Source organism: Sander vitreus, chromosome 1 (assembly GCF_031162955.1).
Source record: "Sander vitreus isolate 19-12246 chromosome 1, sanVit1, whole genome shotgun sequence".
NCBI lineage: Eukaryota > Metazoa > Chordata > Actinopteri > Perciformes > Percidae > Sander > Sander vitreus.
Window position 1 is genome coordinate 33,251,607 of NC_135855.1, and position 135,747 is coordinate 33,387,353.

General features: G+C 39.3%; 1 protein-coding gene across 1 annotated transcript; it reads left to right on the forward strand.

The window, feature by feature from the left end:
• Positions 1–40,574: 40,574 nt before the first annotated feature.
• Positions 40,575–82,721, forward strand: tox3 (TOX high mobility group box family member 3). Its single transcript, XM_078252959.1, has 7 exons — positions 40,575–41,376; positions 64,520–64,585; positions 72,642–72,893; positions 79,168–79,431; positions 79,548–79,778; positions 79,969–80,049; positions 80,265–82,721. Exons 1-7 carry the CDS (start codon positions 41,275–41,277, stop codon positions 81,135–81,137), a joined length of 1,869 nt encoding a protein of 622 aa, XP_078109085.1. The 5' UTR covers positions 40,575–41,274; the 3' UTR covers positions 81,138–82,721.
• Positions 82,722–135,747: the final 53,026 nt, after the last annotated feature.

The window sequence follows — 135,747 nt, forward strand, 5'->3', positions numbered from 1 at the left end:
AAAACAACTAATAATGCAGTGTGATGTTAAATCAAAGTAAGTCCCACACATACATATGTTCATGTTTTTCCCCTTTAGTCTTTGCTATTAACATTCATCAACCACAAAATTAGAAAATTGCGTTTTTAAATAATGATGCATGGAAAATAAGATTTAAAAAATGCTTCTCTTTGTAAGTAGTTTATTTTTTGTTTTTAACAACAGAACAAGTCAAAACAAATGCAAATAAGTCAAACATAAGCATAAAACACAATTTTTTCATTATTTGTATATTTATTGTACAAATTCTCACGTAGGCTACAACGTGCAGCAAGCTTTCACAGACGCCGTGCGGTAATTACTACGTCACTTCCGGAGTCTTCAGCTGATTTGATTTGTTGTCACAATACATGAGACAAATACATGAAACTGTATTTTATTATTATTAATATCTTCATTGTTTACATCCTCAAATACAATGCTAGACAAAAACATCAATATTATGAATAGTATGTATTTTTTATCTTCTTATCCACCGAGCGGCACGTTCCACATCACTTCCGGAGGAATTCCGCGGATGTTTTTACTTACTGGAACAAAGCTGAGCAACGTGTTGTTGCTGGTGACTAAACCACTGATTATATATATATTATTATTATATTGAAGCGATACTGGCGTTAAAGACCCGCTGATCATTGTCTGATTCTCTGAAATGAATGCCCGCATTGCATTGTGGGAAATCTGCTTTGAATGCGTCTAGCTCGGATCATATCATGTTCTGTCTTACAGCATACTGTAATATTTCACCGGTAATAAGACCAAAATAATATTATTAAAATAAAGAAATGTATACTATGATAACATCTAAATACATGTTGATAGATGTAGCGTTATAGTTTTTGAAAATATCAATAAACAACAAAACAATCCAGCTTTGCCTGACCGAAATAGACCGAAATAATAACATTAAAAGAAATACAAATAAACCATGATAATATCTGGTGAATAAATGGTGATTAAAACAGCGGTTATTGGGCTAAAAATACCAATAATAGCAAAGCTATACAGCTTCTCTGTGGCAGCCCGACTGGCAGAAAGAAACGTGCTGTGATCAGGGAATCTGTGCGTAGACCACGGATGATGCCTGTCATTGACTTACATAGGCATCGCATCCGTGGGCCCCTCACGGAATTTTCGGCGATTCTGTGAAACTGCCACAGATTTTGAGTTAAGGGGCCGTGTTCATTTCACGGAATTCTGTGAGATTAGGTTGGATTCTGAACTCAATTTCCTTGCAGTTTCATGGAAGATTAATGAGCTGGTGCTTTGTGTGGCCTTCTGATATCCCCTCTGCAATGGAACCTAACAACCAATCACAAGCATAAAAGGTGACTCAGACCCAGTCGTCAGGCGGAATTGATACATTCTTTGGCCGGACTTTCCATTTCCCACTGACAGAGATTAGACTAATTGTGAATCAAACCAAATGATTAACTTGAACACATTTTGAAAGGTTCTAAGGCTTTTCAATTAGCACGCAGGATACCACTGAATGGAGAGAGTTTAATGAGATCCAATTGTACTATTTGCCGAAGAAATACCATTAGTTGATTTATGCGTGTTTGTGATGAATGTTTTATTCTTGTTAAATGTGTCCTGCTTATTATTAATCAAACACAAACGCAATACTGATACAGCACTGTGGTTAATGAATCTGCTTATTAAATGAAGCCCATGTCGTTAACATTCCCAGCATTCAATTTAATTATCTTTTCTCACCCTCGCTCTAATCATCATTGATATTTTTCATCTTCACAAGGTCTGATGACTATCTCATCTTAGAGGCACATAGCCAAGACTTTCATTATGCCTTTTGAGATCAAAAAAGAGACTTGTCTGAGAATAGTGTTGTTCTGTCATATGAGACAGAAAGATCAAAAGCAGAGCTGAAGAATACTCTCATCATGATGTTCTATTTGACTTCAATCAATCTCTGCGCTGTGGAATCACACACTGTGACTCAGGTGGGGGGGGTGGGCACAAGCCTAATAATACCGGGCAGATCACATTATGTATATATGCATGCTTGAATTCATCCCCACATATGCATAAACACGCACAACACACACACAAGCATTCAAAAACACACACTGGCCTGAGTTCTGAGGACATCTTTTAATGCATTTCATGGTTCTTTTCCATCTGGATGGCCAGTGATCTCTCTCTTTAAAAGCCAAAACTAAGCACAGGCCCCATTTAACTTGCAGTGGAAAAATAATCTGCTACACTCTGTGAATGGCAAATGAAATAACTTTCATCATTAAACCAAAATGTTTTACAGTCTTCACTATAGGAAAGTCCTCAGTATATATAAGCTGGATTTAATCAAACATTGCTGCCAAAGGCCACACACTGAAGCACAGACTGAGGAACAAATGACATTTAATACAATAAACTGAGCAGTGCTGTGTTTTTGGTTGATTGCTGTACACACTTATATACTGTAAACCTATGAGAAGCACCAGAATGGCTTTAATGACAGCATAATGACATCTGTGATTGGGACAGTAATTAGGTTGTGAAAAGAGAACAGAGATGAATGGAAAGACAACTCTGCAATAAGGACGCACATTCAGGAGATCAAAGAGAAGTAGACGTGCTCGGAGTGATTTAGATACAGTTGTCACAGACAGCTGCTGGCATAATCACGCTGCCACATTCATCAGTCGATGGGCTCTGATGAGCATCGCGAGCTTAGCCAAATCATTATTAGATCCCCATTGTGATAAATGTTATTTATTGCTGTCAAGCTGCATTAATGTTTAATTCAGAGGTGGAAAATGAGCAGGGTAGAGCCGCATGGTTCGGCCCATTCACGGTCAGTTTGTGACAAAAGGGAATGACTGAACACCGGCCAGACGAACTTCATCAAGCAGGAAAAAAAAGAGAGTGTGTGTTAGAGGAGGAAGAGGGAGAAAGGGGAGGGGGGGGGCTTAATGGCTCTAATTTGCATGTGTTTTAAAAGGGTAATGAAGTAATATGATGTTTATCTTTTCTGAAGAGTTTAATTTCTGCTGGCAGAGACCCTGAGCACACCGTGACACAATATAATGAACAGCAACATGAATATGGGCCAGGGTATGTAATGGTAGCAGATGTGCAAGGGTCCAAAGGGGGGCGGGGGGTGTAGCTTCTGTTGTTGTGATGGGCAATGGATTGATGTATGCCTGTGCGTTGGGAGTGGGGGTGGGGCTCAATGATTTATTCATTAAGTTCACTAACCAGAAGCCTGTGTTTGTTTGTTGACCCTCACTTGTAAGCTAGAGAGACACTTAAACCTGAACATCCCATAATCGCTTCATTCATTCCCTTTCATTATAGCACCATAATGTGTGTGCGAGAGCAGTGGTGTTACATGACATCTCATGATGAATCGCATTTGATGATGACTGCAACAACAATCAGTTTTTCTTTCCTTTCATACAGACTTGAGTATTGTGAAAGTGGAGGCTGAAGGAGAAATGCTGCACAGAAATTGCCATGCCCAAGAGGTTCTGGTTCCTGAAATAAGATGATGATGTAAAAGGGGTCAGCTGCTAATCTTTATTCCCAGAGTAAAGCGCTCATTCATTATGTAACAGTTTGCATTTGTATTCAGGCCACAGACCCAGGGTGCAGAAAGAGAGCTACTCATAAAAAAACATCCATTTATTTTTACTTCCCTTCTTTTCGTTGGCTCTAATCTAATGACAAGCTAATGCTAATAATAATAATAAAAAAAAGGCAAAGAGTGAGGAAGTCTTTGTTATATGTTGCTTAACAAAGAAATGCTGTAGACATGAATTATATCAATAAGAAAATCCCTTTGTTCAGAGGTACCATCAAATATTTGCTTTGATAATGAGTCGGATTCATTTTTTCTCTCATCTAGTGCGCAGAGGCTCTTCTTTAGTGGCAAAATTAATTTAAAATTGAAATCAATATGGGCTTTTGCTCTTGCTGTTGTACTGTTTTCTTTCAGAGGCACAAACCCTAACATTCAGCAGTGTACTTCGAAACAGATGGATCATATTTTGCACTAGAAAAAAAAGAAACCCAAATGAAACTCTGACTATAAACACAGCCTCATATTTATTTGCTCATGTAAACATATAACTAAACATTTGTTATTTACTTATCATATTTCTAAATAGTAGCTTTTTCTCACTATCAAATCTACAGACATTACCCATGTAAACAAAGCTTTAACAAATACATAAAACCCCCGTGCATCATAATTCATTTATGTAGAGATAATAAAAAATAAAGAAAAAGGGAAAATATCTTCACTGGGATGACAATCTCTCAGGGGGGGGGGGTTGTTCCACAATTACGGATTGGTCCTTTAATTGACTGAGCTGGGGAGAATCTCCCAGATAGCTGGTGTCAGTGTCCCTGTAGAGAGATGCAATGAATGAGTATGAATGATAATCACTTAGACCAGATTGGAATGGCACAGAGCCAACCTGGATGTGCAGTTAAGCATCTCTTTACAGGAGGATAACATCAGCGCTGGAAAAAGTCCACAGACAGCCCCCTTTCTATTTCCATCCCGACTTGATAAAGGTGCCTGACATCATCTAAACAGTGAAGCCCATTTGTAACCAGGTTACCAGCTATCTTTCATCTGTAATTGAGAGCATGCAGCTCAAGTCAGAAGTGTATCAACAATATAAAATGTTGTTAGCCTTCCATCAAGCAGCCTCTGAAGGGAATTAATAGCTATCATCTGAGAGGAAAAAAAGGGCCTTAGACTGACTGGAATGGGGGTTGTAGTGATAGTGAAAGATGTTATTGTTATTACGGCAAAAGAGAGAGAAAGAGAGCCAGAGAGGAAATATGTGTGGGCACGTGTACGTGCACATGCAATAGCTTCCTTGCTTGTGCATGGCTGCAATTCATGTGCATACATTAGAACTCAAAATACAATCTTTCCTATAACCAACTCCTGATTGATCCAAAAACATTCAGCAGCCATACAATACAAAAGAACGTTGCTCCACACGTAACCCTGGATACCGTTTGTTGCCCCACCCCCTTTGTTTTTCCATGTCATCTTCTCATGTTCCCAGTGCAGCTTGACACAACAGCTCCAAGTTGACCTCAGAGAGCGATTTCTTGACATGTACTTGTGACGTGAGGGGAGACTCCAAGTAAAGTAGATCAATGATAGACACACATGCACACCCCCCTACAAACACACACACAGTAAAGTGAAGCCCTTGAATTCAGCGAGTATAAACAGGTTGGATTTGATTTAGTATTAAAATAATGATAACCCTGTTTATGCCTGCTTCATGTGCATTTTGCAGTTCATATTGACGTAGGTGTTATGATCGAAGACGAGCCTTTTTTCAGCGTGCATAAACACAACATGTAGTCCCTGTTGGCGCAAGAGTGTAATATTATGAAATATTTTTCCAATTTCATTCGACGTTTTTTTTTTAGAGAGGGTGAAATGAGAACCTGCCACATCAGTACAATGACACTGTAAAGCTAAACAAATGGATTAGAATGTATGAAAAGTTTACACCAAAGGCAGGCGAGTCTATATGCCGCAGGCAGTCAGCAGTTTGGTATAACAGGAATTTCAGTCTTGTCTTGTTTGCCTTGGAGCTGAACAACTCCGGTGCTCTGCTTGTGTGTGCTCTAATTACAGACAAGATTAGAGCGGGCAAATTAAACTGCTACCAGCCCCTGTTTGTAATTGCCACAAGCAAATGTTTGTAATTATGAACAGATTGCTTTACTATCGATAATTAAAACAACAACACAACTTATTTAATGACTATCGGGAGATGGCACTCTGAAATTGACAAAGCAGAGTAGAGAAAATTATTTTCACCCTGACACTTTTTTCTTTTCTTTCCTCTGCCACTGCTCTTTTGTTTCCTCACGCCTATTTCCCAATGCTCCCGCACTGTAGATTAAATGTGATTGACTGGATTTGCTCCAGATAAAACAAAGACAGTAAAGTCTAGGTTAATAGCATTGCTTTTACAGTGCTTGCTTTCTCCCTTTAGCAGTTAATGCCCATTGTTTATGTGGTAACTGATATACTAAGCAGTTGGTATTATTAGTTGTGCAACCATGATTATAATCCCCCACCTGTTGTCAGCTATTTGATACTGACACACAATATCAAGCTATAGCAACTGACCCTGTTCCTGCTCCGCTGGCTAATGAGCTGCTTTATGAGGCCAATGCCAGCAAGCTACATACTAACACTCTCAACCCTGCTGCTGCTGCACTACTACTACTAAAACTACTACTGTGTTTTACTGTTACTTTTACTGCTACCACCCCTATTATAAGTTGACATTCTGCTAATACCACTACTACTGTTTCAAGTGGACTTGTAGGGCTCCAACTTATTATTTTCATTATTAATTAATGAGATTATAGGTTTTTTAATTAACTGCTTTTTTCTTGCATTTTCATAAAACTATTTCATGACAATGCTACATGAAAGGTTCTGAGAGCCCAATGTGAAGCCTTCAAAGTGCTCATTATACAATTTACAATGATATAAAATACAAAGAAGTAGCAAATTCTTACAATGGACCATTAAGCCCCATCAGCGTTGGTTTCTGTTCTCTCACAGCACATACGCAGTTACTGTAACTGTGAAATAATTAGTTGTTTCTGAAACAATTGGTTCCCTCATGTCACACAGAGGTAGACAAAAGCCGGCTTCTCATTTTAATATGCTCTTGGCTACATATGGCTACATACATGATATAATGCTAAAAGACTGAGGCTAATGCTGTTGGTTGCTAACACATTACTTGAACAATAATTAGATTATAGTTTATTATCTTTTTGTCACTTGACTATTCAATTGTTTCAGCTCAAAACTATGCACCTACAACAACTACAACTACTGCTCCTGCTAACGCTGCTACCATATTTATAGTTAACAGTTAACATAGAACACTCATACAAGCCCATAAACCAAAGACCAAATTATAATTTTTGTGTCATTTTCAAGCATAATTTGAATACATACGTAAATCCATAATTATTTAAACTGATGAAAATGAAAATAAAATCTGAATATATTCCAGTTTTCAAACTGTTTTTTGAACTGGGTCAAATATATCAAATACCTGTAATCCTGTAAATCCACAAATGCAACAATACACAGCTGACCTTCTGTAATTCTTTTCTGAGGGGGCCAGTTGTGGCTCGGCTGAACTGTTTCTGTGCTGTGCGTCTGGGACAATGTAAACATGTGATGCCGCTGTTTGTCTGTAATGTATAGTGTATACTTACTGCACTTAGGGAATAAAGTGACTCTGATTCAGAAGGACCCGTCTCCCACCTTAAAGGCCAATCCTCCCATCACATCCCATTACCTCCGATATTCATTATCCTCATTCCTATTCCTTGGGTGTGTTTGATTTTTATGTTTTAATAAGCCAGTCTTGATACAATAACAGATGGTGTTTCAGTTTGTCATGGACCTGTACCAAAAGTGCCAGGAGTTGTGATGTGTTTGATTTTATTAGAGATGTGATTTAGCACATACATGCTACATTACTGCAACAGAACTCCCATTTCTCATCTGCAGGAGAAAATGAAACTGTGATGAAATGTAATATAGTCCCCCTCAGGCAGAACTGGAGGGACTGGGAATTGCACCACAATAAATCTAATGGATATTACTGCACTCAGTTCAACCTCTCTCTCTTTTTTACTCACTATTTCTCTTTGTCGCCTCCCTTTACCGTGTCTCCCTTTTTTCTCTCTAGCTGTGCAAACATGTACAGATTGCACACACATGCACACACACACACACACACACACACACACACACACACACACACACACACACACACACACACACACACATACACACCGTCTGTACACATTTACTGTACATTTGCTTAAAGAACCTGCCTCCACAAAAATTCTCTTTATATTTACCATCAGATCCATTTTAGATCACCCTAATGGATTTCAATTACCAGGTCTAAACTTGAAAGCTATTGAAGTAGAGGCCTCTCTCTGCTTCGTGCTGCATCCTAAAAAGCACGACAATTCGGAGAACAGAGGGTTATATATAAAGTTCATTATCAAAGCATTACATAAAGAAACTGCTGGCAATGTGGACACATATTATAAAATGCCCTGTGCCATTAAACTGGCAACAGAATGGCTGATAATTGTGTTCATTACTATAACAACAAAACATCAAAAGTTGAAAAAAAGATAGCACAATATATATTTTTATAGTACTGCTTTGATTATAATTGTTGTCTCATTCCAACACTAAACTACACAAAAACACTGTTGCTCCACGACAGACTCTTTCTTTTTATATGTATTTTTTTATTGAACACATAATTTACTGCCTGAACATTCAGTACAAGGACCAGCATGATACGAGCATGTTTTATTGATAAAGTCCTCTTACCAAAAGAAGAAAGGGTGTTTTTCAAAGATACCAAAATGACTTATATGAGTTTCTGATCTGCCACCTCTACGGTTAAGGTCTGGTTAAATTTAGGCAGTTAAAAGTACATGAGAAAGAAAGGAAACTCATTGGGTTTACCTTATTGCATTGTAATTGTTCCCTTATGGATGCCAATACAGTTATACTACACAGTATATGAGCACATTACATTGACCAAGTGATGTTCTCATTGTAAATGCCTTAAAGCTGCACTAACCAATATCTGTATAATAAGAATGAGTCAAATTACTACTTTGATAAAAGGGGTCCGTCCAAAGCAATAAACCAACCCGTTTATACCTAACTTGTAAAATACGGACGCTTGGGCAGTGGCTCTCAGCCACTATATTTTTCTAAACTTAACTGTCCCGTTCTTGTCCCGTTCTTGTACCGTGTGTCACTGAAATGTACATTTTGTAACCCCACCCACGATCTTTTCCTAAATCTAACTGTCAGTTAGTACGTCCCGATCCAGAGCGTCAAAAGCGACGTCAAGAGTCCCGATGCTAAAGGAGACTTTTAGCGTGAATAACAAACGCCAAAGGCATATGACCAAATGTCCGTATTTTACGCAATGGGAGAGTAAGAATGTATTGGATGAACCTCTGAGAATTGCCACCTGACTCTGCGGTTCCCCTTAGCTCTAGGGAGCATTCATGAATCTTTCAGCTATCTCTTTTGGTCTTACTTTTATTATTGGTAATATATAATATAGTGTTCAGTCTCGGGTCTCATCAACAACATTTCCAACCACATTAGGCTGATGTTTTCAGAGAAAAAAGCTGTTTTAAACCTATTGAACACTACCTGCCCAAAACCAAAGACAGTTTGCGACTAGCTAGTGAACACTGTAGAGCCATGGACTGTATACAGATTAACAATTCTTCTCCACTTCCTCCCACTATAAAGCCAAAATATCCCAGATACAGACGTTGCCATCTTGTAATTTTGGAGCCAGAGTCTGCATTGTTGGAGCCGAGGTATCAAAGTCCTGCCCATACACCCGATAAGATATATAAGAGTTGGTAACCAAAACAGAGCTAAAGAGACATTGAATATTGGACATAAAGCTTTAGTGCGTAACTTTTTTATATTAAGGAACGTCCGTTACATTTAAGCCATTGCCAAATGAGTTGATACAAAGCTAATTAAGACTATCAGCTCCACAAAACTCTCTCTGTATTTCTCAGTATGGCTATATTCAGAAGATTGTGTCTTCTGAAGAGTCTACTAACTACTTTATCAGGTGATAAAAGGGTGTATCAGTGTTGTTTTTTTCTATCTTGTTACACTGCCCACAAGTGACAAAAAATCAATTATTGCTGGTTTAAAATAAAAATCTGTAAATAAAAACTACAGTATGTACAAGTGAAATGAGAATAATTCGCTGGATATGACCAAGATCTAAAGGGGAAACGGCCTAGACCACTTTAATTAGGCACCTGTAGATTACTTTGTACATTTGGTCTGCCAGATATTTTTTTCCATCTGATCTTCCCAGGTTCAAGATGTTACTTTAAACCACAGTGTTCAAACATACTTCAAGTGCTTTGGACATTTCTCTGTAAGGCAGTTTTAGACTAATAACAGCTTGCAAAGGCCAACAATCTTTGTATTACATTAAAGGACCAGTAATTAGCAAGCACTTGTATCTTACGTAATGAGACTCTTAATTATTGCTTCATTGAATGCAGGGGCACTGGAAAGGTCAACCAATTCAATTCGGTGCTAAGTTTGATGCAAATATACAGTATGGTTTATAGCTGACTGATCAAGACCTACAATCCTTTTCACTTAAATTAAATTGCATTGATTGAGACCTACAGTAGCCAAATATACAAATATATAAGTTAGGGTTTTGATGTCAATCATACTGTATGTCTTGCATTGACCCTGCACTGCATTTGAGGTCCTGTTGTCCTTTTACCACGTGTCAATATCTACTGTGTTAACCAAATTGTCAATATCTCTCCTCAGCAATGTTACCTATAGGCCCAGTGTTGTATACAGCAGTGCACACACCATTAAAGGGATTCTGATTTGGATTGCAATAGTGAGTACTTGCCAAGCTCAAGTGGCTCTGTTGTCAAACATTGTAGGATCCACAGACTACATGGAAGTCACAGCTTGCTGTTATTACTTTTGTGTTATTCTGCTTCTATAAGTTTGGTTATAGAAATGTTTTTAAACCTAATGCAAGCTTGGATTGAACTTTTCAATCCTAGCCTGGCATGTCATATTTTTTAGGTAATATTTTATGCATGTTTTTTGTGAACTAAGCTTCTTGACATAAAATGTATTTCCATTTGTCTGTGTTCTTGGAATCAAAGGTCAAAGTTTATGTCTTGGTTTATCAAACAACTACAAGAACAAAGCAAGGGTATGTGCTGAATATGCTCTGTGAATATAACGAAGGTAGGATCTCTGTTGTCTTAACAGATGGTGTAACACCTACAATGCAGCAGGCAATTGCTCTTTTGTTCTCTGGAGTATTTATAGCTAGCTCACCCATCCTTGCCAGCTTTTCACTGCCATGTGCAGAGAAAACTCTGTTCAGTAATTTTTTTGTTGTGAGCCAGTACAACAACTAATTCTTGATGATTGCAACCAAGTTAATGAGGAGCAGACTCTTTTGTTTTGTGATTTGTAGTTTAAAAGCTTCATTTGTAGTTTGTAATGCAATTAAAGGATATCGTTACTGTTTTTAGGAAACAACATTATGGACTCGGGCTCACTGTTTTAATCCATCTTGATCCAACTTCATTGTCAGCCCACTGTTCATTTGCATGGCTAATGTTAATATGCTGTACTAAATGCAGCTAATGAGCTAGAATCAGTCTTGTGTATGTTGTTTAATAATGCATTAGGCAAGATGTTCATGTCAAACTAAAGGCTGCATTACAACCGCATGATCACAACCAATGCAAAGTGAAATGTGAGGTGCATAAGGAAATAAGAGTGTGAAATGAAAATGTGGTAACTGTTCATTATCTTTACCTGTCACTTTATTCATCCCAAATCTTTTAAACAGCTGTGTCAATCACAATGTCACATAATGACAGTCGCTTACCAAACCATCCCCTCCAATTAGGAAAATAATATTGTTTTATACAGCATAAATACAGCACTACAATTATCCTGTCAAAGGCACATGATGTCTTTGAATATGACTTCAGGTTTGTGGAGATAAGGTCTATCATGGTTTTCATAAGAAATTGTGCATTTTATTTTGACACGATAGACATGCTAATGGTATAGTGACTTGGTCAAATAAAATGTGTGCATGCATAGTATCTCTATGATGTCACACTCCTACTGATTTACACTACAAAAACTGTAAAACCAATAGAATATTGATTTAACCAAATAGTGTTTCCTGGGGTTAACTGTGCATGATTCAAATCAATCTGGTATGATTGATTTGAAAATATGCTCAGCACTTGCATTAAAATATAGGCTACAGATGGAACACGTACAGGTCATGGTGCCTTTAAATGGCAGTTGTCGATGACACATGCTGGTAAGGACCATTTATTACTCTTTAGCTTTGTACAGCCTGTGCCTTACTGGCATGATTGCCACAATCACATTAAAATGTTATATTTAGCCACTGACTGTATACTATTAATGGACAGAGCATGTGTGACGTCACCCATTGGTTTGTGGAGATCTGCTATGAGTCGTCGAGTTTGCCGTTACGGGCGCAGCCATCCTGGTTGTGGATGTGACGATTTTAGACGAGTAGGAGGAGTGAGGGAGGAGCCACGTTACATTACACACTTTCACTGGCAATCACATCATAGCCACGCCCTAAAACACCCCCTGCTTTATCACTGATTTTAAAATCAACGAGACCATAATTAAAAAAATGAACATCATTCTGTGTTGCAGAAGACTTAAAAATAGCGATTGAGACCATAAACTCAGTATGAAAATGTTTACTGAGGTAATAAATCAAGTGAGAAGTGGGTCACTTTCTCATAGACTTCTACAGAAACCGACTCCTTTTGCAACCGCACGTGTCGCCCCCTGCTGGAATACAGATAAAATGCAGGTTTAAGGCACCTCCGCATTTACTTCTAATACACTGTCTGGATACAACAGGCAATGGTGAGCAAACCTCACGTGACCGCATTGCCACAGCAACAGCATTTGACAGGCTCTTGTCAAAAACAAGTGTTCAATATCTCCCTCAGAGTTGAAGGGTCTCTTGCTTTGATCACTGAACACACACAATGTCAATGGTTAAAATTCGATTGAAACCCAGAGAAAATGTTTGGCTTTCAAAAAGTTGGACGAAGTCTGCAATGCCGCCTGCTTCTTAGCTCCATCCCGTGCCTGCATCTTCATCCTGTGTCTTCCTCTTAGCCATTTGTTTTTTCATTTCAAAAGATCTGCTGTGCAATAACTAAGATGCCACTGAGTGTGCTCATTTGCATTTAACAAGAGATTAAGAGTAAGTGACACCTCTTGAAATTCATCAAATGTGCTCTATAAAACTATTGCAACCGTGTAATACATCCCATATTTCCATTGTAATATAAAGAGCTGTCTAAGATTGCTACATGAGATAATTCTTTACATTGTATTTTGTATCAGTGAAATCATTTGATTATTGATCACACAGATGAATGTGCATCAGAGGAGGAATACATTAAGTAGCTGCCAAATAAATTACCTTTTCCAGCAGTTAACTTTAAAAGCATTTTCAATCAAAGTCAAATGTCGTTTGTGGCATGATGAGGCAGTGTCTGGAGGGCAATTCAGTTTACTTTCGTCTTTTACTGTAATTGATTTATTTGCTAATAAAATTATTGTCTTTTTTATTACATATTGGATATTGGCCATGCATGTCATCTTCTCCAGATATTATTAAGGTTCCTATGTGACCACAGCTTCAGATAAATGCCAAGTGAAATGTGTTGATTGTTGCACATTTTATTTATTCATTCTATTTTCAGTTTTGTAAATCATTTCATTTAAGGTAGTAATCTATCACAGAGCTGAGCTCCCCCTACCACTGAATTGATGCAGATGATCATTTGCCTGTCACCCCCCCAATAAACTATTCACACACACACACACACACACACACACACACACACACGCATGCACGCACGCATACACACACACACACACACACACACACACACACACACACACACACACACACACAGTTTGCTGTATCAACTAAAAATGACAATTTTGTGTTAGTAGCGTGTTTCCGCTGACTCTAAGTAGCCAACAAAATCTGTTTTACAGGTTTACGTCCGCTCAACATGTGACAAGGTATCAGCATGTTAATCACAGTATCACCAGGTGTGCCTTATGACATATGACATATTGCCCAAAGTGCATAAAAAATACAGCAGAGCAAATGATAACTGGTAAACAACAATGTATTACATATAGAGCTTTGCTTGAAGTGGCAGACCTTATGTGTCTACTGATATTTCTACCCACTTTGGTCATACACCGTTGACTAAGTTAATATTTATATTTTATGTGAATTTTCGCATTGGAATGCACTTATATGAGCTAATTACACTCGTGCTATACAGTATCCTTTTTTCTAATTACTAAAAAATAAATAAGAGGAGCAAAAAATGATGCTTTATATTTGAGAAATGTCACATATCTGTGGGGGCAGGTCAAACTCAGACCCTTCATTGTATCAGGGGATAGTCAGTTTCCTCTGGGGTACACACATTATGGGCTGGACAGTCACATCCAGATGGCCGGGTCTAACAACCATCTGTGGCTGCATGAAGCAAATGTAAAAAAAAAACAACAACATAAAACCAGTTTATTATCGTTGACCCTGTGTCTAACACACAGTACTGTTGGAGGAATACTATTTTTGGACAGTTGGTAATAAAATGAACCCACTGGTTTAATGTGCTTTCTCACACTGGGACAAAAAAAATAACACACTGCTATAGTTGACCTAGTTTACCCTTTACCATTTTTAGCTATAATGTAGAGGCAGTTCTGAAAGTTCTTCTCAAATAAAACATATTCAATAACTTTCTTGTTTATTTCTCAATGTGCCAAGAACAATGAAAATAAACTGAGGTCTGAAAAAAAGCTCAAGAGGCAATCCAAACAGTGGTGCAATAAGAGGAATATCAAACAGTCTACTGATGATTTTGATGCGGAAACTAAAAAAACAATCAACCTTTTTTCATCCTTCCAGTGTTTATTGAGAGAACTACTCAATATGCACTGGAGTTAAGAGCAAGGCCAACCAGCAGCTGATTTCTGCCTGTGTTAAATGCAAATCTTTTCTGTGCAATGATAATAATAATAACAACAATTATAATAACTCACTCGTCTTGCAAATGCTCATGGATTATTATGGATCAAAACAAATAACACCCATTGTGATTGTTCAAAATGCTTAAAATAAACATGCACACACATTAGGCATCATTGCATAGTTTCCAGAATTCACGTGATGTGTGTGTGTGTGTGTGTGTGTTTGCGTGCGGTCATGTGTGCGTGCGTGTGTGTGCGCGCGCACGCGCGTGTGTGTGCGCGCGCACGCGCGTGTGTGTGTGTGTGTGTGTGTGGGTGCACACGTGCGTGGGAGTGGGGTAGTAGAGGAGGGTTAATCAACCTTGTGAAAAAAGGAAAACCTACAAACAAAAGCGTCCAAAGGCCCTTTCAAATGTTTTCCATTGAAATTTGGTGAATATTCTGTCACCGTGCTTTTGAAGTGATTGCTGAGCATACAGTTCAGAGAAAAGCTCATTTGGGCCACTGCCTCCCCAGTCTTTGTTGTCATCTTCATTGTGCTTTGCTGACCCTGTGCTTTTCTAAAGAGCAACATCCCACACCTCCGATTAATGCCTCATTAGGCCTGATACTGGCTGTGAGCAGGGGCGGCGAGTACGTCTCACGTTTATTTAGGCACACCTCCCACACCCAAACGTTCAGCATGGAGGAGAAATTATTAAGAAGCTCCAAATCTGGGTACTGTTTAACTCCACTTTTCTCACACCCTCCACTTTGTAGCAGGGCCAGAGTTCACCTTTCGGGTCTTTTTATTAGTTTAGGCTTATCCCCAATCTCTTCATGTGATTGTTTTACAATTCTATTCTGCTTTCAATCACACCAGACTCCATTAAAACTTGACTCTGCAGTGACCAGTAAATGTGAGGTTTAACTTTGTGTTTTACTGCATGGCCAATACCACGTATAAACTAGTTTAAATTCTACTCCATTGTGCCAAATACTGTACATGTTTTTTAATGCAAGATACTCATGGGGGGGGCATCACTTTTATTTTATTTTTTTTGATTAAAACAAATCTGTGAATTTCGTTGGTGTTTACTTTGTACTTTGTAGCATATATAACAAATAAACAGGATTTTGTTTGTATGTTATATGTAACAATTAAATGTTCCTTTTTGGGTTCAGATAACAGGTTTATTTTTCTTTGGTGATGAGAAGTTGACATTTTGGAGATACATGGTTTATAAAAGACAGCAAAAACGGGTGTGGGGGGAGGGGGATCTGATTTAAAAAATCAATGATACAAAAATCTCGGTGAAAATTGTGTTTTAAACATACTTCTCCTTTTTAAATTCATAGTCAGCAGTTCATTTGCATTTCCCCCGATATTCTCTTCACTTTCTGTAACAACGTGATTTTCTGTTCATCACAAGAGAAAAAGTTGTAAAAACACATTACCTTTCAATGCATGAGGCGTCACACATACCAGCGTATTGTTCTGAACAACATATTCTCTCTAGGTGTCCCTTCTTAATTATAAAAGGGATTTTTTAATGAATTCTCCCCTCTTGTGCATTTTATTGTTTGGTAATTTATCATTACCCCTCCATTTCCAATGACACTGTCTTGTGTATTATTATGCTGTTTGATTGTGTGTACCAGTTTTGTTTTTTAATATACCAGAATAGAGTTCTCATTTATTCATTTCCCATGCTCATGTGCTGACATTTGCTTGTTGTATGAATAGCTTTGAGACTTTTCTTACTCTTCAGAGGATTCAGTCTCATTTAAAGGTGCCGTAGGCAGAGATGGGAAGTAACAAAGTACAAATACTTCGTTATTGTGCTCAAGTAGATTTATTCAGATGTTTTTACTTCACTATTTATTTTTGCGCCGACTTTTTACTTTTACTCCTTACATTTTTAACACAAATATCGGTACTTTCTAGTCCTTACATTTTACAAAATTGGCTCGTTGCTTTAGTTTCAAATAATTTCATTGGAGTTACCGTTATTATTCTTTGCGTCATCAATCCCAAATTCAATCTAATTGGATGGGAATATATGTTGTTATAATGTGCTGCAAATTGTGCCAACCGAAACACCACGAACTGCTGGCTTTCAAGAATTAAAAAACATAGAGGTAAATGCATCTTTTGTTGTTATCAAAAGCTACTTGTTGTTTGTTTCAGTAACTTTATTAAGTTTACGTTAATGGTCAGTTATATTTGTTCTCCTGCTAGCAATGACGACGCCTTGGTTCACTAGCATTTAGTTAAGTAACCCAAGTAACGTTAAGGTTAGAGAGCGTTCAGTTTATTTGAAAATAATCTAATACTAGCTGATACAATATCTGCATCTATAGCTTTATATTAAAAATGAATTCAGTAACTTGATTTAGTGTAACAGTGCTGTAGTAACGTTAACGTTACTCAAGGCCGTTCTTGTTTTCGAGACCACTTAAGTTAACGTTACTTAAGCTTGTCTCAAATCGACTTTATTTTGGGCTAATGTTAACGTGAATGTCTCAAACCTCTCAGACGTAAGTTAGAGGACTCATGTGTGAATTCTTACAGAATCACAATTGAATTCATATCTTGCTACGCAGTCACAATTTTATTAACCTCCAGGGAATCCCAGTCTCTGTCACAATAATCATATATGTGATGTTTTAGGCCTAATTGGCAGACATCCATTTAAAATGTAGACAATGGCATATAAAGAGCCTTTTTCCATGTCCACTGAAGTTTCTCAGCTTGCACTCTAGTAACATTTGTGTGGTCCAAGGTAGCTTTGCATAAAAAATGGTTGTCATTCGCAAGGCTACTTTTACTTTCATACTTTAAGTACATTTCCAAGCCTGTACTTTGTTACTTTTACTTGAGTAAAGAAGTTAAATCAGTACTTCTACTTTTACCAGAGTATTTTTTATATCTGTACTTCTACTTGAGTACGGGAAGTGAGTAGTTTTGCCATCTCTGGCCGTAGGTAGGACTGCGAAGATCCAGGACTTAGCCAAAAAATTTGAACATTGACAACTTCTCAGTCCCTCCCCCCTTTCCGCTAAAGCTCAAACTGTCTCCTAAGCCCCTACCTCCTAGACTGGGTAAACCCTAACCGATCTACCGGCGATTTGATTTCGCCCTGCAGCTCAGGCTGGAAACCTGTACATTTATCTATCCTGCTTCCGTTACAATTTTGCAGGGACCAATCACAAACTGGCTTATCCACCTGGCGGGCTATTGGCGGATATAACATAATGACGATAGAAAAGCGACCAAGCAGCTTTTTGTTTACATTCAACAAGCCGGCCACCGAAGCGCAGCAACCTGTTGATGCCACTGTCGCTGCTACGTCACCCGGATCGTTGGTCTGATTGGTTGAAGGACTATCCAATTGCGTACAGAGTCATTTGAACTATGCCCGATGATCACGCCTCTTGTACAAAGAAAATACAGAGCAGACTCCCCAGACTAATGTTCAATCATAAAAGATTGAGCTTGGTCTGGTGATAGCCAGACTACCTCTCCCCACAAGGGAGAATGAATGAATGTGTGTGCATGAGCAGTGATTGACACGTAGTTAGACACCCCCCCCTCCCCCCCTGGCCCTGATTGGTGCATCTGAACAGGGAGCGGTAGATTTTTGCAAATCGCACTACAGGCTGTAGGTGGTGCCAGAGGAGCCAGATCTGTTTTTTTAATTATCTGGTTCATGTAGTTCTACTGGAACATAGGGTCAGTTTCAGCAAATGACAGAACATTTTATAAGGCTTACCTACTGCACCTTTAATGCAATTACAAGTTAGTAGTTAGTAAAGCATGATGGTTGCACTGGTTTCTGTTGAAGGTGTGCAAGTATGTGGAATAATGACTTAATGAGAGTGCAGGTGGAAAAAAAAATCTCAGTTTGTATTATTACTGTGGATGTAACTGCAAGCTACACTACAGTGTCATGTTCAGAAAAATTGCAATGGAAGTTTGCGGTCCCCTTCATGTTAACACAGCATAAGAGTAGACCAAATAAAAACTGCAATGAACTGACAACAACACAGATTTATACACTGTTCGATACCATATATTATCTCCACTGATGTATATTGATTGGGCCGAGGCAGGTGATTGGTTGGAGCAGCCATGTTGTTGTGTTGAGAGATGGCTCTTTGACCAAATGCCTCAGCTTACAGCCGTCCTCAGGAGGACCATCTGCAGCACACAAAGACACTATCTGCTCTCCACATGTGCAGAGCTTCCACCACACATTTATGGTTTAATCATGACTAAAACGCTGTGTTGCTTACAAGCATGGTTGGAAATATGTTGTTATTAACTTGAAAAGGCATAGTCAAGACATGTTTCAAATGGGTATGAATTAAGAAATTAAGCTGTATCAACAACAACAAGGTACATTTCATAGTTTCATAACTGCTGTTGTCATGGAAACAAGTACAACAGAGTGGTTGGACCTCACAGCAGACGTTGACACATTTGTAAGTCGTGTTAACAAGCTAGAGGTTGGGTTGATTATTGACGAAAGGAAGAAGTGTGCATGTGTATTGTATGGAGCTCAATGTTCATCAAAACAGAACATGAGCAAAACAAATGTGCTCATTACTCAACCGTTCTGTCTCTACTTCACTCAGTGTCCCGAGCGACAATTATGCCGAAAAGATAAGAATAATGAGCTGTAACAAGTGTTTTTAAGCAATGTACAACAACCTCTGCACAAACATCCAGACCAATGCTATTCACAGGGGAAATACTTGAGCAGTGCCAATCCACAGCAACTCTGGAGCATGTTCGAAAAGATAACAAAAGTAAAATGGCCTTTTCTCCTATTGTGACTGTTAAACTGATCTTGACAGCCAGTCATAGACGTTGAGGCTCTGCGCTGCCTTCACCGCCCACCAAATCTATAAGCCAAGGAAGAAAATCTTTGAGGTGTTGGTCTGAGAGTAGGGGCGCTGAATTTCTCCCTAATCCCATACCCCCCTCCTATTCATAGGAATCATAAAAGCCATGCCTCAGTACTGCACTGCATTATCCCCTTCTTTTTTTTTAGCCGTGGTGGTCATTTGTCGTGTGATTAGCGATGAAAAAACGAGCCCAATGTGAATTAAAGAGAAATAACAGCATGATGAATGACCTGGATGTCGGTCAGAGGGAGGAAGAGGGGGCCGGGTCTGTTCCAAGCAACCATGCTCACCAGGACCCAGACAATGGACCCCATCGGCCCTGATGCGGCTTGACAAGTGAATGACATGCTGAATGGTTACCATGGGAACAAATGTGTTGAATTTTATGCATGCATATTCTGTTTTGATTTTTTTTCCCTCCCCCCTCCTTCTTTTTTCATGGCTGAGGAGATTTGACTAATGGTGTGCTGACTCTAAACAGTGCGCTGGATGGGGCTGCACAGGGAGTCCCTTTTTCCACAGCTCCACCGGACATTGTAGCCCAGCTTAATGTTAACGCCTCGGAGAGTATTAGCTTAGCGCAGCTAGAGCTCGGGAGGAGATGGGTCTGTGTGAATGGACAACAGTGCATTAGCTCCAAGAGGAAGGGGGTTCCCAGTGCTAATGATCTAATGACAAATTCTCCAGCCCACTTTGTTGGACTCATATCCTGTGGATCTTTGCCACAAACTGTGATACTGCATGCACCATAAACAGCACTGTTGGGCCTCTTCTATACATTCCATCTAAATGATCACATCAGTGCAGAGGTTCACTTTTCAGCCAACACGTGTTAATATTAGAGTCCATTGGCTAAAACCAAAGGCCATTCTTAAAATGAATAAACCAACAATTTTAAATTCCCTTGAGTGCAAAAACAAACCAACACAATTTTGGTAAATAAATCAAATCAAAGACGTCTGTTTAAACTAAACTAAACTGGTCCTACTAAACTACTGATTTGTTTTGCATTAAGTTAAAATTAACACACATATATGTATTGAAAATGATAGGTCCTCTGTGATTTTGTTCTGCACACGAGTGTTGAAACACCAGAGTGTGAATGTTGGTTAATATGTAATGTATTGTGTAGCCTGTTATCAGGGGCCAGATAACCTTATCTTAATGCTGTGATATATTTAGCCTCTGTTTGGTTTGTTTCCAGTTTGCATTTCAACGCAAGGACAGCAGCTAAGTTTTGTGAATAAGAAGGTGTATAGTGTTCACAGGAAACCACAAAGGTTAGGTTAACTCATCCTGAGAACAGATTATATGCTGTGTCGGCCCTCACAAAACCCTGTTGATGAGAGGGGAGAATCATCATCAATGCTTCGATCACCTAACACAATGAAACTGAGCATGTGTGTAAAATAGCCCTGCGATGAAACTGACATCTGAAACACCCCCATTTTCACTCCTGGATAATAGAAAGCAATCTTCCAACCCATGATTATACGCCTCAAGAAATCATATTTCATGTAAGGTAAGACATGCTCTGTGGACAGGATGAATATCTAAGTGCCAATCATGGAGTGTACACACGTGAACGGCAGTAATGCAAAAGCATACATGACAGTGCATCCTCTATCTTCACCTGGAAGGGAATACATATTCTGTATCAGCAGCAGGAGTACACATATCACATCAACATAGCAGTGACCTGGGGAAAACACATTTCAGTGCACACACCTCACTACATTATGTTCAGCCCACTTCACAGATAAGGCTAGAGCATGGTCATTATAGCATTCTGTTGCTAAAACTACATTAATTTACATTATTCATAATGCATGCAAGAGTTCTAATCAAAGTCCATCATTTGTAAAATATAGCAATATTAAGCTCTAAGTTGCTACTGAAAGCTATTTTTTTCTGACAAAAGTGTGGCATTAGGGTCTGTAACCATTAGTGTCTTTTTAGATATTGATCATTAAACATCAGGCAGCAATTGTATTATTTACTAGGACTGAATAATGATTGTCACATGAAATCGCAACTTGAAAGATCATAATTTATATTAAGTGTCTTAACATGGTGTAGCAAGTACAGTAACTATTCAAGCCGGCTACCATGTATTGAGCGATAGCGAATTAACGTTATCTACAACTATGCTACAAAATATGCTACAACAGCAATACAAAAATAAAAAATACCCGTGTCAGTACTATTTACACATGAAAGAAGAAACACCGCTCTGATGAACACGTCAGTTCGAGATAGGTAACTATAGGCAGCTTGGCAGTTGTTGAGTGTACATGACAGACAGCAGGTGGACAGAGTCGTCAGGAAGTTAAACTTTAAAGTTGATCACCTTACATGCTAATGAATCAGCATTGTGCTGTCTGGGAAGCTAATGTTAACGTTAGCTTAAGCAGCTTCAGCGCAGAGCTGTTAGCAGTATCATTAGAGGCTGTGATTCAGATTCTATTGTTAGACATTGCGTACCAACAGTCACTTTATATTTCAATATAATTGATTTATGTGATAAATAATGGGAAGTCATGTAAAGTATGCTATCTAATATCATACTAAATGTGAGCTTATTTGGTATTTTTTAAATATAAAACTAAGAAAGTTGACTTTTCAATATCTGGCTAGTTTGTAGTTGTAGTACAAACTAGCCTAAGTGCCTGTAGTTGTAGTAGTAGTTTGTAAGAAAGACCAACAAGCATCTGCAATTGTTCATCTGATTGTATGATTGTGTATGCTCGATACAATCATATATTGTATAAGATGTAGACCAGAAATACAGGCCTGTAGTTACATTTATAGAAAATACATACAATTTAAGTCGCAATCACAAAGAAATTTCACAATTAAATATTTTACTCAAATTGTTCAGCCCTATCTTCTACCTAAAATGTAAATGTATTTGGTATTCAAATCCTTCTGTGTCTCGTCTGCTTGAAATAGTTCTCATAATTAGCCTACTCATGGTTTATTTGAAACAACTTAGTTTGACAAAATAATAATGATCTCCTACTTCATGGTTAGTAATGATGTAGTAATGCTATCGCAGGCACAATTAGTTAAAAATGATATTCCAAGCCATTTTGTCTTTCACCAAGCCCCTTAAGACTTGTTCAAATTAAGTTGCTGCATATTTTTTGTATATTTCAGCTATCAATGACTATTTATAACCTTATTCATTACAGATGTCTGTTGTGTTTATACAGACAGAGAGGAAGATAGAGGGAAGGAGAGAGATAGAGAGAAATATGGGGGAGGGGGAGTTGGAGGAGGAAGAGGGGGAGAGAACACGCCACTGAATGTCCCAAGCCATTAGAACAAGGGATATTTCTGGTTGACTGAGCAATTCATTCTCGACATGTCACATTGAATTTCTTCCATTATAAAACACTGCTGCCTTCTCCACTCCAAAGGCAGATTGCCTGCACCTATTTCACCCAGTGAAATATTGCTTCTCCCCTCAAACAATCTTTTTCATCCCAAAGTTGTGAAAAGAAATGTTTGAAACAGTGATTAGTCTATGTTCACAGTGCACAGGATATTCTTTCGGTTTACCTAACTTTTGCTGAGCTCACACTTTATTCAACATGCTCTTTTCAAATCTGATTTCTTAACACGCTTATGTGTGTAAAGTGTGTACATCATCATCAATTCTGATGTGCCCTCATATTCACTGTCGCACGGTCCCTGCTTTTGCCATTCCATTTGAGGTGTTATTGATGTGATATTAGACATCGCAGAGACAACAAGAATCAATTTGTTACTGTCAGCCTTTATAGAGCTTTGGTGCTGAAGTCAGAGTTTTACACTAAATCTATCTGGTGACACATGATGTAAAGAGGGGTACAGAGTCTTTTGGCTGAGCCAGATGTATGATCTCTCATCCTCAGCTGCATCTTGTGCTTAGCTCCAGCACTTTACAAAGCCCTGATACAGGAAGCCTGACTTTGCTCTGTGTCTCCGACAGTTCTGACAGATCGGCAACAGAGATTGATGTTGCCCAGATAGAAAATAGAGGAAGAATGGCAATTATGTCAGCCTAGGAGAAACATGTGTCTGTGCACTGCAATACAAAAGGCCCTCGCTGCATTGTTATCGTTCTCAATAACCCAAGGTGTGTTTGGGAGTAAATGGATTGTCTGTAGAGAGCATTTCATCCTTTATACCTCTCTTCTCTTCTCTTCTCCAATTCTGCTCTGTTTTTGCTCATATTGTCTTCTCAGTCTTTTTTCTTGCAGGCGATGTTGCTTTTTCTATTGCTTTTTTAATGCCTTTTATATCACATGTTGAGAATTACATTTTCTGATTCAATGCTATGCATCCAAGAAGGCAAGACACTGATATAAACTATATAAAGTTACATAAGATATGTCATTTATATATACATGTATTTCCAGCTCATACGCATACCCTTGCTATTGGAATTGAAGTTACTGAATATCATGAATATCATGAGGAATAGTCAGACTTGAGACATGCACTTAGCTGCTCCCTCACAGTCAGTCTCCGGCAACAGTCCTTATGGCCAAAATGTCCCATATAGAAAATGATCCCAAAGCTATCATTATTGCAAATCTAAATTCCACCACTCAAGAACACATATTGGACAAGCTCCAGGTCGTAGCTCATAATAACCACTCTCCTTATGTCCTATTTCACATTCCAATGAAAGGTTCAGCATTATAAGAAACTTCTCCATTATATACTGTATACTGATTTCATTTACCAGCAGTGTGGAGCTATTCACGCTTCAGAAAACACAACCATTTATGAAGAATTTAACGACACAGTCCAGTGCTTGTCCAATCGAATAGAGTTGGAAGGGATGAGAGAGTTTGTCAGGGCCCTGGTGAGTCTACACTAATGGAAATGACAGTTTTGGAGAGAGACAGTAGAAGGGTCATGGCTCGCATCCAGCCACCCCTCTGTTTCTCTCCTGTCCAAACTGGCTGCCCTCCTGAGCCTCATCTCGCACAACTTAATACGGTGCTCAACTGAAAACACTGCATTTGTCCCGACATAATTACACTGTTAAAATCAATTTCACTGGAAAAAACATCAGTGATGGAAATCATTAAATTGGTTGTGGCCAGGCACCATCAGCAATTAGTTTTGACTCGTAAACTGACTGACTCCACACGTTTATTTAAATGATGGTCTGAAGTTGTATGGTGTCGGCTTTAACTTACATTAGCAAATGGCTTATTTTGAAAGGTTGCAAGACATATCATTTATTTCATGGCAGTATATTCCTTTTTCCCTCTGCATGGCACTCTAAGATGCAAGATGCTGTGAGAATTGAGCATGGAGGATTTGGATTCAAAATGAACTGCTTGCTACAAATCAAAGATGTGTCATTCAACCACGCGCAGCCCGTAGTTAATTTATGAGCACAGAGATGAGCCTCTTTCACTTCCAGACTCATCTATATCGGCAAATGGCACATTTATATTCAGCGGAAAATGAGGTTACATTTTGTTTTACACCTGTGTTGACATTTAAATTTAAAAGACAACGGCCAAGAGGGCAAGGCTATTCTCTGACCCATTTTAATGCATTTCAACATTCAACCATCATAAAAATGTGCCCCGATTTTATTGTGATAATGGAAAAGTAGACAGGAAAAGTGGATTTGGAATTGGTTTGCACATAAGATCTTGTGCTATAAAATGAGATTTGCAGCCAAAGGGGAAAACAAATCAAGATCCTTTCTTCAGTTATTGGACCATGGAAGAGAAAATGCAGTTATTTTAATGTAGCTGGAAAATGAGGCTGTGTTCATAGTGCCCATGCACTGTGTCCATCTTGGTGCTCATAGTGATGTGATTGCCAGGCAACAAACACGCATCTGTAGAAAAGACAGTTTTGGAGGACTTGAGAAAATAATAGACTACTACATTCAGTCAAATTTCACTGAACTTTTGAAATAAACACATTTGTAAATTAAAATAAAATGTGAAATCAGAAGAAATAGAAAGAAAAACCCGAACAAAAAGTTGTTTTTAGGTTTACCCAGCAGCAGAAACAATGTGCAATGTGAGTGCATACCCAAATGAACTAGTATCTTCAAATTTCAACAGACTAGTAGATTGAAGTAGCCTGCAGGTTCAAGCCCTGTAGCAACGGGCAATATGTAGATTTTGATTTGTATCTCAAGGCAAACAACCCTCAAGCAGCAAGCACAGTATTTCTTTTCATGCTGAGCATTCAGTTGCAGTGGGGCATAAATATTCATGAGGATTCCTCCAAACCCATGATATAAACACAAGAATATGGCCAGTGACAGGAATTAGAGACACATTTGATCAAATAGAATAACCTGTTTTTGATGTTGCAGAGGTATCAGCATTATTACTGTGATTAGAGGACATATAAGGGACAGAATAGGACTTGTTTAAACACCTCTCCCTTACTTCTGAATCAGTTTTTGCCAAAAGCAAAGTAAAGTTCAAATTGGCTGGGGTCTGTGGTAACCCAACCAAACCAATAATGATCTGAGGACAATACCAATTGACTGGGGTTGTCGAGCTTATGCATTTGGTATTTCTGAAAATGAATGCCACAATTCCCACAACACCCGTTGATCTATTCAAGTGGCCACAAGCATTGCCACAATCTAAAGCTAATAGGGAAGTGGCTGCAACTACCGATAAACTACCACTAAATGACTCGCAAGTCTCTACAGCTACACTAGGCTGTATCTAGGCACTTTGAGCTAAACACTCAAGAAAACGGGAGTTTGTGTCCTGTCACAGACCTGCAATCAACTTTTGTCTTCTGAAAGCACAATCTTCACCTAAATTTGACTGTACCTTAGTTGCATTGTGCTGACATTGTGGAGAGTGAGAATTGTACAAACTGGCATTGGTCGTAAAAAAAGGTTGTCATTGAACATGTGCCTGGATATTTTTATCCAATGCGGACGTTCTGGTGACACAAGGTTGGTCCGTGTTCATGTGATGTATAGTGTTTACAATATGGTGGTCTGGCTCTCAAAACATGTGGCTACATTTTTACAAAATCCCTCCTCTCTCTCCTCACATGCTTTCTACTGTCCTTTATCAAAGCCAAAAGATAACTGGGCACAATAATAATAATAATAATAATAATAATAATAATAATAATGCCAAAAAATCAGCTAATGGTACTTTAGCATGTCAAGCTCAAGTATAATATTGCTGTTTGAATTATACTTAAAATAAATGAAATAATCAGAAGATAAAAAAGAACTGTAATCAATGAGAAGACTCAACATTGGAACCAGGACTGATAACATGTAAATGATACGCAAACCTAAAATAATGTGCCTCGATTGATTTTGATGAAGAAAAACATGAATACCTGTGATTTATTCACTCCATGTTGTTTTGACACTCACACTGTGCTGAGAATAGGTTGTGATCGATGTGACAGGTGACAGTTTCCCTTTTCTTTATATGTTATAAGGTGACAATTACCCTGTGAACACTGTAATTTACATGTGAAGCAAAACAGAGACCTGCTTTTTCTCTGTTAAGATGAGACAAACAAAGGGAGGCATGCACTGACATGTTACAGAATAACTGATTGCATTCTACAAATAATAGCCCAGAACTATTAATCACCATGCATTAGACGTTTATTACAAAAAACTCATTACACTGGACCATTTCGAATATGTGCACATTTATAATATTTTTCATGAGCAAACCTTTCTGGAGTAACAGATTTTCTGTCAAAGCACACAGTAATTAATATGTTTGTGGCATACTCTCTGCATGCAAGTAAATATTTTAAAAAAGACAGCAACAACACATGAAAGTTGGAATGCATGTGTGATTCATTTAAGCTATAAATGATGGTATGATTCTTTTACCATTTAAAACTACTAAAACCCCACAAAAGATCAAACAATATACAATGTGAGTGAATAAATCTGCATATTTAAAGGGTCAGTTCACCTAAATCACATAATATATACAGTATATTTTATTTACCAAAGTCTTGAGATCTCTGCCTCTGAGATGTCACCTGCGAACCCAATACAATAGACGTTTAAGGAATTTCGTTGTGACGCTTACAGCATTTAGAAATTATATTTGGAAAACTCCGCAGCAACACATCTACCCCATCTTCTACATTCAGTAGAAAATAGTTTCTAACGAAATCTGCTGACAGTGAGGTCAAATTCAGGAAGCTACGGCTGCTCAGCACGAAGAGCCATTTAGGCCTTTTTGCAGCTTTAAATCAGCAAGTCAGTAAATTGGGTGAAGCACAGACTTTATCCTGTGCAAATAATACATAAAAAATATAGACATGGATGCCACATTTCTTGATCACAAGTTGCCTAAGTCACGTGGTGAATAGTAGAACAGTTAGATTTTTCCTATCTATGTAAATTTGGTAACTGTATAGTTTTGATGGCTGTCTTCTAATTAAGCAATATTTTACACAGTAAATAGTGTAATACACCAGTGCATGATAGTGATTTAGATGCATTTACTTACTTACTATTGTGATGTATACACATGTATTGTATGTTTAAAAGCTTTACTCATTCATTAAGTCAGTGTGCCAGGATGTATTTTTGTTTGGACCCTTCTTTCTCTTACACAGTGTTGGTGTGGATTAATTTAACACAAATTAAACATAAAACTAAAAAAACCTGAGGAAATCTGAAATGATTAAAAGAAAACTGAAGCATATAATGTAATTAGCTCCCGGATTTAAGTGAACGTCAATCAAGGGCATATCTTGGAATTGCTTAATGGGATATTGAAATATCCTCTTCCAGCATGTGGCACGAAAGGCAAGTGCTAATTAGTATGAATGACGAGTGCTAAGATGACTAATGCTGCTGAGGACAGGTTTTAATTGAGAATAATATAATGAAGTGTCCTGCAGATTTGTCAGTATGCAGTCCTTGTTCCTTATTGGTCCACACAGGCCTAAGACTTGTAATAAAACAGCCAGCAGCAACAAAAATTTTGTTTTTTTCTTTACTTAGTACACATGTCCATTATTACATAAGCAAATCTGTATCTGCAAATTTTGTGTGCAACTCTTGGGGAGGGTAACCATATTTTATTTACTGACTAAATTGAATATGCTTATTGTCATGTTTCAAGTCAACACAATATGAATATTAAACAGGAAGAGAGAAACTACAATACATATGACATTTGGTACAGTATACCTACCAGCAGTCTCTGAGTACAACAATATGTCCATGAATTCAAAACAAACAGCAGCTGGCATTAATTGTATTACACATGTTCAGATATGATTCAACAGTGAGAATGATACTGCAAATCCAGTAAGAATAAAATTAATGTAGTTTACCTTTAATGCCTAATCTCCCTCATCATTACTGAGAAGTGTAATATAGGTAATGGCCCCCAAGGGCTTGACATAAAACGCAAACACAGTGGTTGGAAGGAGGGAATAAGGATGAGGTTAAGTGGTGGGGGCTATAACCATTGCAGGATGAGATATTATAAGATGACAGCTGCTGTATATGTAGCATGCAGAGGACTGTCAAATCCAGCAGAGTCTCAGGTTGCAATTATCACTGGTGAAGCCAGAAGAGTGCCCAGTACCCTGCAATTTGAAATTGCAACGATTCTGACCAGTGTTGGGAAGGCTACTTTCAAAACGTATTCCGTTACAAAATACAGAATACATGCCCAAAAATGTAATTTGTAACATATTCCGTTACATTACTCAATCTGAGTAACGTATTCTGAATACTTGGATTACTTCCACATTGAATTGCATTTTATAAGTGTAGGTATGCGGCCATCAAATCCTGCTTACTAAACAGGCCTATTCTGGTGTGTTCTTCTGTTCCAACTGGCTGAGTGTGTTTGGCCAAAGTCTCCCTGAAAGTGCAATATATTATAATTTGCTGTAGAGGAACAAAGACTATAAGGGTATGTTTATGCAAAATATGTTTTTCTTGGTTAAAAAAGAGAAGAATTGACCAATTTTTCAAATTGTTCTAAACTACCACGAGCTAATTTTAGCTAATGTTAGCTAGCATGTCAAACAGGGCTAGTCAGTCTTTCAATGGCTCTGAGACTAGTAAATCAGCACGAATGCAAAGTCGCAAGTCAACTAAGCAGGGAGCTACCTGATACAACTATAAAATAGTAAGGTGACCAGTAAAACTACAGCAGACGACTACCCTTGGCTAATAAAAAAAACAAAAACTTACTTTAAGATGATTCTTCAGGTTGGAGGTGGAGTCTTTGGACGTTGAAAGGCAGTGGTGTAACTACCCAGTGTCAGAGGGGTATGCAGCAACAATTTTGCCGGACATCATCATGTATGGGCTTTAAATAATAAAGGTTTATTCTCAAGTATATCAGCGACGTTAACGGTTGCCCGGTTGCCCTTGGCAACCAAACTGTGACAATTGGAAACCTAATCATCACCCCTGGTTGATGTTATTTGAGTGGTGAGTGGCTTTCCATCTCTGTCTGCACTATTTCTTCCCCCAAAAAGGACACAGTGAATAGGTTGGTCAACAGAACTTCAAACCATACTGGACATTTAGTTTTGTTTGGTCTAATAGAACTCCTACCTGATGTCATCACTGGTCTCATCTCTACCTGATGTCATCACTGGTCTCATCTCTACCTGATGCTATCGCCGACCTCATGTCTGTCTCATTTTCATTAGTTTTTCCATACAAATAATATTAAGAAATGAATCTGTTGGTATCAAGTTGCTCCCCCTACACTTCCACCTAATGTAAGACCTACCTGTTGCCTTCCCCTGTCTTTCCTGATCCACCATCCTCACACCTGAATGAAATGAACTCACTGTTAAATATAGCAGCCTAAATTCAATTCTTAAATCAGCCTAGTGATGGCATCAGATCAGACAACTATTATGCAGTAAGGTTGTGCTGCTGTTGAAATTACATTCATATTTTGTATTTTAAATATTTATATATTTTTTTCATATTTATTTATTTTTCTTCTTGTCATTTATTGTGCATGCTACCTTATATTTACCAGTTGTTATTTTACCTTAATACAACTGAGATATGTCATGCATGGGATTGGTACCATAGGGTTTAACCAAAATCTAAATGTAGCTATCAGCAACATTGGTTTGCATTAAGCTAGCCGTAAACCCCACTTTAGCTGCTAGTGTTAGCAAACACTAGCTAGTCTGACAACAGTCTGTTAACATGAATATTTGCAAGCCTCCAAGTTTGGCAAATCTATGCATGATTCAGTGATAAACCAGAGTTATAGCATTAGTTATGTTTTCCAGATTCTTGTCATTTATTGTACATGCTACCTTATATTTATCAGTTTTTAGCTCAGCAACCTTGGTTTTGCATATTGTAAGCTAGCCGTAAACCCCACTTTAGCTGCTAGTGTTAGCAAACACTAGCTAGTCAACAGTCTGTTAACATGAATATTTGCAAGCCTCCAAGTTTGGTAGCAAATCTATGCATGATTCCAAGGTAAACCCCCATTTGGCTGCTACATTCCCAGTGTTAGCAAACGCTAGCTAGTCTGTTAACATTAATATTAAAAAAAGATTTTATTTATTTATTTATTTTTATTTAACCATCGCTTTGGCGCCCCCCATGGTGCTGCGCCCTCTATGTGCCGCATATAGCGCATACCCACTTTTTGCGCCACTGTTGAAAGGAGGTTGGTTGCTGGCAAGCAGAGGTTGCACTGCACAGTTATATTTCATTCTCCCTTATCTTTTTTTAATGTGAAATGCTGTTTGAATTTCCAAGATAGAAACGTATTCCTTCCCTTGCTCTGTTGTGCCTCTAGCTCCTGCTGCTCCTCTTCCGACTCCATTGTCACTGATCACGCAAATAGCAATTTTTTTCATTTTCATATTGGGGTTTCTGGGAAATGCATGGAGTTGCCTAAATTTATTTAAAGAGTGAATAAACTTGTGAAACAGGGAAGTATCGTCATGTAATCCATTGATTTCAACAATGTAACTGTATTCTAAATACCAACTATTTAAATTGTAACTGTAACGGAATACAGTTACTCATAATTTGTATTCTGAATACGTAATACCGGTACATGCATTCGTTACTCCCCAACACTGATTCTGACCTAGACTTTAAACTGTTCTGATCTACTGTCTTGTTTTTAAAATAGAAAAGGAAATTTTGGCCACTACTGTATTGCTAGCTAGCTACCAGTAGAACAGCCGCTTCAGCAGGTTTGTTTTAGCCTCCAGAGGCAGCACAGCAGTCAGTGGCTGGACTGTGCAGTAATAGTGTCTACATTGTTTGTTATATTTGTCTTTTAAAGCAGTATTAATACATCTTTGGACTTGGAAGGATGGACAAGCTGTAAATACTAGGGGTGGGGGAAAAAATCGATACAGCATAGTATGGCAATATTTACCGTGTATCGAGTATCGATCCTGATTCAGCTCGCAGAACTGGCCTGAACAATTTAATCACATTTTGTTTCTTTCCTGTGATCTATTCAAAAATATGATTCAGCTTGTCACAATCTAAAATGCAACAGATTAGAGAGAGAGAGAGAGAGAGAGAGAGAGAGAGAGAGAGAGAGCAACACACTTAGGCAATCTAGCCAAGAGTGCAACAGAAAGCTAGAACTGATGTGTAATGGCGTAAGGCCTAAAACCCTTTCTCTACAGAAAGACATGTTCTCTGAGCTACTAAACAGATTATCACACTATTGATTAGGTTTTATTGCTTTTTTTACCTTTCAACCTCACAGCCTTTAAATATTTTCAATAAAATATGGATAATAACCCAAGAGCATAATTATTATCATATTTTATATGGGGCATTTATTCAGAACAGTGACAGAAGTTGAAAGTGAGTAGTGTCATGGTTTGCAGTGTGTTATCCCCACATGTTTTCAGTGTATCGCTGCAGACCACTGTCTATCTCTGAGAGGGTGTCAGACTAAAATTTGTTAGTGATGAGTGTGTGTGTTGTATGTCAGTGGAGTGGCTGTTCACTAACACTCCACAGAAACTGTCTTGCAACTATGCCTTTTTTTTTCTTCTTTTTTTTTATAATTCTAATACCGTGTATTTTTTTTTTTTTTTTTTCTGAGAAGAAAACACTTCATGCTCTGAATTCAATAACAGTTGTCTCTGTCTTGGTTATATCATGCTTCTTATAAGAAGCTTTTTTGCTAATCTTTTTTTTTTTTAAACTATTACCCTTCACAAGGAATAGAAGCAATGTTTTTCTGTGGAACAAAAAGTGTAGAGGTAGTTAATTAACCCTTTTACATGGTTGACTGAGTAACAATAAGTGAATGTGCAGGGACACTGCAAGTCAAGGTAAGTCAACTCAGGTCGTCAACAGTGCCTGAGTTGGACCAAAAAGGTGCCAGTACCCTAATTCAGTAGTTGCATGACATGATGATCGCATGTGTGTCTTGGATATTAAATATTCATACATATATATTGAAGGGTGACCCCAAATTGTCAATAATTCGATGATTTGATCTAAGGAGCCTGATTCGACAGCCAATCTCACAGTTAAATCTTTGCAGTGTCTGAAAATGTGGAACATTATGTATGGAAAAAAGGATCATTCTATTCGGGCAATATGGGGGTGCTGATAAATGTCTGACTTACATATAATTGCTTGGTTTTTCCCAATGATCATGATATATATCCTATTTTAGTATAAATATCAGCCTATTAATAATACTGTTAATAACAATTAGAAGTAGGGGTACTCATGTGGACAAAAAACAAAAGTGCCTGTACCCAGTACTGGTGAGTACTAGCCCATTTTAGGCACTGGTCGTCAGTGTTTTCTAATGTACAAACCAAAACTTGTTAGGTAAATGTAAAAAAAAGTAAAAGTGGTTGTGACAGAAGCAAAGGTGGAGGCTCAGGTCAGAGTATTTGTCAATTTCAAATAAGGTGTTATCAACGTTCCAAGATTTTGCAGAAATTAAAGATGTCACTTAAAAGCAGTTTTACCAACTAAAATTCAATCCATACAATCACTAGTCTGTGCTATAGCTCTTAGCAAAACACAGTCTTTGATTTCATTGTTTTACAATTTTAATAATTTAAGTCATTGATGGTTCAACTGCAAACATTTTAAGAGCTTTCATTGCTACATTTCGACAGAAAATGATACTGCTACAATCTTTTACTCGTCAACTAATATGTTAACTGCCTTCAGCATCAATTCACAACCACAGACTGTATAATATTAATGGACAGAGCATGTGTGATGTCACCCATTGGTTTGTGGAGCTTGGCTATGAGTCGTCGAGTTTGCCGTTACGGGCGCAGCCATCCTGGTTGCGGATGTGACGATTTTAGATGAGAGGGAGGAGTGAGGGAGGAGCCACGTTACGCTACACACTTTCACTTGCAATCAAATCATAGCCACGCCCTAAAACACCCCCTGCTTTATCGACGATTTTAAAATCAACGAGACCATAATTCAAAAAAACATCATTCTGTGTTGCAGAAGACTTAAAACTAGCGATTGAGACCATAAACTCATTATGAAAATGCTTACTGGTAATAAATCAAGTGAGAAGTGGGTCACTTTCTCATAGACTTCTACAGAAACCGAACTCCTTTTGCAACCGCACGTGTTGCTCCCTGCTGGAATTCAGATAGAATGCAGGTTTAAAGGCAGTTGGACAGTCAAAGAAAGAAAATCTTTTAAACTGACCTTTGTCGATCTGAAATGAAGACAGATTCAGGAACTGCATGGCCTATTTCTCGCTTAAAATGTTTTCAGAAACACGTTTCAGTGAACTATTTTAGTACAATATGAGATCGTATTCTGAATGAGTCGCTATTAATGGCCGGTTGAAAAATCCAAAATCCGGAAGCAGCAGCCAGACCCACGTGAGGCGGGCGGTGCGCGATCATGTAGGATTGGATTATGTGGACGCGCCGACAGTTTTGTTGTCATTACTTAGAATTCCTCATGGGGGCGACAGAAATTACGCACCATAGCTTTAACTAGTTACAGTGAAGTTCAACTGACATTTCAACTGCTTTCATTTCTTAGTTTTCAACTGCCAATACAACTACTTTTAGTGGTTACACCAACGTCCACTGCTTTGCTCTCTTATTGTTTAACTGAGAGTTCATCTGCTTTCAGTGATTACACTTTAGCTGATACTCTCAGCTCAATTGATCGTGATTTTTAGCTCCTGTCAGAGCTTGAACTTCAACTGAATCTTAAATTCCTTTCAGCATTTTTACCTGATACTTATTACATCAACTTTATTCAGGTCTTACACTTCAACTTCAACTTCTTTCAACATGTCCTTTTTCACTGCAATTTCATCTTCTTTCACATTGTGATAACTGTCAGCTTTTCCTCTATTTCAAACAACATATTCTGGCTGCAAGCACACTGTTTTCTCTAGAGAATTTAGCCCATTCCAGTTCGAAATTGTTTATTAACCTACTTTCAATTTAACTTTATTCCAGTGATACATTGGCTATGGAAAACAAAATAATAAACAATTAACCACTATTTGAATCCCTTCATATATGCTTGTTGTTGTTTTTAGTATCATCACGCTACTTACTGATAACTGGGTTCAGCTTGATGTATGTCACTGTCTCAATAAGTGTCTGCCCATAAATTAAACACCACTTTTAGCTGTAGCATGCATATTTTCTCCATGGGTGCTGGTGATCGTAATTATAATAGCTCTGAGCATGACAAGTACCTATGCAATAAATCAAACATGATTTAAAAACACAAAATTGTCTTCAGTGGAACTTCAGTGATAAACATCACACTGCAGCAATTTGTGAAGGTGTCGCACAGAATCACACACTTAACATGAAGGGGGTCGTGCAGTAAATATTGATGATTAGGTTAATTCATTATTTTGCATTTATTACTCTTTTGTACCTCCATATAATTACTCTGCACCACTTTAATTGAATCTGCAGGAGCAGGAGCCAGCAGAAGATAATTTGTTTTCACGTTACCAAATGGTTCCAGTGTTGCCTGTTGGCTGAGGGGAAATGACATATGGTAGAAAAGCATAATTCATCTGGCTGAGACACTGAGACCCAACCATCAGAAAATAAATTAATTCTGCTCCCTGGCTGCACAGCCAAACAACATTAAAAACAGGAAATACACACAGCACACTTGTGTCATATTGAAAACCAAACATCCAATAACCAGGCTGAATTGGGAATGTATAAGAGCTTGCTTATCTGATATGTGATGTGTGGGAGACTGTGTGGGTTTTTTATGTGTCTGCATGTGCAAGAGTGAATGAGATTTGATTGGGTGGGCGTATCAGTGTGCGTAGTATGTGAAGGCATTGCTTCGTTATGCATGCAAGAGCCACTATCAAACAGGAACATGACGACAAATGGTTTGCATATGCATCAATGTGTCCATAATTACAAAGTAGATTTCTTGGCGACTATCATGGATTGTTGACCATCTTTAAGCAAGCATTGGAGAGCGTTCAAATGAGGATTATCTCCTCCAGCACAGCACAGCACAGCACAGCACAGCACAGCACAGCACAGCACAGCAGAGTTTAGCACGGTATGTCATTGATTAAGCTTGCGTATTACATGCCAACACACATCCCACTTGCATAGTGTTTTCTTCTGTCTCATAACAAGTGCTTAAAAGCACCCTCATCTAGGAGAAATGTGCAAGTATGATTTATTTTATATAAAGAGAATAGTATTTATATTATATATAGTATTATAAAAATCCATTAACTAGTATACAAGTATAATTCATAATTATCTGGCACACGTGACCTATATTTCTTTTGTGTCTGCTGACTTTGTATAATAATTCCCAGAGGGCAGGGATAATTTGACCCTAAAGAAGACCTTTTATATACTTTTTCAGGTTAACACTTAATTTTTTGTTTACATGACTTAATGTTCAAAAAACACTTTATTTTTCTCATACTGTCAATGGCTGCTGCACCTGTATTCACCCTCTGTCTGAGATGCTCTGTTGGAGTGCCTGTATCTTTAAGCCCCCCTCCCGAAAAGCCCAGTCTGCTCCGATTGGTCAGCATTCCGCATCTCCGCATCTGTGCTCTGCTGTCGCTGTCTCTCTATAGTCCATTGCAGCCGGAGACTGACTGCAACCAAGTATATAGCAGCAAAAATCACCAATAAAGGCTTCTAAACCAAACACTACAAAACTGAATGTTCCAGCAGAAATGTGACCCGCAATTTGGTAGAAATTCAAATTTGCAGCCAAGATTACAGCTTTCCCTGGCATAGCATGTAGCTACATTGGGCAGGGTATGTAATGTAAACAATGCAGTAGATAACTGCCTGGAGGCAAATTTACGAATCCCACTATGGCCACGCCAAGACCTGCCCTACGAAGCAGCTCGATTGGTTGGGGTTAGGTATTTGAACTTGAGTGGTTAAGGTTAGGATAACCGATTGGTCAGGGGATAGGACCACAAATGGGGTTACGTTACCTTGCGTGAGCATGGACACCTGGCCAATAAATGCTATTGACGGGCGGGTCTTGGACCGGCTAGGTATGACATTATACGAAGCCAAGATTCTTCATATTACTAACGTCACCCGTCGTGGACATGCTTGTGTCGCATTACGTTTTTTTGCAAACGGCAGTTTTCTTTACAACATTGGTGATGTGGAGCATATTAGTAAAGCCACTGTATAGCAAAGCGCCGTCAGAAGAGTGTGACTCGCTCTGAAACATTTTTTAGACGTTTTTGTAGTGTTCCCTGGACACAAACCAGTCAGAGCCATTAAAAAGGAGTTCCACAGTATTGCAGGTGAATGATGTAAACCCTTTGAAATTATGAATTATAATTCTGTTAATGATGGTGCTGCAGCCTGAATGGGATTAGTAGGCCTAGGTCTTTTTCTCCCGCAGGATAAATGAAATAGATTATAGGTTCAATACCATTTCATCAGTAATATTATACTTATGATTAAATATTATATTAATACACTATATTGGAACGTACACATTTACTCTAGCAGCAATTTTCTCCCACGCAAATTGTCTCTCTTTTGCAGCAGCCGCTGCTTTTTTAGTGCTTTTTTAATGAAATATATTTTCAAACTCGCTGTATGTGCGCATGAGTATTTCTGCCAACCAGTTTGTTTGTGGTTGTTACCATGGTGAATGGTAGTATAATTCATGCTGCCTTTTTATAGTGGTAGTGCATAAAGTGAACCTACTCTGAGTTGATTGAACCAACTCAAATCAGCTGTTCTGGAACCAAAAACTCAGAGTTTCCCATCTCAGGGTAAATCAACTCAGAGATCAGGGTTAGACTCAGAGTTTGTTGAACCTCCTTCCTGAAACGGGGCCCTGCACATTTGAACTTTCACAAAACAGTGCTAACAGTGTGCTTGCATTACAGAGCAGGAGATACAAAGTAATACCAAAAGCAGTCTGCCAACTGTATCCAATTAAAAATATCTTATTTTAAACTATAGACCCTGGTACTTTCTGCTGACAGGGAAGAAGAGGTGACACTGAAGCTGTAACATTGCAGATTATTTTAGTGGGAGAATATATATGATTAATCAGTATGTGGATGTTCACTTCAACGGAATGTACTGTCTTAGATTATAGCAAAAAAAAACATTTGACATATTTCAAAGCAGATGTGTAATGTTAAATAAAGAAAATCTGACATTTGCAGACAAATATGACACAACTGCAAAGCTTTGCTTATGTATTCTCAGGGCCGGTAGCATTGATTTTCATGTTTATTCTGACCTCTTATTTTCTCTCTGGAGAGCTGAATGTGACAGGTTAATGAAAAGACTCTTTTGGTGTGCTTACCGCACAAGCAGGGGTACGGTAAGCATCAAATCCCCCAATTCTCCATTTATTCATCTCTTTATTTGCGAAATTCTGGTTTCTGGCTATTTTGTATTGATAGTACAGTTGGTGTTAAAAATCAACAGTGTGCTTGGTAATAATACTGGTCCTTTTTTATTCCATTTCATTTTGACATATCAGGGAAAGCACATGTGTAATTAATAGCATCATGGCTATATGTTCCATTCAAGGTTGCATGTTCCCAGGTATTGGCATTGTGCATGCTGTTACACGATTATTTAACATGATTACTCATTGACTTTTGGAAATTAAATACATTTATTGAACTTAAAAAGTATTGAAACAGTTAAACAAATCAAAAAGTGAAAACACCTTGAACTGTGAAATTTCCCTTAATATGTTTCCTGTTGAACTTTTTTGAAATTCCCCTGCAGACGCAAGACAAAATAAGAGTTTATTTGCTAAATTGCTTTTCTTTATTACATTGTTTTTGTGATCGTTAGGAGCCGAAATCGAAATTTGATTAATTGCACAGCCCTACTAACTGGGAGCCTTCAAAGACCTGTTACATCAGAAAACACTCATTCCATTTTGGAAATGTCATAGGCTATTGTAAAAACACTGTTGACACAGTCAAACTGACTTGCATTTTGGTATGAGTACTTAGTATAGTAGCATAAAACACATGCGTATTATCATGAAAGTGGAAAAAATAGTGTCAAATACAGTTAGGAAAACAAGAGCCGGATGTATTGTTTTCTCAGTTAATTCTGCGCACCACCATCTCCGCACATTAGCTGTGGTACTTTCTCATATTTTTCTTTGCTCCTCATTTTTTCATAATTACAAAATAGCCTAATGCTATTATCATTGCATCTGACCATTATTTTTTTATAGGGGGTCTGAAACAGTGCTGTAAGCAGGGGAGATTTCTAACTGATATCACGTTAGAAATGGTTAAATGTTACAAATCCCTGCCATCTAGAGCACAAGGTACATACAATTGTGAGCAACCTGTATTTCAAATGAATTCGAGATATGATGATTACACTGTCCTACTGTGAAAAAAGAAGTGTAGCTGAATATATGTACAGAAAGAGTAGTAGAAGTGCAGATACTACAAGTAAACATGTACAAATTGATAACTTTTGATGATTACCACTAAATAGCTTCTGTCATTTGGGCTATTTAGCTACATGTAGACCTAGACATAAAGAAATGCAGGGATAGGCTGTGGAAAAAGTTAGAATGTCTTGACTTTGAAAACCTCAGCTATGGTGGTGGTCTGAAACTTAAAATGTATTCAGGCAGAACATGAAGTGAATTTTAGAGGTGATGCAAAAGTCAAGACAAAGATGTTAGTGTCGCAAGTTTGCCTTGAGGTGAAGACGTGTCTGTCCAAGATTTAAATTTTTCAATTATTTTGGGGCATTATGACTCCAATTCATGAACAGACAGAAACAGAAGAAAAAGAGAGAAAGACTGGAGGATAACAACAAAAAGAATGAGCTTGTGGTAATTTCTGGGTCAGATTCACACACAAGACACGCTGTAGCCTACATTGCTAGCTACAGCTAACATCTAGTCGGACCATTAGCTGTTTGAGGTAAATAAACATATGGACTTCAGAAACATTTGAGAGGTGAAATGAGAATTAAGCCAAAGAAAAGTCAAACACTATGAAATTCACAAAGCTGGCAGGTGTATTCCCAGAAAATTAAACGTCTTGCATCATCAAAAAGTCTGCTGTTAGCATTAGCATTTGATGATGCAAGTGAAAACAGAAGAAATATAAAGTTGCATCCGGTCACTGAATATGTAATAACAGCCATAAAACAAAGAACATATGATATAGATTAGCCTATAAGATACTTATTAAAAGCATTCCCCATTGACTATAGACTAGAATCACTTTAAAATTGGTGCTCAGACAAAACACAGAAAAGAATGATGTGGTAATATATGTGGATTAAAAGAATACAATTCACATAAGCATGCAACAAAAACAAAAACTCCTGTAATTTTAATTATCATGTGCTAATATGTCACATGGACTTACATGCAGTGTTTTCATGGGAGTGGCTTATTGTGTTTGGGGAGTGGCTGCCGTGTTCACACATTTTGCCTTGTTCATCACTACGACAGGCAGAGCCGAGGGCTGAACTCGATCACTCAGTGCACTACATCATATCCACTAATTGCACCATCTGTGGAGTTTTGTTTTTTTCTTGTTTTACAAACCCTCAAATCACTGTACTTAGCAGATGGGCTCGTGCGGCCAGCTAGCTTACTCAAACTGCTTCACCAACTAGTTTTCTAAGTTGGAGAAAAAAAAACTTCTGAGAGGCACAGCGGAGGACACGGACACACTGAGTACGGTACTGTTTTGACGTGCGGGCTTACTTTGTGGTTATCATTACCACTTTGTTACAGTTTTAATTTTTTTTTCTTCTTTTTTCTGCGTCTGAAGGGGGAGGAAAAGGAGGTGGACCCACACGCTCAGTCGCCGGTCTCGTGGCTTCTTTGTATACAGGAGCAGCTGTGTGTAAATGCATGGGCACACAGCGTCTACTGCTGCTTGACGGACAGCCCATTCGGCTCAGTCCAACCTTCATGTGGGCTTCCTCAGAGATGAAGCGGCTGAACCAGGTGTAGAAGAGGAATATCGAAACTTTACCCGAGCCTTTTCCCCCCAAACGCAGTGTCTCATTCACCCCAACAAAGCTTGGGTCAGTTTTACCGCCTCTATTTCTCCGTCTCTCTCTCTCTCTGTGCGCTGGGATTGTAAACGGCAGAAACAAATTGATCTCCGTGCAGAGTAGGCTACAGCTGCGCGGCTCCCTCACACATCATGGATGTAAGATTTTATCCGACTGCTGGTGGGAATTCTATTCCAGGAGAACCACCAAACCTGGATTTTGCCCACTGTTTGGGCTACTACAACTTCAATAAGGTGAGAAAACCATCTTGTTTTGTGCTGTAGTCTAGTTTTGTGCTTGTGTGACCACCCTGGTGCTGAAACCATGAGTGCGACGTAACTCCAGTAACGCTGCTCCAGTCCTAATGACTGAACATCTATCTAAAATTAAGTTGAATTAAAACTAACGAGTTTCATTGTCTTATGAGTTGCCTCCACTTGTTTCCCTCTGACTTAAGCCACTAATGATGACGGTCTTTTCGGAGTTGCTTAATTAATACTTCCCTCTCCTGCCACAAACTTTGCTGTTGTGTATTAATAATGGAAATGAGAGCACAAGACAAGTGTAGTGGAACAGTGGTACTTTTGTCCAGCTCAGACCGGCCACACTGCACTGCTAAACTCTCACCAGAGTGATGTGATCCACATTCATGGGCGCTGTTGGCTATACAGTTACATGTTCCTAAACATCAGTGACACATTAGAATGTGATGCAAGTATTAGGCTATAGGCTACAGTGTATCTAGTGTCAAATAAAATGCTCTGCGGGGCTGTGATCATGTTACAAGACCCAAATAAAGCAGTTAAATACCATGTTTTACAAACACGTGTTTACCCTTTGGCATGTCAATTTGTTAGTGAGTTACTCTTTTTCTCCATTCCCACTCATTACAACTTTATATAACTAGATTCAGCACATCAGGGTTGCTGTTAATAGCTCTTGGAGATAGTGCTGGAAATTAACTTTACAGCTCTGCACAGAAACACAACCATACAGAAAGAGATATAGACAGCACACTTGTTATCTGTTCAGAATGAATGCATTCATTGTCACCATTGCGCTGTTGTGCACTTATCTCAAACATGGCATCAGTAAACCCCTGACTGGCATACCCAGAGAGGCAGCCACATGTACAACACTGTTTTATCGACTTGCTCTTGGTTAAACAGCCTATTTTTAAGCATTGTTTCACAAGTCGATTTATTCACTTCCCTACATCTGTATACAAGCAGTCCTGTTTCTAAGCTGTGAATAAGACCATTGCTGAGGTATGACAAGTTTATTAACACTCTAACATGAGGCAGAGGTTATGTTAAAACACAGATGATAGTTTGTGATATTTTGTCAGTGATGTAACACTTGAACTATCTGGCCCATAATCTATTGGGAGCGTGACTCCCTTGTACCACTGCAAGAGGGAACATCACTGTGACAGACTAATGACACAACCGCAGCGTGCTGTTTTTACAAAGTTTAAACAATGGTAGCGCCTACATCCCCCATCTTTCTCTGTGACACACACACACCCCCCCCCCCACCCCCATCCCTTTCAAATTATTCAGCCCTATAGTGCTGTTTGCCCTTGCAATCTGATGCTGCTCAAAACAGTTACCAGGTTTGTCTGACTGTTTCATCAGCTCTTTGTCATGTGGCCAAGTTGTCATTTGTGCCCAATTTCATCATGTCTTCATCAGCCTTGATACATTTTAACTAGATTGCTTTGAATTGGTGTAAGAGTCGAAGTGCGATTTTATTCCTGCTCGTAAATTCCCCAGGTCAAGGGAAATATTCCATCTGTAACAGTAATTGGCTACAATGCAAAAGGAGAAAGAGGGAGGGTGGTGAGAAGGTAGTATCGCCACCAGTTATGTAGGAGAGAGAGAGAGAGAGAGAGAGAGAGGCAGAGTACAAAGCATGCTTTTTATGCTAATTACAATGCCTTTCCATGGCGAACACTCTTTCGCATGCATCTTCCAAATAAGCCTCCAATTTAGTTGAATCAGCTCGCTGAAATGTAGCACAATGCAGAGCGGTTAGTCATCCATAAGATGTGGCATTTGTTCAAGTCCCACAGAACTGAGACATTACATCTTTAATCTATTTATAAGCAGTAACAGCCCCTTGTGCAAACAGCAAAACTTTCACTAGATTCACAGTTTTGATTTGAAACCATACCCCCTCAAATCGCTGGCACAGGACATGTTCAATTTTAATGACAACAGAGACAGAAGGGCCCAGAGGCGCTTTGAGACATCAGAGATTCTTTTAAATTTACAGAAAAATCCAAACGAGTGGCACAAACTTAATTAGGTGCTGCAGTCATGACTAATGAAGCTGCCTGTTTCTTTTGGCACGGAGATGAAGGGGAAACAGCAGTGCTGGAGAGAAACATGCCACAACTTCACACAGCTGAATAATACTCAATATAAATTCAAGGAAAAATCACTTGCTGTAATCTGGTAGAATTAAACACAACCCTCTCCTTACAGCAAATGTTGGTGTGAGTTTTTACCATTAAATGAAGAGTTTTCAGGTGGGGGACAGGGCTGTCACAGCAGGGTCCGCTTCTCTTAAACTAGCTTTACTTAAGCTTGAACACTTATCAGCTATGCTTAAGGGCACTGCCAAGGCCCCTACTTTAACTGATTAGTTTAATACTTCAAGTTGCATGGTTTTTAATTTATCTGTAATTATGACTCTTGGATTTACTGACTCTTTGGCTCGTTTAAAAACACCTGGTTGTAGTCAGAAGAATGTATAAGAGAACAGAAAGGAAAAGATCAAATGAATACATGGGCATCTAGTGCTCATTTGTCCAATTTCTTATTTTGGTGATGCCAGTGATGCGAGACAGTTAAAAGTTATGCGGTTTCTCTGGGCAAACTCCTCAGTCATGCACAGCATCAACCAAAGACAAGGAGCTGTTTGGATTTGACTGGTTTTGGTATTTGTAAAAGTCAAATGTGATTGACTTTAATGGTTTCATGAAAGGGACCCAGTGTTATTCTCATATTTATGACCATCTGGTCTATTTTTTTCTTTTAAGGTTTAATAATGTTTCAGATACAGTAACCATTTAGTGTGGGCTTTCATTACCTCCAGGCGCAGAGAGAGACTAAAATTACCAACAGATGTTAATACAAACTCTTCACCTGCAGTGGTGCTAACACTTGAGGTTTATTTGCAAAACTAATACCAATACTGAGACATCATAATTCTTTGAATTACATCAGTGTTTCAATGGCACTATTGCAGTAAGTAGACCATCGGCAAACATAGCACATTGTAGATGGAAAGGTGCAACCTGAAATCATCCTGTGTGACCTACTGTATTACTGTTGATGTTAAGTGCTGTAAGGGGACATACAACTTTGTGGTGCATATATATTTTTAATCAGAAAGCTGCAAACAACAGGCTGCACATCACCAACTCCTCAGCAAGGTAACCAACTTTGCTGTGCCGTGCTTTTGTTGAAAACTTCTCGTGCCATGTTCAGCAAGCAATCATGTTGTGGTTGTAATCATTATTGGCTGACTTCTTTATTATAACAACGTTTAATAGTTTGGTTGGTTGCGCAGTAAACAAAGGCACCAGTTGCTCTCCTGGAGTATTTCTGACAAAGTAGCTGCTCAAGGTGTGTTTGGTTTTGTATTAAACCGCACAGTGACCACGCTTGTTGCCAAATCAACCAGGTCTAAATTTAACAATTACAACTTCAAGCACTTTATAGTAAGCCAAATCCTCTACTGCTGTACATAGTTTAGCCTTTTTTTTTTTTTTTTTTTTTTTAAACTGAACAACTTATCAGAGGATTTTATTGAGCCTGTAAAATAGGTGAAACAGAAGCCTGTTCATGTTTCACGTGGGCCATACTGACCCATGCATATGTAGGAATACAACAAAGATTTAAAGAACTGAGGGAAGGACCCTAAGTAATGTACTTCCACAGCAACAAACCCCTGGGCAATAACCTGTTATTGTGTCCAAACCATGGTGGGCCAGGACTCTTTTGTCTTTGCTGTCTTTTCTGCTTCATCGGGAGGAAAGGGGTTAACACTCTGCTCAACCAGGGGGCCTGGTGCATCTCTCCAGTGTACACAGCTGGTGCCATTTCATCACACACATTCTAAACATATCCAAACACAGCTTTAAGTGTGTGTGTGTGTGTGTGTGTGTGTCTGTTGAGGGGTGGAACCTCAGAGGCTGTCTGCTTTGTCAAACTCAGCAGTTGATGGATATGACTTCAAGGTGCATGTTAAATGTTTAAATGTCCACGAAGTGAATAGCTGATGTTTTTTGCTGAGTCTTTTAATTTTAGCTTGTCAGGAGATTTAGATTTATTAAACACCTAATTTTCCCACTGAGATAGACAGTGTTAATTTTAGTCCGCCTGCTTGAAGACACACTCTACTTGGAGTTTCTGCCTCCATGAATGACTGCTCTGTCTGACAATCTGCACTACACATACGTCTCCACAGGGCAGATGTTAACATTTTGTTAATGCACAGCTCTCCACTTCCTGCACGATGTCTTAAAACTGAACAAAGCGGATGATAGCATACACTGATGAGGTATCAATAGAGACATATTGGTGGAAACTATATAATGTTTACAAAAACTGACTTTTAAGGGGTTCACAGGGATCACTTCTGAAGAAGCGACCCAAACAAGAGCTATAGCAGCCTTGTATTAAATTATGAGCCTAATAGTTTCTGATTATTGTGGCACCACATTATCACAGCTGTCACTCTATTTTGTTGATCACGTTGAGATGAGGACATAATGGCACACACACACACACACACACACACACACCAACTAAGTCCCATTGAGTTTCATTTCAACTTGTTTTACCACTACAATCTGATGATCTGAACCAACAGTCTGAACCTGTGGGAACATAAGACCAGGTTGCCTGCTTTGTTTATGAGGTGGATATGAGAGGCTCTGAAATCTTAGACAGACATAGACCATTACCCAGATCAGCACTTGTAAAGACATTCTGTAATCTTGCCATCACTGCTCATAGATCCACTTTATTACATCCCCATGTACATTACTCAGCGTGGCTCATTTAGGCAGACCTCACACTCTTGTAGACAAAGAACATCTCGCTGTAGTGAGTTGGCCTCAGGTTGTGATCTTATAACCAGGGACAAATTGGAGCTCCAGTGTAAAACCAATCAAAAAAAACATGCTTCAATGTTGAATGTCTTCACACAGTAGGCCAACCATGTGCATATCATTTTATGTTTTTTCCTTTAGGATTAACAATGGCAGTGAAAGTGTCCACTATTTGTAGCTGCCTGGCTGTTTCAGAAACGTCTATTTCAGTGATACAAAGAGGATGAATCCACAGGAGAGGCACATTTGTTATTGGATTGTGATCTTGAACACATCACTACATCATCCATCAAACTATGTAAGTGCCTGAGGAAAAAATGTTTGTTGACATCCAAAGTCATGAACGAGTTGTAGTGTTTTCAGCGTATAGTTATATAGTTATTTTTGTCCTGTAAGTGAATATTAGTTCTCTTTGTGATCACTTTAACAACATTTATTTTTCTAATTTCTGATCATCACATTCACAGTAGATAGTTTAGATGCAGTACAGTGCAGTATGAAAAAGTTGTTAACCTTACCTGCAGCTCCCTATCAACGTGACATCATGACTTCGTGTAAACATACACGCCACTTTCTAAAGCCAAGTGGTGTGTTATCTGTATGCATTTTGAGCTATCCGCGTGTATGTTTACGCCGTATACAGCACGTAGAGCTCTCCGCGTGTATGTCTACGCCATACTGCGGACGGGTTGCAGACTGATCTCAATAAGTGGCGTATGTATGACACGCCAATTCGTATGCTGTTTTGGCGTGTTATCTAGACGCATAATCGCTTTTCGGACGGTTGGGTTTAGGAAAAGAAGAAAGCGATGGTTGGGTTTAGGAAATGTGACACGTGGGACATGATCCCCGGTCTCCTGGGTGAAAGTCCTGTGTTGTTTGACCCATCCATCACCCCAACCAACTTCCCTATGCGGATTTTCAGGCTTTCATACTACTCGCTACGGCGTAAATTGACACGCAATCGCAAGGTAATGTAAGTCAATAGAGGCCAAACGGCGTTGATAAACACACTAAAAAGCAATTATGCGTCTTGATAACATGCCAATAATGGCATACGAATTGGCGTGTCATACATACGCCACTTATTGAGATCAGTCTGTCCCTATAGAAGAAGAGTAGATGACACTGTTAAGGGCAGTGAGGGAGTTTTAGGATTGGATGATCTTAAGATAAGGCTAAGATACCTCTTGATTCGAGTACCAAAAACACTTCAAGTTTGGCTAAGTTGTATATACTGTATTGACATGGAAGATAGTAAATCTACTGCTTGTGTTAGTTTATCTTGTAAGGTCAACGGTCAAATTAACCTCCTTTAGGAGTTTGAAAGAGTCATATTTATGTGAATACTGTGTCTCTTTGAATTAAAGCAGGCCCCCACAAGATGTATTTTTTCCACCATGATAAACCTTTTTAATCTGGTTTTGGCTCACTACATCTTTGACAGCCTCAACCTTGCTGACTTATTAAAAGGAAAGGGAGAACTCCCTCTGCCCCAGAAAAGTGCTTTTACCATGAATTAAGCAGTTTTCAAAAGGACCAGTCAATCATTTCTGGTTGGCTGATTCAATAAGTGTTGTGTCCCTTTAGTGGTTAGCCTCGCTGTTTAGACACATTCATTTTTAAAGCTTTCCAGAGAGGCAGCCATTCCCTGTTTCATAGATCTAATGTCCAATTCTCTTAATGGGCTCACAGACTGTATCAAACGATTCAGCTGTTTTCCTTTGCTTTTAACTTGCTTGACTTACGCTCTTCTCCTAAGCTCTTTTCGAGGAGCATAGGCCAATGACAAATGTCCGTCTCAAACAGTTATGGGTAATATTTGCTAGGCTGGACTAGTTGAATTCGTTGCTGCTATCTCTATATTAGACTTTGTTCCTCCAGCTGTTCCTGCTATTTGCTTTTAAGTCAGCTTCCAATTGGATAAATGCAGAATATAACATTTCCAAAAGTTAAATATTAGTCCTGTAACAGTAATTAGTCCTGTCAGCCAAATAAGAATTATTGTCTGGGTGTAGGATTTCTCTCTATACTCCAATTTAGTTGTGACTATTATAACTAAAGCAGCCTGCTTATAGAAATATTAGTCAGTGTTCCAGCAATTGTTCATGTGTCAAGTTTAATGTGAATATATTTCTCATTAGAGGTGAATGGGCTGCAGATGTTTGTAGTATTACATGTTACACAGTGTGATTAATCCACCCTTTTCACCTGCCCCCTCCTATGTGACACATTCCCATAATGCATCGTGTTACCAGGTTGCACTAAAAGGACTGACAATAGTAGCAGGTGTGCAAATATCCCTCAGACCCGTTGAACAAAGCGCTTAAATAATGGGGGTTTTATTTGAATGGTCAAATAGATGGCATGTTGGAACCAACTGATGCAGAGTTCGAGAAGTACTTACTTTAAATGCAACCTGTTTTATCAGAACGAAACTGTAAGCATCACTTTAAAACCTAACTTTAAAAAAATAGACTGATTTATTTGCTGCTTACGGGCAGTGTTTCCTTTGTGTTCATGTGTATATTAGTGTCTTCTAGATAGCTGTGATTATCGAACACTCCTCAAACATAAAGTCTGTTTGTGCCAGTTGGATAATGTTAATGTCTGTCTCAGCAGTTACTCTACCGTAGCAATAATACTGCAGCCTATAAACCCACTCCCCACCCCCCCCACTCCACCTAAATGAGCTTTAATAGTCTCCTAGAAGGGAGAACTGCCATCTCACCCTGCCACCGTTTGATTGAATATTTTATATACATGCATTAGACTGATATTCTCTGGCATGTATACTTTTGTCTTTAGCCATGATGCATGTTCATGATGATATCAAGATCTCAATACAGTCCACTGATGGAGGATTATCTCGATTAGGGGTGTCACAATACCAAACATTCAGTAGTCGGTGCCAATACCAGTAAAATAACACGATTCTCGATGCTGATTTCGATACCACGGTAAAAAAAAGGATTTTCTAAGATTCCATGTACTTTAACTTGAAACATGAACTTCTTTATTAAAATATTTTAAAAATATCAAAATGTCATAACAAGACATACAAAACGTGCAATAGAGCATAGAACAATATAATAAAGTGCAATTAATGGTCATAGTGCAACAACTACTGTCCCCAGACACATTCCAGACTTCCAGGCATCTTTTCAAAAGGTAGGCTTCTGTGCAAAAACAACAACAGTGTTTCTAACAGTTGTGTGAGCAGAGACGTTACAAACCCGGGCAAATATTGGAGATGTATTTGAAAGATGGAGACAGCTTAGAGCCCAAAAGGAAGCCGAGTTGGCTAATTTCCTCCTGAACAGTTAGCTGAGCATTAGCTTCAGGCTAATTTATCACGGCTACAAGGGACGGGCATTTATGTCATTTCAATATTCATGTACTCACATTGAATGATATAGCTAGAGTACCCGAGTTGGTTACTCGCAAAAACAATTGAGTCACTGCCAGTAAAGTGAACCCTACTGGTCCTGGCTAACCGTGGCTAACGCCGCCATGCTAACCCTGCGAACGGCTAATGTTACCGGAGGAGCAGGCAAGTGGGCCACGGCTGTTTACAACGTGTAGCCTGTTCAGCGACCGTAGCCGACAACGGTGAGTTATTTGAAGCCAAGAGAGGGGGGCTGTAAATTGGAAAGAGAGTACTGTGAGTTTGCAGTGAACAAGCTGTTTTTTAGGTCGGGTAGAGTTGACTCTCGTTCATATTTTAGGACGTGACTTCGGCCACTTGTTCGTGACCTCCTTCTTCTGAATGTATCGACTGGAACACTCTGAAGCGCATACTGCCCCATTCAGTTCCGGAAGAGGCGCAGCACCGATGCTGCTAACACGGGCATCGTCGCTAACGGTGCCTACGGTGCTTCAAAAAAATGGGCATCGTCGGTGTTTTGTCATTTTAGAACCGGAAGGTGTCGGTAGTATCGGTTCTCGTGACATCCCTAGTCTCGATGTACCGTAAAGTCCCGGAGGGGAATAAAACCGCTGTTCTTAGAAGAATAGGTTTGCCCTTTGTCTTCCCTATACTTTGTCAGAAATGTCTTTGGATCCATTGTAGAGAAAAAGTTCATTTAACGCTATTCAACAACTACTACTCCATTACTACCAACCATTTTAAAATGTCTCACTATAAAGAACTTTTGTCTCTGTGTAGACTGGAAATCTGACTTAAAGCATGAGTCAAGAAGCACTGATCTGAATATTGATCTAAAATCATAATCTTTTTCTAACCCTCAACCAAGTGCTTTGAGTTGCCTAAACATAACCATACAAATGGAATGATGCTTTAGTTGCCAGGACCTGATACTGTAGGGAAGACACATAAAAGAGGTTTTGCAGAGAACACAATTATTAGAAGACACTGTTGACTCATTACATCACTCTTACATCATTCGTTTGGCTATAATTGCCCAACAATTATTTTCATTTGAATGAGCAAAGCTCTCAACATGTTACTTAGGTATCACTGCTTTGAGGATTCTTATGTCAGATTTTCAGTTGTATGAAAATCATGCAGTATTCATGAATATGTCTAGTTTTTATTAAATTACATAATCAAAAGGAACAATGGACATGACCTCAGTAAAAGCTCCAGCCATATAATAAAGGTCCAGTCCTTGAAACCTCAACTGGGATCATGAATGGGGTCCATGAAATTCTTGAGCCGACTTCAGATATTATAGGGAGTTGAAGTCGAGGCTCATTCACAGCATGTCCTTGTTTATTGTGATGTGTGTGTGTGTTTCTGCTGGCTCGTGGACTCTCTCACATGTGGTCACAGTGCGGGATGGCAGAAGTAGAAACAAGATTAAGGTCAGTGAGGCCTCAGCCTTGGCAGGGTTTTGCTCCCTGGACGGCCACTGACGATTCTTTCAAATGACATTCCTCCCAAGGAAATTGATCTAGTTCCTCATTTTTGGAGGTTCTGACTCCCGGTGTGACTTTTCAAATACCTGCACAGCCTAGGGAAAGGGATTTCTCCCTTTTTTGCTCCACAATATTTGTGTCTGTCCCGCTGATGAACAAGAAGAGAAGCTGAATGATTACACTGTTTCAAAGGCATAACAGGCAGCTGATTAAAGTGTGAGGTCGGAGTTAGCCAAGGTTAACCGTCCATAATGAAACACTTTGAAAATAATGATACGCTGCATGGTTTTATGAGGGCCTGTGGCTGCTCAGCTCTGCAGTGGTGACCTTCAGCAGTTCCACTAGCTAATCGTAGCGATCCTGCAGCACCCCTGTAGTTTCGAGACTCCATTACCTTCTGATACTCATCTAGGAGAGCAGATCTTGTACAAGGTCTGTCTCTCTGTAACCGTTCTTGTGTCACTGAGGTGTCTAACCATCTTCACTTTCATCTTCAGCTACTGCTTTGATTTGTCTATGTGGCACAGAAGGACAAGATGAGGTCTTACATCAGTCAGTTACATCAATAAGTCATTCAGCTGACACTCATCCAGAGAAACTTAAATATATACAAATTGAAAGAAACTCGACACCATTACACAATCAACAGCTATAGTGCTTTTCTAACCAGATTGCATTAAAAAGATGATTGTCTGAACATTATTACATCACTTATGTATTTGTCATCTGTTATTGCCGGGCATGTGGCCTTTTATTACAAACAGCTGCATATTTTACACCTGGTTAGACTGGATTATACTCCTGCCAATACTTTAAAGTCTTATATTGAAAACTGGCCGCTGTCCACGCTATACGATTACTGAATAAGTAATACCTATCTACAAAGAGAAACCACAATATTAGCTTTGGCTAACGAGTATAATACATCTGGGATGTTATAGAACATGTAAGCTACATTACCTGCAATATGATGTTCATGTATCTGAACTGTGTTTAGCTTCTCATTACTACACAAATCATTGTACAGTACCTGTAGTTTTGTTGTGTTTTTATGTGGTTTATTGTTTTGGCTTGTGCATTGTATGTCCAACCAGAAAATCATATTTACTTTATAAATAGAATAAAAGGCTGTGTTAATATCATACCCAGATGACTTAAAGGCATTTTTATAATTGACAAATATATACACTTCTGCTTTAGGAATTGTGTCACAATATTTGCTGATAATTACTCATCTAATAGCCAGAAAATGGTGTTTGAATACAATTGCTATTGAAAAGCCATCCCATACTATTGTGCAAATAGTACTGTATTTTAAGTAAATTGCTGATTTGAGCTATTTGCTGCTGTATGGAGGGGGTTAGTATGGGGGCTGCATGTAAATGCATGAAGAGATATATGATCCTGTTAGCAACTGAACACACCGAGGTAATATCCTATCAGCTGTTCTTGGTTTAGTTAGGGTTTGTCATCAAATTTAGCTCAACATGTATCAACCTGTACCCAGCTTACAGTAAGAGTCCTAATTTATCCAATCCTAACATAGTCACTGGTTTATCTTTGATTGTTGTGAGCTGAGGAGATGACTTGAAGAGACAGCTTTATGTACATCCTCACTATTAGCGGGTATTGATATTTTCACAAGAATACATTCCTAAAAAGAACTAATTAACAAAAAAAAAAAAAATTGCCCAGTTCTTTCATTTATCACCACAGTCTCTCATAACAGGCAAGCACAACAAAGTAGTACATCAATCAAAGCAGTTTCCTTTGCCAAGCCAGGACCCCTTTGGGACATACCTTGGTGCTTAATTAAAATCCAAAAGTATCATGTTTTAGGTGAGCGAGCACTGAATAACAATGACAAATCATGCCCCAGAGCATTAGTGGTGTGTTTTAGAAAAGAATAACAGCATCTCTTTTTTTTCTGAACAATATAAATGAGATTTAATGTGGAAGAAAGCTGTTTTCAGTGCATTGTGGCACAAGGACTGTGGTAAATATAGCCGTTCCTGGCAGCAGAACCTGCCAAAACCAGCATTGACATATTAATCTCTTAATTACCCAAACAGGATTATAATGAAACAGCTCATTATTATTAGACATTATTTAATGGCTTACCCTTTTCAGTGCACTATTTATCATCCATTTTTAAGCCTCATGTATGTGCCAGCTACAGAATATAACTATATTTTTGTCAAACTGTCACAGGTCATCACTTATCAACATATATTAGGTGTGACTTGTGAAAGGATGGCAGTAATTATTTAAAGCTATTTAAAGTGATCCTATGTATCCTATGTTTGTTAAACAGTTGCAACTGTGGCATCTAGTAAAAATGATAAAATAATGGTACATGTTAAAATGTAGTGTAACATTAGCAGAAGGAAAGGGTCATAAATGCAGCAAACTAAGTAATAACTTAGTAATATCAGTTAAACGTCTATCTAAGTCTTGCTAACATTAATATTGTGCAGTGATGCATTTAATTGCTTTGGTTTAACTTTTGATTTGTAAGGAGTCTTACTTTAAAATATAACTGAATATGGCATATCTCATTAGCATTTTTGAGCCATCATATCTTGTAATACAAAATTACTAGTGGCACACATAGGTTTGCATCAATCGAGTGTATTGTGGGATGTCAGGGACAACGGTGGCGTTTCTAAGGGCCATTGGTGTCCCTAATCTTTGAGTTTCTACATCTGACAGTTCTGCAGCGACCAGGCCAACTAACACTGACTGGACTCTGGGCTACAACCAGAGACACTTTGGTAAATCATCAGACGGAACACGATGTGGAATCCCATTTTCTAGTGACAGCAATCAAAATATGAACTGTCCTACATACTGCTGTTTCTGTAAGTGTCATAATTCTGATATGCACTGGCTCTTAGGAGAGGCTAAAAAAAGAAAAGTACATTAAAAAGGAGAATGTGTGTAGTTATCAGCAGAAAAAACCTCTCCCAAGTCAAATCCGCTCAATTACAGAACTCTGGAGAGCTATCCCCAAGCAACCCTTTCATTGGCTAATCAGTCACAGCAAATTGCAGTGGTGAATATTTCAGACTCGACAGATTTGAATAAAGACATCATGATTATTTCACTGTTGTACAGTACCCTTTAAAAATTCTAGAGGCCTTCAGCTGGAGCTGGCATAAACTGCATAACTCCTGATTTAAGAAGGGAAAAAAGTTGAGGTAGAAAAGCAAACACAAGGGCTGTCAGTCAATGTGGCAAGCTAATTGGGTCGATCTCTTTAGCAAAGATGAATGAAGAGATTAACTCTCACTATGTGTCCAGTGAATCTCCCTCCTCTGGCTCCAGGTGAATTAGCTGATGACAAGTTGATGGTGGGAATTCTGTTTCTCACTTTGAGTTAAAGCTGCAGTCAGTTATTTCCAGCATGTGCTTTACAACATGTAAACAAGCTTTGTTTACATGTTGATTCATTGGATCACTCATGCATCTTGTATATGTATTTTAGAATATAAAAGGTTTGGTTGTGTTAGTTACAAGTTATTTACATTTTGTTGTTCCTCACCTCTGCATATAAACAACATGGTACCAGGAGATTTGAGACTACAATATCACACGTTCTGATGCTCTCTGCAGACTATATATACTGGAGAATGGAGAAGCAGGTCAAACATGGGCCTAATGAAGAGAAATGAAAAGTGATGGGAGAACATGTGCATGGGAAGGTGTGAGTGCAGAGCAGACTGTACCCTGCTGTCATTTATTTATTTTAGTGAAAAAAGTCACAGCATGGTCCTAAAATAGAGGTCAAGGCTCAAATACAGAAAAAAAAAACACTTTGCTAACTTACCTCATTCTCTTAAAAAAAGAACCACTTCAAAACAGAGCAGACTTCCTGGTTTCTGTGTGCCTTTGATCTCCAACCTGTCATTTCACACAGAGGAAAGGAATCGTTTTTTGCGTTATGACTAAAAGATGTGTAGTGTGTCTTTGTTCTGAATCTTTTTAAATGTCAGCGCAATGATATGGAATCAAAGTTGAAGCTTAGTGTTTGTAATTATTCAAAGCTGGTATCTTAAGCTCGCACTGCTTTTGAAGTAGGAAATGTTAAAGTGACATTTTGAGTTTAGATACTGCTAAAAACATTAGTGAAGCACTTAGCCTGATGGTTGCTGTCACAAGAAAAACAATGTCTGTGACTCAACAGCCGTCAGGTTTGCTAATGATGTCCTGGTGTGCTGTCAATCTACCAGATGAACGGACAATAGTATGCCAAGAAGAAAATGCATGAAATAGCTAATTGTTTTTAAGAGCCTGCTCAACCATTCTGTAACTGCTATGTGTTCACAGATGTCTTTCCCAGCTGCTGTTTCATTATGGAACTCAAAGACATTACAGGCGCAATGCACTGGCTTTCTTTATGAGCCTTTGTTGTAGCACATCAAGTCATTATGATTATAGATACATTATTGCAACCACAGGGGGAGGGGGAAGAGGCACGTGCAGAAACAGTACAAAACACAACATCTATGTGTGCATCTTCATTATTTCACTTAATATGCCCCCGTCATTAATCGTTAATCTCTGCCAACTTGTTGATTGTCAGTTTGAAGACACATTTCTGGAGAGGAGCCCGAGAGTATTTGCAGCCGGACCTCTGTCAGTAGCGCCAAGCAACACAGCCACAAATTGGAATGTGGCACAGCTCTGGGAAAGCAGCCAAGATTTAAATTAGACAATAACCTCTGCTCTATCTATATTGCCTCTCTTTTCCAGCTGCAGGCCTAGCCATTTGTTTAATACAGTCAGCCCTGTAGTATATAATAGACTGATATATGAGTCACCACTCAGCAGTTTGTGTTTTTCAGATTTATAGAGATTGAACAACTGTTTGTTTAAATGCTTACTGTGGGTTTATGGTACTAATATCAGAAAAGACACACCGACTTGAAAGGTTTTGTGTCTGTACACATAGGAGGGTTTTAAAATCTAGGATTGGACTTTCTGATCAACACATAACTGGAGGAGACAAATACACTTTATATTTTAAACATCCAGATGGCTGCACACATAGCTACGGTATAGTTTTTAAGTATTTTTGTAAGGATTTCCGAAACCTATTTTAAATGTCACAGCCCCTAGAAAGAGAATGTTTCATTATAAAGATTGGGTTGATATCATTATATATCTTATATCATTGAACTCAAAATAAATTTAACAGAACCAAGCTAGTCACTAGGCCAATTTGTCCAAAAGTATGCTATACTATGCATTAAGCCTTTACTGAAGCTTGATATTGTTGCCTTAATTGTTGTGATTTAAATATGTTATCTTAGCCATTGTAGCCCAAATATTTCCCTTTACTGCCATCACTAGATAAGAAATAGAGGATTGTGTTGAGCCCATCACTAAAAGCTCTTGACTGTGCACATTCCGAAAGCCGGTTATAATGAGTGTATTAGCCAGTAACAGCAGTACAGGGAATAGAAAAATGCATCTGTGCTGCTAGAGCAATAAGAGAGGACTCAACTCCCAGCAGCTTTCAATAGAGCTTTATGTGAATTCAAGTAACAGAGCTCTTAGCCATCTGACAAACCAAGAGAAGTAGCGAAACATCACTATTTGCGCCACCAAGAAGAACCCGTTTCTAGTACCAGAAAGCTGCTTTTCTCGTGTATGACATTTAACCATGTACTTTTTTTTATTGTTAGCTTCCTTAACCCTACAGCAGCCTCTTGCTCTTTAGTGAAGAATGGAAAGCATTGCAGAATAAGCTTGGTTAAAATCCACACCTCTGATACCATCTTGAGTTGGAGTTGCTTCAAAGCTGCTGAGAGTAAACAGCCTCAAGACATGGCTTAGCAGTAAAAGCAAGACAACCCCACCAAGCCAAGCCTTTCTCATGTTGCTTCCTCAAGAGCTGTGTGTCCATGCAACAGCAGCCATTGTGAGAAAGCTACACCATGTTTCTGAGGCCCTCTCCATTGCCTAAGCTCCTTTGTGGCTGTGGGCCAATGGCTTTGCACCCCGCCAGATCAAAGATGGAACCCCATTTAGCTTGCGCTTTCTTTTAGGATTTGCTCTTGAGAGTAAAGAGCAGACTCAAATGCTAGACAAAAATCTGGGATGTTGGATGTTGACCTGCATATTATTGAGACTTCTGGGCTCAGACTATGGATCCATTATGACAAATGCTAAGACCATCTTTGTTTTGGCAGCATTTGCAAGTCCTAGGCCTTAGAGAAAACATAGCTATGGTGAACCTCAGTGTATTTTAGTTCCATTGTGTAACATGGTGTTGGATGTGGCCATGCTTAACAAGTAGGTGTTTAAGTGTTACCTTATTTTCACAGTTTAGTCTTAAAATCAACATGTATGCACAAAACCTGATGACAGAGAAGCCTAGGATGTTAGAATTGTGAGAAAATGGGATGGCAGTGTCGGTCCACCACTTCGGTCCATACAGAAATAGCTCTATGGCTAATAACTATTAGATGGATTGCCATGAAATTGTGTACAGACATCTGTGATCAAACATTACTTGCTAAACCTCTGCGTGTTTCTATGGTGAGCATGTTAACATGCTAATGTTAGCATTTAGCTCAAAGACGCCTGTGCCCAAGTACAGCACAGCCTGACATAGCTGCTAGCAAGGCTGTAATTGTGCTTCTAAATTGGGAGACTATTATTAAATTACAACATATAGCTGAAGATCCCAAAATGACTTGGTGGTATTGTGTTCTCTTTCATTCAATGCAATAGCCAAAGTGGCAAGCACAGCTGTGGTCAAACAATGGGTCAAAGAGTGTTTTCACAATGTACAGCATGTATTTTAACATGTTATATAATATATGTTGATCCGACAATGCAGCCTGTGCCAGAAGTATGCACTAATGTATGTAAACCTAGTAATCTCAATCTCAAATACTAAAAGAAAATCGAAGATCTTACAAAAGCTGATTCACGCTGTTCTGTTTGTGTCTCCATGTTATCACTCTTGTACACTGCGTCCCTGCTGAATATGAATTTAGCCCCAAGGAATATACTGAACGCTCCAACTATAGCACGCCTTTTACTGTCTTTCAACACTGCCATAACAACTGGGTGGCTTGGAAAACATATAATACACATTTGGTGAGCTGTGAAATCACTTTAAGTTTTTCCTTTATTTTGATAGTTAAGCTTGTCATTTTGGTTGGATATGCAAACTTAGTTTCAAGCCTCGTGACCAGTAGAGTAATTTGAAGAACAGAGGCTCTGCTTTTGGGTTTGCTCATGACAACCACCATCTATAATTTCTTGCTTACATTATTTTAGAGACCTTAGTGATGACATCTTTTCAAAACTGAGAGGTCCAAATTTTGATCTGCATCCTAGAGCTGATTCATCATAATTCTCGTAACACGTACCAGGAAACATGGCATTTCGTGACAGGTTCGATATCTCCGCAAGGGTTTAAGCTGTTCCTCCAGGACTATGTTTACTAAAGCAAAGGAAGCTGTGATGACACTAGTTCAGGCCACAGTGGTCAGTGTGGTGTGAGAGAGGAGCTAATCAGCACTAAACTGTCACCAGCTTGATTCAGATCCCGGATAAGACCTAGGCCCAGACTTTTTCTTACACTGATCCTCTGCACTGCTGCGATAGTACTCACACTGAGAGGCCGAGGAAGAGTGAGATGCTTACAATGACCCTCCCCTCAATTCTACCTTATGTAGTTGAGGACTAGTAGTCCTAATGGTGGAAGACAGTGCTGGGTTGGAGGAGTAATGATTTTAGCTTTAAACTGAATTACAAATTGATTCAGCCTGCAGATCAGAACACAGGTTGTGGCCGACTGCGTGGACATGCTGTGTTGTGGAGTCGCTTTACAAATTAACTGCTGCACACATAGGAGGATCTATATCTAGATATGTCAGCTCTGCGCTGCATGCACGACGGCCTGCTGGGCGTGAATGGGCCTTGTGATCACCAGAGAGGCAGCTGCATTGAGTGTTTATGCTGAATTGGGTTGTAAATGAGCATGTATTTGGTGAGGAGGACCTTGGGAAACAGTAGATAACTTTTCCAGAGGCTACAACAGGGCCTGACCAGGTTTTGCAGGAAACTGAGTCTTTTGAGTCTGCAATCCCCTTCACTGAACGAGAGGCCTGGCTAGTGGTAGGCCGAGCAAGGAAATTGCATAAAATAATACATAGCAAATTACCGCGGGTTTCTCAGGATTGGAGGTTGCGTTTTAACTGTGGTGTTATTGCTGTGTTTTATGGAGACCACTGGAGAACATATTAGCACAAGTGTCATGTTCCAGAGAACACATGCTAGGCTGTGATTACTGAGCTCAAGCTGAACTGTAAAATCGCTTGTCAGCAGTTGATATGTTTCTGGAAAAGCCTGGGCTCTTGATTGAATTAGTTTGGTGGTTTTTATTGGGGAGGAAGAATGTGTCCAATTTAGTTACCTGCTGACAGACAGCACTGATATTGTGACTTTTTGATTGTACTTTATAACCAAGAAACATTCTTTTGAAGGTGATTTGAAAAGAATTATCTAATTTACGTTATTTTTTTATGGTGAAATGCTGTGTCATCTTGCATCTTTCCCAGTCATTCTTTATGATGTAATCACCATTGACAAAGCAGTATTCAATGTTTAGATGAGAAGGTGTGGGCTAGTGCGTGTTTATTTTCCATTTGTATGCATGCAGAGATGGCAGCTGTGCTATCAGAGGCCCTTCAGGCGTGTATTCTGTGGATCTTGGTTGTCCAGTTCATGTTTACTGATAGGATCTGTGTGGTTACTCCATCATATTGGGGATGAGATGGGTTCATGTTGGTGCAATATTGTGTTCACCCTGAGGTTGAAATAATTTTGTTAGCTATAATAGCTGTAAAACATCTTATTTCCCCCTGGACATTCTTTCATACAAATATTCCTGCACTGGGATTTAAAATGTGGGGGGGGGGGGGAAATCAAGCATCAAAATTACACTGGTGTCTGTCAGAAATGTTTGTTGTTTAGAATGTGATTGTAACTGGTTTGTCTGATAATGAATGACTAAAGCTTTCACAATGATTCAAAGAATATCCTTAAAGTATTATCTTGACTTAGAATTAAAAAATAAAGGCGGTACTGTGCATTTATGGAAAAACCTAGAAATTCATATTCATCCCATTCACTGTGAGGTTGCTTGGTTTTCTGTCTGCCTGCGATGATGCAGAGAGTGGAGCCTTTTCACGTTAGGATCAGGGCCCATGTAAGCTCTTAATTCTCTCCTGTTAAACAGTTATTGAAGAAATGTGCTGGTGGTGCAGAAGGAGAAATAAAAACACTGAGTGCCCAGTGTTTGCTCTGCCATGTAGCCATGTCTGGCTCTTAGTGCGACTCATATTACAGAGCACCTTTAACCGTAAATTCACTCTGTTAATAAAAGCCTTCTACCCCCGCTACTTTAAAGCACTCTTTTCTACGGCTTTCCTTTGGGTCGCTTCTAGTAGTACATGACTGCTTTTTGGAAATTTGAAGACGTGAGATGCTGGTTTCTTGAATGCATGTAACATCACTGCCTGAGCTGTTGCTATAGTGCTTTACTAGATATTTAAGGCCAGTTTATTGTGTTTCAGAAGCATTTATTTTGCAAAAAGTCAAGTAATTCCACTCCTCAGATTTCCCCAACTTTTCATATATGTTACATGTCTGAGTCCAAAATACTTTTCTGTGCACACACACGGTTGTTTGGCCCCTCACATGGCAGCTCTTGTCTAGCTCGTCACATCATTTTAATTACAGAGCCTTCATTGTCTGCACTGACCCATTTTTGCTGCATGGTCCCTTCAATCACACTTAATTTCATCTGGCATTTGACTCAATCGTCACTGCTGCGAACAAGAGCAGCAAATGGCTTTCCCCCCCAAAAAATGAATCGGGAATAATCTCCACTCCCTGCTCTGGTCGTCCACTGGGGCCTCCGGTCCGGGCTGTGCTGCGACATGGTACAGCTTTTAATGGTAAACATTGATACCGGTGCCTGGGGACATTTCTTGGGATGTTAGTCACAGTTCTCGGAGGAGATATGGAACTGCTCTTAAGGGCCCTGGAAACACAATAAAACATGACTCACAGAGACGGAGCCCAGGGAGTTTCACATCACTAATTAGCACTTGGACTTAACTTGATTGTGTTTTCTCTCTAATGGAGCTAATATGATCTGCTTAATGTCTGTGCTTACAGTATGTATTTCAACCATATCTCAGTTGTGATGTTTGTTTTAATGACACATCACTTCTTGATTTATAAACACTTAGGGCTGTACAATTACCGCAATTAAGATTTTGGCTTCTAACAATCACAAAAACAGACTAATCGAGAAAAACGATAATTTGCACAAGAACATTCCATTTTCCAAGTCAACTCAGATTTTTAAGGGGAAAGTATTAAGGCAAATGTCACCATTGATTTGTTTCACTGTTTTTTAACTTCAATAATTGCAACATCTTTTCAAAAGACAATGAGTAATCCTGTTAAATAATCATGATTTCAAGATTGACCAAAATAATCGCGATTATAATTTTTTCCATAATCAAGCAGCCCTATAAACACTTACAAGTTGTCATCCACATGAACCAGTGAGATGCAACATGGCAGCTAATTGAGCTAAATATGTGTGACCAAGAAGTGGCAACAAGACGTTTGCATGGAACCTGAGACAAAGCTACTCCAAACACAGAAACATTTCACAGCTCGTTTTCTTTCACACAACAGGCAGGAAAGTATACAAGCATCTATATTAAAAGTTTCATTAAAGGACAATTCCGGCACAAAACGAACCTAGCGGTTAATAACAGATGTGTACCCACTCGATCGCTCTCTGGGACATGTTTTCATGCTAATCGAATATGTTTGTAGCTTGAAACATGCTAGTGCGGACCGCTGATTAGCTTATAACGCTAGTATTCGGGGCACAGGGAAAGTAAAAACAAGGCTCAAAATATCACCACACTTCAACGGTAGCATAATGAGGGTCCCTAACTGTTAACGAAAGCAATGAGAACATTGTAAGTGTACAGACAGTTTATTAAAAAGATAGATTATAAAGACAGTCGCGTTCTCGTATACAGGCGGCCGCCGTCTTGGGAGCTACTGTCTTTCTAAACTATCTTTTTAATAAACACTTACAATGTTCTCAATGCTTCAGTTAACATTTAGGGACCCTCATTATGCTACCGTTGAAGTGTTGTGATATTTTGAGCCTTTTTAGTGGTATAATAAGCGTTTAATTTGTTTTTACTTTCCCTGTGCCCCGAATACTAGCGTTGTAAGCTAATCAGCGGTCCACACATTCGATTAGCATGAAAACATGTCCCAGAGAGCGATCGAGTGGGTACACATCTGTTATTAACCCCTAGGTTCGTTTTGCGCCAGAATTGTCCTTTAAGATTTCAGATCTGTCTGTATTCTACTGAGGTTTTCCTGAACTAGAGAACTATTTAAAAAAATCGTATTCACACCCAGAGTGGTACAGGGATCGAAGAAACAGAGACAGCACTGCACGAAGCCATATCTCCCCCCACAATCAGAACAATGTTCCTAGTGCTTGAATAGAGAAGGATATCTCTGAGACTTCAATTTGTTATCTAAAAGAAGAAGAGGGACGGAGTAACACTTCCAAGATAAGCCCAGCATAAGGTTAATTACCAGCCGAGTGGCTGACATAACCCAGCCATGTCATGTCTCAAAATTACACGCAGCTGGAAGTGAATGAGTGCTAGCTATTGACAGATGTTTCTCACTTGAGGTGTGTGTGTGTGTGTGTGTGTGTGTGTGTGTGTGTGTGTGTGTGTGTGTGTGTGTCTTTATACATTTGTGTGTGCATTTGGGCAAACATGTAAACCCCCGGTGCTCCAGTCAGATATAGTTTAGTGGGACAGCTCCAGGTAAGTCGGCACAAGAGGCCTAGACAGCACAAACCACCTGCTTCAGCAACTGCTAGCAGAGCTTGTGACTCCCTTTCTCATTGGTGCATAACACTGTTAACATTGCTGCTGATTCCCCACTCTCTCTCCAGGGCATAGACTAATTAATGGATACCATTCGCAGTTGATTAGCAGCAGTTCTTTCGGTAATTACATTCGCATAGTAACCACTCAGAAGAAAAGGAGAAGGGGAAAAAAAACACAAAGGGTTAGAAAATATATTAATGCACTTCTCAGTTCGCTCTGATCTTAATTTGTTTCCACTATTGTTTGGCTTCTGCTAGAATAATAAGCCATTTTCTTTCTCTCTCTCTCTCTCTCTCTCTCTCTCTCTCTCTCTCTCTCTCTCTCTCTCTCTCTCTCTCTCTCTCTCTCTCTCTCTCTGTCTATTGGAGTTCTTCATCTCATAATGTTTTAAGAGAGTGACTTTGTAATAAACACACAAAAGAGATTACTGCCGAGCTTTGTTGAAAATGTGTTCTCAGTGGAACCTCATAAAGACGCAAACGCACTGCGACTCTCCTCCGTGCTGTGTAGGCTGTGTTTTGCCCTCACTCACAGAGAGGTGCATTGTGCTCCTGGGCCCAGCTGCTAGCCCATAATTCTTCATTCTATGTCCCATTGTTCCTACCTGTCAGCATGGTTGTGTCTCCAAAGAAAGGAAGTGGCTGCCATTTTGCCAGCAGGCTATGTGTGGGTTGGGAGGGCAGGGTATGTTGTGAAAAAACATGTTATTTCTTACCCAAGTACGGGGTTTTAATATCTTATCAATTGTCTTATATACTGATGTGTCTTTAAAGTGTGTCACTCACCATTGTATCACCACTGGTGACTGTTATTACTCTGATATCAACTCTGATATTAACAGGTAAATGCTTGAGTATAATACACTTTTATTTGCTGCACTAAAATATAGGATAGATCCAAAATACATTTATGTTGAAATCCCATTCTTCACAAAGATAGATGAATGTCAAAACGATACGTTACGGATAAATTGTAAAACCAAGCTCCTATTAATCAAAAATGTACTCTAGCCATATTAAAAACACTCTCCATCTCCTTATTTCCCCTCAGTATCTCCCCTCTCCCATAGTTTATTTGAAGTTAATAACCTGCCACTGCATCTTGATACTTGGCTTTGTGATGCAAACATATTCTTAATTGCCATCCCATATGAGCTGAATAGCCAGACCAGATTCTCATTACCCTGGTTTGAATTGGCCTGGGCCTCTCACGTGCCTCTCGTCATGTCACAATAATGGCCTAGCAATAATGCTCATGCACGTCGAGAAAGGGGTTAACTCAGTGTGTAAACATTCAGAGCCAAGTGTGACAATCTATTTGAGTGACAGGTGTCCATTATGAAAGGGGAGAGCTTGAGTTGCACTGGATCTTATCTGGACACTTGTAAGCTGAATGTGTTTTTTGTTCTCATTTCAGTTTCAGAATAACAACAACTACATGAACATGGCGGAGGCGAACGGTGCCCTGCTCGCTGCTGGTGATGTGAGTGTACTTTTCCTTTTTTTTCTCAAATTCTCAACATGGGAAATTCAACCAATGCAAACTTACTCTCTAATAGAAATGCAGTTAATACAGTGTATTTTTCATTTAGTTAGGCTTTTTCATAAGTGTCATCATGTATATTAATTATACTTCTCTTTTTAAATATTTCTCTGTGGTTCGTCATTAACTATTTAAGGAAATGTAGATGGCCAAAGTTGGCAACAGTAAAAGACAATATCTAAAGCATAAGCCCTATATTAGACTGCAAAACCCTCTATAACATCTATAATGATAAATTCCAATTTGAATTTATCCGTGTTTGTCATAGGCAACATTATTTTATTGCTTGAAATGCTGCCTGCTCAAATGCTGCTTAACCTGAGATCCACAAAAGACAATAAGCTTACAGAAAGATGAGCTATGCTCAGCCTATATTGTCTCATAGTAACTTCTGAGAGTCTTGTCTGCACTCTATAAGATAAAGCTGAGGTAAACAGCTGTTTCTTTCCTCGTTTCAAAGACATAATGAAGGAGCCCAAAGAGGTTCTATAGTTCTGACACTTCCTATCTGCAGTCACTTACAAAAAGTGAAATGTCACCAACAATCTGAGTGTGGAGTAGCTCTGCTGGAATAGCTCTGTGTACTGTACTGTTACATTGAAAGAAAGAAGGGAATAGTTGTTTCTCTGGAGGTATATAACCGCCTCTCTGAGCCATAGTAGACCTAACAGTGTGCTAAATTTACCCGTTCTATTCCCCCTCCACCCACTCCGCTGCCCTGTCATTAGAGACAAGTGCACCAAAAATACCCGTCATACTCTGTGGTTCAAACGGGCCAATCTCATCCAGTTTAGCAGGGGAGATTGATCTGGCTTCAAAACCCACAGCAAAGCCTCATTACACAGCTCCTACATAGTGAGATAGATGTCAATGTTAACCTTATTGTTTTCATTCACAGTCACTTGGGCAGTTGGGATGCAACTGTGACATTCAAGCTCAGACAGGAGTGTTGTGTTTTGAGTGCGTGACCTCATGTTCATAAAGTGGCTGCTTCACAAAGCCACAGAGTGTTATGGAAGAAGTTTAATTTCCCCCCACATTTACGCTGAGTGGGTGCATCCTCTGTATCCACTGGCTGCTGAGGCCCACTGCAGCGGGTAGCACGTTGACACAAACTGCTTGGAGAGCATTCAGCCCCCAGCTGTGAGGGCCCACTGTGGCAGTCAGGGAACAGGGGGATGGGCTGGGGGGGGCTCCTTGATAAAAAAAAAAACAGCCTAGCTAATTTGCATTTCATCAAAAGGAACAACTGTTTCCAGTGTTAGGGCACAGATGGTATTGTGCTCAAGAGAGAGAGAGAAGAAGAAATCTTAAGCATAGGGTTTTCTTTTCTTGGAGTGCCCAAAGTATTGTTTGTTGCAACCTCAGCTAAATTAGGATTAATGTGACTTCCACTTTGAGGTTTCACACTATCTCCACTGGATTGCTATATACCTAATGTGTCTGCCTTGGGCTGAGGGTACAGTGGGAAAGGAAGTGTCCATTATGAGGGCTCCATGATGAACAGCTTACTTTGACAGTAGGCTAAATTAATGCCATCACATTTGGTAAACTATTTTTAAATCAAACCAGAGGGCTATAGCATAAACAGATGCGCCCTCTATGCATTTTCACTCCTTCTTTGCACGTAGCTACACCTCTTTCTCAAATGAGATCTGGGAAGATTGTCATTAGCTTTAAGTTATTTATTTCACTTGTGCACAAATTCTTTAGCCTGACAAGCCAGACCCACATCAATGTGTTGGGTCTGGGAACTCACCATTGGCAGGGCTCAATCCGCGGGGCGGGATAAACGGTTGTCTTTTAAATTCCTCTGCACGCAATAGGATAGCGCTACAACCAACCAGAGCAACGCTAGTTGATAAAAATGATTAAACTTTTGCCGTATCTGGTCGGCAAAACTCCGAACACATCTTCCTTTTTTAAGAATGACTTCAGTGCTTCACTCCAAGTCTTCCAGAGTAGCAGCCAAAGCCGATTCAAAAGACCGCTGTTCGCCAGCAGCAGCAGCCATCTTCTTTGTTTTCAAGTAGCAGGGAATTCACGTGGAACCGTCGCAACTCTTCCGTTTTTATGTTAAGCCCGCCCACCGACTCTATACCACCGTTCTCTTAATTTACCATGCTCTATACACGATGTGATTGGCCTGACCAGAGTTTGGTTTTTCCAGCTCACGAGCCAACGGAGAGTTGCTAGACGACCCCGGCTGCAAATTACATTTGCTGCCGCTAGGGTGCGTCTAGATTTCTAGGCTACAAATGCTTAGTCTGTAGGTTCATTCTCAGCTCATTGCCATAGCACCGCCGTGTGAAACTGCTGTGACATCATCTAACCAAACAGAGGAACATCTGCACTCTGTCAATTGTACGGGGCTGCCATTTGTTTTACAATCTGGGGCGTCAGGAGTGAATAAAAAGTTGCGCTCGCTATTATATAATATACATTAGTGACGATTATCTCTGACCAATCGGTGCTCTGCAGTGTTTTAACTCCACCTTCTAGTATCAGATCAGATGACTTGTAGCCTTGACGAAAGCGGTACTAAAAAAAGTACTAGGTACTATCCACAACTTTTGCAAATGAAAAATCAATAAGGAGTGAGTCAAGTTGAGTAGAGCAGAGCGTACCATGCAGTGGAAACACAGCATAAGTTAGCATCATTGCTTAGCTTCAATCTGGGGAAATTTGACTGCTTGAACAACAGCCGACAGCTCTGCAGCCCTTACGTTTTCCAACCACCTGTTGTTTTACATGAATAAATTGCAATGCAAGTGTCAAATTGTTTCACCTATCAATTAGTAAGACAATGTAACTTTTGCTAACAGCTGTCATTGCCACAAATGACAATTTTGGGATAATGGTCAATGTTAAATCATACTGTAACAGTAACACAAGTAGAGTCATAAAGTCCATGAACTAACCCTCAATATCTATTTAAAGTTTGCTAACATTAGCTACCATAAGCTACGGGTCATATCAGTACCAGGCCAAGTGAGACTGTGGCTACAAAACTAAGTGCTTTATTGCTAATGAATTCTACTTTTCTTTTATAAGAGGAAGGATGTGTTATTTATTTCTTCAAAAGTAAGAAGAATAAAATGTAACTTACGTTAAACGTTACACACTTGTTGTGCTATAAGCATTAACGCGAATGCCTTTGAAGCTAAAAAACATCCAGTTACTATTAGTCTGCACAACACATACTGTATATTTAAAATAACAGTATGTATTGTCCTCAAGGCAGAATGCTTCTACATCTGAACACTAGACCTGTATTTGCTGTTTAGATGGCTGGTGTATCATTTACCTTATGCACTTAGAGGATGAGATAAGATGACCTTGGTATGTCTGGTAAAGCACACATCCTAGCAGAGTAAGCTTGACTGCTTCCCTCAGGGAAAAGGATACTGTACACTGAGATTGTGTTCCACTCAGATGTATCACTTTACTTTCCTAATCAAATTAGAGACATGTAATGAACTATAAATATGTAGAAATGGACTACAAATGATCCAAATTAGAAATAATGTTGATTAGGGGTGCCTTGGTTGATGTTGTCATTTGAGTAGCTGCACTCTGCCTGTCTAGATATTTGAAACTGGATCCTCAATCCTGTCTCTATTGATTCTGAAGCCTATTATATGCAGTAATTGCATGCTGCTGCCTTTAACAAGTCTTGGTTATTGCATCTGTGAATTGCATTACTACGTTTATTGAAGGGCTGGGAATATTGCCCGAAAAGCTTTCTCTTGCTTTTTGTCCTGATATTAAAAGAGCGCCATGGCAGCACGAGGATAAAATATCGGAAGGGAAAACTCACCTCCCTGCATGTTTCTATTGTTGTAACCCTTGTTTTCATGTTTAATTTGTTAGATATAATTAAAATAAAACAATGTGCATATATATAAAAACAAGATTTTGTAGACCCTTTGCACTACAGCCACTTTTAGCCATGCTAGTGGCCTGGCTCAAGGGATGGCAATGTTGCTCGGTCGGTAGGTCCGCTACTTTGGTCCAGGCGAAAATATCTCATTTTGTGAAGACAATAATGTTCCCCGGAGGATAAGGCATTATTCATTTTGGTGATCACCTGACTTTTCTTCTAGCGCTGCAATGAGGTTCACCTATTTGGTTTTTAGTGACACGTCTTGAAAATGAAAGGATGGCTTCCCCTAGAGGATGACTTTGGTAATTTCCCTTACTTTTCATCCAGTGCCTCCAGGATATTTCACAGGTGATATAACAGATACATTTTCACTTATCACTTGAAAAATGTCAACATCTGACAGATGGCTTGGCAGGAAATGTACTGACAGTCATGGTCCCCAGGCGATGTATATGACTTTAGTGATCCTTGTTTCTTCTGCCGCCACCACGAGTTTAACATTTGATTACTTGAGTGAAATGTCTCTTTAACTATTGAATGGATTATATAGACGTTCATGCCCTCCTCAGGATGAATCTTAAAAACTTGTCCCCTGACTTTTCACCTAGCACCTTTTAAGTCCAAATTTTAACTTTGGTGTATGACTAAATACTTCCAGAATTAATGACATTCTCATCAGCCTCAGCTATACTTTGTATTTAGTGCTAATTATCAAACGTTAGCATGCTGTCATTGTGAGCAGGTTAGCATGCCGACGGCAGCATTTAGGTCAAAGCACTGCTGTGCAAAGAGCCGCTAGTATGGCTGTAGACGTTTAGGTTTAGATTTTTGCATAATTTTGTCTCAGTATTTGGTAATATTTTACTGTGCATTTACTGTACTTTATCTACTGCTGTACATAACCAAGTAATTCTGATTATTATAAATTATTAGCTATGATTTGTTTATCACCACATACTAGATAAACCCCACACTTTGATGTGTTTACCACTGAGGACTAGTGATTTCACACACACTCATGATGCTCATGCAGGGTACATCAGGCCTCTCTGTTACAAGCCCTGCTCTGCCCTCTTACCACTGGACCCTGTGGCTGCCAATGGAAAGACACACACACACACACACACACTACTCTCTCTCTGTTGTACTGTCCCTTGCCCACCCTTTAACATGTACATGCCTGCACATCCCAAGCCAGCATCTGGCTTGGCACTTGGCTCTGCTTAGCCTTTCAGAACAATTTAAATGGATAATCAGGCTGGTGATGCGAAGAAAGTGGATTGTGCATCTCTTAATCTCCGATCAGAGCCCCCTAAGCTGCTCCTGGTGCAGAATTAGACTGGCTTTATGTGAAATGACACTAGACAGTGTGCAACACTGTAACACTCTGTGGGTTCCAGTAAAATCTGGCTCCTCTTCCCCGGGGAGAGGGCCTTTTCTTCGCAAACAGCTGACATCTTCCATACCCCCCCAAATGAGACACAAACGCCATGTCTCCATTATTGGTGCCCCTAGTGCAGATGTTAAATTTGTATCATAACAAAGAGAGGCGATGCACACAAGCACAGTCTTTGATACTGATCTTGCTCTAACTTCCTTACCCCACTGTATTTTCTTTTTTCTATTCTCTACTTACATTCTGTTAAGCAGACACTAAACAACAGCATTCCTCTCCTCCAAGTGCATGTCTGTGTTTTGCTTAAAGGTCACAGTCATGCTTATGCTGCTCTCCTACAAAAGTGGAGCTCTGTTAGCCAACCTTCTTCTTTGACATCTCAAATCTCTAGGTTGGCTCTGTAATATAGGCCACAATGCAGCAGCCTATAGGATCCAGTGGCCTATTTATTTCTGCTCTGATTTACCTTACAAGGTGTAACGCCACAGGAAACCTACTTATATCAGCAAATAGTGTCCATAGTAGAGCAAGAGCAAAAAAATGTAAGCGATATGTGTCCCTCCTCAAAAGCATTCCTGCAAGGGCTTATGTGGATAAATGTGGTCAAAGTATCACAACCTGTGCAGTGTATCTGACTGTACTGGACAAGGAAAGACCCGAGACAGGGCTGATACCTTTTTAAGTCAGATAAATTATTATAGTTTGACAGTTTTTTTCAGATTGCTACATGATATGATACAGATGACACTTGGACCATAGATCTTACGGCTGGTGTGGAGGTTGACCCTACTCCACAGGGGACGTTGAAAAAGATGAACGAAGACCGTGATGATGAACGATCTCTGATCCTTTCCATGTGCTACTGGAACTCTTTGTTCATGACTCATGACAATTTTGTTTTATATTTTTTATAAACACTCTGCGGTTGGATTCGCATGCTGCTATCCCAAGTTCTGGAGGTTTTTGAGTGGACTGAAGCATAATATGACAGCAGAGGACTCAGAGTAAATGGGTCCTACTGAAGGTGCACAAGATTTATTCTGCACTCTGCATGCCAGAAGCCAGGGCTGTGATGAATATGACCTTAGCTCCTTTTGAAAAGAGAACTGATTCTCTAGCTGTGAAACGAGCACTGAAAAGTGAAACAGTGGTAAGGAGCAGGAAGAGAGTAAGAAACAGAAGGAATGAAAACTCTTAGTTGCTGCCTCTGCCACTGGAATTCATCAGTGCTTGTCAAGACAGCTGCCCTGAGCAGGCAATGAATTAGTTTCAAGTGTCTGTGTGCTAAAGCAAGCAAGGGGAACATTAATACTTCCTAATCAAGGGCTGTGTTGGCATATTCCCTCCATTGTCTCCCTTCTGTTATTCTATCCTCTGCTGGAGACAGAAAGACAGAGCGGAGGAAGACAGGGAAGAGATGCCTGGTTAGCTTTGTTGTTAACCATAGTGAGCTCTGCTGGCAGGGCATGCAACTCTTAATATCAAGTTTATAGGTTTGAGGTTAGTAGAACTTCACCTCTATTCGGGTAGGAGTTTGATTACTCTAGGACAAGCCATGCAATAATACTTTACATGTGCCTAAATGCTGTAATGTTGTCACATTTTGTTAAGACTGAGCCAACAAAGCATGAGAAAAACCAGCTCCCCTTTCAAAGAAGCAGGGTTTATCTCAGAAAGCGAGGCATGATCATCTACAGGACTCACAATCCCGTTGGAAATTAAATGCAGGTGTGTGTGAAAAGGTGAAATCGGTATGCGGGAGAGTGCCAGTTCGAATTGGTTTAAATGCCCATTTACTCCAGTTTTTTGTCTTCTATGCCAATTATTTTCATGCCAGGATTTCACGGCATATTTCAAATAGTTGATAATATCACTGGAGGCAGGTCTTAAACCGTACCGTAAAAGTGACCCAAGGCCAAGAAAGTAGTGTTTGAGATCAAGCAGAAGCACTTAGTTTTTGGGTTTCCTAGTAGCTTCTTAAAGCAAGCAGTGTGCCAAGTGCGAGCAGTTAAAATCATGTCAGCGGCTAGATAGCATGCGGTTTGGCCCTGTGTTCAGCTGCATGTATATGGACCTGCAGTGTGGTCATTGTGTGGATATGAATATATCGGCTTTCCAGATAGTAGCTCAATGCAATGTGCAGATGAAAACAAGACCCAAGTAGGTGAACAGTCCCATCTCCAAGAAGGCACATAAGCAAATTAAGTGTGACCAAAAGCTTTAATTCGAAAGGCAGAAGGATTAGGCTGTTTGATGAGCAGATTTAAGGGGGCAGGCAAGGGGAACAAAAAGAAACACTTCTGGCCAAGCGTAATAATCTTTGAAAATGTTTTTAAATCCATCTCCCTGTGACGTGTATTTTCACTGCACTTCAACCCAACATCTTCCATCCCTAAGATTAAGGGCTTTTATCATGTATCCTCTCTCTCCCGTGATTGCTGCTTGATATTTTTACTTTTGACGTCTTCCTCCTCACTCGCCTTTTTTTCTTTCTTTTTTTTCTGAAATTGGACTTTAATAGGTTTAGGAAATGTTACATCTTAGTGCACTTACAGACAAGTGTATTACCACTCAAATAAAACACTCCCTTAAACAAAGTTGTCTCATATAATCCCTGAAGGTTTCCTTCCGGCATGTTAGATAAGGCCCACCTCAGCGAATGCTTCTCGGCTGTTTTGTGTTGCTGGATTTCATGATTTTACTCTTCTTTGCAGACTTTTCATACGCCCAGCTTGGGGGACGAGGAGTTTGAGATTCCTCCCATTACACCTCCACCTGAGACGGAGTCTGGTCTGGGTCTATCGGAAGTGGACTCACCTTTCCCAGCAATGCCGGAGCCCCCAGTTCCTCACAGGGGTCTCTTAATCCCTCAGTTCCCCCCTCAGAGCCTGGATCTGCCCTCTATTACCATCTCACGCAACATGATGGACCAGGAAGGAGTGTCTGTCAACAACGGCCAACCCGTGGTGAGCACCTCTATGCATATACACCACTAGTAAATCAAGAAGGCTATTCATTTTCTGCGACTAGAGAAATGGTATCCTCATCTGTCAACACACAAAATACTCCAACAGCGCTGCTCCAGTATGTGTCCTACTTGTAGCTGCAGCTCCAGATGTGTTTTTTGATGGTGTATCCAAACTTAACAAATGATATAAGATATGATTTAGTTTACACTACTGGACACGCTGATATCAGAAGCATACAGTCCTTAAATGAGCCCTTTTACTAAACCATAATGTCACCTTCACAGTTTCCGTACGCCTCCTGTTGTCAGTACATCTGGCACAGCATCTGGCCTTGTTTACAACACAGGAGGTATATGATCACATTGAGTAAATGTCATGATATTATGTTACTTACTGTGAAGATCTTTTTTTTAAAGCACACAGAGTGTGGAAGATCCCCCTCTGTAAGGTGAGCAGATGTAGATAGATCACAGGTGTTAAAATACAAAGCACATTCAGTCCCTGAAGGACAGTGAAAATGGGACCAAAACGTGCCACAGTTTCACGTGCTCATATTTAATTCATGTTGCCTCCAGAAGCTTTTATTTGTTTGTAAATGCTGATGCATGCTTTCTGTCCAATGTCACACGAGGTCTCCAGAAAAGACACACATTTTGTTGGAAGTTTAGGATCAGCTTTGTCTTTGTGTTGTAAAGAATTACCCTCAAAGAAAGGACTTCATGAACCTACTTTCAGCTTAATCCTGCTTTCCTCTGATATGGATGGTCAAACATGGAACAGTAGACGAAAATAATCACTCTCTTTATGTTGATGCTGCTATGTGCTATAGATTGTGAGATTGTTGTCTTGAGGTGGAAAGGCATTTTCAAATGCCACAATCATAGAGGCATTGAGGAGGAAAAATGGAAATGTCACCGGCTGACTAGTTGTCTTACAGACCTATTACAAAAATGGAAGATGCATTTAGAAGAAAAGAAATGAAAGGACAAAGCATGAGCGGAGAGATGACAATGTTGATACTGAATTTGCTTTGTGAGCCACAACACACATTACATTGAGAAGAGACGCCATGATCATTATAACTTTCTCTACAACACATTTGTTGAATCACACTATTATTTATTTACTTTACATATTGGAAGGGGGCTATAACATTTTACAGCTCTTTTTCCTGCTTCCATGCTTCTGGCATGTAAAATAATTGCGGCTTTTAAAATATCTCTGCCGCATACAGTAAGCGAGCCCCAGAAGGCTTTTGCCTGAAGAATTTTCATTTCATGGTCAGTTAAGCTTTCTACATCTGGAAGAAGCAGAACCTTGACACAATTACATTCCTGGCTGTTCTCACGACTTGCTGGAGGATTAGATTTGATTCTCAAACATTATTCCTCTTTAACACCATTTGCATGGCTCATGTCTCTGATTGTGCGGGGACTCTATTAAAAACTGAGAGGAGAATGTGGGTTTCTGCTCCTTGCCTTGTGGCTTTGTCGGCAGCGCACTACTCACTCGTTATCAGTCGTCATCACACATTGTACCGCAGGAAGGCTCGTGGTGGCCCTTCATTTTTCCTGTAAATGGGATTGATCCCCAAAAGTCTTATGACAATGCCTATAGAAATTCTATTCATCTAAGGTGTTATCTTTGCCTTGAAAAGAGAATGCAACTTTTAAATGAGATAAGTAACAGTGCTGATTGCAGTGCATTCAATATACAGAGACAATGATTTACGAAGGCCCTAAGAGGGGTGTTTTGTCATTTTGTCAGCACACTGATAAAGGAATGACAACCTTATATACATGATTACATTCTGTGTTATTTGTTATGGCTGCAGGGGCAAACAAATAAACCGTGCACTATTGCAATTACATTTTTCATCAAGCCGCCATGCTCATATTTCCCCAACACTTGTCTTGGTTTTCTTTATTTATACAAGCTAACTGGTGGAGAATATTTAGTGTGTGTGGAAGCCTGTCTCTTATCACAACTTAATGAGATACCCAACCAGTGAATATACCTGGGCTATTTTCAAAAGCTTCTTCCATGTCATTGCATTGCCAAGTGTTCTGCTAATTCCTCTCCCGATAATGTTCAGCGTATGTCTTGCAAATTGGCCACAGATGCAGAGCTTCTACAAAGAGAAATACATTTTTTCAGCTGCACTGTGCCTGGCAAGCCCTGAATCTGAAGTCATTATTTATTTAATCTGCTCTCCTAACAAGCTTCTGACTCTCATTTTTGTCTCCCAGCATGTGTCCTCCTGATTTGTGATTGAATCTCAATAGTGCCAAATAGTACTGGAGTAGAGCTGCCAGTATTGCTTTATTCGCAATGTCTTCTCAATTTTCTCCCTGCTGCACAGCAAGGGTCTCTGGGTTCTATTTCAAAAAACACCTGGTGCCTTTACCACACTTTTTCTTGACACATGTAGGCATGTACTGAAATGTCCTCCACGATTGGATTCGAAACCTACAGTAGTCAACCAGTTGTATTAGATTTTAAAATCAATACTTAGGAGATTTGAGTCCTGTTGTCTTATTACATTTACCACTATGTGGTGATGCATTATATATTTTTCATTACCAACTAGCTGTTTCACATGTCATTAGCTTTACAGCAGCAAAGATATGCTAATGGCGAACCCAAAATAGTGTGCTTGGACCACATGCTAGATGAAAGTGAGGCTGAAAAAGAGATTTGCAGTTTGTTGTTCACATGATTTGAAATGCCTTGATACTGTGTAGATTGCCAGTAAGTATAATACCCTGTGTTTTGACTGGTCAAAAGCCACTATATCCTGAATCAAAATGGAAAATGTGAGCACTGTTGCAGAAAGCATGTTTTTCTACACTTCCCTCTTATCTCCCTTCCAAGCCAAGAAGCACTGACATGAGTTGTACATCAATTTAAGAGAGTGTTTTTTTTTCTCTTGCTCCATGTCTTTTTCTTTTCTCCCTCGGCAGACAGCTATTGTGACATATTGGGTCAGTCAGAAATGAAAGATATTCATGCAGGCATGCAGTACTTGTAATGAAGTCTCAGCTTGACCTTCTGCATGATTGATTCTGTAATTTACTTTTCTCAGGCAGCTCTCAAAATGAAATGATGTCATGTTTGACAAGTTTTAAATACCCATAATGCATCAGGAGAAATGTTGGAAAGGGGTATGGGTCAGTGGCTGTACCAGACCAAGGGGAGGGAACCTACTGGCCCTTACGAGGGAGAGGGAGAGAGATTTGTTTTTAAGTGGGGGTTAGAGGTTGGGGAGATAGATGGACTGAGTTTGCACACCACAGAAAGAGAGAGAGAGAGAGAGAGAGAGAGAGAGAAGTGTGTTTGACTGAGACAGGGAAGGAGAAAGAAAAACAATTTATCTTAATGCTATTATAGCCTTTACCGGCATTCAAAATTCCATTTTTCTCATTTGGCTTAAGCACAGACTTCAGCAGGTTGCTGAAAATGGAGGGAAAAAATAAAATGATGTACCCGTTTAGAAGGCGAGTAAAGGAATATGTGCAGAGTACTGATAAACTATCTTTAATAGGACTGACCTTTCATGCTGGCGAAAGTTACTGGGGGATTCATCCTTATAATTACCATATAGATGATTTTACCCCTCTCCTGCCATGGAACATTTCCAAGAGCTCTGGCATTGATTGAATGGAAATTGAACTTGTTAAGATTCTTTTCAGCCTGTTACATCTCAGTACATGGTGCCACTGTTCATAAATTCTCCCTAAATTCTGATTTCCAATATCTTAAAGAACAGACTGGAGCCTGCTTTCATTGACATCAGTGTTGAGATTGTTTATCACTTGGTGAATGCATAATGTTGCATTTTGTGTCCAGCTGCTGTGTATTGGCCTGTGTTTATTGTGGAAAGGGTTTCACACATTGTCAATAGTGTTTTTTTCTTATCTGCTAGTTTTTCGAACGTTTTTTGTGGCTCTATGTGGAGTGTTTGCTGTGTTGAGTGTGGATGAGGCCAACAATAATGTACAAAACAAGCTATTTTTCTTCTTCTTGGAGCATATTGTTGACAGCATTATGTTGTTGCCAGCTATTTCAGATTTCACATTAAAAGTAACACGTTGGGGAACATTACTAAATGAATTTACATAAAAAAGCCTTTATTGATTAGGGAGTAGATTTCAGCTTGTTAGTGTTTGCACCCACACACACACACACACACACACACACACACACAAACACGGACCTGACTAAGGCACATCTGGCCACTGTGTACTCAAGATAAGGACTTATTTGCAGATTTACGATGACAATCAAAATATCTAGTTAGATGTCTGCTGTGACTGCTGACAATACTGCAATCAAAATGCAAATGAGGAGGTAGAGGGACATAAATAAACATCCTGGTACCAGATTCATATTCACAATCAAGGCAACTGTTACTTAAGATGATTTCTTTCCCTGTGTTATTAGCCGTTTTCTTTTCATTCAAAACAGGCGTGCTAATGCTGGCATTTCACTGACGTAACTGTCATTGTTCTTTTGTTTCATAGAGTGACAAGCACAATTGCTGCTACTTCATTTATTGCTATAATCTATGATAAAATAAGATATTTAGTAGGCTGTTAAATGTGATATGATTAAGTGTTTAACTGCAGTCATCAGTGCATATTTTGTTTTTCTAAATGCACAACATCCAAAGACCATTCAGAAGAAATCACCATTTTCCTTACAAATGGCAGAATGGACCATTGCTTTAAGTCAAAACTGCATCATTGGGATTGGGCAAAGGTGTTATTATACAGATGGCCAGGACTAATGAGCTCAGTGTGTGCGTCTTTGATATTCACAGAGAGCAAACTGCGAGCCATCATGCTCTCAGTAATGAAGATGACAATAGCACTTGGAACATGGCGGGCTGCAGATATGTAAATCACGGTCATTTGGTCACAGGCTTGTTTATTGCAGCTTTTATTCACAAGAAAACTAAAAGCGTCCATATTTGAAGCATCACAACAATATGTTTTCAATTTCTCCCCCACCTTCGCCTCACCTTTTGCAGAATCTTCCTCGTATATGTAAATATAAATGTGTTCTCACTTCATAGATTGTATTTATGATAAGCAGTAGACATGGCATATGAGAAAGAAATGGATTGTAGATCCAATACGTTTCTGTCTGAAATGGTGTAATAATATTGTTTTTGAAGACGGGCATTCATAAGGTTCTTTCAATAAAGTCAGGTGTGTGGGTTTTTGATTTGTTGATGTTGGGAGAGATTGAGTTTGTGCTGCTGAATACCAGATGGATGTACCCAGGGAGAACAAATCACCTTTTCTGTTGTGTTCACATCCTCTCCCCTGTTTTATGTCAGCTCTGCTGGCTCTCTGATCAGTCTTCCCTCTAGGGAGCTGGCAGTCCTTGTAATTTCATCCTCACCACAATCAATGCAAACATTTGTTGCATGCACCTTCTCTGAGACTCTTTCAAGAACCACATTTTTTTACCAGGAAAAAAGTGAAAGCGATTTTGAAAATGTTATTACATTGTACTCTGGATGGAAGAAGGGAGGGGAGCTGTCCAAAGCCCTTAAGCTTCATACCTTCAGCCAGTTAATTTATGGAGTTGGTTATATAGAAGTATTTCTTTTCCACTCTGGCAGTCAAACATGATCTATGAAAGGCGCCTCTTTTACAGAGTTATAACCTTAAAAGTAACATTACATCAAAGCATATAGGCTTGTGGCCCCCTCAAACTAAACTGACATGTAGGTGCATGCATACAAACCGCGACTCGAACAGTCTTTTTATTGTGGCATTTGAAGTTATGTACCCCAGCACGAGTCCACAGTTCCCCTCCAGGGACCGGGCAGTCAAAAGCTGTGTCACAGATTTCCATACAATAGAGTTTTAAAATGAATCAACTGAGCTGTGTAGCCATCTATTACTGGCTTATAAAGTTAGCTCCTTGGGTGTCAAGATAATTTATCATGGCCTGTAATAGAGACATTTAAGACCCAGGACATAGTGACATGTGATCTGCCCACATAACAATCCGCAGAATCCAGTGACCCGGTTTCCTCTGTGTACAGAGATACAGCTTCATGAGCTTTGTGAGCAGGGCAGTAGGGTGTCGTAGTGAGTACAGAGATATCTTTGAGCTGGAGAAATGAGGTGCAAGTCTATGCAGCCAGAACCTCACAGGCAGCGTTAAAGCAGAGGGAAAGGGATCAGTACAATTTTACATTTGTTTATCATTTTCTTAACAAGCCCCCTTTGCTTTTGTGTCAATTCCTTTACAGAATGTTGGAGCAGGCCATCTTCGCCAGTACCCACCCAATCCAGCCATGGTGATGAAGTCCATCATCAGCATGAACAGCCCCAATGGGATGTTATCACGGAATCAGCTGACCACCATCAACCAATCCCAACTCAACGCACAGCTGAGCCTAAACATGGCAGGACCCAACATCACCCATACTTCCCCATCACCGCCTGCCAGCAAGTCCGCCACGCCGTCTCCCTCCAGCTCCATCAATGAAGACGACCAGGACGAAGGCAACAGGGTGAGCAAAGTTAGAAATGATTTGGATCACTGTATTGAATGGTACTGTAATTACAGGAAATTAGCCTGCTGATGTTAAATGCATTTTTGTAAATGTCTTTATCGCAATCATTGCAGGTCATTGGCGAGAAGCGACCAGCCCCCATAGATCCCACAAAGAAGCCCAAGACTCCTAAGAAGAAGAAGAAGAAGGATCCCAATGAGCCTCAGAAGCCGGTGTCGGCTTATGCCCTGTTCTTCAGAGACACCCAGGCCGCTATTAAGGGTCAGAATCCCAACGCCACATTTGGAGAGGTGTCCAAAATTGTGGCCTCGATGTGGGACGGTCTGGGAGAGGAGCAGAAACAGGTACTACTTATTATTCAGACTGGTCTAGTAACAAACAGTTACATCATCAGAGACCCAGATTCAGGCAGGAAACAAATGTATATACAGTATGTTTTCTATGTAATGCACTCTATATTATTGGAACAGGAATTATCTCTAATTAGTAAGAAGCTTTATTTGTCCATTCACACGTACCTTTGTGTCATCACAGGTTTACAAAAGCAAAACAGAAGCTGCCAAGAAAGAATATTTAAAAGCCCTCGCCGCATACCGTGCTAGCCTGGTTTCCAAGGTGAGAAACTGTTCCTTCCTTTCACCTGAACAATGTGTGAATTTGACAGAAAAGAAAAGAATTCCTTGTTTTAGAGAAAAACTCTTTTGTAATGCCAAAAACAACTGAAGCAATGTTGTGTCTAGAAACTTTACAGTAAACCTATAGATAGATTAAGTGGTATTCTTCAGAGGGGAAAACTGTGGCTTATCAACTTTGGATATTTTTCCATCCAGGCTGCAGCAGAATCAGCTGAGGCCCAGACTATCCGCTCAGTACAGCAGACCCTGGCCTCTACCAGCCTGTCTCCCGGCCTGGTGCTGCCTTCACCCCTCAACCAGCACCCCTCCATGTCCATGTCAGCCGCTTCCCAGGCCCTGCAACAAGCTCTGCCACGGGCCATTGCCCCAAAACCTCTGCAGATGAGACTAGGGGGCAATCAGATAGTGACCTCGGTTACAGTCTCCCATCAGAACATGTCCTCCGGGATGCCACCGCAGCTGCTCGGCCAGATGGGTGCCGGAGGGGGCATGGTGGCCGGGGCCCAGTCCACAGCGGTGTCTCAGATGAGCCCGCCAATGCAACCGGTGCAGCAGCATGCGATGCAGCAACTCCAGCAGCAGCAGCAGATGCAGCAGCACCTCCAGCACCATCAGATGCAGCAGCAGCAGATGCATCACCAGCAGATCCAGCAGCAGATGCAGCATCAGCATTTCCAACACCACCTCCAGCAACAGCTGCAGCAGCACCACATGCAGCAGCAGCAGCAGCAGCAGCACCAACAGCAGCAGCACCAGCAGCAGCAACACCAACACCAACACCAACACCAACAGCAGCAGCAGCAGCAGCAGCAGCTGCAGCTGCAGCACATGCAGATGCAGCATCAGCTGCATCAGCAGCAGATTCAACATCTCCAGCAGCAGCAACAGCAGCAGCAGCAGCAGCAGCACCAGTCCCAGTGTTCCCCACCCCAGCACTCTCCCGGGACGCCCCATTCAGTGGGAGGCTCGGCATCGCTCGGCAGCCCCCAGCCAGCCCCACAGCAGCAACCACACCCCTCCCAAATCCAGGCCCACGCCCAGGTCCTGTCCCAAGTCAGCATTTACTGAGCCAAATGGAAATCCTATCTCAAAGAACAGGAATAGAATAAAAGCATCATTCCACGTTGCTTTTCGAAGTTGCACTTAAGAAGTGTGTAAGATTTAGAATGTTATACAAAGAACTTTGTCCATTGTTATAGACGGATATGCACACACGTGTACAGAGGGTAAACATGTTAACTGGGTTTTTGTCTATAAAATAGGCTGAGATATGACAGAAGCCTGTTAGGGCGAGCGCCCAGTGATTGTTTGTTTGTTTGTGAGGTCTTTCAGTTGTCAATTTAAACTGACTGGGCACACAATATGCTGAAAGACGTGTGTCTTTCAATGTTTTATTTAACAATAAAGCTTTATTTATGAGGCCAGAGTTGTCAGTTCAGTGCAGCAAAAAGGACATTTTGAAAGCTCTTGCCTGGACTGAGCGATAGAATCCTTGCTGGAAACCAGTAACCCCCACTCAGTCTTTGTTCCCACACTGGCCAGTATATAGCGAGACTTTCTTTACTCCAACCTTTCTTTCACCCATCACTCTTGCAGATGAAACTGTTCAACAATGGCGTGGAGGAAATGTTTGATCAAATCATCACACATCAGAGGCCCAGCGATATTTGAACACATTTAAACCGTGTCACAAATGCAGACAATGTCTTGAAGAATAAGGGGAAGTGAAAATAAAAAGTCTAGGGACACAGATCTCTAGATGAACGACTGAACAGACCGAGAGAGAAACTGCCATAAATCATTTATTTCATCACATCATCAAACTGTAGCTGTAATCTGCTGTACATGTTTTGTAGAGTGGGAAGAGACAAGACCTCCTGTATCCAGTAATCTACCCTCCAGATGATATATCCAAAAGCGTGTAACTGGCACCTTCCCCCCGCCCCCACCCGACCCCCAAAAAAATCTTCTTTAATCTATTTGTTTTTACTTCAGATCTTTAACAATTAAATTATGTTTTTATTTTGTGTAACAAAGGGGATATTTTATGGTAAATACAAATGATCAGATCAAGGCAGATGGTTTGGGGATTGATGTATTTTTACTCTGCTCCTTGATACATCATTGTTTTAAAAAAGGAAAAAAGGAGAACTAGCAGAGCCAGTTTGTTGCACTGCCAAAGCCAACTGAAAAGGCATCGGAGGTATTTTTGCCAGTTGTACAGAAGTCCCTGGGGGAAAAAAAGAAAATGTTGTACATTTTTCATATCACCTGTTGTAAAGTTTTAATATGTGAGGCTTTAATTAAAACATTGTTAAACGACCTGTGGATTGCTATATCACATAGTGCATTTCTGCTCTTTTATACTTTTTTATGAGTTACAATAGCAGCGATTCATTTTGTTTGTATTTTGCTTACAGACCAACTGCTTTTGAAAACTGTCAATAGAATAAATGCATATCGGTATGGAGTTCTTTGAAGGTTGTTTTCAGCTCCCAATAGGAAAAGTAATTTAATGTTTGAGTTTTTGCTTGGCCATGAAGACGAATCCAGAGACATTCCATCACTAATATGATAGTAGCCATAATTTTGTATGAAGTATTATATATTTCTTTGTGTCTCTGTTCAAAATTAAACTATCAATCACAAATATTTATTTGGAGGAATTGGTTTATTTCAAAAGCTTTATTAGCCATAATTTCTATGAGATATTTCTTCTTGTTAGCTATTGAAAACAAATAAAATTGATAAATATCCATAGCAATCAGTTCTTTATGAGATAATAAAACATACAGCTGTATGTTTTCTATGGAATAATTCTATGAGAGAACAAATACTTTTCAGGGGTATATGAGCGTTCATGTTGGCATTATTATAGTGTGTGCTGTTTCGCAGTGATTTGAATGGAAGTCCGTTGTAACTGTGTGTAAAAACAGTGTTGATACTGGACAAGGTCAGCATGTAACTGGTACTTGTCTCAATAACAGTCCCCTTCTCACACACCAGTGCATTGGATTCTGCCTCTTTCTTACTCCCTTCAAAATCGCTTCATTTCCAAGACATCCCCAGGGGTTTGCTGAGCTCCCTTGAATAAAATGGCGAGCGGGGGAGGGAAGGCAGGCAAACAATAATTATCATATCTTCACAATAGGCTGTGAATCCACTGGCCCAGAGAAGGGCCTTTTTAATCCAAAGGCAGCTGAGACATTTTAGACATGGGTTAATGTTAGTTACAAATTAGGAGAGAGAATCTGCTCCTGTGATAGCGGCTTGATAGAATTTTCAAATTTTGGTTTGTTTTCAATTAGCTAGTTTTAGGAAAGCATTTGTAATTTGGGCTGAGGCCCTGCCGTCGCTGCTGCTGCGGTGATTGGCTCCTCAGCTCGGTATGGAAACGATGCCCATTTCTCTGCCGTGATTAATTGCAGCATCTGTCCTGTCAGAAGCCCCGAGTGAAGAGGTCTGCAGGAAAACTGCAAATAAGCACTGGCAACAGTCTTAAAGTGCTTATGATGAAATGAAAATTAAAAACAGCAAGTGCCGTACATGACCTGAATCTCAACACAGGGGGAGAAGAGGAGAATGTGAGAGAGGGTGTCCATGGATACCAAACACATGCTTTAAAAACACACAGTAATGAGGCTCTGGGAAATCGCCGTTATTATTCTGAGCAGATTCACAGCAGAGCCCATTAATAATGCATGGAGCTCCTTGTTATTCCATAACCCTTCAGTACTGCGGTCACTGTGTGTACAAATATCTCACAGCTAGGGTTGGAGTTATGGGACTTTGCAATAAAAAGGTTACAGACATTTTCAAAACACTGCTATACACACACACATAATTTACAAGGAGAATACACTGTTCCTCCTATAATGGGGATTGGTTTAATTTGAGTAGGTGAATAAATAAATTTCACCTGCTGTATGGTTTAGACTTTTATTTGTATCTGCAAGATACATATTTATTTACAGAGTGCAATATGATATGATCATAGCAGCATGAAGCAATCAATATCAGCCCTGCTCTTCTTTCTTTCTCCTCATCATTAACTAACGCTGATGAAATGCATGAAGGGCACTTTGACATTAATATGTCATTTGAGTAATGCAATCATGAGGTGACCTAATTGTCCCCCTCCTCCCCACTGAGGTCAGTTGCTCGGCACTGTGCCGAGGATGACTAAGAAGTCAGATGTGGAAGCTAAGGGATTCTGTATTTTAATGATTTATTTGGCTCTTTTGTTGTTTTCCCGTTCATCGCACAGATACAATGTGAGCATAACAAAAGCCCTGCTGACACTGACCATCTGACCATCGGACCCACGCTGCAGCCAATCTCACAGTCTGGACTCAGGTCGCAGATGTAGGACCTGCCACTCTGCTCTGATACTAAACTTTGTCTCTTATTATTTCAGCCAATGTCAGTGTCTGATGTGAGTGTGCAGCCAATTATCCTCTTTTTGCACACTGAAGTGGTATTATCTCCTCGCATTAAACCTTTCAGTTTTTGCTTTATGAACAGTGCGTCTCGGCCAAGTTTACTGCATCAATATTGATGACAATATCAAAATCAGACAGACTACTAAGGTTCATCTTATCATGTCGGACAAACTTCCACTGTTGTGGCTCATTAAAGCAACACCAAAGCACTTTTTCCTCTTTGGTCCCCCTACAGGTTGGAAGCGGAATTGTGTCCATTATGTCTCAATTGAACTACAGATCCGCTACCCGATCTGGCAAACTTGCATAGTGCGGTTATAGCCGATAGAGGGCCGCAAAGCATATGCAGAAGTTCCGTTCACCCTGTTACGAGTTGATGAACCACTGAAACGATTTTGGAAACATGACTTTAAGGTCCAAAAGAATCTTTGGTCTTGCTTTAACTCAAGGAGGTTAATAGTAGCTACAGCTACAGTCACACCACTGGGTAACTTACGAACTGCACAAAATAACTGTTGAATTGTTGACGTCTGGAAAACACACTACGCACACACTACTCCACAAACGCTAAACGGTATCAGTATTAAAAAAAGTATTAAAAGTGAATCTCTAATACTTTGATACTTTTTTAAATAAGAGCTATCTTAAAGACTTGTTACTCTCACACAGGTGTTTTCAATTATTCTGGCTGGTTAGGCCTGAGCTCGGGTTGCAGTTGGTTGGAGTAATGCTATGAATTACTTCAGGTCACCAAACTCCATGTACAAATAACAATAGTAAATGTGTAAGCTGTCCTAGGAGGTGCAACAAAAATAACAAACGAGGGAACGAGATATCATTCAAACTAACTCAGTAGCCTACACACCCCCAGTGTCCTGATCAGAGGTCCAATCAGGCTGTTTTATTAACAGCAAGTTGGTTAAACTACTGTAAATCAACTTGTAAGAAAAGTAGCTCATTTCTCTCACCACCTCAACATTACAATAGGTAAATCACCTAAAGGCCTGGCCTGGTCACAGCACTGTCTTTTAAATAAGAGCTATGTTAAAAACAAACACCAAACCAAAAAAAACAGGCTAGGGAAGTGCAGAGACAGCTGACCCCACAAGTCCAATGCCAATCCTTTTTTCCAGGGAGGGGCTAGGCCTCCAGTCAAATGGCTGACTCTGTTTAAGGAATTCTTGTCCTTGTGATGATGAGCTTTGTGAAGAAAGCTATTGACCTCTGAGATGAATAGTGAACTTTGTTTGGGGGGGGCTCTGTTGGCTGGCTGGACTGTTGACATCCCTGACCAATGGTAACGTTTGTTTAGAGAACTTTTGACTTGCCAGACTAAAGGAGTGCCATAGACGATGCCTCCGAGCAGAGTTAATGGTATATTCAGGGGGGCTAGTATACATATTATGATACCCTTGCACAACCTTTCTGATAATCATATCTAAATCTTTGATTTCAATTTTGTTTTTATTGTTAATTTGGTGAATTGATTTTGCACATTAATTCTAATTAAACAATAAAAATGTAAAGAAATATCAACAATAAATACAAATGTGCTATTCTGCAGAAAATATGAGCCCACGCATGAATAACCACATATGCACTCTCCTCTCCATCTTTTTCATCTCTCACAGCCACATGCATGCACACGCAACATGCAAACTCACACATACACACATTTTCCACCCTGGGATTTCTGCTCAGTGATGTTGCCTTGGTGATGCAGTGATTCCGCCATTAGGCTCAGCCCCCTCTTTTGTAGAGTTCTGTTATGGTAAGTCTATTCTGCCAGTCTTTTGACCTGTGTCAGCCTGTGCACCGCTATACTATCACAACTCGGATACAACCGTTCTCATATAGTGCAAGGAGTGTTGCTGCAGTTAAACATTTAATATTGTCAGAGGAAATGGTGCGGCTGTTAATGACTATAAATAAGCCTATTTCCTGTAAATGATTAACAGTATGTAATTATACCCAGAGGATTGACGTGTATCTACTGTATGTTAAAGCAGCGCACCTGGATTTTGCAATGAAGGAAACACCTGCTGTAGATTTGATGTTAGCAAAGAAAGTCGTTGAGATGAAACTACCTGCCTTATGATTGTTTTTCAAGAGCCACGAGATACCTGCAATCACAAACTGAAATAATAGGGTTTTCTTTCACGCTAATGCTTATTCCTTTTATACCTATTTGAGTGTGTATTGTGCAGTTGATCTCAAGCTATAATGTAGTTAGATAAGCTAACCACCATCATCTTCCTGCTGTCAATGTCATAAAGGTCATGGAATAAACATCTAAAGCCAGAAGAAACACTGTTTATTGGAAGCAATTGTCACCGTAACAATAGCAGCAGTGAGCATGAGGAGCTGTTTGCTGTTTGTTGTTGCAGACAAAATACATCTGGAGCATTTATTCTCTGTTGAGTTGTACAATCGCGCTAAAAGAAATGCACAGCATGCTGTCAGTGATTTGAGAAAGCTTTCTTTATTGTGACAGATCATCATGCCCCAGAGGTTGACAGATGCCCCTGCATTGTATGGAAACGATAGCTGTCTCTTTTTATTTGGACTTGCTTGGTTTTAGAATGTAAACTCCAGCTCGCTCTCCCCCCACTGCCTCCGATTTATTTCATCAGTATTTTATAGGCTTTGTGTTCAGCAGAGGATCCCAACTCTGAAATTGCCTTTTATTGCAACTTACTTAGCCTGTTAATATACGTAGGCTATTACAGAGCCAACATGTTTCTATGGCAACAAAACGGATAAAGTGTACCAGGAGACTAGAGTGATAGATTACACGTGCACGCTGTGTCACATCCAATTAACTCAAACTGACTGTACACCACATTATGCCACGACTTGCAGGAAAATCAATAAATATGGACGGTACCCAACAAGGTTCCCCCTCTGTTTCTTTCTTTCATCCTTTACGATGGCAGCGAAGCCAAGACAGATCATGCCACTAGGATGTCCCTGCTGCTACAAGAGGCAGGTGCTGTGTAGACACCATTCAAAACTTGGCCTATTCAGTCCCAACTCCTCTAACGCTCCATTCATGCATAGCAAAACACCATCTGCTCCTGTTTTGCCCGGAGCAATCACAGCTGACCAGAGAAAAAAAAAGAAGAAAAAAAAATCCATGATAACAGCTGTTGCTAAACAAAAGCCAAACAAAAGGGGATAAGAAAAAGGTTAGAGACAAGTTCGACACCAGAAATTACTCATTGGAGAGGACGAAAGAAAACATTTACTCTTGGTAACAGTCAGGAAAAATGGGATGCCATCCAGCAGAGCAACGGGGAGAGGGTTAAACGCGAGGCGTTCAGTCTGTGGGCCTTGGCAAACTCGAAACAGTACAGGATCAGGTGATAATAGATTCTAGCTGAGGATGATTCTTTTACACAGTCAATTCTCAGGGTGCAGAAGCAGAGGCAAATGAGCCGTAGAGTCTCCTCTCAGTGTATGACTGCTGTCTGAAGTACATGCAGATGCAGGTATAGATCCACACAGGCCATCCAGGAGCAGCATATGTACTATTCTTTATACTGTACACACCTGTCTGCATGAGAGGGTTACTATATTATTTTACTTACGTTTATTTTATTACCAATTAAATTGCAGATTATTTCCTCAATTATCATTTGGTCTTCGAAATGTCAGAAAATAGTAATATAATGCCCATCACAATTTCTCAGAGCCCAGATTAATTTATTTACATTGCTTACTACAGTGGTAGAAGAAGTACCTGCAGTACCTTCACTTATGTACTGTAGCTGTAGTAATACCACATATAAAAAATAATCTGTTGCAAGAAACAGCATTAAAGTTCTTACTTAAGTATAAGTACAGAGGTATTATCACCATGTACTGTACATTTCAAAAGTAAAAGTACGCATTATGCAGAGAACAATTATATAACATTATATAATTGTGCTATTATCAGTGATGCATTAACACATAAACAGTGTTAAAGAATTGTAAGAATAAAAATGCATTACATGTTTGGTATGTACAATGTTAATGTGCAGGAGTAGCTGTGAAATAGATAAAAAAACAAGATTTTAATATAGTTAAATTGAAATGCCCAAGAAAAGTACAAGTACCTCAAAAGTACAAGTACTTTCCACTGCTGGTTTTCTATCATAGACGACTAAGAAAGCCAGCAAATATTTACTTTTAAGGAAGCTGTAACCATTCAATTTTACTCAATGAATTGGTTGCCAATCAATTTCCTAACAAGTGGATGATCTATTTATCGACTAATTATTACAGATAGACAGCTTTTTATGCTCGAGTATGTTGACTGCAGACAGTTTATAAAGTCCACAAATGCATGCGAGCAATAATACAAAGTAGGACCTCAGTGCACGTAGGCTAAGTAATTAAATCAAAGCAGATTATACACATAATCTGAAATAATCACTTGAAAACAGAACAAACTGATTAATTATTAATTAACTGAATCATTTCCAACAACTACAGCCGATATTAGAAACAAATACATTGAAATAAAGGATAGAAATACATGTGGCATTGCTTCAGCAAGGCTTATAGTTTCCACCCACCCCTGCTTTTTGCTACATTGTGATGTGATTGGCACCGGTCCCTTGACCCTGTGAGGCCTAGCTTGATCTAATGTATGGCTGCTGACCTGGGGGAGGGGGCTGCGAGCGAAGGTGAAAGACCGAACAGCTTGCATGCCTCCAGACCTCAGCTGCCCATACACACGGTGAGCTGTAAAACCACTGTTTGAGCCACATAGAAGGGTCCTGACATACCATACAAACCGGCAGGAAGTCACATTCACCTGATATACAACACACAGTGGTTAAACAGCGGTCTGAGGAGAAACCAAATAAAAGTAGAGGAAGAAGAAGAGGAAGAGGGACAGATCAGTAAATGGTGATGATGCTCTTACCCATTGTCCCCATGGGGATAATTAACGTTTATCTTATCGTACCTTATGCTGACTATGAACAGACCTGGATCTAATTGCATTTTGGCATAATTCATTGCATTAAAATAATTCCTTAACCTCACAGTACCAGATGGTTGTGTGTGTTTTGCAGGAATTAAACAAGTGGATCTGCACGATAAGCAGAGGGGAAAGCAGTGGAAAATAAATTCTTCATGTTTTCGTGATGTGATTGAAACCCTGAGTGACATGACTGGAATTTCCAGATGCTATGACACTCCAGGAAGGAGTATAATAAATGCTGAAGATGATTTGCAAATGTATTTTTTTTAAACCAATTTGACTATGAAGCATGCAAATCTCTTGGTTGGACCTTGACGCTGTGAGAGATTTCATAGGAGGAGCTTTAATTTATAAACAGAAGCTCCGTGGCAGTTGATCAGTCAATTTGCCTAACAAATAACTCCCCAACACATTCTCAGTTGGCTACACTCAATGGCCTCTTTGTTTGTGACACCTTTTTATTTATTTTTTTAAAGATATTTTTTTATGAATTTTAGGCCTTTATTTGTGACAGGACAGCTTAGACATGAAAGGGGAGAGAGAGGGGGAATGACACGCAGCAAAGGGCCGCAGTTCGTAATTGAAAGCACGGCTGTTGCGTCGCGGACTGAGCCTCTGTACATGGACGTGCGCTCTACCAGGTGAGCTACCCAGGCGCCACATTTCAAACAATCTTGAGCCAAAACAAGAATGGAAAAAAATGATTTAAAAAAAAAAAAGAAAAAAAAAAGAGCAATGCTTGGAGAAAGAGCGGACAGCTGCTCTTTAAGGTCATGTCCTAAGCTATGAACTCTGTAGAGCAGCTTAACATGGCTGTTTGGATGCCTGGACAGTGTACAGTAGACTTGTAATGAAGAGGGGAGAGACAGGACAGAAGACAGGCTCCAGCCTCACACCATTAGAGGTGATTTGTCTGCCAAACCGATCCCAGTCCCAGTAGTTTTATCAGTTTAATGCCCAGGCAGCGTTCATTATGTCCTTGCCGGGAGGGTCAGCCTCTCTTCAGCAGAAAAAGTGTGGGTTGTGTTTCTGTCAAAGAGGGAGGGGGGTTAGTGCTTGACCCGCAAAGCCATTCAGCTCTCAGAGTGATCCATTGTTTGGGTCCTCTCTTTGTTCAATGCCTGCAGAGAGAGAAGGGGCCAGCTAAAGGGGAGTGAAGGAGCAGAGCTGGGGTCTCGCTGGGTGCCAGGGGTCTGCACTTACCCTTAACACATTCTCACCTACAGTTTTTTTAGTCCTAAAAGGCCATGAAACCTTATTGGTATGTATTTGTACCAGTGTTTTGGTACATACTGAAGATACAGCACTTTAGACTTAAGGCCCTGACACGGCAACCAGACGGCCAACCGTCGGCAGAAAAGGCCGTCGGACTGATCAGTTGGGTCCCCAAAAAGTGCCTCAGAACACACTGAGGCTACGCCGACTTGCGTGTACACTCTGCGCGTGCGCGAAACGTAATACGTCTCCATAGCAGCAGGCGGCGCTGCTCTGTATTGTTTCCATTAACAGTCTGATTATTTCCCAGAAAATTAATTGAAATGAAAAGCTGATAGGACGAACGCGTCACGTGGTTCTTTTTTCTCCGTAAATTCACAGCCAGACTGTCATGGCGGCTTGTTCAGAATACAATCTCATATTGTACTAAAATAGTTCACCAAAGCGTGTTTCTGAAAACATTTTAAGCGAGAAATAGAAATAGTTTCTGAATCTGTCTTCATTTCAGATCGACAAAGGTCAGTTTAAAAGATTTTCATCAGATTTTGAGAGGCTCATCCGCTCCCCATTTCCGTGTGAGTCCCGACTGCCCTGTCTCCGAATAAACATGTCGGGTCGGCCCAAATGAAGGCCGACGGCTCCTCGGACGGACGACGGCACGGGACACACTGAACAGACTCGAGTCACCGACCTCGCCAGACGGTCCGACGGCGGATTATCGGGCTGGTGTGTCTCCTCTATTACACTACAGGTCAGGGTTTGCTATATGCAGCTGAAATATTTAAAATAATGTGCATCCAGGCAGGCACGATAGAAAAGAACAGGTCAGCTTTGTGTTGTTTTTTTTATTGTGAGGCTACTCAAAGAGTGTAAAAGCAGACTGGTGTCACTGATGGAAAAGCTTCATATAAAAAGCTAGAAAATAACACAGAGTAAAGAATACCACACAACCAAACAATAGATTAAAAAGGTGAATCTGTAGAGAGCAAAAGATAACTTCTCAGCGATCAATGTGATGAATTAAAGGATGATGCGATGTTTACAAGCTTTGGGAGTTTTCAACTCATCTGGCATTGGGTGTTTTTAGTCCATATGCAATATGTGTGAAGCCCTGAGAGGTTGCATGGTGGAGAAACACAGTGGCATCTTCTCCTGATGTTAATGTAGGTTTGCTTCCACATACATAACCCATGAACCTGAATGCTTTTATGCACATTTTCAATTTGCGCATTAAAAGCACCTGAGTGGAAACACAGGAAATTTGCCGAAAAGTTTAAATATTGCAAAGTTTGTACACTTGGCTGAAGTGGTAATGTTGGTGTATGGATTAACACAAAATGTGACAATGCAATGGAGACCGCAATGTTATTTCAGCCAATGTCAGTGTCTGATGTGGGTGTGCAGCAAATTATCCTCTTTTTTCACACTGAAGTAGTATTATGTCCTCTCGTAAAACCTTTTGCTTTAAGGAAAAGTGTGTCTCGGCCAAGTTAACTGCATCAATATTGATGACAATATCAAAATCAGACAGAATACTAAGGTTCATCTTATATCATGTCGGACAGACTTCCTTTGTTGTGGCTCATTAACTCAAGGAGGTTAATAGTAGCTACAGCTACAGTCACACCGCTGGGTAACTTACGAACTGCACAAAATAACTGTTGAATTGTTGACGTCTGGAAAACACAAACGCTAAACTGTGTCTGTGAAAAGTGAATCTCTAATACTTTGATACTTTTTTAAATAAGAGCTATCTTAAAGACTTGTTACTCTCACACAGGTGTTTTCAATTATTCTGGCTGGTTAGGCCTGAGCTCGGGTTGCAGTTGGTTGGAGTAATGCTATGAATTACTTCAGGTCACCAAACTCCATGTACAAATAACAATAGTAAATGTGTAAGCTGTCCTAACAGGTGCAACAAAAATAACAAACGAGGGAACGAGATATCATTCAAACTAACTCAGTAGCCTACACACCCCCAGTGTCCTGATCAGAGGTCCAATCAGGCTGTTTTATTAACAGCAAGTTGGTTAAACTACTGTAAATCAACTTGTAAGAAAAGTAGCTCATTTCTCTCACCACCTCAACATTACAATAGGTAAATCACCTAAAGGCCTGGCCTGGTCACAGCACTGTAGCTTCGGAGCTAACAGTTAACACGCTAGCCAGCTAGGAAATGATAAAGCTAATAGTCACAATAGATCTCAGAGCTTTTTCTCTGTACTTGTTTTGTTGATAAGTAGCCTATTGGATTAATTTTTTTTGTCAATTATTTGAGTATTGTACATTTTTTCTCTCTTTATCATTATCTTTCATGCTCTACGATGCTGTAACATTAAAGTCTACTACTGGGATTAGTAAAGTACACCATCTATCTAATCTAATCTAATTTTAGCCGATTACTCCCTCCTGCCATTTTTTTCTCGGGATTGTACTTCATAATATTCAATAAAGAGTTTTACTGAAGAGAGAAACTGCATTAAAACTGCAATAAAATTGCTTAATGCTTGCTGTCAGTAGCAAACTTGTTAGCTCGGTTACTAATGGAACAATAAGTTCATGCAGTTTATTCAAAAGATGTATTTGTACCAGAGCTTTCTGTCACATACCTTTCTGTAAACAATTACTCTTTTGTAATAGTGTATACTTAGAGAGAAATACAAGTGGTACAACACAGCTAATAAGCTAGCTTTCTCCATTTGGAAATCTCCAGCTATCTGTACGCTAAAAGGTCAGCATTGTCAAGATGGCTAAAGTTGAACTACAAAAAACTTGCATGAATTGACTCTGCCCCCTCTAATCACGAATCGCGGCCACTGTCACCAGCAATTTAGAGTAATATTGTATGCAGTTAGGTGAATCTGATTCCTTACCTTTGACTCAGTTGGGTCACCCTGATAGCTGAGCTAGAGATTCTATGCAAACACACGCTGCTGAAATTAGCTTTAGCAGTGGGTGCGGTCAAACTGTCTAGCTACTCTTTTACGTGATTTGGGGACTGACTGGTGGTTGTTCTATTTATCATACAAGTCCTAATGTGCTAATTCTGTGTTCATAATCTGAGGCAGCATCATCGATCAACATAGTTTTGACAGGCCCCAACCCCCGCCTCCTCTCTGTTCTCATGCATAAAGGGGTCATTTCTTCACAGTGTCCTAAATTCACAATTTCACTCAGGAACAATACAAATGAGCTTGCTCTGCCATTATTGATTAATGGAAAATCACATCCCCTCAACCTTTTTTTTGTTATTAAAAGACACATCTGTGATTTTGCATAGATGCACCTCTCTGTAGTTCTTGTAAGTCTATTATACCCACTGAAAGAAGTGGATAGTGACACAGAATTACCTTTTTTGGTGCCCTGTCATTGCGATACAAATTATTAATATATGTGATCTTGTATTCATTCACAGCTAAGTTTTGAGGGAGAATATAAGTATGAAATTAAGATATTGTAGTACTATTCATATTTATAAATACAGCACAATCACTATGCGTAATACCGCATGTATACTGAACACACACTATAATCAAATGAGACCCAGCAAAGTAGTGAGGTCTGATTCTGGAGAAATTAAAGGTGACACAGCTAATGCAGCAGGCAGACATCAGACATGAGTTATTTCTTTGACCTTTTCTATGACTATGAGAACAGAGTAACTCACAAGGGGAAGTGTATTAGAAAATAAATGAAAGGTCTTGGTGGAAAGGTCGGGACACATGTTTCTGTGATGTGGAATAAAATCTGTTCATGCAATGTTTTGGCTGACTCCACCTCAATACAAAAATCCTCAACAAATCAAGTCTTTTTCAGCCTCATTGAAATATTTGCATATTATTTATGACAATGCCTCAGGGATTTGTAAAACATCCTGTGATTGACAAGTTAAGGTTGAAAATGCTGTTTACTTAGCTGAAATATGTCAACCATTTACTCTTGACTTTATTTTATATTACCTCAGATACGTCCAACATCATGGATTTATAATCATCAAAGATGGCAGAACGGATGGGATTCTACTGTTTACCTGCATGCTTTACATTTCACTTACCAAGGAAGTTCCCCATAGACAACAATTAGAGCAGACCAGCCAAAACCAGATGTTAGCCTGTGTGTGTATGCTTTGCTCCAGTAAGGCTGTAATCAGTGGTGGAAGAAGTACTTAGACCTTTTACTTAAAAGTCCTGCATTCAAACTCTTAATTAAGAAAAAGTACATAAGTATTAGCATCACTATATACTGAAAGTACCAGTAAAATGTGTCAATATGCTGAATGGCCCATTTCAGAATAATATTGTTACTGGATTCTAATCATATTAATGTGTACATCACTTTGCAGCTGGTAAAGGTGAAACTAATTTGAATTACTTTATATACTGCTGGGTAGCTTAATCTATGATAATGCATCTTCATTTAGTAGTTGATTTATATATAGTTTTTTTTATTTATAATCCAAATCTGCAATGTATGTAAAGGTGTCAGATTAGAGAAGAGGATTAGGGCCACATGTGAAAAATGCAGAGAACAAAATCATGACTTTGTTCTCAGAATTCCGACTTTATTCTGAGTTTAAAGTCAGAATTCTGACTTTAAACTCAGAACTCATGACATTTTTTTCACAAGTGGCCCTAATCCTCCGTATCAGATAAATGTAGTGGAGTAAAAAGTACAATACTTACCTCTGAGATGTAGTGAAGTAGAAGTAGCAGAAAATGGAAATACTCAAGTAAAGTAGAAGTACCTCAGAATTGTACTTAAGTAGACTACAGTAGGCTATTTGAGTAAATGTACTTAGACACATTCCACCACAGGCTGTAATACTGCCTAGAGAAAACTTTATAAGGCAATCGGCAATAGATGGGCCAGGAAATATTTGCAGAAGTGTCTGCAAAACACATGCTTATTTAGTGTGCGATGAGAAAACAGTACAGATAAAACAGATTAACAAGATTATGCCCAGCACAACATGCTAATAATAGACACACAGAAAAGCAGAAGTGATTTGATTTGATAATTATAGAGGCAATATGATAGGCAGCAATGTGTTTGACTGACCTGATTTGGCATAAGGAGACTGAGCTATCAATAATGACAGTGCAGACACATCCCTTGGTGGAGAGACGCCTGATTCTTTCAACCTACTGTAACTCAGACAGAACAAAATTGATTCAGGACCGGTTCATTTGATTAATCTTTTTATAAATGTCAATGTTGCAGCCTACAGCTAGCCCTAACAGCAACATCATCATAGAACAAGATGAACAGGGTAGTTCATATGTTTTGTTGTAGAACAAGTCATTTATTTTCAGCGTCTCTCTGTAAAATAATTATGTAGCTTGACATTTATTTTTCAACCTAGACAATGTAAAATAGTCATGACAGTGTAACACTGTGTTTTAGGGTCAGGGTAGCCTTGTTAAGATACAAATACTGTGTGTAATCAACTGCAATGAGAGGAACACATGGTTAGATCTTTATTGAATCACATCAAAATTATTTGTCAGGACTGAGGTGCCTAGAGCAAAACCTTACATCAACATTAGCTGCACCCCAAAAAAACTGAGACCCATGAAAGAAGACGCCATTTGCCTGTCGAATGTGGGTTTGTGTTTTAACTGTTGCAGTAGTTCACATCACTGCGGCACAGTGTTTGACACAAATGGAAATGGGGGCCTGTCTTATGTACTGATAGCCGAGGGAAGGGGATAAAAATACCAGCCAAGCTTCGCTGCCTTTGCTCAATCGTGTTCCAAAATTATACATATACCATTTTCAATAAGTTGACACCTATTTTACAGGTGGTTTCCTGCATATTAAAAACCTATTTTTGGCAGTAGAACAAGTTGTAAACACAGCTATGATATATTATAGCCTATGAAGAACTTGTTTGCAAACAGTGCCTAATTTACTCATCGAGCAGACACAAGAAACATTTGTATGAATTTGAAGTTGTTTTTCTGGCCACGTGGTGAAAGTCCAATATTCACTTTCTCTGTTTTGGTCTCCACCAACTCATGTGGAAATGATCAGCTTCACAGAGAAGCTGGATTCTATCATAGAGGAGAGACCCCTACACATTTCACATAATTATTGTTTTAATATACAAATAATAATTACAGCTTTATCTGATAACAAACCAATCAAGTACTCAGTGATTATATCAAGAATATTTTTCTTGAACATTTGTGCCTTGAATTTTGTAAATATGCTTATATTCCTTTACTCATCAATCATCTCATGTAGGTTCATATTTGTCGGTCTGAGATTTATTACCTAATGTTCTTTTCTGCAATCTTTCTGGTCCCCTGACAACATGTAACAGTTACACAGAGGTGTTTTTTGTTGTGATTATAATGGCTGAAGGTAAACTGTCTTATGATGAGTTATGATGATGTGCAAATACATTCAATTGCATTTGAAACTCTCTTAGAACACAAATGGAAATATCTTTTAGTCAGTCATAAAAAAAGGGTCATACTGTTATAATGTCAGCACTAAAACCCATTCTTCAACTTGCCTAAATCTACTCACTAACTGAATGGAAACTATTCACTAACCTACTGCACCTACCTGCCAAATTAGAAAAACGATGGACGACTGCATAGCAACAAATCTCTGAAGAAGGAAAGGTCATGCGGGCTATATATCCACTGCCTCAGTAAAATGAGATTCCTTCAATTGTTGTCCAGTCTTTTTTTTTTCTCCTTCTCTCTCTGCCTCTTTCTCTCTCTCTCTCTCTCTCTCTCTCTCTCTCTCTCTCTTTCTCTCTCTCTCTCTCTCTCTCTCTCTCTCTCTCTCTCTCTCTCTCTCTCTCTCTCTCTCTCTCTCTCTCTCTCTCTCTCTCTCTCTCTCTCTGCCTCTTTCTCTCTCTCTCTCTCTCTCTCTCTCTCTCTCTCTCTCTCTCTCTGCCTCTCTCTCTCTCTCTCTCTCTCTCTCAGTCGTGAATAGTGATTCACTGCTCTGATTCTGACCAAGCTGATGATTTTAATTTTCTGTTTTCAGAGTAATAAATACTGACATGAGAATGAGCCTCAGGCAGAGACTTCTAATGAGAAAATGAAATTAGTTTTTCAGCTGACTGATCAGAAACATTTCATACATTATAATCAAGCATTTATTTGACATGATTTGTTTGGTGTGTGCGTGCACGCATGTGTGTACTGTAATGTGTGTGTGTGTGTGTGTGTGTGTGTGTGTGTGTGTGTGTGTGTGTGAGGGGCATATGTGCACACATGTAAATACATTATTCATGATTCTGTTTGTGCTGTGCTACTGCTTGTTATTGCTACACCAAGATGCAGCTTATGACATTTTCCAACCTTTTGTACGAGAACTAGCTGGCTGGCTGTCCCAGTATAAGTAATTGTATGCCTCATCTTTCACAGTTACATCCATCACAGTCCATCTCAGGTAAACTATACAGCGGTCAAATAACCAATTACATCTGGCTCTTCTGTTACAGGGACTGTGGTGGGAGGCAGGGGTGGTCAATTCTTTATAATAATGGACAAAACTTTGACACTTGACATCATTTCAGAAAACAAGGTGGATAAATAAGAAACAGTACTTAGTCACAGTCTTTTAATGCACTTATTAAAAGACTTTCTTTTACACATCCACAATTGATTTGTTGATGCAACACATTTGTATTTTCTATTTATTTAAATGTATTTATTTATATGTATTTCTATCTAGTTTCTCAAGACTAAAGACAAAGGATCATGTAGTGATCATTAGAAACCCATTAGTTAATGTCCTTGATGGGAATTCATGGGGAAAATAAACTCATTGACAGTGCTTGAGACCTTAAATCTATTTCATTTTGTCTGTATTCACTGATTGACCTCCAAAACATAATTGCATGCCGGAATACTATATTTATTTTACACATTTACTGAAATTCATTATTGTGAAAATAATTTTCTTGGTTATACTAATCAGGCCAAATATGAATCATCATCAGTACAGTATTTTATATATCTTATTCTCCACACTTCCCTTTTTAAATGTTTGAATCCTGTTGCCAGAGGCCTGTACTAGAACATCATGTTCATTAGCATCAGTTTTGTGTTCCTGCAGAGTTCAAAGTGATTCCTTTCCTCCTCCTTACATGTGGATAAGAGCTTGAATTACAGCAACACAACCTCTAGTCTCCCTAGGTGCCTTTTGACAAAAGTAGGGCAGCAAGAAAAACAAAGGGTACATGAGGCAATGTCTTTATTGTCATGTTACATCACTCATTTGATCCTTTGCAAGAATGTTCTGTTGTGATCTGGTTAGTTTGATGAAGACTGAGCTCTGTAGAGAGCCATTTAATTGACACAGACAAACAGGATGCCAATTTACACGTAGACAGTCCTGTAGGACATCTTGGCATGTTAATAAAACCCTAATTTTGTGAGATTAAATAACCCCTGTTGATGAGTTTTATTATCTGCATATCCTCACGTGAAAATGCTGATGTTTGATCAAATTTAAAGGACAAATCCGGTGCAAAATGAACCTAGGGGTTAATAACACGTGTTCCGAGTTCAGATTCAGTTCTAATCGAATGTGACCAGTTTTATCGCAAACCGCTAATTACCTTATAACGCTAGTCATCGAGACACGGGTAAAGTAAAAATAAATCGCTATTTATTAAATTATTAATTATTTTATTTATTTTATTTACTGAATGCACGTTGCACGGCGTTCGTCGTTCGACTGGTCGCGACTGTTTTCCCAAGATGGCGCCTGCCTGTATACGCGAACGGTACTGACTTTATAAACGATCTTTTTAATAAACTGTCTGTACACTTACAAAGTTCTCAATGGTTCGGTTTACATGTAGGGACCCTCATTATGCTACCGTGGAAGTGTGGTGCTATTTTGAGCCTTGTTAGTGGTGTAGAAATAGCGATTTCTTTTTACTTTACCCGTGCCCCGACGACTAGCGTTATAAGCTAATTAGCGGTTTGCGATAAAACTGGTCACATTCGATTAGCATGAAAACATATCCCAGAGAAAGGTGAACTCGGTACACATGTGTTATTAACCCCTAGGTTCATTTTGCGCCGGATTTGTCCTTTAAAATTACTATCCTTAAGACTTTTATTCAATCAAACCCCATCTTTGATGCTATTTATGGTCAGCATTTTTCAGTGTATTTAAATTATTTAAAAAGTGGAATTCATTGTTAGTGGCGGGGTTTGCCATTCCTGCGCCGGATTCAAATAGTCTACTTACGCACAAGGGATTCACAGGAAACAATGCATGAATGTAATCCAGTGTTACTGTTTTAAAATTCATCTCATCGATATCAGCATCACAGCTTACTTTTCACTCGCCCTAGCAACGTTATAGAGCTATATTAAGTAAGTTTGAATGGAAGCACAACATTCAGTTGGGTGGCTTTTATTGTAAAGGCTTCACAGGAAACTCAATGTACTTGTCACATAGGTTAGCACTGACAGGGATCGTTCATCACAAAATACATCTACGAAACTAAAAGTCTCTACCATCTCCTTAGGGAAATATCTGGCTCTTTAGCTGCTTATGCTTCACTTTCAGCCAGTAGCTAACTTTGTCTGTCTGCTGTTGTTTGGTTGGCGAGAAGTGTAAAGTGGGTTTATCACAGCTTTTTTTTGTTCAGGAGAGAACACCCCCCTTACATTATATGTGTTTGTTTTCCACCGATTTATCATTTCACTATAACATTGTTTGACTCACAATGGACATAAAAAAAACAGAACCAGAGATATAATCTTTTTTATTCCACACATTCTTCCTTCAAAACCTGCTGCCTATTGGACTTTACAGACGGATGTTCTTGCTGGACATTTCTGTATGTTGCACCTTCAACGGCGCCGCGGGGTCAGCTGCAGGGTCATTAGATGTCTCGCTCCTTTAACACTGATACATCTCCTGTAATAATGCTAAGGATTACACTAAAATACAATTACTCAAACCATGGTGGAATATGGGCAACAAGAAGGACAGATTGATTAGACATTGTAACCTTTGGTCTATGAACGTTGCCCACAGACCTCTCACAGAGATACACTTCATTACTCTCATCTCATTTTGTCATGTAATGCACTCTAATCTCATCTCATTTTACGTCACATAATCTCATCTCATCTACGTTAATCTCAACAAATCTTATTTCAACTCATTCAATCTATCTATCCCTGCATCTCACTCAAGTTCATCTCATCTAATGAAGCTAAGCGAAAGTCTTTACACCCTCATTCTTTCACAATCTCTCTGTCTCCCACTCTCAGGCTTCTACTGATCAGCGAGTCTATATCCACAACGCTCCACTTCGAGGATTGTTCAGGTGCCGCTGGAAATTCTTATTATGTTATGAGGACTATGGTTAACTGCTTCTCAGATCTCTGCAGGGTAAATCCAGACAGCTAGCTAGACTATCTGTCCAATCTGAGTTTTCTGTTGCGCGACTAAAACAACTTTTAAACGTACACATGTTCCAACGGCACCACCACCAGTGTCCGGACCAGTGTCTACGGGCGGGGAATATTTCTGAATTAATCATATCATCACTACCCCCGTAAATATACTATGTCACGATTGGGGTCTAATTGCCAAAGACTCTTCTCAGTTCACTTTATTGTGCACCATGTAATACATTTATTTTTTATTCTAATGATTGAAATTTTATTTTATCTCTCTGCTGACACACTATAAAACTTTGCATGTACAAGCTTGGGATTTTCTCTAAGTGCAGAATTTCATGCACTCATGAAAAAAAAAAAAAAAAAGACAATGGAAACACTCAAAAATGCAGCATTGTTGTCTCATGAGCTGAGATTCCATATTGACCTGAACTGTGTTGATAAACAGCAGTTTTTTTTGTTGAGAACAAATGGAAGCCTTGTTGTTCTAACACAGAGGCTTTAGGTAAAATGCTGAAAGAGCAAGACTGCACATCTGGAGCAGAGAATAGCAGAACACATGCTGAACCTGAGTCCTCTATGCTCCTCTTTCTCTCGGCTGCATGTTCTACTGTAACATGAGGCCTGCGTCCTGCATCCTTCACTGGCTCTCTGTGGGCTCACTGTCCATCTGCTGTGGAGAAATGGCAGAACCCATGACGCTGGCTGATTATTCCTTGATATTAATAAATATTATTTATACACAAAAAGTAGGGCTGTTAAGGGTTAACAGCTGAAGGTGTAGTAAGTGCCAGCATGTGTCGCATTTAAAGCTGAGAATACTGTTACATTTGATAGTGTCTAAAGTGTCCCTCTTGTTCTAACATGTAAAAACCTGATGTGAGCATGCCATTACATTATTTGTTCTTTTTTCACAGCTGTACATCTCATTGGTTTGTGGAAAGATGACATAGCATTTTTAGGACTTTGAATTCACACCTCGAAACACCATGCTCATACGTTCCACTTACATAGCCAACTATAACAAATGTTTATGGAAAAAGCTTATTTTCATTTCTTCACTGTTCAACTTAGCTTGGTCAACAAGGTAGAAATTTAGCTCTCACTGCACCATAACTCGGAGTCTATAATCAAATGTTTAGCCTGTGAACTGCAAGTCTAAAAGTGACGGATCAATTATCCTGAGAAGCAATTTGGTTCCACTCACCCTTTCTCCTAGAAAATACAGATTTACAGATACTTTTTTTAATCAACATCATAGGGAAACCACCTAAGGACACTAAACGAGGTAGATAAGAAAAATAAAACAATAAAAACATAAATACCTAAATCTTAACAACAAGATGAATTAAAACTAAAAGACTAGGACCATACTCTGACTTGAAGCAATGGTGCCTGGTGATATGCTGTACATGGTAAATGCATATCACACCTGTTCCACGTAATATATAATTTGGCTTTCAATCTCCACTTGAATTCATCCATATAGTAATTATTTTGCTTCATGTACTTCATATTTGGCAACCATATCTGGTGGTAACAATACAATAGATAATAGATCACAACTCATGGTTTTATCCAGATCTCCCCTTGTGTGAAGGTATGTGCATGAATTACACTGTATAACAGGATGTTTCTCCTGGCTTGGGTTATTTTAAGCTGCAGTTTCTAGGCACTTACGTAAAATCTTGGCAAATTATACTTGATCCAATCTGACAACTGAAGCCCAAACTATAGCAATATCATTATGTTGGTAATTTATTAAATACTAATTATTCCAAATACACTTTTAGTGGAATATATAAAGCAGAGTAATGTTAGATTTCTTTCACACGTGACAGAAAACCAAATTATAAGCCTTTTTTGTTTATATGAGAAATACCTTTTTGATGAATTCATTCGGCCTCTCTCTGCCCTAACGACATGGCGTTATGGCATTCCTATTAAACTGCATAGTGCTTAATGTCACAACAACATGTTTCAAGCCCCTTGGCCGGACTTGTACTTAAGAAATCTAACTGAAGGCTCCACTGCATGAAAAGCAGATTGAACTTTGCACAAAGTGTATCAGTGTGCTATTTAGATGTTAAATGATGTCTGGAGTAGGAAAAGCAAGTACAAATCATTTTCATTATAGGTCCTGACCCTGTCTCTGACTTTTTCATGAGTCTCTGTTACAATCACAGCTGGTCATATTAGATGACCACTGGGACAAGTGGAGAAAGGAAGAGAGGCACGTAATGAAAGCACAGCACATAACTTCAGAGGACAAAAGCATTCTGGCCATTCTTCCACATAGGTCACTGAGTTGCTACACTCATGGTTAATACACATTATATTTGTCTTGATGTTATCCTATACATCTATTAAAGTGTATTAGATTGTGAAACTTGAGCGAGTGAACATTTCCACTGCACACAAAATGCAAATGTGTTACCCGAGGTGTAAACAGAGAGATGAGCACACTACAGTACATAACACCCTATTCGAAATACATTTTGCTGTGCCTACTCTGCTTAAGGATAGAACTTAAGCATATAGCACTGGGAACCGTCGCTCATGTCATGCCAAACAAGTCCCTCCATTTATAATAGTGTGTCTGGGTATGCTTAAATCCATTGATACATTTGTCTGTTGCCTGGCAACACAGACCATATTTGTTAACATTTTAGCACCAGAGCTGATGCTCTTTAACAGTTAGGAAAGCTTAAATCTGCAGCAACCCAACCATTAAATAGCATAGTAATAATACAGTAACTAATATAAAAAGAATTACATGCCTACTGTGCCTGGGGTTTATTCATATCATTAACATATCCAGTATGATAAGGGGAAATATTTGTCCTGCAAGCATTACAATTCTGAAAGCATTATTACATGATGGACCAAGGATCTGCTATACCATCACAGTGAATGAAAAATGAAAAGGTTTCAACCTCTGGGGAATTAATACGTTTTGTAATTAACAAATACAATCTGCACATTAGATTTGGATATTTCTGTGGAACGTTCGGCCTGGTGCAAAACAATTGTTTTATGGAAATCCAGCCTTTAGTTTTCTCGGTGTTAGCCACAGGGACATTTTGACCTGACAGTGGTTCTAAAGGTCAGTGTTCACAAAAAAGATTCATAATTATCCCCGGGACAACATGAATATCCCCAATGATTTGATGGATATTCTGGCTAGCAATCCCAAGAAGTCTTGCTTTGACCATCAGACCAACCTCCCCAAACTATGCATGATCCAGACAATATTGTTAAAATGCTGTAGATGTAACATCTTCACTTCAGCTCACTTCTTTCCTTTGGTTGTGTATGCATTTGTCACACTTCAAAATTTGGCTTCCTGTTACTTTTAGAAAGTTACATACAGCTGTTGTTCCTACCTACTCCAAAGGACACACAAAAACAAAGGGATTCAGTATGAATAAATGACAGCATGTTGATTGTCATGCGTAATAAATAAATAAATTCAAACACCACAAAAGATAAAGGGCAAATTAATAAGCCTCTATACGAACAGCACTGCTATACTACTAGGCTCATTAAGTTGCTCTTTATCTTTTGTTTCAACCAGAACAATAAATGTGTGACACAGAATTGTACTTTATCTTTAGCCTGTTGAAAGGCATAACCACAAAAGCCGTTTTTTGACGTTTAGTGCCAAGCACAGAGACTATACAGTATATTTCAACTGGGATTGAAGCTCCAACATACCAGTGTTAGAGCAGTTAAACAGAAGGACACTGAACCCTCTGGTCTCTGGTAAGTATGTCCGGCCGACACAGTGATAGTGTATACAGTGTTTCAGCCACACACACATTGTTTTCACCTGTTTAAGATGAAACCACCTGCCTTGCAACAAAATGCTCAGGAGAAAAGAGCTAATTTATTTCACAGAGCAATCCAATTTGTTAGCATTAGTAATTTTATTACCGCAAGACATTTCCACAAAACATGATTGCTGATGCAAAATAGTTGCAAATGAATGTACAGTCATTTGTAGGAGATGTGCATGTGCAGAGATACAGAGATATGTAACAATTAGTAATTAGGCCTATTTACAGTAGCAGAGCAATTGTATGGGAGGACTTGGATCATTTTCCCATTATTTACTATGTGAGAAAGTGCTGTAGGGCAAGTTGATACAAGGAAGCTGTGTGGTATAAGACTTAGAGAGAATGCTTTATATGATAACAACAGTAGCCTATAACACAATTTCTCATTATAAATTATAATAACTATAAGTCTACCACTGAATGCTTTGAGTAGCAGCATAAAGAGCATTTTGTTTCCATACTCCTTAATACTTGTAAACTACTTTTAAAGACCAGAATTCAACATAGCTGTTCTACCTGTTTTTAAAACACATGTTGTTTCCAGCCTGTCCTCTTCATTTCTGAGGAGAAAGTGATTGAATTTTGTCTTCTTAACAGAGGCAGCTTGGACTGAATAAAGATCTGCTGTGCTTGAGGTTATAGGATTGGTGAATGACGCCCCATAATGGCACTTAAAAGAGAAACTTGCATCATTAATCATCCCTTCCTTTCATACCCTAGACAAGGATCCATGTCTATCTGAGCACAGACAATAAATATGAATGCTTCCCAGATTAGTCCCCTAAGAACAGAATGGATACTCTTTAAGGGCACATTTTCCAGTCATCACTCAACTGACTAAAATGAGCCAATTATTTCTTATACAACAGCATGCCAATTAGAGAAATGTCTGCTCTGCTCCATTCATGATATTGCCATGTGGCTTGTTTAAGTCGCTGCCAGACAACATCTTTTTCACTCCGAAGCCATTTACACAAGATTTGAAGAGCGGCAGCATGGTCTGTCATTGTTTGACACTAGTGGCCTGAAAGCGAGGGTTTAAGACCATTTGAACCTCTCTTTTGTATTTGAACTGAGCTGTAGCACACAGAGTAGAGGTTTATACAGGATTTAATTGAAAGATATATTGTTTCACAAATGGAAAGGCCGACCAAGTAATGTTGTTGAAGACCATTCAATCTGAAATAAAAAAAAAAATGAAGCATTTAACCTTTGAATTACTAATAAGAAAAAATGATTTCATCATGATTTGGTTTTATATGCATCTATGTTCTTTCAGAATACTTTGTCATTTCAAAGGGTTTTTACAGTAAATTACTAGCAACACTGTTGATTTCTGTCTTACAAGAATATTTACCCAGAGCCGCAGCTTCTCAACAGGCAAGCCAGGCAACTGCTTGGTGCCCCAGGCCGTTAGGGGTCCCCCAAGGGCTGACAAACTTTATTTCACAGCCACACATGTCTCAAAATGTGGCAACCACAGTGATCGCAACCCCCCTCCGACTTAGACAAACAAAATGTTTTTTTTTGCAAGGACATTTGAAGGGGCCCCATGTCATTCCCGTCGAAGCACGATAGAATTTTTTTCAATTGAAAGTCAAAGGAAAATGAAGAGGAGTTATAGTTAGAGAAAAAATAAGGATGAGAAGGAAAGAAAGCAAGACAGTGGTAAGTAGAGCAGATAATGAAGATTAAGTTGTGTAACAGTAACTGTCTGAATGCTGTCTTTTACCCTTTACAATGGGGGAGACATTTAAATAATTTTAGCTGGCTAGCATTAACATTAGACTAATGGTGTTTATCCTTTCACGTTTATTTTGTTAGTTAACCTAGCTAGTGGAACTGGAGACACCAGTCCGTCCAGCTCCTGTCCAAGGAGAGACTTTCAGGACTGTCTCTCATTTCAACAGAGTGAAATGTGCGAAGGTCTTTAGATCTGGAGAACATAGTGGCAGCATTTGCAGAAGCAAGTCCGTAAGCAGCATTTGTAGAGTTTAGAACATAATGGTGACAAACTCTGGTTTTGAGAGGCCCCCTAGGAATTCTTGCCTAGGGCCACAACAGACCCTAGAATCGCCACTGTATTTACCATCAAAACAAGTCATTTTGTTGCTCTTTTTTGGCTACAATCGGAAACATTCTCAACACAGATCAAGGTAATTGCTGCAGCCAAAGTCAAGCCTCTTATTTCAACTAATCATCCACTGTCTTACATCTCAATGATCGTATGGCATTTTTATGTCTCGGCTATGTTCTATAATTTAACATTAAAATGTGACATTTGCAGCTTAACAACTAAGTGTTCACTTAACCTATTCATATTGCCATATAATAAAATGCTAACACATTTTAAGTAGCTAAAGGCAGTCTCCAGATATTAACAGCAGTTAGCTAGCATTAGCTATCAGCCTCATTGCAAAAGAATATGTTGATAGCTATGCTTTATGTTAGTTAAAGTAGCCTTTTCTTTTGACAACCAATGTTTGGTCAAGACCAGGTTTTCATGAATTCAGCTTTGGTACAATGCAGAGAATGCTATTTTTGATGAACTATCAGTGCATTAATGTCAGTTAAAGTTAGCAGCTAGGGTTAGCAAGCAACTGGGTGGACATTGGGGCATGACAATCGCGGCTAATGTTGATGTAAGATGTGATGGTATTTTTAAAGGCAGGTCTGTGGCTGTGTGTGTCACACAAATAGCATCTTCCACCACCTATTGAACTGGTTCATTATGTAAACCCTCTCATTAAAAACGTATCAGTTCAAATCAGTCAAAAGAAAAGAAAAAGACAGTTGGTCTAAATGAAAATCTGTGCAAAAACAACTTTGACTGCCAAAAGGCCCTTTGAGTAAATACATTTAAAAACAACACAGTAAATTTCTGTATCTAGTTACATCTAAAAGTGTACATCTAAAATTCCAAATGAGGCAATACAAAACACAGTTATTTTACTGGAAAAAGGATTTACAGTATTATACTGGGTGAAATATAGGAACTGTGGAAATTGCAGAAATGTTTGTATGTATTTTATGTGCTACTCCATATTATTCATGAGGCAGCAGCTGCTGAAATATCTGACTCAGCATGAGCATAATTACCGCTGCCATTTCCATATCTCTACCTCTTGTGTAACTAAGACACTACTCACCATCTTTAACTCCTACTTTTGTTCTGAAGCAGGGTACTTCAGAACCAGCTCAGCTGGATTGGGTACATTTTGTAAGAGAGGTTCCATTGTTTCATTTCTATGAAACACTGCTTAATGATTTTCTATAATTAACATTTGGTTAACAAAGAATTATGCAAATATATAGTCTATGTTCTGATTAAAATGAGCGCAAAGTGTCAGCTCACTAAACTGTTATTTAGAAACTCGATCAGATGGACATTTTTAGGGTTCTGCCAGACAATATGTTTCCCATTTCCATGCAGCTTTTAATGAGATTTGGAGAGGTAAGCCAGGGAAGAGAGTGCTCTATCACTGTTTGACACCCATGGCTAGAGAAGAAGGACCTAAACGTGTCTGTTTTATTTGAACTGAATAGATTTCCATTCACTACAATAAATGCAGTAAGTCAATGCACCAGCTGGCCCTCAGGTTGTACACACTGTCCGCCTGAGAATTTGTTTTGCTTTGTTAGAGAAAGAGTAAGGTTTTAAAAATGGTCATGTCATCAGGTCAGGTTGGTCAGTCACTTGAAAGAACTTTAGCCTGGATTTTTGTAAAGAGCAGCACCTCCTCTAAAGGCCACCAGTAAGGTGTTTATTTTCTTAGTCTTTTTTTGTTGGCAGTTTTTTTGTTGTGAAATTCTATGAAATTCCATGGCTCATGTCCATCCAACCAAGTAGAAAGTAATGTCTGATGACATCATATTGTGGGGAGACTCTGCCTGCTCCAACTGAGTTTGGGCTGTTTTGGTAGTTATCGCTATAATAGCTTGCAAGGGCTGGAAAGGCTTCTTTTGGACCTGTAAATATCAACACTCGTGTTCTCTGGTGTGCCTTAATGCCATAGCCTGCAGTCTCTAACTGGAGTGACTGTCAAGATACAATTACACACGACATATCCACTGGTAAAATATTGTGCAACCAGCATCTGACTGTTGTAAAATAACCACAGAACCCCCCTTGCGTATGTGCACGTCAAATATGTCATTTTGATGAATTATTCTGCACAGTTCTTCTGCACATCAACAGGCGTAGGTGTTGGAGACGGACACTTTGAAAACAGTTCACACAGCTCCACAAAAATTGCACCTAAAGCTTCTCACTCCTCTTATAACTCTCTTGAAACTCTCTTGTCCCTTTCTGCCAGTCAATCACCGGGTGTCTCCATCCTAAACCCCAAATGTTGTTTGGAGCTCCACATTTTCAATTACAATAGCCTAAAGGTAGATGTGTGGCTGTGATGAGCAACATGATGTAATAGAGATTGTTCGGATTCAAAACTAAAAAAAAATTAATTCTGACCCAGATAAAAGGTTTCTTCTGAGGAAAACTCCCTACAGGATACTAGTGATAGACCGATATATTGGGCCGTTATTTGCGTTTTTACGTGTATCGGCATCGGCTGATACATGGCTGATATGATTTGGGTGATATGAATGTAAGATGATTGCAGAAGTGACACTGATCTGTGTTTTTGTTTATTATTTTTAAAGCAATAACAGAGCAAAACTGAAATTTCCAAAATTCCGAAAACAAATCCAATGTGGCAGGGTTTACATTTTTAGGATGTAAATTGAGGGAGCAAAAGCAGTATCGGCTCCAAATATCGGCTCAAGAAAATCGGCAGCCCGTATCGGTCATCGGCTAAGGCTGATGAAAAAAAAAATCGGTATCAGCATCGGCACTAAAAAAATCCATATCGGTCGATCCCTACAGGATACCCAAACTGTCTGTATGTCATGACGGGGATAGCTGTGTGATTAAAGGCGTGAAAGTAGTGAATGTGATAAGCCATGATTGTCACAGACTTTAATGCACCCAAAGTGTTCTTTCCAATCCCACCCTGTGCCCAAGTGCATTACAGGTGCACGGAGGTAGCCTATCCACAAGAGAGACGTGACCGTAATACCTGGCTTAGATGTTACCACTCTATTGCCATTACACCTAAAAGTAGGGGGGGGGGGGCTAGCAACCTTCTATGTCCACACACAGTTGTCAAACTGTGTTTTATTTAACTCTCCTCTGCAATGTCATCCGGCAACACATTACATTGGCCAATCAAACACGTACAAGTGCACATTTCTGATGGATTATATTGTAATTTGAATAGTGTAATTCTACTGTTTACTGGGCAATATGGCCATTTTGTGCTAAGAGGCACTCAAAACGTTATTTTCCCTTAAAGTTACAGTTGAATTGACATGTGTTTCTCAGCACGTTTAAAATGAACAGAAGTAGCAGATTGATTCTTATACCCTGATGAGGAACGGTGTAAACTCGAGGCTGCAGCTGCACTCTTGGGTATTTTCACCAGTGTTTATAGGCAGCTGCTTGTGCACCAGCAGCTCAGTTCAGTGTGATAAACAGGTTTTCTCACTGTGTTGTCTCTCTGCTTTTAAAAACAAACTCTCTTACCTTTCAATAGTCCAGACATCGTGGACTCAGTATTTACCATTATGAGTCTCCCTTCGAAACAGTAATCCACGGTTCTGACAACAGGATTGACAGCTCAAAAATGAAAGCAAACGCATGGATTTCTTTCTTGTTTAACAAAATACTTAAACATCTGGATTTTACAGATATAGATGGACTAACAGAACAGATTATTTCTTTTAAGGAACATTATGTTAGAACAAAGCACTAGTTAACCACTTGACCGTCACATAAGGATAAGGTCTGTTAACTAGCGTAACACAAAACAAACCATCAAAAGAAGAGACCCACAGCTACTTCGACAATGCAGTTGACTAATGGCGTCTGTGCAGAATGGGATTCTAATGATGTGATCTCTGCAAGCGTCGAGCAGAGGGCAAACAAAAGGATGAAAGGTTTTCCCTGTATTACCTGTAACTGATGCCATGTTAGGAACCATCTGCCTCATACTTGTCCGGGCTGTCATCTCTGATTCTTATCCAGCGTAACTCAACACAACTGGAGCCAGCTCTGAGACACGCTGCTGCAGGCTGTCCTACTGACTGGTCAGACCTACAAACTACTTAAGAGAAAACTTTACTGTTTTGGTTCACCCTCATGGTTCTCATCAGCGTTGTTTCCAGATAAGAGATGCTGGCAGATGTTTTTGAAAAAAAAAGCTCTGATAAAGCCACTGTACGCTACCTCCACAGCATCCAATGACAAAAAGACACACTTAGTGACTATATCTATAACATTGTAGAGCATTTAGGAGCTAAACAGCCATTTTCAGCCAGATATTTCCTTCAGGTGGTGGAAAGCAAATCAGAGCTAAAAGGAGAGTAAATACTGGACTTACATTCATCACGTGGCCACAAACGAGAATGAATGGGAATATTGCTTTGTGGCTGCTGGATGCAAAAAGTACATTTGAATGAATAAGCAATTGTTTGCTAACAAGTTTACCCTATCAACCCAGCGTGTCAGTGTTGCAATGCCCCCAAGTGCCCAAAAAATCAGTTAATGCAGGTTTAAGGTGTGAGAGAGTTTGTAACCCAAACTGGGGCTGAAACATCAGCAGGGTAGATTTTATTAGGTGCTGTGGAGAGTGGGAAAACAAGTTGTGCTGCAAAACAGCAAAGCCCTTATATATAACTTATATAAAAATAGCCCTCAGCTCATTTGTGTTAATAAACACTTGCCTTGACTGAAACCCTGCTAAGCATGATCAGTGCACCCACTGCAAACCCACGGCGCTCTACTTCAGGCAAGGTAAGCTGGGTAATTAGGTTGTAATTGGCTTCTTTACAATCAAATCAGTTCTTTCGGCACATGCATGTTCCTTGTAGCTTCTATGAGGCAGTAATTAGTCGCAAACTTACACTTGGAAGGACCAAAATGGCATTTTTTTTCATTTTGTTTGGCCATCTTTTCACCTGCCATGGAACAGTGTAATAAACTGTACATACATGACATGATAAGGAATTAGAATTCAATAGACTTTTATTTGCCATACGTTTTCTTTGCTGTCTTCATGGCAGTTTTTAGTAAAGCCAATCAAGAGGAGGTCACCTACATGAGCTCCATACCCTGGAGACAAAGAGCCAGTGGTGATTCAGAGCTATTTTTGTTGTGCATGTAAGACTACAACAACTACCGAAACTAAACTAAAATTATCGGGTGGGAAAAATAGACACGGACCTCTGTTTTGAATGTTCACAGAGAATTTGGTCAATTACCAAAAATAAGGACGCAACTGTTGGTGAACATTCAATTAAAAATAAAAGATAACTCTATTTGACAGCTGCATTAATTGCACAAGAGAATCAGAGGAATTCTTCATAAAAAGGTTTTCAAAAACCCTGCGTTCCTGCGTGTTATTTACTGCAGAGACAGATTAAAAACTAGAAACTAGATTTTCATCATCAGTCCCTGATGAATGCTGAGAAGGAGTTTCACACATTTTAAAATGCTTATTTCTTGGTGCATTTAGACATGTTTACAGGCAATTAATTTATTCATTTTGTTTCACACCGCACCATCTGTGCCTTTGAGAGATTAACTTGAGAGCTGATGATCAGCAACATTGCTACAACTTCATCTGCCATTATTTACTATCTCATTGACAACCTGGAATTTAGGCATAAAACCACTTTTAAAAAAGTATTCAAGGATCTGAGGAGCACAAAACTCTCATTAGCACTCACAAACTCTCATTTATGTGCTGCACTTCTGGTTGACCTGGTTCACCACGGAGCCAGAGAGCCATATCGCTGAGCGGCATCTCAGGAGACTAACAGTAACAATAAAGCATTGTCTCCATGCCAAATTGCTCATTAGCAGTAAGGATATAAATATTTTCCTCAGAAAAACAACATTTGGTGATATATAAAATGCAGCATAATTTTCTCTGTGCATCAGTTTTCTCCACAAAAGTACATAACCGCATATTTATATGGAGATGAAGCTTAGAAGGGATGCCCTCAAGCCACTGCGAGGCAATTTAATGTAAGACCTTCAGCGTGTTTACTTTATTAGAAAGAAGCTATTATGAAAAAGAAATGTTACCAGGTCACAACAACTGAGTTTTGTCTTTTTGATTTGGTTTGATGGCCTCTAGTCTGATAACATCGTTTTTGGAAACAGGTGTGTGTCGGGGGAGGGGAGATAAAGACTGAGATCTCTTTTAAGAGTAAGTAAAATGATCTGGAAAAAGGTGTGCCCTCTGTAACTCCACCACACTTCACCTACTGATGGACATTGAATGCCTTTGGATGGGCTGCCTCGAGTCATGTGCTTGTCTTACACCATGAGCCTAAGGCCTCCTGCACACTGCCTGCGTGGTGTGAGCATGTCAGCTGCATGGCGTGTCCGTTTTTATTTCGGCTCCCATGTTACCAGGTTAGAGCTTGCACGCTGCCCGCGTGACATGCACGTCTCACGAAAACGCGTGCATGCTAGAAATAGGACCGATGCCTATTTTTCACGCAACACGCAAGCGTGTTGGAAGCGTTTCCAGGCAAAATAGAATATGAAAAGATGTTTATATGTCATTTTGACATGAATACATTTAATAAATGACATTTTGATGTTTGAAGGTCTCTAGGTTTTGACATAAATGCAGATATAAATCTAATTAAAAAAAATTTAGATAGATTTTCAAATATTGCACCTGTCAATACCAAACGAAATATTCTGTAGCCTATTTTTCCGTCAATACTGCCGACGTTGTCTTTTCTGTAATCAAATCAGTATATATTTATGTTTACCATGAAGTATACTACTGCTGTTATTTCATTTTAGCAATGGGAAACATACATGTGTAAAGACAAGGCTAGCAGCAGCAGCGTCGCGTCAGACACGTTTCTGGTGTACAAAGACATAGAAAACGCCATGCAACTGACACGCAACAGAAACGCCACGCTTACGCCACGCAGGCAGTGTGCAGGAGCCCTAACCTCTATTTTCCACTGGGCACGTCTGCGCTGCGTTCCGGATGTGCCGCTGGCCCCCGCGAGCAATCGCTGCCATTCGAGTCAATGCTTGATATATGACGTGCCACGGCGCGTCCCAGAAGCGTACGTGAAGCTGCTCTCTGCTCCGCAAAAGATACGCACCAGGTCTATTTTCACACAACCACAGGCAGTTCGGAACGCCGAGAGTATCCAGTCAATTCACGAAAAGACACCCCCCCCCCAATATCATTTATGTCTCCTAAAACACCACGGACACCGATCTTGGAGGTTGAAAAACATAACAGACATCACAGATCTTTTTTTTAAGGACAACAGTAGAGAAGAGAAGGCATGCAGTTAAACTGTAGGAGTGCTTGGTGTGGAAAGTAGATACTAGCTTAACAAACACGTGAGTGTTCTGTAAAGTACTTGTAGAGACAATAAAATCTGCGAGTCGGGCAGCATGATGCTCCGCTTCTGAAATGCTCCCGGTGTGGTATGGCGCGTGTCACTATATTAGCCCAAAAAGCTGCAAAATTATAATATAAACAACATTCTCCTACGTGCATGCAATTTCAAACCTGCTTCGTCGATTTAGTGATAAGTACATACTAACAGTAGGTTTGTTGCGATGATCGAACCGTGCTTGTGGTCACAGTGAAAGTCGGTGAACCATCCAAGCAGTTTGCCATTCATCACTAATGCTTTCAATCATTGAGTGCAGCTGAAAACAATCCCCTCTGTGAAGAGTATTGGGGATGCAATGTTGATTACCTGTAACCACTCATACAAAGACACAGCTGTTGTACTCTTGGTTCTCCCTATGGAGACATTATTCCCTCCCCAAGAAAAAGAGATGGGTGATCAAAATGAATAGAAAATGCTTCACGCAGCACATCAAAACATTATTTTAGACCTTTGCAGGGAAATTGCTTATTCAAGGTTATCTCCAGTGATTACTGCTACCAAAAGCAAGACGTATTTTTCATTGAAAAAGTAACACTTTCTGTTTTCATTTGCATTGTCATTTCTCTTCATTTTCTCCACATGTGTGTTAAACAATTGGCTGAAGATGAGCCGAACACAGTTGCTGTATAGCCTAAAGCCGCAGGTTAAGAATTAACTTTCCCAAAAGAGCCTGTGAAAGTGTTCTTCATGGTTGTTTTGCTTGTGGAGAGATTCATTTTCCCCGTGCAGCATTCAAACATGAGTAACCGTCCTCTCTGGGGAGCTGATGTTTATCCTTGGATCTCAAATTCCAACCTTCCCAAACAGGGCATGACTGACCTGGAAGAGTACAGATGCCTTCTTTATTCTGCAGCTCCAATCTCTCAGGACGGGGCCGAAGCAGCCGAAGAGAAGATGTTTATTTTATTCTTTCAGGGGAGGTGTTGGAGATGCTGTTTGCATTTTAACAACCCTCTTTCCCTTATACTGTATCTAATTCACTTTAAATTATTTTTTTGTCTCCATTTTTTGCCCTTTTAAACCAGTAAATGGCTTTGTAAAAAATGGTAATGTGCTTAGCAGAATGACTAATTTATCTGTTTTGTATGTGTGCGTGTGTGTGCATCCATGTATGTGTAAGTGCATGTACGTGTTTGTTTGCATTAAAAAAGGCAACATAGAATATAAAAAGAAAATAAAAGCAGGAGCGGACATTGTTCTGTTAAAATACTTCTCTATAGCTCGACCTGCTGCTTAATTCTACTCATTTAACATACACATAACTGTAACTGTGAATGTCATTGTCAGAGGCTTTGTGGTTTATAGACCGAAATTTGTCACTGTACTCTACAGTGCTTTGGGACAAACACAAAGATCCCCCTCAGGGAAGAGAACAAAGGGGCAGGTGCAACTTCCATCTCTCATTCACTTCTATGTGAAACTGACACTGTGCCAGGCACAAATATATGAGCTCTAATACACGCAAATGGGTGCCAGCATGTGTTTCATCAGTTTGTGCAGCAAAATAGAGCTCGGTTTTGCAGAGAAAGCTGTCCTGAACACAGCAGTCTAATAGTGCAGACATGATGCTATAAACATGAACAGGCCAAATGGCAGCAAAAAGAACATTTTGAACGACTTGCTGATTCCAATCCTATCAACGCATTCTCATGAACGGGTCCGTATGATATCCTACGAAATTAGGAGACCGACGGCTGGTCACGTGACGCCAGGTGGATATGAACTGTGCGGCAGTTGCTAGTTGTTTAAGCCGCTGCAGAGCTTCGTGATGCCGGGTACAGACCTCCATTGTATCAGCGGTAGTTGGTGCTTCAGTTACCCGAAATTTTTTTGGGACTTTGAGCCAGGTACAAAGCACCGCAAACTACCGGTCGTTTCGGCGATATTTGCGGTTAAATTTAGTTCACAAAATATGAGCGTTTCACCACGACGAAAGCTAAGATTAGGCACCAAAACAACCAGTTAAGATTAGGAAAAAGATCATGGTTTGGATTAAAACACTCCTACGGAACACGCATTTCCTGGGTGAGTTTTTCCCGGGATGCGAACTCCCCAACCACCCACGCTTGCAGCCAGCCGCGTTCTTAGAGGCTGTCACTGTAGCGCATACAGCAAAAGAACAATGCTGACGCAGATGTACAGGTCGTAAGTCAATTCACACATATAATAGCTCTTAAACTAAGATATTTCTTTTATTGTCATGAATAAACGTTAGGTTACAGTAACTGCTTCTATGGCTACTCGAGCTTTGAGCTTCCAAATGAAAATGTTATTGGCAGAACCAATGTGTCACTTGCTACTTATTGATTACGGCAAAATGAAGCCAAAACGAAATGGGCTAACAAGAATAATATGCTAGGCAAACTAATAAAGTGAAATGACAAAAAGGTCTGATTATCAGGCTTGATTATAGTTGTTATCACTGACTACCTGAAGCTGCCTATAAATTAGTTTTCTCTATGCCACTGGCTTCACTTTAATATATCTCTATTTAATTTGGAATGATAGTGTGATTTCTTTTCATACTAAGTGTGTATCATAATATGTATAACAGCAGGGGGAATAATAATAATAAGGGACCTAATAATATAAATAATAATTATGTATGTTCTTTGACTGTCCATAACTTGTTTTCTGTGAAATCCTAGTCCAGTCCTAGGAGTTATGGGCCATTATTACTTTTTTAAGATCCGGATTCCACACCTACTCAGTCACACATACCAGCTGTCTTGTGATATTTCATTTCCTGCCCCTGGGTGATAGATGATTTCTGACTTTGCTAAGCTGACTCTAAGTCTGTGCACCCTCATCAAGCTGGGTTCTGAGCAGCTGAGGACTGTACAGTGAATGAAATTTAGGATCACATTTCCCACCGCTGCAGACTGAAATAGCACACATTATGTAAAGCTCAGTTGTGACAGCAGCAGAGAGCACATTTAATGTGGGGTAGGGCCGAGAGTGCCCTACTCTGTTATTGCAAGTGAGTGATGCAATTTCAAATTCTCCAAACAAATTATCTCCAGTTGTTTGGATGTGGTTTTGATTCACAGATAGACAAAAACAGGTAATGTTCAACACACGCTGGATTTGAAACAACAGGTTTTCAATAGCTTGTTTTATTTTCAATCTTTGCTTTTACATTGGAATAAAAGTAACTAATGGTGTCAAGCAGAAAAGAGATGGATCAAACAAAGCCCCGGTTCGACTTTCTCCTACAACACAGCTGGGTGCTCCTGAAAAGACCAGTGACCAACTAGTCATTTAATAAAGACCTTTTGATTATGACTCACCATTTATTATTGATGGCTTGTGGGGCTGGCTTTGTCTGGATCAATGCTAATGTTGCAGTGGCTGCTCAACAGTGCTTCTGAGGAGGAGAAGGCTGTTGTTTTGTGTGAGCAGCAGCAGGTGGCTTGCGTCCTTGGGCTTTTGTTGCTTGTGAACTTGAGCCTTTTTTGGCACATCAGCAGATTCCCAGGAGACTTGGTTCAGCTTTTTCTGTGTTTAGATCTAGTTGCATCATGAACTGGTGTGTGTGTGTGTGTGTGTGTGTGTGTGTGTGACACAACTGGATTTCATTCATGCTGTGACAAAGTTTACTGTGCAATAAGTATGTTTCTAACCTGCATTTGTGAATGAACGAACAAACATGCCACAAAGTATTACTTTCTCTTGAAGTTGGTAGATTTGAAGAAGAAGATCCAAGAATATACAAGGCTGTGCACCCATCTTAAATGAAATGTTCAAAACCCAGAAATGTTTTGGTGTATTAATGATGACAAAATGCAGTGGTTGTTTAAATTTGATGTATGTAAGTTTTCGACATTTTGTCTCACAAGGATGTAAAAAAAGGTTCATTTGTTTAATATATGTAATTTATGTTTCTATTCTTGTATCTGGTTCTTCACAGTAAATAATGGTGTCTTGTAAGCCTGTTTGGGCTGGGCATATTTCTTTTTCATGCATGACACAATAATAAAAAAATATTCATTCATTATTCATTCATTAAGATTGTAGTGACAATATTTTAAAAGAAACAGCTAATATCCAAATAATACTCAAGCATTTCATAATCAATTATTCTGTATATGGGGATGTTTCATATTCGTAAATACTGATTTTAGGAGTAGGATGATGTCATTTCTCGGTTAATAAACAAAAATACAAACATTTATTGAATCCTCTATATTCTTTCAAGTCCTTTTTTCCACCACCTTTTCGTCCATCCACAGTGGGAGCCTGAGCGCGGACGTGACCATGACAGACGAGTTCAGATACGGTGTGATGAAGGATGGCTAGCCTGCCCCAATAGCACTGTACACTTCAGGGCTCTGTGACAAAGTTCAAATTATTTCCAGGTTGCCCAGAACTTCTACAACCCTTATCAATACATGCTGCCAGTTGCAGCAGCAGTTTGTTATGACAGATGTATTTTTTTCACTTGACAAGCAGAACTACCTCTCAATTACAACAAGTATGCAGGTTATGAGGCTGCCAGCACACAGCCATGACAGCTGCTGTTAAAATGCAAACATCTGCTCATTCAGTTATTTTAGAACCTTTAAAACTAGGGCAGGTAGTTTAATTATTGGTTTGCAAAGGACAGTAAAACTAAATATACTGCACCAATGCTAAGAACTCTATATATTTTTTCCATTCAGTTGAGAATTATCTGCAGAGGTCAGAACTCTCTGCTTCTAAATCTATTATTGTATACGCATTATGAAGACAGTGGCATTGCATTATTACTCACTGTTGGAGTGTCTGCTAGGAGGATGTGGGTGGATGGGTTACTGTATGTAAGAGGAATGTTGTATGTTGATTCACCCCTACTGTCAATAATTTGCACAGTTCAGGTCATATATCAAATGAAACAAACATGTCCTTGACAGTTCTTCAAAGCTGCCCTCATCCAAATTTTTATATTAACAAATGACTACATGTAATGTGAAAGCAGTCCCTCGTAGTGCCGAACCCACAGAGAATTATCCCCCGACTCTGCAGTTCCCCTCAGCTCAACAGAGCGGTTTAGCATCTTTCCGCACATTATTTTGGCCTTTCACGCCCACCGTTCTCATCAACGTCGGTTTCAGCCGCAGCAGGCAGCGGGTTTGAGGAAAAAAAATCCCTGACGCTATCTGCCCAGTACCAAACAGCAGACAAACAAAGTCGATGACTAGCTGGTGAACATAGTGGAGCCTTCAGCAGCTAAAGAGCCATAATTGTTTCCCCCAAGAGTTGGTGGAGACACAAACAGAAAAAAAGAAAATTACAGTAATATAATATTGGCCTTATTGGATGCAATCATCTTTGAAAACAGAGGAATTTTTGCACTTTGTCAATTTTCCACAGCCTGGTTTTGTGGGATGCCATTTTTTTTAATCCGTTGAGAGAATAAAAAAATTGCAGTCACTATTGATCGTAGCTTTGTGCAGGATGTTCTGCGATAGTGACGGTCCTCTCTGAGCAATCAGTGGTCCGCAGTGCTTTTACTTCACCTTTAAGTATTAAAAGTGAAGGTGAAGCTTAGCTCGCTAGGAACCTCGACCGAGAAAAGTATCGTGTATCAGATACAATCCACAACTTTTGCCAATGGAAAACCAAAAAAAGAACAGTTACAGGCGAGTCGACCCGTGCCGGTACTATGCAGTAGAAATGAGGCATTAATTATAAGGCATGCCTCTGCCTAAGTACAGCCTCACAGAGCTGCTTGCGGGGCTGTCTAGTCTCAGTCGTTTAACTTTCTTATTTTTGTCATCTAGTGTATTTCATAGTTGTAAATCTCTTAAATCTTCACAACAAGTACATAGTCCAATAATAGCTCCCTTTATGTAGTGGCTAGTTGCATGTTTTCCTGACAAATAAATAATCTTATAATAAGAAACTAAAAATATATGTGCTCTGTTGAAACACTAATCCTATGTGTTGATCTCAGCTACTGTACATTACCATTAGTGTACTCTCACAGCAGGATCATTAAAGGGGGGTTCAGTAACTTCACACATGCTTATCTGGTTCTTCATGAAGAAAATAATCCATTCATTTCACTGGTGAAAATGTATCTTTGAACTGTCTACTTAAACTAGCAGAGGCAGTTCTGTGGCTGCTCCCAGAGCCCAAAGGGATTTTTCATCCTCAATTGGGTATGGGGTGGGGAGTGTGGGGGGGGGAGGGGGAAGTGGGTCACAACAAACACTGTCCTTGTTAACAGAACATGTAAATAAATAGACACATACCCACGCTGAACTAATCAGGAAAACAATTACACCCCCATTTAAAATGTTCCAGTGCACTGCTGTGAGGATGACAAGTAATTTCCCACTCTTTCATTTTATGTCCCATGGCATCAAGATGAGAAGATTAATGATGCCTTTCAATGGGATTTACAAACGCTACCTATCAAATACATCGCCTCAACCTGTCATCTTTGACGACAACAGACGCTTTATTGAGGCAACCAGTTATTAATTCAATCTCTATTCTAAATCACAGCAGTGCATAATCTTCGGGCTCCTCCCAGATAAATGTACATGTTATGGACTGGAGACTTTACAGAGAAAATGGGGGACCTGCTGTGCCTTTATATCTTTGAAAAGAAATGACATACATTTATTGTGACACTTTAAAGTGGAAATAGAGATCCATAGTCAATTCATAGGCTGTATGATAACCCTGTATTCCATTGTTTATTGCCAAACATTGGACCAGCCGCTTGTTTTCTTTGAGCACCATCAAATCTGACTTTGCAACATCAAATGTAATTGAACAGCGCAAAAATTCAGCACATCATATTCTCACTGCTTCCAAAAATAAAAATGAGAATAGGCTTCAGAAGCGAAAGGAAATCACAGCATGCTAAATCAATTTCTACATTGTGATGAGGTCATGAATTTCAGCGTATATGAAATTGTCAGACAGTGAGGACGCTGTACATAGTGGTGATAAAGAGAGAAGGTGTGATGATCATTTTAGCTGGAGGCTGCCGAGACAAGAGAGACCCTGGCGAAAATGGAGGCAATGTTACCTCTTTGCCCTCCTCCGAGCAGGGCACTGAAAAATCCATCTGCATTGCAGCACATCACAGTTTGGTCGCTTTGGAGCTGTGCAGTTTTCACTGGAGGATAGGGAAACTATTACCAGCAGACTGAGAATGATCAAAGTGTTTTTGAAAAGAATGAGTACCACCGTAAACACATTGCAAGTTGGTTTAATGTGCTAGAGTTTGCCTATGTGCATAAAATCTTAACCGCTCTAACTCTACAGATCCAAATTGTTCTTACATTTAAAAGTGTAGCCTTTCCTAATGAGCTTTTTGATTTCTAACCTACAGTGTTGCTTCAAATGCAATGTGCCATTATAAATCATAAAAAGGCCACTGAAACCTTTCCTTTCAATTTCATCTAAAGCCATTTTTTGACAACATTAGTAAAATTTATATTTACCCAAATCAGTTTGGCCTCGCTTAAAAAATGTATTCCAAGCCACACCCTTTTAAACACATAACATACAGTTTGTTTTAGCATCCCAAAATACATAGAACTGAAATCATATCTAACAGAATCTTAAAATCCTTTTTTGTTGTTACTGTTACTCCTCCGCTTCAATCAGACATGAAATATTTCAGATATTGTCACATATTATTGCTACTCAATAAAGTCCATGAGTCTCAGGCATGTCTGAGACCAGATGCAATTCTTGTTATTAGACAAACTCCAGATTACATGATCATATTTGTCAGGTTTAATTTGCCAGCATGACTTCAGAGCAGGGTTCACTGGCATCTGGCCGAACAGCTGCATGTATATAATTGCCTCTCCAATTAATTAGCAGCAAAGACAAGATTCAAACATTATGCATGCACTTTTAGAGGGCCGGGATGGATGGGAAGGATTTTATCGTCCAGACACATGGGCCTGCGATCCACTGTAATGGATCATGTCTATGGTACTATGCTTTGATAATTACCTGCAGACAAAAGCATTAGCATGTCTCTACACACACAAATGTGACAAAAACTGTGGAATACTGTTTTATTTATCCAGGGAGGTGTATTTCTGAAGACTTTTTCTTGGTTCAAATACAGCTCTCAACGCTCTTAGAATAGAGTTGCATTGGAGCAGTTTCTGTGTAACATGACTGGTTCAAAGGCTCCCCAGCAGTAGCTGCTGTTTCCCACCCAAAATGTCCAATCAAGTTCAGGGACTGTGCCTGTCAACATTTTACATTGCTTTGCAAAGGCTACATTTGTCACCTTAACTGCACTACTATCTAAATGGCCACAGAATACCTGAAAAAAAGAAAAGAAAATGATATATGGTCTTGAACTAAAATGCCTTCAACAACAGGAGATTTTACAGTAGCTACTTACTGCTATTTTTCAAATAAACAACCCTCAAATCAGTTCAGGGGTATGAAGTCCAGTGTGATGGAATAAGTGCCACATGGTGAATTGTAATTCATAAGTATATCATTTTTCAAAAATAACATTTTAGGCCCTTTTGCATGCAGCACAAGACAAGAGCTTCACTCTAACAAAGGATGTTGAGCACATGCTACATGCCCCTGTTCACAACGAAACAACAAATACTTTAATCACTAAATTAAGCTACCATGAGAATTGGTTGGGTTAAAAATGTTGTTACAACAGTGGATTATTGGCCATTCTTGTTGTAAAATAGAAGAACAGCTGTCATTGCAATCTACAGTTAGTGTAAAAAAAGTCAAGAACCTTGCAGAACACCTAGAATTAAAAATAAAATAATTATCCTCTAAGTCATATAAAAAAGCAACGCATGCTCATGGACAGGTTTGTATATCGTATGCAATTACGGCGAGCACCGGCCAGTTAAGCAGTCTTTACAGTTAAATTTAGCCGACAAAAGTTTACTGATATATAGGTAGAGAGCACCGTGAGATCTTTTCAGCGGCACTCATTGCTTACAGTAAAATACGTATTCCAGTGCATTACTTTTTGTGGTTATACGTGCGAATGGTTCATGAGAACAGCCTGAAAAACATTATCAGTTGCATGTATATTACTTGTGGTTTTTAATTGGTATTCTGATCAACACAGAAAAGTGCAGTCAGACACTGTTTTTAATTAACCTATGCCAATGAAATAATGTTTCATGTTGACAGTTTGTATTATTCAGAGGAGCAAAGCAGAACCAGACTGAAAAGTGAAGTTACTTACTGTATAAGTTGTGTGTATTTTGACAGTTTCAACTTTATTGTCAGAATCCCCTAACTTTTAAACCTCATTTACTTGGCTGCGCTTCAATTACACCAATGTTCCCATTCATGTCATCATGGTTGAGTATTAATCTACTACTCAGGGATTTGTCTTCTCGGATCAATAAATATCAATTGACCAGACTCATACAGTATGTTCTATAAGGAGTCTCCAATCCACAATAATAATGGCTGACATCTCAAAAATGAAAGGTCTTTACCAATTTCTGCAGTGGACTGTTCTGTCACCTTGACATATGTAGAGATTATTGTTGAGCAACAGTGATTTCTGTTAGCTTAAAATGCCTGCTGATACTGCAACAAATGTGGAGATTATAGGCAGAAAACGATCCTCTTTTCTTTTGATTATGAAACATGCAATCACACAGCACATGCTCACCTGAGAGAAAAGCATTCCATGGCTGCCCATTAGCCCTGTCATCCCCACTGAAGCTTTCACACCAATGAATATATTGGCCCTGAACAGCCACAGAAAACTCCAGGTCTTGTGGTGCAAATCTCTCTTGTTGCCCTGGCGCCCTGCATAGACCTTAATAATAGGCTTGCATTGTACTGTCTGTGCGGTGTGTGTGTGTGTGTGTGTGTGTGTGTGTGTGTTTTCTTCACAAATACACTTTCTAAAGCACTACAGTACTCAGGTTGATGCACAGCTTTGTTGAACAAAGGCAGTCTTTGAGTGCTGTGGCAGGTTTAGATGTAGATGTTTTTTTACGAGATTCGCCACCGTAAAGAGGTCACTTTACTAAGACACAATATACGGTCCTTGTGGATTTGATTGCTGTATTAGAAACAGCTGCATAATTATGAGGCAACAGTGTGTATCATTGTTATGCAAAACCACTAATTTGAAGGAAATTAATAAATACATTGTAATGCTATAGGCCTTGTATTAAGGACGGCAATCATTTCCTTGTAAATTTGTGAAGGGGTAGATGATATCCATGTTGAATTATTTGTTCTTTAAACATAGGCGGGACAGTGTTTATTTTGTGTAGCTGCTCTGTAGGCAGGATTTCTCTCTGCTTGATTTTGTCACTGCTCAGCTTAGCTCTCTGTCTGATATGCTCCATAATGTTCTGACAGTTTCACATGTGGATGTGATGTTTGAAAAACACAATTTGTAATAATAGCCACATAATAGCCACAGCGGCAATTTTTCAGTTCTGCACCTACAGTAATTCCATTCATGTCATCAGCTGAGTCGCACCAGATGTTGAACTTTTGTTCATACCAACTGTTTATAAAATGGCAATCCAGCAAAATGCTTTATAGAAATAAAATCCACAGTATGTGGCCAGAATATGAATATGCAAAATAGCATCGGGAAGGAACTTGTTTTGGTGGAACATGTGTACGTTCAAAGGTTGTTTTAGTCGTGCAACAGAAAACTCAGATTGGACAAATAGTCTAGCTAGCTGTCTGGATTTACCCTGCAGAGATCTGAGGAGCAGTTAACCACAGTCCTCATAAATCCACCAGAGTTTAAAATTCCAACACAAAGAAAGTGAAAGGTAATGGACATCCGGCTGAAAAAAAGTGATATCCGGTGGAATTTCTGAAGGCACTCTAGCAATCCAAGAAGTGGAACGTCGTGGATATGGACTAGAGAACAGTCAACTTTTTTTTTTTCTTGGTGTCATTTTTACCTAACTTACCACAGTTCTCCAGCAGTGCTTCCACCATGGAGAGGAGGAAACAAAGGTTTCAGTCCTCCATGCATGCCAGATACCAATTGCAGCTCTATCTTCTATCCAGTCTGGTCATATTTGAGAAAGGTGTCAATATGGTTGTTTTTTAACAGAGAAAAAAATACATTAGTTAACATTAACAGGAAATTGAAAAGGGCAATGTTACAGATTCATGTCTAATATGGGCTTCTTATGAAAAAGTCTCCCTCTAATGTAGTGCAGAAAATTGCATGGAAAGGCCTTGAAGCAGACATAGATCAATACAATTGCTGGCATTTAAATCATCATTCTCTTCAAACCTGGTGTGATGTGTAAGAATCAGAATACATGGTCTCCTGCAGGATGTACACTTCAGGTGATAAATGTGTAAATTTGTCAAGTAAGTGTCTACCATAATTCACACCATGTTGCATGGACTACAACTTTTAAAATACCAGTTTCTGATGGAACCAAAACTCTACAGTATACTGCAATGTTTCGACTGTAGCATTCCCTTGTTGTCTTGTCACATAAGAAGTCTACATATAAAAACAAGAAAAGCATGCTATGGATTTGGTGTTTCATCTATAGCACAGGGTTTTCGAAGTGTGTACTGTGGCACTGTGGTGTGCGTTGAGGCCAAGTCAAATGTCCGCGTGGATCTGATTCGTATTCTCTGATCAGTGGGGCTGAATTATCCATCACATTTACAGTTTACAATCAAAAGAAGCATTGGAGTCTTTAGGGAAGACCTTCTCATCAGCATCAAAGAGTAAAAAGATTGTCTCTCACCTTGTTTGATAATAGTACATACTGCACACACACACACACACACACACACACACACACACACACACACACACACACACACACACACATATATGCTTGCTATGTTTAGCAGTGCATACAAAGGCACAGATGCTGTGAAGTATGCTCTTTCACAGACTCTTAACAAGCAAACTTTATTTGTTGGCAGGCATTAGTGGTATTTGTTCTGTTATGGATATTGTTCGTTTTTGTAGAGTCTACATTCACACATGAATAATTCATTTGACCAGTCCTATAACCCTTGTGTTGTCCTCAGGTCAAATTTGACCCCTTTTCAAAGTGGCTGTATCAAAAATATGGGTTTCTTTCAACCAAATTGCCCACAGATAACATGGATAGTTCCGTACACAAAATGGGCTGTAATTATGCATCAACATACGTTCCTCTGATCTTAACTAGTAGCTAAAATAATTCATAATTTCTGGGGTTTTTTAACAAAAAATCTAGGCAGAATTTAATATGAATTAGTTTTATTGACCATGACTTCCTAGTAACTAGCGGTGATAAGTTGGAATGAAGTTGGCTAAGAAGTTGTAACACAGAATTAGGTGATAATTTATACTTTATGCTTAATAAAACAGGCAAAACAGACCGGGTCCATTTTTACTATGCTTGAAGAGAGAGAGAGAGAGAGACAGGGGGAGATTAAAACAATATCATTATAACCATAATGTTGGTATTGGCTGGCAGCTGCTGTTGTCTGTCTGACAGACTACTGGCTCAATAACATCTCAGAGGAGTGTAGTTAATATTCCACAGCAGAGGCAGTTTTACAGTAATAGCTCAGACATTTGTTAAACAATACCATCAGACAGGGAAATGCAGTTTTGATCACAATGTATCTTTGAGTTGTGCAACACAGTTAATTGTCCTCTGAGTAACTGGGATGGTATTTAAGACAGTTTAATGACTGTCTGCAACAGAGTTTCTCTATGTTCTTGCCAGTGATTTTTAGGTCTTAAAAGTCTCAAAACCTCAGTTGTCAAGTTGTCATGTAAATCAAGTATGTCATACTTTTGTAATCTGTTTTTAAGAGCAAAGAGAAAGGTCCAAAAGCAATACACAGATACGATGGCATATCTCACACTTATTCGATTTATTTTCCAATTGGAAATAGAAGAAACATCAGTATATCAGTCTTAGAAACATCCTGTGCACCTGCATATTAAGTGACACCATGCGGTGTACCCCCAAGGTTGAGAAGTTGCTCGACAACTAGGCAATCAAGATGCACTGTGTCATTTACGGATAAAGATTTTGTAGGGGTGTTGAGGGGGACAGCAGCTCCAACAGAGTGCAAATAAATGTGGGTATCAGTACGTTGCACATCAAGAAGTTCAAAATTTATATTTTGAACACAGAAACATCGTAACATCCTTCCTAATGTCACACCCTGGGAAAAAGCCTATCTTTCCATCATTGGAAAGCTGGACTGGTGTAATAAGGAAGATATGTCTCTTGTTGCCTGTTTCTAGACACACCAGCTAATAATATTGTACTCCTCAATCTGTACAAAAAGGGCCTTCAGCCTCAGAAAATACATTGAATGAAGTGTCACAAAGTTAGTATTTATTGCAGGGTTTGTTTTACATTGCACAGGTATTCCTCTTTTTTTTCAATCTAAGCCAGCCAACATTAATGCTTTGACTTGCTGTTTCTAACACATCTTACCCTCAAATATTTGCCCATAGCCTCAGTGTACACATCTGAAAGGCTAAGGCTGAATACAGGATGAATTGCTCAAACTGGAACACCACTGTTTTTTACTTCATTCAGTTTGAGTCTAACCCTTAGTGTTTGAGAATCAGCAGAAACAAAATGATCCGATAAGGACATAGAGGTAAGTACTGTGCATGCAGCACAATGCTATTGTACAAATTGTAGCTGGCCTTGTGGTTTCAAAAGACTTGCATTTGCTTGGGTTATGGGTGTACAGCATGGGTGTCAAAGGGCTTAAATTAGATTGGTTTGGATTAATCTTTAGCTGGCAGAGTTATGCTCGTTGTCACAATCATCTCAGCAAATCTTGACCATCAACTGATTGATCCCAGCTTCCAGGCTCAGATAAATCTGAGAAGATGTATTTCAGATTAATATGTTGTTTTTTTTAAACTTTTTTTAAAACTTGTTTATCTTTTTTATTTTATCTCTTGGATGTTGTATGTCCTTACTGGTGTGTTTGTCTGTGTGCATCTGTCTGTGTTGTCTGTCCCCGTCTGTTTTGGACCTGAACTGGGTTGGAACTGGGTGGGTAGGGGAATTCAGGAGAATTGACATACTGTTTTGACAATGTTTCGTTCGCCATGGCCTCTGTTGTATGTCATTTGGTGTGAACATTTAAAATAAATAGAGTTGGAAGAGAGTAATATGTTTTAACATGATCAACTAATGAGATTTCTGTTGGTTTCCATGCAGCTATATTTTTACCACGATGACTTTCTCTATCCTGTGTTGGATTCACATGTTACTTGTTTGTTAGCTCATTACATTTGAGCAGTGTAATACTCTGAATGTATTTGACTGCCATTGGCATTTTTCACTGCTTTACATTTTGCTCACCCGTAAATATGATAAACCATTTAACAGATGAATTTTTTTCATGCAAAATAGTTGTCAGTACAAACATTGGCTTTCATCTGCTACTTAGCACACTGCTGAGGCTTTTTGCTTAACAAATTAGAGAGGAAAACTAGACCCACATTTCAAGATAACCAATTTATTTTTTTACAATGACCCAATTTTACTTTCCTTAACTCAACAGACGGAGTGAGCCTCACAACTATTAATTAACAGGAATTAGTAGCATTAATTAGAACGAAAACATCCAGGAACTCATTAGTGTGATATGGATAACATTTCCACCGAGAGTCAACCAATTGAACTTTTAATGATAAACAGCGGTTTACTTTGAGAGAATGAAGTCTCAACCTGACTCTATTGAACAAGCAGTGAATGCTGGAACACTCCATAATTAGTAAAGTGCCTTTTATCAGTTTGGGTTTTTTCAGTTTTGAACTTAATAATTCACATAAATGTATGTATGATGCTATGATGCTGATGGCATCAGCTGTGCCAGACTCGTTGGTGCCCCCCAGTAATTGCTTTCTACCACCAGAGGTACTCTATCATTAGAGGCTACACTTAATATTAAATCATGTAATTATACATTTACATTTTATGACTACAAGTTCATCACTGCAGTCTTCTATGACATATTATATGAAGAAAATGTTTAGATGAGGATTTTCATAATTAGTATCTCCATTTGCATCCAGCATTTCACTCCTGAGTTTCAGCGGGGGATTTTGAGCTAAAGAATGGTAGCACCATAGCATGCAATGAATGTTAGGAGGAAATTACTTTGTTAAGAAATATATTAGTAGTAGTATAAAACACTTTATTAAAAGGATATGAGGATGAAGAGAGATGATTGTGAGGGTGGGTTAGTATACTGATTGTACTGGAGTGGATGATTAGTGTAATGGGTTGTTTGGTACAAAATGTTACAAATGTTTGGTATGTGTTTAAAATGACATGATTTTTTGTGTATATTTGTTATCTTGCTATACAAAATATATACTATATACAGGAACTATTTACAGTTGAATAAGGGGTGGGAAAAATAACAAGCTTAAGCTTCGGCTTCATCCTGCTCCTTTTTCGGACAGATTGAACATATTATTTGTAACACTTCATAGATATTGTTTTTCGTTTTGGATGTGTTGCTACTCACTTCTAAATAAAAATAAAGATAAAATATATAAAATTGCATGGTACTGTTCTGGCCACCCCTCCTGTGGATTTAATGGCAGTGCATCTAGGTAGTGAAGGTGTAGTTGTTTTTTGGAGTGGGACTGCAGTGTTAAGAGATTGTTCTTGTTGTTTGTCTCTCCTGTTTTCTCAATTGTGGTTGCTAGCTGTGCACCTGCAGAGAGTTAGCTTAAGGCTGGTTTAGTCTCATGTCCAGCTGTGAGAGACAGATGCAATATCTATTTTAGGTAATAAACTTGTTGAATGCATAGAGAATGCAAACATCTTATTTTTAGCCATGCTAACGGCATGGGTCGAGGGATGACGATGTTGGTCTGTCTTGCGGTTGGTCCGTCCACCACTATCATGATAACTTTTGGATGGATTGCCATGCAATGGGATGTAAATATTCATGGTGCCTAGAAGATTGAGCCTTATATATGGATCCCTGGACTCTTCAGCTAGTGTCACTGCCAGGCCATAATATTTACTTACCCAGTTTGATATCTCAACACCCACTAAATGGATTGGTGCACTATTTTGGTCAGACTTTCAGTTCCCAAACAATGAATCCTAATGACTTTGATGATCCCCTGACTTTTCCTCTAGTTCCACCATGAGGTTGACATTTGGGGTTCGCAGTGAAATGTCTCGGCTACTATTGGATGGATTACCATGACATTTTGTACATTCATGTTTCCCTCTAGATGAATTGCAATCCCTTTGGTAACCCTCTGACTTTTCCTCTAGCGCCACTATCAGGTCTGTCCAATACTTTGGTTTATCACCAAATATCTGAAAAATGAATGACATTCCCTGAGCTGTACATCATGTTTAGTGCTAATCAGCTAATGTTAGAAAGCTAACTCCCTAAACTAAATCAGTAAATATTATACATACAAAATATCAGCATGTTAGCATTATCATTGTGAGCATGTTAGCATGCATGAGAGAAGAACGTACAGCTTAACATAATATAACTAAATGTAAATGGAAGTCAGTTAGTTTGACTTGTGAACATGCTCAGCAGATGACTGTGACTTGTCCAGTTTTGGATTTGGAGACGCTGCAGAAAAATACCCTCAGTGGCCTGAGGCACTCTTGAAGAACGAGACTTTTCTTTCCATTTTTTTATATGAATGTTTGACAAGACCTGTCTTCCCCGGTTAGCATCTTCTGTCAAGGGTAGCAGCCCTTCCTGTTAAGTATCAGGTAAAACCATGATGTCTGGGAGGACAGTAAACTCAGATAACACATGCAGTGTCAGCTTGCACCATCATGTCTTATTTCAGATTTTATTCTGGGGAAGATCAGTCTACAAATGAAATGATGATGATGGTGATGTTACAGTAGCAGCTCTATTTAACACCTGTTTTTACATACATTCTTTATTTCCATTGTTATCTGACTGACAGGTGGAAGAATGCAGTATTGATCTGCTTTCATCCTATGTGTTTTGTTTTAGCAATCCTTTTATGCTTTGCCGAATGTCAAACTATTTTGGTTAAGGTTGTAACTGTAAGTTGAGATATATATTATTTATAGCAGAAGAGCCTAAAGTGATCTCTGTTAATAAAGACATTCAGTCCGGGAACAAATGGAAGTGGTTCACTTCTGTTGTGATTTCCGTCTTAGAAGATGATCTCTGGTGGGATTTAGAGTGAAGAATATCAGAAAATAAATAGCAGTCCAGCCCACTAAAGTGCCCTGTCATTCAGTGGTGTTTGTGCTTAGTTCCATTATACTATTTGAAAGAAGTTATACAGTGAAGAAAGACAAATCTGCATCATGGCAAGCATGAGTCTGTTTTGTTTCAGACTGAGATATCACTGTATAAAAGACTACATTTGAAACAAATTGCAGATTGGAAGGAGAATGCTAATAAATTGGATGAAAATGTATAAATTCAGTGTCAGTCTATTGAATTCCATTAAAATGTATGGTGACAAATAACCCAAGAGACAATTTGCTTCTGAAGAAATAGGTCACAGATTCAATTACAGTCACTGAAGCATGGACTCAATCTATCATGCCAAATTAAGTCCATTTTAGCAACCTACTTTTCTCTGAGAATTTTATAGACACATTCAGTCAAGTGGAGAGATTCTACTCAAACAAAATTGTATCAGAGTTCCTTTTTCTTTCTAATTTATAGTGGTTTAAAAGTATAAACATTGGAAAATCATTTTTTCCCCATAGAATGCTGTTAACTTCAGGAGTTGAGTTTATCTGTCTGAAGAAGTGAGCGCTTTGCTTTTCTCTGATGCTTATTAGGAGTTAAAGAGTTGCACAGATTGCCACTCACTTACAGTATATTCTATCAAGCTTACACTGAAGTGAAACATATAAGGAATTCAGGGACATCTCATATCCAATCGATCTTAGGGCACTGCAGCATATACAGTACATTATGTAGAGTATTGAATTTATGCATGTCTTGGTTATCTGTCACAACATTTAGCAATAGCTAACTACAGTATACATTACAGTAGCAAAATCCAAATGGTTTGCAAGTGTTTCGTGATATCCGTCTCTGATTTCTGCCTCTACCCCAATACAATGGAGGTTAAAAAAAATTATGCTTATTTAATTGATGCTCAATGCATTAAAAAATAACATTTGAAAAGATTCAACATTAACATCACTCCAGAAACAACGTCCAGGTAAATCCACAGAACAGTTTTTATTGGAAAGACATCCTACTAAAGAAATAGTCCTTATGAAAGCTGTTAAAGGTACAATATGTAACATTTCTGCTTTAAAATGTCTAAAATGACTAAACCTATGTTATATATTTTGTTGAGTTGTGTACTTACACTATCCTAAATGTTTCCAACAACGTTCAAACCCAGAGAAATCTGTTATTTTATTTTAATGACACGGTCCGTTTCATTTAGTCGCAAATCCCAGAATGCACTTGCTTCACTGCTTTAGAGTCTACTCCCAAGCCACGCCTACTGTTTACAGACAGACAGACAGTGAGGCAGTCAACTCAACAAAGTGTGTTTTATTGTCATTTCAACCATATACACAAAACAACGTTTCACCATGGCTCAAGTGGTGTTACACATTTAAAATATATAAAAACGACATACGAAACAGGCTACATTTAGCGCACACACATTATAGGCTCCGTAAAGTTCAGCTAACGCATACTAGCATTAACGCTTGGTGGGCTGTAAACACCGAGTATAAACACAGCTGTAAATTTGCCGCAATGACGCAAAAATCGTCGTTTTCCGTCATCAGAAGATTTTTTCCAGACCCACAATACAGAGATCTCCTGTCTCAGGGGGACAGGAGGGAGGGAAGCACGGTCATTCGAAAATACTACCGTGTTTCTACTAATACAAAGATTAATGCTAAATTGGTGAAGTATCCCTTTAAGTATAATTGTTTTGATCAAGGTAAAGTTACTGTTAAACAGCACTGGGCTAACCCACGATTACTTTTGCCAGCTAACGTTAGCTAGCTGTATAGATAGAAGACAAATCTAATGCTAATTTAGCCAGCTATCCCACCCTGTTTTGTCTGCCTTACTCCCCGCAGCTAAGGGACTAGTTCAGTCGGGATGAGTGCAGACAACAGCCCCGGGGACACGACACATCCACAGTTAGCCAGCAGCCAGCCACTCTTAAACTTACAGCAATCCGAACCCAGCCAGCACAAACTCCAGCACCAGTTGATAACGATGCAGTAACAGAAAGTTTTATGTTCCGTCTGGGAAATCTGGCTGGCCGTGGTGTTGTGCTGAAATTCTTCCCCCTTTAGCGGTCTTCTTTACAGTTACATTTAACCCACAAATGGTGACTGTCCTGTGGACAAAAGGTGAAGGTGGGGAGAGTCCGAAAGCAACACCCGGCAGCTATGCTATTGATGTAACTAGGCCGCAAAGCTACTCGGCAGCCAGCCCCAGCCGTGAAGTAAGTCTCTCAGCGTATCCTCGGCTGGTTTATCTGGGGCCGCGGCTCGTCACCAGAGATACTCGCCGGCCAGCCCCAGCCGCGAAGTAGCTAAGTCTCTCAGAGGTGTTGAGTAACATTACAACAAACCCTTTTCTCCCTGGTGCTGAAAACATCCAAAAAGTGACACTGAGGTGAAATATATTATGATATTGTTAGCTGCTGGCTAATGTTAGCTTGCTTGCTTGATATGATATAGGTAGATAGGAAAGTACTGAAAAAAATACCGTTGGGTACCGGGAACCGAATTCCAGGTACTGGTATCGGTAGTGGTATTGGTTCAGATGCGAAAGGTACCCAACCCTAGCTACCAATACAAATCAAATCAAGAAAACGTAATTATGTAGGGGAAACTGCAGCTAATTTATCAGAATGACATGAACAGACGTTACTAAACATAACAAGGATAAAACTGTAATGGATAAACCTATCCATGAACAGATCTATTTTAATCGGCAATTGTATTAAACTACAACTCCCATAATGCCACTACACAACATCATCAAAAGTTGCGCATGCGTCACTTTGTGACAAGTAGCCTACAAGAACCAGCTAACTGCTAACGAGAGACTTCTGTAATGTCAATACAATAAAAATGGACCTACATAACGAAGTTCGTTCACTGCTGGCTACAAGTTAGCAATCAAACACAACAAAGGCTGTTACTTGAATGGCGTTTTGAGCTAACGTTAGCAATCAAACAATCATAGATAGATAAAACGTTTTTGCAATTATTTCCATCTTCTGTTATTGTTTGTAATGAGAAAAGTTTATTATTTTATGGATTTCACAAATTTCAGTATGACACGTTATGCCGTAAACCTTTTAAATCTGAGCATGCGCAACTCACATCTTTACTCGACTCACATTGGCTCACATCGGCTCACATCGGGTACGACACGTTATGCCGTAAACCGTTTAAATCTGAGCATGCGCAACTCACATCTGCACTCCAAAGTACCAGGGACACCAGAAATCAAACAAAAGTAAGATGATTATTCCATCACCTTTGATGTCATCTGCTCCACTTCAGCCCAACCATTTTTGTAAGTGGGAGTGTTTTTTTCCCCACATTTCTGGTTTTATTGCATGCGTTTTTAGTTTTTTAAATATTTTTGATGTATTTTTTTAAAAACACAAACAGCGTAAAAAGTAATCTTAAGTAGGAAGATGTCCTACCCTTTATTGTGTAACTGCCTGCATTTCAATGCAAGATCCCCTTTTTTTCATTTGACCATTTGATTTACAACGATAATGTAAATCCTTGTATTCCGTGTACATACAAAAGTGTGTTAGATTACATTGCAGTAAATAAAACCTTTGGGGAAGCTACAGGGGAACATTGTTGTTACTACAGTACAGCAACGGTAATATGCAATAAGGCAATAATATTACAAGGCAATATTATTACAATGTACTGTGTACATTATGGTCTGTATACATTATGGTCCTTTCCATCCAAGTAGAACCTTACCCTAACTTAAATGGGTAACACTTTATTTATCCCGACTGTTTAGTATTCATAAGTAGTACATAAACAGTCATTACACAGTTTAAAACACATATATTCACACTATAATGTAGTTGCATGCAAGTATACGGACATTTCTAGTGTTTATCAATGTGTTTCTCAATAACTAATCCTTCTTAAAGCATCCATAACTGGTATTTAAACAGTTAATAAAATACTGCACTATTTGGGTAACAGTGGAATACTTCACAAAACTTGAACTCACTGTGAGAAATCAATGAGGTAATTTGGAAAGAGAGGATTAAAGTGAGAGTCGCTACAATTAGAATACTATAATTAAATAAAGTCCCTGGTTTTAAAAATGTGTTTAATTAGC

Bases quoted from the DNA above. Each gene is read 5' to 3' on its own strand.
- tox3 (XM_078252959.1), top strand. From the start codon at position 41,275: ATGGATGTAAGATTTTATCCGACTGCTGGTGGGAATTCTATTCCAGGA. The intron at 64,586-72,641 runs GTGAGTGTACTT...TCTTCTTTGCAG, and splicing joins CCCTGCTCGCTGCTGGTGAT to ACTTTTCATACGCCCAGCTT. The intron at 79,432-79,547 runs GTGAGCAAAGTT...CAATCATTGCAG, and splicing joins ACCAGGACGAAGGCAACAGG to GTCATTGGCGAGAAGCGACC.